Source organism: Oncorhynchus tshawytscha, linkage group LG25, assembly GCF_018296145.1.
Source record: "Oncorhynchus tshawytscha isolate Ot180627B linkage group LG25, Otsh_v2.0, whole genome shotgun sequence".
Taxonomy (NCBI): domain Eukaryota; kingdom Metazoa; phylum Chordata; class Actinopteri; order Salmoniformes; family Salmonidae; genus Oncorhynchus; species Oncorhynchus tshawytscha.
This window is the reverse complement of record NC_056453.1, coordinates 26,778,083-26,882,176: the sequence shown is the minus strand read 5'-3', so window position 1 is coordinate 26,882,176 and position 104,094 is coordinate 26,778,083. Positions and strand designations below refer to the sequence as shown.

At 41.9% G+C, this 104,094-nt stretch overlaps 1 protein-coding gene across 2 annotated transcripts; it reads right to left on the bottom strand.

The window, feature by feature from the left end:
• Window positions 1–4,241: 4,241 nt before the first annotated feature.
• On the bottom strand, window positions 4,242–96,603 carry galnt2 (UDP-N-acetyl-alpha-D-galactosamine:polypeptide N-acetylgalactosaminyltransferase 2). Of its 2 annotated transcripts, none has more exons than XM_024388146.2 (16): window positions 96,271–96,603; window positions 35,853–35,943; window positions 26,251–26,404; window positions 15,873–15,971; window positions 15,715–15,782; window positions 15,107–15,172; window positions 13,738–13,859; window positions 12,374–12,461; window positions 11,773–11,860; window positions 10,650–10,753; window positions 9,810–9,936; window positions 8,840–8,932; window positions 8,524–8,607; window positions 8,133–8,277; window positions 7,597–7,716; window positions 4,242–7,286 (listed from the first exon to the last, which is right to left on the bottom strand). In XM_024388146.2, the coding sequence occupies exons 1-16, from the start codon at window positions 96,364–96,366 to the stop codon at window positions 7,131–7,133; spliced, it is 1,701 nt and encodes a 566-aa protein (XP_024243914.1). In that variant the 5' UTR covers window positions 96,367–96,603; the 3' UTR covers window positions 4,242–7,130. The 2 variants fall into 2 exon arrangements, with proteins under 2 accessions (XP_024243914.1, XP_024243915.1); XM_024388147.2 differs by having other exon boundaries at window positions 8,151–8,277; window positions 96,271–96,598.
• Between the last annotated feature and the right edge of the window lie 7,491 nt (window positions 96,604–104,094).

Below are 104,094 nucleotides of genomic sequence, written 5' to 3'. Positions count from 1 at the left end.
CTCTGACAGACCAGACAGACTGTTTTCAGTTCAGTTCATCTGGTGATGTATGATGAGCCTCTGGCTCAGCTGGGGAGCTAAGAGCTTTTCTCCACATGAATCATGCCAGTGTGGCCCATATCATCATATAGGCCCACTGTAGTCACATCCACTGTCCAAACTCTGGAAGCAAGCCTGACATTGATCTATACAGTATGTAAGTTGAGTTTAAATTAAACATTACATACCGTTAGCCAATAATTATCTCACTCCAATGATGTCACTAAAAGATGGAGAGAAGAAAACACCAGACCCACAGAAGTTTGTCAATGTTTTTCCTTTCAAAGGGGCTTAGGAGAATGGATCCTCCTGATCTGCCATAATGACTTTGTGAGGCTGTGGTCTTGCCTCTTGTGTGGGGACAGAATAGCACCCCACTGTGTTGTATGTTGAGCTGTTTTAAGTCAGTTAAGTGAATGTCACCGTGGATTAATAATGTATTTTTGGCCAATAGAGAATGTACTGTCCGTGTAAAAGTGAAATCAATGCTTTCAATTGTGTGCAATTCCAAAGTCCACGGACACAGGCCTATTTTGTCCCTTGGCCGATGACATACAATCGTGCTTATCCGCTCCTTGCCACTGTGACTGTGTTTTTGATGTGTGAAGTGTTTGGGAGATTTGTACAACTGAGGCAGAGTTGTCCTAGCTAGGGCACTACTCATGCACTTTCGATGGTCCTGCACTTTAAAGCAATTCAATAACGGTGTTTACTAAATATCCCTACCTTTGATGAATTCCTATAATTAATGGTGGTACTAAATGCTTCCCCAGAAAATAGATGAGTTAATGACTCACTTTACTCTGAAAATCTGTTTTGTCGCAGAACACTGAAGGTTTAACCCTGTTTCATTGCTATCGCCTGTTTCCTCTAATTATTGAGAGCTTGGCCATTCTATGAAGGAGCAGGAAATCCATTTTTAATAAAAAAGGGTAATGTCTGAGTGCAGACTTCTGCAACTGAGTGCCACAATATTTATGCAGGAATGATTTAAAGGGGATCAACGAAAGTACACGAAGATGATATACTACAAGCCAATGAAAAGGAATTATATTCTAAAAACACTGAATATTTACCAAAATATGATGTGCATATGCTATTGAGGTACATTTGTTTTTGTGTACTTATTAGACAGTACAAGTGATTATAGTTCTATCAGGTTCTTCACTTTTAGGTAAGACACATGATTGTGATTTTTCACCTTTTCCTTTTCCCCAAAAAAACATTGTCGTTCTTGTGTATGTTTGTTTGTGTGCGATCACTAGTTCTGTGCACTGATCACTGTCTGAAAGATTCTCTGACATGCCATAAGTATGTTAATGATGCTAATAACAATGCTCTTTTGTTCTGAATTGTGATATTGATAGACACCAAGAAGTATGCATGATAGTCAACAACCTTTTCAAAGTAAACACTTCAAAATCAAATATATAATCTCTTTAAATTGTCTGTTTGCGGTATATCTTAGTCATGAAGTCCTTGGATGTGCTCTAAAATGTTCTGTAAGTGTAGTGTTACTAAGCAACGTCTATTAGGCCACATTTAATGTTATTAATACCACCATGGCCAAGTAGAGAGCAGATGACTCGTGTGGTGATCCGTTATTGCTACTCTGAGTGATTTCATGAACCAATTATAATCAGGAGAGATGGAGGGCTGTTAATCCCCCTCCCCCTGTATTCAGTTTTAATCAGAACTGCTTTAGTTTAAATTCTCAGGTTGAAAATGTATGATCTACAATTTACAATAAGATAAAATGACAATTTATTTTATTGCCCAGCCATGTATTAGATATATTCTCAGTGCCTTTTACATAGAAAATCTCCTTTTCTTACCAGGCATTTCATGCCAGTATCATGTGGCAACTTCAGATGACTTCTGCAGAGAATATCTAAAAAATATATAATTTATTCAAGATGGATAAAACAAAAGACAGTTTACCATCTGTATAGTGCATCTGTGTTCATGAAATTATTTTCTCACTCCAGGATTAGATAACTAGGTTTATAGTTCAACCCTTACAACATTTGGTTCTTTAAAGCAATCTACTAGAAAAGACAACAGACATAAACTATATCAACGGCCAAGCCATATCCAAATCCTGAGGCCAGATATAATTTTTTTATCATCATTGGCCATTTATCATTTCCTGGAATGTCTTTGTGTCAATCTGATGTCACTGTAATTCCCTAGCTAAGAGGCAATATTAATTTACCATTGCTCTGTAAAATCATTGAGGTCAGTTGATTGACAGCCCACTCAGTCTATTGCCACATGCCATCTTCTTTCCTTCTGGTATTTGGTGGCAGGTAGCCATTAGTGTTGGGCCAATAACTGAAAGGTTGCCGGATCGAATCCCCGAGCTGACAAGGTAAAAAAAAAAACAGGTCGTTCTGCGCCTGAGCAAGGCAGTTAACACACTGTTCCCCGGGCGACGAAGACGTGGATGTCGATTATGGCACAGCCCCCACCCACCAGAGGGGTTAAACGCGGAAGACACATTTCTTTTGAATGCATTGTTATACAACTGACTAGATATCCCCCTTTCCCTATTTACTGTTTTCAGACCCATAAAGCATATAGAGCGCCAATAACATGGTACCACTCGTGCACCCGCCTCCACCCGTAACCGTTAGTGGACAAACAGACTGCATGCAAGTAAGTTGGCTAGTCAGGCAGCCCAATGCCCATTGGGTCCTTTTATAGTTAGTAAAAAGCCAACACGTTTTGTGAATGCTTTTCATTCAATACAGCCTCCACTCTGCATTAGTGATCAAGACTGCTGAAATACATTTTAATATGTAATCTAGAAATTTTGGACACCATTTGTTAGTAATTTCCATTCTAAAACACAGTGGAAGATTACAATATGTTAAAGTGTAATGACAGTGGCAAGAAAATAACAAATGTCTTCTGTAGGCCTATCGTGCACTCTGGCAATTGAAAGTCTAAAGTTGGGACCTGAAGATGTATGATTGAGACAGTCAAGTAAATTAACTTTGCCGACCTCAGGGCTTCATTATTCGCTATTAATAAAAAATACAATAAGGTGCTATCAAAATACTGTAAAAAATGATAGATAATATTGAAATATGTGCTCAATCAATGGTCAGTAGAAAAGACTAATATTAAGGGTAGTTAGTAAAATGAAATCTAGTTCCAGAATGGTGTATTTGACATTGTACTAATAATATGTAAATAGCTCATGTAAGCTGGACCAAACTTCCTACCGTATCGGATTAATTCTATACAACACACAAACTGCAATGTATGACTGCTCTGGGAATGTTGTTGAAACTGCTTCTTGTCCTGTTTTTTTTTCATTGGTGGAGGAAAAGTGATTGCTGTATCGTGCGTGTTTGTTATTTCTCCTCATTGAGTGTGTATGTAGCCTATTGTAAACCTTCCCTCTGTGATCTTCATGTTAACAGTACACCACCCTGATGGACTTTGTGAATCGTATGTATACCACCTGAGTTTACACCATGTTGCTAATAAATGTTCACGATTTTATACACCACCAGTGTCAAGAGTTTATGTAGGCCTTAAAGGTTCACTTAACAAAGGCTCCCTTAACATTATACACCTTCTAAATTATACTTTTAGATAGTGACCAATATGGGCATATCACACTAGCACCCCCTGTGGGCTAGGTGCATGTCTAATGTGCTGTGCTGTAGGTAGTAGTGGGTGACAGATGGTCAGTTTAAGGCTGCTGAGTCATCAACTAATGTCTGTTACATTACCCTGGGATGTGATGAGCATTACACATTAAGTACAAACCCTTTAGTTCCCACTGGCCATGTTCATGCAAGGAGCTGGACCTTAATTCCATACACACAACTATTTGATCTATACTGTAGCTCCCGTTGCACGGAAATCGAAACATCCATTAAGTGGCATTATTTTTTACACACACACGCGGGAGAGCTAGAGAGGTGTGTGTGTGTGTACACACACACACACTCACACACACACACACACGACTTAACAAGTATGCTGTCCAGAATGGGCAGATTGTAAATCAGACACCGGATCTCTTTGTTAGAGGCCTTTTCTGTTCCCTGAGAATGACTGCATAGCAATGAGAGCATGCAGGTCAGGAAAACTGATTTGAATTGTTTAGTTACAGCCATCATTAAAATCCAAGCTTTTTCTCATTTTGCATTCCTTGAAGACTTAACAAAGAAAGTCCACACCTCTTATATAAATGCATTTATTTAAGTTAATCATTTTTCCTCATTTAGTTGAATTTGCCATAACTATAAAACAATGAATTACAAGCGCTGTACAGTAGACCAACTCACTAGTAACTGCTGTTGCTTACAGTATGTGTATATAGACAAACGTACTGTATATACAAAGATATACACTTAAATGTTACCTCCATGCTGCCTCCCTTGCCACTGATTTGAATCAATCCAATTTTCCTACAGCAGAAAATAGAGGAACAAACCGTATTCAATATCCCAAATTACAATTTCTTGTGATCAATAATTTGGTTTCAGTCATCATTTAGTCCATGCACGTCCCTCACCTAAACTTGAATCACAAATTGTATTGACAATGCAAATCAAATAAGTAAATAACTTTGGCACATTGTGCTATGTAAACATTTCATCCAATTAAAATGTGGCTGTAATTCTAAGATTTTTTTCCCTCCGTAATTCCTAAAGTGAACAGCAAACTTCATTTTCACACAAGTCTTACTAAAAAGGCTTTATTCAATACTTGAACAACCGTTGCCACCATGTAGACAATGTTCACACAAGCAATCCCATTTAGTACTGTAGGCCTCCCTCTAACCAGCTGAACTTTCACATTTGAATTGTTACAATTGACATGATCTCTGAAATTGTTACAATTTCAACAGTGATGTGATGGCAGACAGCTCATACCATGTGCAACTTGTCATAATCCTACTAAACCTCTCTCACATGGGCGGTTACAACACCCCATAGTCCTGCTCACTCAGATCTCACACTCTGAACTGCAGATACTGCAGGTAAAATATGGGATGTTACCTCTATCCCCTGCTCCACACCTCTTACCGTGGGATACCTCATCTCTTTGGCATTTTTGAAATGCAATACCTCCACACAAGTTAGAGATGGGAGCTGTTGCATCTGTTTTGTCGTTGTGATGCTTGTTTCTATACCGATGGTGGTTGGAGTCTCCCTATGTATACGAAGGATTGACCAGAATGGTGTAGAACAAAGGGATATATGCATATATATAATGAGGGCTCACAAAATACAGACAGCAAATATTACTGAATAATTAGTAATTTGCTATTCTAGAATAAATTAATCTATTGAAATTGGGGGCATCCCAACCGAGACAAACAATGCCATGTCAATGGATGAATCTTTGCTTTCGTAAGTCGTTATAGGCTCCTTTGGCCATCACATTAGCGGTGGGTTCTGCTGCCCCTCAGAAACGAACAGTAACGTTTAAAGTACCACATAAATCACAAGCTAATGTATTAACCCAATCAGAATACACCCGAAGCAGATGCGAGCTAAATGCACAACAATGATACTGAAATAAGAACATCTTATTGCTTTTCTCCCTTAAGTCCAGTTAACTATAGCCGAATGACCTGCCCTCCTTTAAGAAACCTGTTCACTAGCGCACAAAAACACATTCCCCTTTACAGTATGATGGATATCAAAAAAGGCAAAGACATCATTCACAAAGCATGCGTGCAATGTCGAGACAAACAAAAGGACAGAAAAAAAAGACGCTCAAGTATTGGTACAACATGCAACACAAGGCCCTCCCATGTAAATGCTGTCTTTGTCGCTTACCTCAGATGAAGTGTACTTTTCTAAAATGGCAAATCACAAATAGTGACAATAAGGACTCCAATGTATACATACACTGTGTGTGAGAACATTTCAAGAACACTTCTAAGAATGGAAATGATGGTTCCAACATTACCCTGTAATAAACTCTTTACTAATTTGTATGAGGTTGTTACCATGGTAACACGAACACTGAAAAGGGAGAAGGGGAAAAAATCGATACAGTAAGTAGATACGTGTTTACTCACAAGAGCACAGTCAAGCAACGAGTATAAAGAAATATCAGTTCAATTTACTGTGTAACTTAGTTGATTATTCTACAGTATAATTGAACAAAAAATTATTAAATGTCTGTTACAAATGAATCAATAAACTTGGGACACTACTGCTTTTGCAAAGAAAAAAATACATGAATGAAAAAAAAAAAATGTTTTCCATCCAATTGTGATGGGAAAAAGAATGAAGAGTCGTAGCAACAAGTGCTACAATCTGATGACCCAGCAGCGATACATCCACACCCTCGACAACTCCTGGCCCCAAAAGTATCCATGAGAGACCCGCGAAGAGCACCCTTCTGATCAGACGACGCACCTTTTTACAACACGTGTGACAGGAGCAGGATGAAAATTCTGTATAATTGTAGAAGAAAAAAACTGATTTTGTTCTCTCCATCTCTTTACTGTTCACTCTGTCAGAACAGCCCACCAATCAGTAGAGAGTGTTTCAGTGAATGAACAGTGCGTAGAGTCCTTTCCCTTCTACCAGCAGGACCTTTAAGGGGCCAAACCCAACTGAAACCATACCAAAACTATCAGCTTTCTTCCTGGGCCGTCTCGGTCTAGTCAGGGAACCTCTGTGGAATACGTCTTTTACATTCAACAAAGATAGATTACTTGAGAGAGGGAAGAGGACAACAAAATAAGTCGCATCCATTTCAGAAACGCAGTGAACTTCAGTGGAAAGAGAAATTTTAAAAGAACACGTTAAAAAAACCTTCCAGAAAGTTAATTCCATTTCACCTGCATTAAGAAAAATAACATTCACTTTCCAAAGAGCAGGACTAAAGATGAAACACTGAGGTATATAGTTGAATGGAAAGCATCATCATCCCACTTGGTCTGTAGTTTCATATCCTTCCCTCTGTGTGTTGTGGCCCCTCTGGGGGCCTCCGTCTGTCCGTCCATCTGTCCGTAGTTGTTGCTGGGTGGCTCTAGTCTATGTGGCTCCGGGGAGGAGAGCAGGAGGTGGTGGTGGAGGAGGTGGTGGTGGGGACACTGTCTCTCTCTAGAGTTGGAGGTTGAGAGTGAACTTCCACTGCTGGTTGAGGTTGGGGCTGCACACCTCCACTGTCAGCCCCCCAGTGCGTGCACTGTGGCTGTCCAGGCACAGGTTGCTACCCACATGCCGCAACTTAGAGTTGCTCTCAATCTGCTCCCATTTCTGGAGACACACGAGGTGGGGACAGGAAGGGGGAGGTTGGGACATGGGGGAAACAAGGGTGACATCAGTCACAGGTTTGTATGTACTGTGAGTACTATAATCACTAATGGTTTCAATTGACAGTGAGTTTATGGTGAATTATCTACAGTGCATATCAAAAGGGATCATCCCAATCCATCATAATCCACATTCCATGGCAAAACTAAATGAATGTTCTATTGCCATGCTAACTGCCAGACTGCGGTTAGTCACATTAATTTACTACTACTACTTTTTGATCGATCTGATCCGTGGTGCTCAGCTCGCTCACCTGTCTGCTGTCGTTTTCCCTGCAGCCCTGCAGCTTGATTTGTGAGCCTGCGGTGCGGTCTACCACCGTCAGACAAAGGTCCATGTGCTTTACTGACTTGTCCTTGGTCAGCGCCCATTCCTGTGGACAAAGAGTGGGACACAGTGAATTTGCTACATTGGCACAGTTTAGGTACTCCTGAATTATTATACAGATCCACTTCTAAAGCATTTGTCTTTGTCAAGTGTGAATATGTGATGTTGTATGTTGAAAATCACACATATTTACACCAACAGTGGCTGGACTCCCAGAATCCCCTCCTCCAGCTTAGTATATGATCAATATGTTGTGGTAAGTGGGACATCAAAATGCATTTAATCAGTATGAATCGGAGACACCCAATCAAAGCATTAGTTGACTGTCCAGTACAGTACCAACTCTTTGACATGTGCACTGTGACCCTCTGCGGCAGTAATTTATTTATAAAGTAAACCCACCTCATTGTGTTACCCAGCCCAGTGCACAGCTTGGTTATGTGTAATGGATCTGAGCAGTACCTGAGCCCTGAATGATACCTGATTTCCCCCAGCGTTGTGGCATTCGTAGACCCCCACCACTCCATCTGCAAAGTGTCCCAGCGTGTCTAAGCAGTTACCTCCCTGCTGCAGAGCGCCGAAGGCAATGTCCTGATGGTCAGGGACCCTGAAGGGCCAGACACACAGCACAAGTGAAGAGGATGTCAAATCACAAGATGTGGGTATAAGCCACCTACCGCAGTGTTTCCCCTAGTTTAATTTCTAAGTGGTAAGCAGCAAAGGCCCCCAAACTCTGTTCTGCCTATATAATGGTAGGGGAAACAGTCAACAGTTATGTCTTTCCATTAAACTTTGTCCGTTTTCAAAGCAATATATTGCTGGTCCACTGTGGTGGTGTGGTCTCTCTACTTACCGCAGCTCAGGGTACACGTTCTCCAGGTACCACTTGAATGGCTGGCAGCCCAGCCTCTTCTTCATTTCCATTCTGCTCTGAATGCTGCCAGACACACAGAGAGGAAACCCATGACTCATCTAATTACCAGCCATCTCAGAGAGACAGACAGCCGCAGCATGACATCTGGAGACAACTGAGATCACTACTATAACTCGGTGTAGTACCTGACCTTCTGGAGGTGTCAGAAAAAGGGACATTTTGATATTCTATACAAGCTCAGCAGGGCAGTCTGCGATGCCATCATGGGAAGAACGGTGTCTGAAAGGACACTTACTTGCCATAGGGCACGTTTCGGGCCGAAGGCACAGCGGCGTAGTAGAAGTTCTTAAACTCGTCCATCCACACCTCTGCTGCTCGCCTTGTGTTCCTGTGGACGGACAGACACCACGTTAGAATACTTACAAAATGTGTCCTTCCTGGTCCTTGAAATAGTCACTGATCAGACCATTTCATGGTACAGTAGCCTAAAAACTATAGGCAATGTTATAGAACCTCTGCTTGGACCTATTCATTTGATCATATCTATTATTTCTTCAATAAAGGATGCCTGTCAAAATAATTTGAACAGGGCAAGAGAAAGTGATGAGGCGGTTCAAGCTTCAGAAAACACAGGAGGAGAGTGACAGTCCTCGACTATTTTGAGAAAAGAGCACACATCCTAAGACTCGGCGATCTGTGGGGTTTCCAGTGCTGCGTGACAGACTGGCAGTGAAGGAACGTTCACTCACTCTCATCGCATTGATGAATCACCCTGATGTGATGCATACTTGAACAGTGTTGACACTGCAGGGGTGAAGCCAAGATGAGAGCAGAGCTGAGGCTTCTGCTCTGACTGCGCCTCTATTTTAATGACTGCAGCTCAGCTAGACTTGAACAGCAGGTATTATGATGTGAATTTCAGAGGAATGAAACAGGCCCTCTATGGGCTACAACCGCAAGTTTTGTCATTTGGCTAGCAGGTATTCACCCCGCCGCCTCAGCTTGAATTTCATTGGATCTTTGAGAATGGTAAAGGGGAAAATAAGGGGAAAAAATAAGGGTAAAGTTAGTGGTATAACTCAATTGCCAGTTGTTAGCCTGTATAGTGGGTATTCTTTATGTCTCATATTTCAAAACCCTAATGTACCGTCACTCTGGTTGGTTGTTATATGACAGTATGTAGAATAGGATTTTACACATATTGGACCGAAGAGGGCAGACTTTAGCCAAGTCTAAATCACATCACAGGGACAATCAATAGTCACCTAGCAAACACGGTGCCACTGCCCCCAGGAAAGGTATATGGGTGCTGCTTCCTGAAGACGTGTCCCACTCGACTGCAGGGAATGATCTCTAGACTGCCGCCACACTGCCACACGCGGAAAGAGATCTCTGCAATGTCCAAACACAAAACACACATATTAATATAACGGTTTATGGCAAGGTTTTAGAGTTACATTTCATTGTGATATAACTTCCCACGGTTGGTACCTTCAATGTCAATATTTGGTATTAGGATCCCCATTAGCTGTTGCAAAAGCAGCAGCTACTCTTCCTGGGGTCCACACAAAACATGAAACATGGCATTATACAGAACATTAATAGACAAGAACATACATTTGTTTTTTAAAGACACACGTAGCATTCATATCACTACATACACACAAACTATCTAGGTCAAATAGGGGAGAGGCGTTGTGTTGTGAGGATGCTTTATCAGTTTAAAAAAAAACTTGGTTTACTGATTATTTGAGCAATAGGAGATGGATCAGAGTTCCATGCAATAAGGGCTCTATATAATACTATACACTTTTATGAATTTGTTCTGGATTTGGGGACTGAAAAGACCCCTGGTGGCATGTCAGGTGGATTAAGTGTGTGTCAGAGCTGTGTGTAAATTGACTATGCAATCAATTTGGGATCAACACATTCTTTCTTATAAAAAGAAGAAGTGATACAGTCCATCTCTCCTCAACTCTTGGTTGACATATGGACATCATAAACCAATCCAACAAAAGGTAGCGTGGGGCACACTTCCTCTTCCTTTCCCCAGGCACACAATGTCAAACAAGCTCAAGCGTTCCTAGTGTTCTGTGTCCTATTACCTAGATTCTCTCCGCCCCACACATCCATCATCATGTCGTACTTCCCCAGCAACTCAAAGTAGTCCTTGTCCATGACAAAGAGTCCGCCGGCAATCATGGGAGTCCTGAGAAAGAGGTAGGACCGAAAGTACAGTTTGTCAGGGTCATGAGACAAAACTGTGAGACAGACTAAGCAAAGTCAAGCCAAGTTTAGCTCTCCTACAGTCCTCTCATCAGCATGTGATGCACAGAGCCTGGCCCTGTAACCTGGCAGCAGCAGGGGATGTGGTGTCCTGTCCTCTGGCTGTCTGGAGGGAAGAATACACCACTTCTGCTCAGAGGCCATTTTGTTTTCAAAAGGAAGAAAAACATGATGAGCATCTTGAACTAGTCTGCTGTTGTTCTCTCTTAAATGAACTTTTGGGAAATCCATGGCTCTAGTGGAAGATTTCAAACTAAACAAATGATGAAAAATGACTTGTCATCCTTTGGGTTAATTACCATCACCTTTACCAGCAAAGAGGAACAAAATGCATTTTAGGAAATTAAGGGCCAAATTCAAATTCTAGCCTTTGGATATCGATTAAATGCTGCCCTCTGTTGGTAAACCATGGTTCACTGAGAGAATGCATCTGACATTGGGTTACTTAGTTAAACAATCATTTCTGTGAGCTCATATTGATTGAACGAATCAACGTTTTTGCCCTCTCTTCTGATCTACAAGTGATAGAAATGCAGGAAATTTGGTCAATGTACTAAATCTATCTTTTAACAGCAATATCCCCATCAAATCTCTTCTCCCTTATCACCATACACAGTTTAAGACAAAGCAGGATAAGATGATACGAACATCTTCAATCACCTCTGCCTTTGTTTACTGCACTCGCCGATGTCATACGGCACCGTAGATGTCAGGGACAAAACAGGACTCAAAGGGCTCAAAGGCTCCGGGTCTTTTTGAGGAGCATTGGCCCGTATTCCCCAGAGTGCTCAGTTCTGACGCTGCACACTGATACTGACATCTAATGCTGCCTGCCTCAGCATCTCCTCCAGCAGGCCCAATGCGTAGCTATGAATTATTAGTAGAGGTGAGGCTGGCAGGAAAGGGCAGCAGAAAGAACAGACAGAGCAGAGGGTGGCTTACTTGATTGGAGCAGTGGGGTTTCCTTGACGTGCCCTCCTCTGCTCCAGGGTCATATAGTCCCACTTGAAGACCAGGTTCCAATCAAATCCTAGAGGTGGAAAAACACACACACCAGGTACAGATTAGGTTTCAAGTGATTAAGAGTTGAGTCATTCTGACAACAGGAAAAAGCCGCGCTGGTTGTCAGATGTGATTGTATTCCTACTAAAACTTATATAACACAATGCCTATCTGATAGATCACATATCTGTGGCATTCCCTCTATTTTCTTATGGCTGTACATAACACTTCTCATAAGCCGTATAGAATATACAACGACACCGTGCTAATGTTATCTGCCTATATCCTTGGATGAATCAATCAAATAGCTTCCATTCCAAAGGGCATTCCCATTTTCAAGATTTATCATGTACTTATTCTCTTCTTTGCTTTCACACACATGCGCAGGCACAGCCAGCCAGCCACACACACCAAAAAACTAGACATCTTTGGCAGAAGGTGACTTTGGGCACCGAGTGGAAAACTGCAGTGTGATTTTCCTAAAGGCCAGCCTGCCCTAGAGAGGAAAGGAAAGCTGCTGGCGTAGATGAGTGGGATTTACCTCCTTTGAGATCGGCCGAGGCACCTACGTACTGGAAGTTGTCCATGTTGATGACGTCGATGATGGGGGAAACAACTCGCGTTTTGTCCTGTTGGAGAAGTAAAGAGAGATTAAGATGGGACACAAAGATCCAGAGTGTTCCGCTAGATTTTGCTACATTATTTTCCAGGCGGTCCACAAAGACTCCCAACATCCAGGCCCCTCTGCTACCAAAACTGTTAATTTTAACCAAAAGAAGCCACAAAGCATTTTATGGGGTGGGCATGGGGGCATCAGAGGTAGGTGGTCTCTCAATTCAAACCAATTGAGAGACTGTCCACTGGATCTGAATTCAGCATTACTGAAGGACTGAAATATTCAGTAAAACTACTGCATAATTTCAATCCAGACAGTGGATAAAAGCTATAACAAAGTTAGTCCAAAACAGATCTACGGCCAGTCAAACGTTTGCCCAAATTTGTACTTAAATATATAAGCCTAACACAGCCAGAACACAAATAGATTTCCAAAAGGGAAATGGATGATTTGCTGAGAGTGACATAATCAGATGGATTGAATCATTGCAGAGCTATTCCAAGTATTTTGTTGGAACAACAGAACTACAGCAGTGACAGTGTTCCATGGAAGATTGGTCAAACCAATGGTGAGTTAGAGCTCATTAAATCATATTACTTAGTTTTTCCTAAACTGTGTTCAGACCCGACAGCAGTAAACAAGTGTTGAAGCGAAGTGAACACAGTAAAAAATCATGGAAAACTCAAGAGGGGTTGAAAGGCTGTGTTATTCTGTTTGTTTGCAAGCGCGTGTGTGTGTCTTTGTGTGTGTGTCTTTGAACTGTCCTTGCTGGGCAGGTGCCCAACAGGATGCACGTCCTGGTGCAATGCACTTGTTTGCTAGCGGAGGGTGCGGCAGCTCCTCCCCACAACTGAGTGACACGTACAGTAGGTAATACTCTTGAAGCTTGTCGATATTGCATTCTTTAGCAACTAGTCATGTTTACCCTACCTGGCTGAACCCCAAACTGTCCCTCTGTCTGTGTATCCATTTAAGAACCTTGAGTGTGTCTAACGTTACCTGTGCTCGTCTCAGCCCCTCTGAATCACCAATGTCTGTCAGTGTTGTTTATCCATCAGTGTGTCTGTCTGGCTGTCTGTCCGTCCGTCTGTCATTGTGGATGTCTGTCTGTCTGTCTGTCTGTCTGTCCACCTGCCAGTGTCTGCATGTCTTTGTGTCTGTCTTCCTGCCTGTCTGAGAAATCTCCAGGTGCGCTCTCCTCTCTCTGCCAACACAACAACTCAACAGATCAGCGCAGTGAGCAGCACTCAATGTCAGGTGTGTGTTCTGTGACTGTGGAACTCACTGACCTCAGCCACTCTCTCCAGCAGCGGTTCCAGCCAGTGTTCGTTACACTCGCAATGGCTGTCCAGGAAGGTGAGAACACTGGCAGTGGCTGCGTCGGCCCCCCTCACCCGAGATCTCATCAGACCTGTGGAGGTGTCAACAACATGATGTAATCAAATACACAATGGGCTATTCATGTGTGCGAGGCTCTAACTTCTTTATCTAAGTATACTTATTGCCCAACACCGGTTCTCTGAAGTTTGGGATGTGCATATCACCAAAATATGGTTAAATTATTAAAGTGATAGCTGCAATGAGTGTACAAAACATTAGGAACACCTGCTCTTTCCATGACATGGTCTGACCAGGTGAATTCAGGTGAAAGCTATGATGCCTTATTGATGTCACTTGATCTATCCAGTGAAGATGAATTGGAGGAGAATGATTTTTAAACCTAGAGACAATTGATACATGGATTGTGTATGTGTGCCATTCAGAGGGTTAATGGACAAGACAAAAGATTGCATTTGAACAGGGTAGATGCCAGGAACACCAGTTTGTGTCAAGAACTGCAACACTGCTGGGTTTTTCACACAGTTTCCTGTGTGTATCAAGAATGGTCCACCACCCAAAGGACATCCAGACAACTTGACACAACTGTGGGAAGCATTGGAGTCAACATGAGCCAGCATCCCTGTGGAATGCTTGACACCTTGTAGAGTCCATGCTCTGACAAATTGAAGCTGTTCTGAGGGCAAAAAGGGGGGTGGAACTCCATATTACCTTCCATATTAGGAAGGTGTTCTTAATGTTTTGTACACTCAGTGTATTTAATTAGTATGTTTTAATGGACTTCTGAAGTCATCTAGTATCTTTGCTGAAGTGCTAGCTCATATTAACTTTCTTTGATCCCGGGTTCGATAATTAAATTCATGCTTAATTGGTTGAAGGGGGCAGTGTGCGATTGTGGAGTTGTAAATGAGGTAATCAGTTTTGCAGAGATAGCGATAATGAACAGAGGATGCAGCCAGGTATTTTTTTGGCCCAATGTTCTTTCTATTGGACAGCACACAAAGCACTTTTCAAAAATATACTCTGCTTGTTACAAACTCTTCATTGTTCTGGAGTGTATATTTTCTCCCCGTTGGCCCCTATAAACCTGTTCAGTGCTTTTCATGAGAATTGCCCTAACAATCAGGACTCTGTTTTAAACTCAATCCTTTCCTAGCCCAAATAATATTTCTCTGCTTTTACAACTGGCAAATCACTGATTAAGGTACATGCAGCGTTGGACAAGGTCAATAAAAATGGGATTCAAATACTATGATGAATGAAGCCTGACCACTCATTTCCAACTAACAGTTTTATTCCTTTTGCCATTTGTCCACTCACCTTCTCGGCGATCATTTCGAAGAACCCGGATCTTCTCAATTTTCCCCAACAAGGCTCCATCCTCCGCTGAACCACGAGACACCAAAGGTTATTAAAATAAACCATCTATATACATGTCAAAGAAACATCTATATAGGCCTTGTAATGGGTTTATGAAGACTTCATTCAGTTCTGTATCATATAAAGAGGGACCAAAGGTTTACGCAGTGGCCCAGACACTGACGGACAACAACTCTAGAACGACTCAAATATCAAAGTAGCTTCAATCTATCTCAAAACACTTTAATGTGCAACAAGAGACCTTGATGAAAACTATGGAGGGAAAAAAAAAAAAAACATATGATAGGCGTGATGTCTGTTAAAGTGTCTGGAGTGCACAGCCATCAAAGCCCAAGCAAGAGGCATGTGCCCTTAGGTTTGGGGGTCACCCAGAGTTGAGCAGGAGGGAGGCTCGACAATGGTTCAGGACAGGGGCTTTAGTTTACAGACTGGGTGGTGGGGGAGAGAAGGGCCTGGAACCTCTAAACCAGTGCCAGTACTGATCCAGAGTGACAGAGGCACAGGGCAAAAGAGAGAGAGTTAAGGCCACTCATCAAACAGAAACTCACGGTTGTCGCTGTAATCGTCCACCAGGATAATCTCCTTGACAAGGTGTGGGGGACTCTTCTTAAGAACACTGGAGAGGGAGGGAGGGAGAGGAGAGGGTTAGACATGGGTTAGTATCTCCAGGCCTAGACTGTGTGTGCGTGTGTGTGTGTGCACTCACCTGACTACGGTGCGGAGCAGAGCTGAGCGGGCCTCATTGTGGAAGGTAATGACCACACTCGAAGCAGGCAGCTCAGTCTTCCACTGTTTATGCCGGCAGCTGAAGGAGACAGGAAAACACGCAAATTCATTAGGGCACTGAAAACACACTCAATGGCCAAAAAGGACCAATTATCTAGCTGGTGTTGTGTGCTCCAACACGCTGGCTGAATAACTTTAGCTTTTGGAGTTTAAATCTCCAGGCCCAGACCAATGTATTCGATCTGTATCCTACATTAAAATAGGCTCTATTTTGCACACACTCTTGTGACGGTTTGGTGAAGATATGATCGACAGCAAGTCTTGCTTGCTTAAGCAATGGAGGCTCAGACAAGCCCCTTAAGATTTCAATATGACAGAGATGGGCTAATCCGCTAGAGTCCAGTCACCAGCAGCTTCGGCTTTGAGTATGGGTGAGAGCATAGAGGTTCCCCAAGTCGAACTCATCGACACAGAGACTGCCCATGACGAGCCTCCTTGGAGAGAAGATGGAGAAATGGAGGGACAAGAGTAAGGCTTTGACGTCAATCAATGCTTCCTAAAGGAGTTACAAGACAAGACACGACTCTCCCTTAGCAGGAATCACTCCAGGCGAAAAATAGCTGCTCATAGTTCCCAGAGCAGAGGTCAACTATGGGAGTAGTCCACATAGTACAGAGCACAGCAAGTACTGTATCATCCGGGCCAAGAAAAATACTAAAATACTGAAAATACTCAGTGTATTTTCAAATACAAATATTTAAAAATACCCCAAGCATTTGAACCCAGGTCTGGTTGGTCTTAGGGGTATTAAACATTTATTTGGAAAAAAGTAAGCTATTGGAAAATAGAATGTGAATTGGACACGTCATTTGAAAATACTAAAATATACAGAAAATAAGTATTTCAAATATAAATTCTTAAATTCCCAACCCACATTACTGTTAGGACTGCATTCGCATTAAAGTCCATGCTGAAGGCTGCTTCTCTGTTCTTCAAATGGATCTAAACCAGTCTAGTAAACCATCCCAGGCTTAACCAAGCCCTTGACACCATCTTGCTGTACCATCGAAAAAAACTGTGGCACTCCCTTTTCATTGCACAGACAACAATTAGGCTTCATACTTCGTGTATGGCATGTAATGTAGGTCCCTCTGAGCTATGTAATTAAAATGAGGTGTCAGTAACAAGATACTGTAGGGAGGGGACATAAAAGACAAGCACAAATGAAAAACAAACACAGCTGATGAGTTGCTTTGTATAGTCTACTGCCTGGTCCTTTGGTGGCCTCACATGCAGGCCGTTCAGCGCCTCATAATGTAACTGGCTCACCTCCCTCATTAAATATGTATCCGGCAGTGTACACTGAGAACGCTTCATTAGAATTGGAGAGAGTGGCCAAAACGGCAGACAGCGGTTACCGAGTCCACGCTGGGTCGACAACAGACAATACATAAAACATTCCAATTAAGACCTGCGGCCTCCATGTCTCCTGCCATCCAAGTTAATGGTCTGTCTGAAGATTAAAGAAGCCAAGCAATTTAAACTGGTCAACAACAACAAAAAAGGACACAGAAATAAAAGGCATCTGTTGTGACAAGAATCAGAGGAGGCGGAATCTCTCATCTAAGTGTTCAATGGTGCTGGGCAGACAGCTGCAGGCAGTGCAGAGACAGGAAAGATGGCGCCGTATTGTATGGCTGTCATCTTGCGAGCTCGGACCCATCTTTGCTATTTTGTGATACTTCTGCCGTTTATCATTACTTTTTTTGCACAACATGTATCTCATCTGCCGTGGTCTCTTTGTGTAATTCCGACTCAATTTTCAGGCTATCCAAGAGGAAACGCCGGCGAAAGAGAGGCAAGAGAGGGTGAGCCCTGGCAAGGTGAAGGCTATCCAACTCGATGGATTCTCCATTCCCCCGAGTGGACAGGACATCGGATTCAGGGAAATTGAGAGGGGGAGTGGTATGCCTCTTCATCTACAGCAAATGGTGTGCCGACTCTAGCGCAATGGAAGTCTCGACCCATTGTTCACCTGTCTTGGAATACCTGATGGTCAAATGCCTCTAACCTAGAAGTGACAAAAGCATGGATACATTTTTCTGCATCATTTTTGGACAGAAAGTTTCTGATTTTTTCAATGTTACGTAGATGGGAAAAAGCTGTCCTTAAAACAGTCTTGATATGTTCTTCAAAAGAGAGATCAGGGTCCAGAGTAACGCCGAGGTCCTTCACAGTTTTACTTGAGACGACTGTACAACCATTAAGATTAATTGTCAGATTCAACAGAAGATCTCTTTGTTTCTTGGGACCTAGAACAAGCATCTCTGTTTTGTCCGAGTTTAAAAGTAGAAAGTTTGCAGCCATACACTTCCTTATGTCTGAAACACATGCTTCTAGCGAGGGCAATTTTGGGTCTTCACCATGTTTCATTGAAATGTACAGCTGTGTGTCATCCGCATAGCAGTGAAAGTTAACATTATGTTTTCGAATGACATCCCCAAGAGGTAAAATATATAGTGAAAACAATAGTGGTCCTAAAACAGAACCTTGAGGAACACTGAAATTTACAGTTGATTTGTCAGAGGACAAACTGATATCTTTCTGACAGATAAGATCTAAACCAGGACAGAACACACACATTGGTCTACACAGACAAGTTCTGTCCTGGTTTAGATCTTATCTGTCAGAAACACACACACACACACACACACACACACACACACACACACACACATACATACATACATACATACATACATACATACATACATACATACATACATACACCAGGACGAGAAAATCAACAACCTGGCACTTAACAAACTATACGAGGCTATAAACAAGCACGTAACCATGCAACTGCTTTCCTTTTTGTTGGTGATTTTAATTCTACGTCATTAAGACTTGTAATGCCTGACTTCCATCAACACGTCTTCTTCGCCACTAGGGGTGATAAAGTCCTAGACCACAAGCAAGCATACAAGGTCCTCCCTCATCTTGAAAATCAGATCATGACTCTATAACTAGAAGCTCAAACAGGAAGTACCCATGATGCACTCTGTTGAGAAATGGTCCTTTCACTCGCATGCCAACTGTTTCAGCCAGGCACTGGGAGAGCGCAACTCAATTCTCAGTGAAGAAGACATGAAACTTTCAAAGACACTGGCCTAATCCTGTAGTGTCATGGAAACCAATAAGCACAATAAAGATTGTTTTCACCGAATCATATCAGTCAGAACCACGTTAATGTCAATTACAGAGGAAACCTATCCTTGGTTCAAATACACTGACAACTACAGCCATATATGGTGAACCGGCGTAGATTTAACCCTCACATACTTCAACCCACACACACAGTGAGAGGAGCCAAGCTGGTGAAGCAAACAAATCAATGTGCCACCCCCTGGCACTGATATCCAGCAACTATGTATACAGAGACCTCAGCATTAAATAACTTTCACCGGAGCACATACTGTGAACCTGGCACATTGACGGGTGAGAGATACAATTCAATCCCCTCCTAGAAGTTACAGCTTTCTACAGACACATGGGAAATTAAATCAGCATGCTGTACCTCTGGAGTAAACAAATCAATCACTGTGAATTCTTCCCCATTTCCTTTTTAAGACTAACAGGACAGGGTGAAAGCTGAAAACAGGGCATTTGGGAGAAAGCAAAGATGAGTGTGCTGTTGTTGTAGCACTCATTGCAATACTCATCCACATAACAACAGAGGAGAGAAGACAAAAAGCTGAAATATCGATGTTCACATTCAGCCTGGTTTCTGATGACTAATATTTCAGTCTGGTTCCTGATGACTGCAATATTGGCAGGAGATGTGACCCTGCATTCCATTTGGAGAACTTTCCTGCAGACGCACTGACCACAGCCAGAAGCACGCGTTAGTTCCTGAACTGCAACTCCTGACAAAGTATGGGCAGACTTGTCAGAAGGATCAATAGGAAGCCTGTGCTGGGACACAGACATCCCTGACAAGACTTCCTGCATACCTGCCCCAGTCATAAACCACAGACCTATGTACAGTATGGTGGAGTGGCTAAATGCTTAGTGTATTACACATTTTTATTTTTTATTTATCCGTTATTTTACCAGGTAAATTGACTGAAAACACGTTCTCATTTGCAGCAACGACCTGGGGAATAGTTACAGGGGAGAGGAGGGGGATTAATGAGCCAATTGTAAACATGAATGAGATGGTCACATCCTACAACTTCGAGAGCATATTTTAGGTACTTTGCAGAGACAGAGTTGAGTAACTTCCAGCTCTTTAGCTCGTGGGACCCACAGATGATAACGAGAGATGGTGAACTCTGTGTTAGCTAAGAACACCACAGGCCTCCCCAAACCGTTACTTACTGGTGACTTAAGTAATACTATAGTGCTTTCCCTAGTGATTCCAAAATCTGTATATAAATTGGTTATTTCACATTAATTCTGAGAACACCATCTAATGTAAGAAGCACAATTTACTTATTTTTTGGACTGGAATGCATTTGTCCTGCAGCTTCAGGAACAACCGTAATCAAGCTACTGATTTATCTAGAACATGCGGGGACAAGAATGTTTGTCCAAGTCCAGCAAAAATGTCATGAGAAATGAACAGGAAAATAATTCATTATGCAGAGAAAATTATGATTAAACCTGTGGATGGTTAAAAATGGCCATTTTATATTTGTTACTGTCAACTGAATGATTGCCCAAAATTCCAATTACATATGCAGGTACAGTATGAGCAGTTGTCTAGATTCTAGAGGCAACTGCTTTGAGTGACACACAAATACATATTTTACTCACACAAATACCATAATCATGTTTTTGAATAATCAGGCTTTAATTGCAGACGGCAATGACTTATAAATATGTATCGACTTCCAGAGATTTTTGTTTTGTTTACCGCCCAGTGCCCACCCACTATTATATTTGCATCAGCCAGATGGGAAAGCGGAGAAAGTGTTTTCACAGAGTGGCAGAAATGCTGACCTCAATATATTAATTTGTGGCCACTGAAGAACACTGCTGTCAACATGACCCACGAGCATCGACGGTAGAGAATATTTATCAGATGTTATGTTATATTTTCGCTAAATCAAAATGTTGTAGCTCAATAAACATTGCTTCAATGCCTGCTACATCTGGCCAATGTCATATTTGATCCATGCTATGTAAAGTATCAGAAAAATAACACGAAAACCTGCCAGGAATCAGTGGTGTAATCTTATCAACATACACAAGTCCTATACCAGACACCATGTTTCCATTTACAAGGAGTAGCAGACATTTCAATCCACCGCTGAAACCCAAAACAACAACTCTTCGACTTACTCATGACATATGGATTTGGCCCTCCTGTCCTGACATCTGGGCAGGGATAGTGCTCTAGGTCCCGGGGAGCACAGGGGGGGGAAGACCACAGGATAATCAATTGTACCTTTGAGCACCACTCCTTGGGCTGACATGAGGGCACCAATGTGGAGCAGGGGCGACTCCTGGGCCACCAGAAAACATTGATCAGAATGCCAGAGAGGGAAAGCCACATTGTTACAGCCACCGACCGCTCCCTCTCATTAGCATTCCAACACATTGGCTTCTGTGCTCCCCCACTCTTCTACAACCAGTCCTTTGTCAAATTGTATCCACTTTGATGGATCATCCTGCCCCTTGCCACCCCTTCACTCTCTTCGATATTTTCTCTTGTAACACACTGTGTCCCACCGGGCCAAAAGGCCTCGACATCAGAATACCCAAAGCAGTGACAGATGACTGGGCATCAGATATAAAACGGTAAAGGGCACTTCCAGTTCAATATGATATTGCATTATTGGGGAAGTCCCTGGGCACCTGCCTTAGTCACAGCCATTTGACTCAAAAACCAACCTACTTGGCCATGTACACCCTCCCAAAGAGATAAAGAATCCATTACACACATGAAGATAAATCTCATGCTAATTTGCTTTGTATAGTCCGGAATTCAAACATTATGGAAATCCGAGGGTATAAGAGAGAGGCCACAGAGGTTTCCCGGTGCAAATAAAAAAGCAGGGATTCTCTTAACTGGATGACAAGAGTGAGATGAATATGTTAAACTGACAGGGATAATGGACGATGCTCTTCCAGAGTAGGATTCCTGTTATCTGAAGGTTCTCTCTGGAGTATCTATCTAATCTCTATTGACCTGGCCCATCCAGAGACATAAATCAAGCAGGACATTGACATCGTTGGACCACAACTAAGTGATAATGGCCTCGAAGACGGTGTTTGGAAGATATATTGGCACGGGTGTTGTTAGGCCCAAGACGAAATCGAGGGGTCAGCAAACCGTGCAAATATGTCCTCCAAACACCGGCTTCGAGGGAATTATCACTTTTATACAACGGGTTACCAACATATTCAAATAATGATTGACAAATTTTCATAAAAAATATTATTTTGATGAATTTATTCATACTATTTCATCCTTCCACAAGATATAGTCCCGACACAAATCTAGGGTTGCTACCTAAGCCAGCTGCTCGTCCATTCAATCGGTCCGGCTGCCAGAGACGCGACCCAGCCGTTTGTTCTAAGTGTTCCATTGCCATACTGGCTGCAAATGTTCTTACTCCTTACTTGCTAGCTACTTACAGTCACATCAAACAGTGCAGCCAGAATAAGAGCAAAGTAGCTGTTACTCTGTTATTTGCGTTAGTTTATGCTTTTGTCTAGTGACATTTATTTGGATACATCCATTACAATATGCTAACGATGCACGATTTCGCCTGGCATAGAAAATGTGCTCTCTCGTCAGGACACTGTTGTTTAGAGGAGCTAGTCAACAACAAACCTTACACAATCACTTCAAACTGAAGCTGGAAAGACAGCAAACTAGCAGCACATCGTTTCATTTGACCTGTTTTCTATTGATCATTTCAAGTTTATAATTTGCCTGGCTGGGCTGATGAGACTTTGGATTATGCAGTGAGACGGAACAGAGTAAATAGGCATTTCAATGGTATAGCTGTAGCAGGTGGACATTTGGAAGGACTCCCAAGTTCAGTATCTGTACGACTTTTGAGTAACTTGTGGAATAGACACCCGCTGGAATGCAGTTTTAACCAATCAGCATCCAGGATTAGACCCCCCTGTCGTATAAAGAACTACAATCACCATCGATTCATCATCAACTGCTCCAACTAGGAAGAAAATGGAAGTGTAACTCGCTATCAATCTACCATCATGACCCCCCACAATAAGCCATCTATACGCCTGTATTTTTACCCAGAGGACCTGTACTTTCTTTGATCTTTGAGCAGTTTTTCTTCGAAAAGAAGATGAGAGAGCGAGACAATTGGGAGCTTCACACACTTCCTGCGCCGACAGAGATGGCCACTTCGCGTTCCTAGGAAACTATGCAGTATTTTGTTTTTTTACGTGTTATTTCTTACATTGGTACCCCAGGTAATCTTAGGTTTTATTACATACAGTCGGGAGGAACTACTGGACATAGGAGCAACGTCAACTCACCATCATTACGACCAGGAATACGACTTTCCCGAAGCGGATCCTGTGTTTTGCCCACCACCCAGGACAATGGATCGGATCCCAGTCGGCAAACCAAAACAACGTCGCCGTAAAAGGGGCAGGCGAAGCGGTCTTCTGGTCAGGCTCCGGAGACGGGCACATCGCGCACCGCTCCCAAACACACTACTCGCCAATGTCCAGTCTCTTGACAACAAGGTTGATGAAAACCGAGCAAGGGTAGCATTCCAGAGAGACATAAGAGACTAACGTTTTTTGCTTCATGGAAACATGGCTCACTTGAGACACGCTATCGGAGTTGGTACAGCCACCTGGTTTCTTCACGCATCGCGCCGACAGATACAAGCATCTCTCTGGTAAGAAGAGGGGCAGGGGGGGTATGCCTTATGATTAAAGAGACATGGTGTGATCATAACAACATACAGGAACTCAAGTCCTTCTGTTCAACTGACTTAGAATTCCTCACAATGAAATGTCGACCGCATTATCTACCAAGAGAATTCTCTTCGATTATAATCACAGCCGCATATATATTCCCCCCCAATCAGACACATCGATGGCCCTGAACGACCTTTATTTGACTCTATGTAAACTGGAAACCACATATCCTGAGGCTGCATTCATTGTAGCTGGGGATTTTAATCTGAAAACAAGACTCCCTAAATTCTATCAGCAACTTCTTTGCTCGCCTTGAGGACAATACAGTGCCACTGACATGACCCGCTACCAAAACCTGCAGACCCTCCTTCACCGCGTCCAACGTGAATAAAACATTTAAACGTGTTAACCCTCGCGAGGCTTCAGGCCCAGACGGCATCCCCAGCCGCGTCCTCAGAGCATGCGCAAACCAGCTGGCTGGTGTGTTTACGGACATATTCAATCAATCCTTATCCCAGTCTGCTGTTCCCACATGCTTCAAGAGGGCCACCATTGTTCCTGTTCCCAAGACAGCTAAGGATAACTGAGCTAAACGACTATTGCCCCGTAGCACTCACTTCCGTCATCATGAAGTGCTCTGAGAGACTAGTCAAGGACCATATCACCTCCACCCTACCCGACACCCTAGACCCATTCTAATTTGCTTACCGCCCCAATAGGTCCACAGACGACGCAATCACAACCACACTGCCCTAAACCATCTGGACAAAAGGACTACCTATGTGAGAATGCTGTTCATCGACTATAGCTCAGCATGTAACACCATAGTACTCTCCAAACTCATCATCAAACTCGAGACCCTGGGTCTCGACCACGCCCTGTGCAACTGGGTACTGGACTTCCTGACGGGCCGCCCCCAGGTGGTGAGGGTAGGTAAACAACATCTCCACCCCGCTGATCCTCAACACTGGGGCCCCACAAGGGTGCGTTCTGAGCCCTCTCCTGTACTCCCTGTTCACCCACGACTGCTTGTCCATGCACGCCTCCAACTCAATCGTCAAGTTTGCAGACGACACTACAGTGGTAGGCTTGATTACCAACAACGACGGACGGCCTACAGGGAGGAGGTGAGGGTCCTCGGAGTGTGGTGTAAGGAAAATAACCTCACACTCAACGTCAACAGAACAAAGGAGATGATCGTGGACTTCAGGAAACAGCAGAGGGAGCACCCCCCTATCCACATCGACGGGACAGTAGTGGAGAGGGTATTAAGTTAAGTTCCTCGGCGTACACATCACAGACAAACTGAATTGGTCCACCCACACAGACAGCGTGGTGAAGAAGAACAACCTCAGGAGGCTGAAAAAATTCGCCTTGTCACCAAAAGCACTCAAACTTTTACAGATGCACAATCGAGAGCATCCTGTCGGGCTGTATCACCGCCTGGTACGGCAACTGCTCCGCTCACAACCGTAAGGCTCTCCAGAGTGTAGTGAGATCTGCACAACGCATCACCGGGGGCACTACCTGCCCTCCAGGACACCTACACCACCCGATGTCACAGGAAGGCCATAAAGATCATCAAGGAAAACAACCACCCAGCCACTGCCTGTTCACCCTGCTATCATCCAGAAGGCGAGGTCAGCAAGGTGCATCAAAGCTGGGCCCGAGAAACAGAAAAACAGCTTCTATCTCAAGGCCATCAGACTGTTAGACAGCCACCACTAACATTGAGTGGCTGCTGCCAACATACTGACTCAACTCCAGCCACTTTAATAATGGAAAAAATGTATGTAAAAATGTATCACTAGCCACTTTAAACAATGCCACTTAATATAATGTTTACATACCCTACATTACTCATCTCATATGTATATACTGTACTCTATACCATCTACTGCATCTTGCCTATGCCGTTCTGTACCATCACTCATTCATATATTTTTATGTACATATTCTTCATCCCTTTACACTTACATTACTCGTTGGTTATTACTGCATTGTCGGAACTAGAAGCACAAACATTTCGCTGCACTCGCATTAACATCTGCTACCATGTGTATGTGACAAATAACCTTTGATTTGATTTGGATTTGATGATTGCACCAAAAGGTCTCTGCTCGACTGTCCAGTGTTCTTGTGAGGCTTAGTTATATTGAGGCACCAGCAGAAGAAACCCTGTAACGTGTTAAGGGGGAGGAACAAGAAAGATGTACACTATATACTTCTGTCTTTGATTCATTTTGCCCTTCTGATAATCAGATGACAGCAGGAGTTCCCAGTTTTTCCCCATAGGACATTACTAATGGGGAAGTTCACTGATTAATCACTTTACTACTCACTGCAGTAAAAACACCATGAATTTGCGAAAATTATTTAATTCTGTTCCCATTTCTTCCTTACTTAATTCCACCCATGACAGAGGTTGAATAAAGACTTACTGGTCGTGTCTGGTGTCAGGGACTCCACGGTCCATCCTGAGCTTGTCACACTCCACCTGATTGAACTTGTTGCGAGCGTAGGGATCCTGCCCCGGCCGCACCACAGTAGCACCGACATACAGGTCCTGGTCAAAGTCTTGCCACCTCACCTTGCCTGCAAACCAGATCAGAGACACAGGAGATTAAAGAAATATACAGTACAGCAGTGTTTCCCCTATATTCATTTAGCAGCAGTTGCCACCACTCCAAAAAATGTAATTTTGCTTTTAAATGGATAGTGCAACTTTTTCTTGTTACCAATAGTCAGATGATCCATTTACAGTCATTATGCCAACGCTAGTTAGCAATGGCTTGCGAAACTACCTTAAAACTTCATTCAAACTGCAGACAGAGACATAAAAATGGTATCCATGCGTTCATCTGAGTAAATTGAAAAAGAGCTTAATTGCCAAAATCTCACACTATCCCTTTAAGATCAAATCAAAGTTTATTTGTCATGTGCGCCGAATACAACCTTACAGTGAAATGCTTACTTACAGGCTCTAACCAATGGTGCGGAAAAAAAGAAGGTGTGTGTGTGTATGTAAGTAAAGAAATAAAACAACAGTAAAAAGACATTTGAAAAAAGAGTAGAGACAAGTTACAACTTATATTTGTAGCAAACAGAGTGAGCAGTGGCCCGAATGAAAGCCACGAGCGCTCAGCCACCGCTTGCTCATCGTCTCCCTACAGTGCAGTGGTGCACATCAGTTATATTTCAGATGGTGTCAACATAATTACACTTTTGCATTTTGGAGTCTTCTTAAAAAAAGTCACCAGAAATCATTCTACAATTGTTTTGTTTTTTGTTTTTTTGTTTTTTTTAAATCTCCCGCTACCTTTGCCACCCCTGCTAAAAATACTCCTAGGGGAAACACTGTGGACAACAGCACAGTAAATTAAGATATTCTAACCTCTTTCCCCCTTACTGGGCAAAAAACAGCTGCTAGCACTTCATCACAAGTGACCATCGTGTTAAGTTTTCACATTCCAGAGCTTAAAGATGATTTGAGAGCCATTACCAAACTAATAAGAGCCTGCATTACAAACTCCGTGTCTCTTTCGCTCCCTCTCGCAGGAGCGTACACTCACACAGCCTAGTCAGATTATTACACATATAAAATATATATTTTTAAAACGTCCATATTTAATTGTAATGCTTGTCACAACAACGTATGAAAACAAAATGTCCCCACACACACTGGATATCAATGCGGCTAAATACTAATGCAGCTGTTATGTGAATTTTTTAATTTAACCTTTATTTAACTAGGCAAGTCAGTTAAGAACAAATTCTTATTCAAAATGATGGCCTACCCCAGCTAAACGCTAACAATGCTGGGCCAATTGTGCGCCACCCTATGGGACTTCCAATCACGGCCGGTTGTAATACAGCCTGGAATCTAACCAGGGTCTGTAGTGACGCCTCTAGCAATGAGATGCAGTGCCTTAGACCGTTGCATCACTCGGGAGCCCAAAGAATGAAGCCTCTAAAACACGTGAGCATTTGATTACATTGTCTCTCAGACAGGGTGGGGGCACGGAGAGAAAAAATACCATGAGCAATTCATCTCATGGAGCTCTGTCAGCCTGTATTCCGCATGATAATTAGGAGGGTATGAGAATAATCTGTCACTGATGCTAATTGTTCCACAGAAATGTAATGGTGAATTGCATGCCGGGGGCATTATAACTAGCTAAGCTTAAAAGGGGAAGCAGATGACCTTGTCATTTCCATGATTAACATGTGCAACAGATGACTATTTATGAAATTAATGTTGCAATCTATTAAATGGTTCAGTCTCAGGTCATCATGTTCTGGAGCTTGATCTAAATAGATGGGCAGTAGAACGAGCACAACATCTCTTTTGTCATCTGTTTTTTTTTAAACAAAATATCTTCACGTACATAACCCTCATTACGTTATTAGGTTACATGTTAATTTAGCTAATAATAGCAGTTAAGTCTGTATGGTCTGGTGGTAATAATGTACTAGACTTGTAAAGAGGAAATCAAATCTTCCACGCCCACTGCCATTCCTGAAGACCCATTATAGGCTGCAGTATATTCCGAAACATAAGGTATATAACAATCCCTTATACAGTAGCTTTACTTTATCAGACCTAGGAACTGGTTCCTGTCCAGATCTGTGATCATGCCCTCAGATACCAGTTAAGAACAGGTTGTCTCTCCTTTATTGCATTTCCTTTGATGTGAAAGTTCAACAGTTCATCCATCCATCTCTCCTCGGCTGCAACACTCCTCCTCTGGCTGTGTTTACTTGACAAAAAGCTTTTAGACATGTCACTAAAGTTGAAAGATGTTTAAAAAGTTGCTCTTGGGTAATAGGAATGTATTCATATAATTGCAATCTGAACAGGATCCCAGAGAGTCATGTCTACTGGTAACTGGCCTACACACAATACCACATAATGTAAAAGTGGAATTATATTTTTAGAAATTAAAAGCTGAAATGTCTTGAGTCAATAAGTATTCAACCCCTTGGTTATGGGAAGCCTAAAAATGTTGCTTAACAAGTCACATAAGTTACATGGACTGTGCGCAATAAGTGTTTTTATGACTACCTCATCTCCGTACCCCACACATCTCTGCACCCCTCAACAGAGCTTTGAATTTCAAACATAGATTCAACTACAAAGACCAGAGAGGTTTTCCAATGCCTCGCAAAGAAGGGCACCTATTGGTAGATGCATTAAAAAAAATAGACACTGAATATCCCTTTAAGCATGGTGAAGTTATCAATAACACTTTGGATGGTGTATCAATACACCCAGTCACTACAAAGATACAGGAGGCCTTCCTAACTCAGTTGCCGGATAGGAAGGAAACTGCTCAGGGATTTTACCATGAGGCCAATGATGGCTTTTAAACAGTTGCAGAGTTTAATGGATGTAATGGGAGAAAACTGAGGATGGATCAACATTGTAGTTACTCCATAATACTAACCTAAATGAGAGTGAAAAGATGGAAGCCTGTACAGAATAAAAATGTTCTAAAACATGAATCCTGTTTCCCAGGAGTGGGAAGGTGAACGGAAAGGCTCTGGAGCAACGAACCGCCCTTGCTGTCTCTGCCTGGCCGGTTCCCCTCTTTCCACTGGGATTCTCTGCCTCTAACCCTATTATAGGGGCTGAGTCACTGGCCTACTAGGGCTCTCTCATGCCGTCCCTGGAAGGGGTGCGTCACCTGAGTGGGTTGATTCACTGATGTGGTCATCCTGTCTGGGTTGGCGCCCCCCCTTGGGTTGTGCCATGGCGGAGATCTTTGTGGGCTATACTCAGCCTTGTCTCAGGATGGTAAGTTGGTGGTTGAAGATATCCCTCTAGTGGTGTGGGGGCTGTGCTTTGGCAAAGTGGGTGGGGTTATATCCTTCCTGTTTGGCCCTGTCCGGGGGTGTCCTCGGATGGGGCCACAGTGTCTCCTGACCCCTCCTGTCTCAGCCTCCAGTATTTATGCTGCAGTAGTTTATGTGTCGGGGGGCTAAGGTCAGTTTGTTATATCTGGAGTACTTCTCCTGTCCTATTCGGTGTCCTGTGTGAATCTAATTGTGCGTTCTCTAATTCTCTCCTTCTCTCTTTCTTTCTCTCTCTCGGAGGACCTGAGCCCTAGGACCATGCCCCAGGACTACCTGACATGATGACTCCTTGCTGTCCCCAGTCCACCTGGCCGTGCTGCTGCTCCAGTTTCAACTGTTTTACCTTATTATTATTCGACCATGCTGGTCATTTATGAACATTTGAACATCTTGGCCATGTTCTGTTATAATCTCCACCCGGCACAGCCAGAAGAGGACTGGCCACCCCACATAGCCTGGTTCCTCTCTAGGTTTCTTCCTAGGTTTTGGCCTTTCTAGGGAGTTTTTCCTAGCCACCGTGCTTCTACACCTGCATTGCTTGCTGTTTGGGGTTTTAGGCTGGGTTTCTGTACAGCACATTGAGATATCAGCTGATGTACGAAGGGCTATATAAATAAATTTGATTTGATTTGTTTGCAACAAGGCACTAAAGTAAAACTGCAAAAAAATGTGGCAAAGAAATTAACTTTGTGCTGAGTACAAAAAGTTAAGTTTGTAGCATGTTATGGGTATGCTTGTTATCGGCAAGGGAGTTTTTCTTTTCTATTAAAATAAATGGAATAAAGCTAAGCACATGCAAAATCCTACAGGGAAACTTGGTTCAGTTGGCTTTCCAACATCTCAAGCTCTTCATTCAAAGACTCATTCATGGACACTCTTACTGACAGTTGTGGCTGCTTTGTATGATGTATTGTTGTCCCTACCTTCTTGACCTTTGTGCTGTTGACTTTGCCCAATAATGTTGGTACCATGTTTTTGTGCTGCTACCATGTTGTGTTGCTACCATGTTGTGTTGCTACCATGTTGTGCTGCTATCATGTTGTGTTGCTACCATTGCTGTGTTGTCATTTTCTGCTGCCTTGTTACGTTTTCGTCTTAGTCTCTCTTGTTGTGATGTGTGTTTTGTCCTATATTTATATATATATATATTTATCCCAGGCCCCCATAGAGGGCCTTTTGCCTTTTGGTAGGCTGTCATTGTAAATAAGAATTTAACTGACTTGCCGAGTTGAATAAAGGTTAAATAAATAAAAATAAATAAAAACACACTGGGAGACACTTTTCCACTTTTCAGCAGGACAATAACCTAAAACACAAGGCCGAATATACACTGGAGTTGCTTACCAAGACAATATTCCATGTTTCGACTTAAATCGGCTTAACTCTATGGCAATACTTGAAAATGGCTGCCTAGCAATGATCAACAACTTGACAGAGCTTGAAGAATTTTTAAAAGAATAAATGTGTAAATATTGTACAATCCAGGTGTGCAAAGCTCTTTGAGAATTACCCAGAAAGACACAGATGTAAATCACTGCAAAAGGTGATTCTAACATGTATTAACTCAAGGGTGTGAATACTATGTCAAATGACATATTACTGTGTTTCATTTCAATAAATTTGCAAACATTTCAAAATTGGATATTGTGTGTGGATGGGTGATTTTTTTTCAATTGATTCAACCAATTTTCAGGCTGCAACACAACAAAATGTGGATTAAGTCAGAGGGTTATTCTAAAATTGCCTTATTCTAAAATGAAATAAAACAGTCCCCCCTCATCAATCTACATACAATACCCCATAATGACGAAGCAAAAACGTGTTTTTAGAAATGTTTGCAAATGTATTAAACATTTCAAAATGATATGACATTTACATAAGTATTCAGACCCTTCACTCAAGTCTTCTTGGGCATGACGTTACAAGCTTGGCACACCTGTATTTGGGGAGTTTCTCCCATTCCTCTGTGCAGTCCTCTCAAGCTTTGTCGGGTTGGATGGGGAGCGTCGCTGCACAGCAATTTTCAGGTCTCTCCAGAGATGTTCGATCGGGTTCAAGTCCGGGCTCTGGCTGGGCCACTCAAGGACATTCAGAGACTTGTCCTGAAGCCACTCCTGTGTTGTCTTGGTTGTGTGCTTCGGGTCGTTGTCCTGTTGGAAGGTGAACCTTTGCCCCAGTCTGAAGTCCTGAGCGCTTTGGAGCAGGTTTTCATCAAGGATCTCTCTGTACTTTGCTCCGTTCATCTTTGCCTCGATCCTGACTCGTCTCCCAGTCCCTGCCACTGAAAAACATCCCCACAGCATTATGCAGCAACTACCATGCTTAACCTTAGGGATGGTGCCAGGTTTACGCCTGACGTGACGCTTGGCATTCAGGCCAAAGAGTTCAATCTCAGTTTAATCAGAACAGAGAATGTTGTTTCTCATGGTCTGAGAGTCCTTTAGGTGCCTTTTGGCAAACTCCAAGCGGGCTGTCATGTGCCTTTTACTGAGAAGTGGCTTCCGTCTGGCCACTCTACCATAAAGGCCTGATTAGTGGAGTGCTGCAGAGATAGGAGAATCTTCCAGAAGGACAACCATCTCCACAGAGGAACTCTAGAGCTCTGTCAGAGTGACAATCGGGTTCACCTCCCTGACCAAGGCCCTTCTCCTCAGATTGCTCAGTTTGGCCAGGCGGCCAGCTGTAAGAGCCTTGGTGGTTCCAAACTTCTTCCATTTAAGAATGATGGAGGCCACTGTGTTCTTGGGGACCTTCAATACTGCAGAAATTGTTTGGTATTCTTCCCCAGATCTGTGCCTCGACACAATCCTGTCTCGGAGCTCTAAAGACAATTCCTTTGACCTCATGGCTTGGTTTTTTCTCTGACATGCACTGTCAAATGTGGGACTTAATAAAGACAGGTGTGTGCCTTTCCAAATCATGTCCAATCAATTGAATTTACCACAGGTGGACTCCAATCAAGTTGTAGAAACATCTCACGGATGACCAATGGGAACAGGATGCACCGGAGCACAATTTCCAGTCTCATAGCAAAGGGTCTGAATACTTACGTAAATAAGGCATCTGTTTTTATTTTTAATACATTTGCAAACATTTCTAAAAACCTGTTTTCACTTTGTCATTATGGGGTATTGTGTGTAGATTGAGAAAATCAAATATTTAATACATTTTAGAATAAGGCTGTAACGTAACAATGTGGAATGCACTGTATAGGCCATCAACTAAGCCTTATAACTTCCATTGCACTTCTTGAGCAGAGCAGCCATAGTGGAGGCAGACCGAGGCTAATTGTGTCTATGGGCTGGTGTGCTGTGCAGCAGATTCCTCACATATCAAATCAGTTCATATAATAGCATTGTCAATAAGTAAGAATGATTACTCTAAAATTGAGTGGTCTTCTCATCTTGATCCAAGAGGAAAGTCACTCACAGCACATAACACACTGTACACAACAGTACTGTATCAAAAGCACAAAGTGGTGGCTAGAGAAACAGCTAGCAGCATCATAATAATTAAAGGTACCATTCATGGAGAAAGACATTCCTACAGGGACTGTGAATACACAGCATCATTCTCAATCAAAGCCAAATGAAGCATGTTCTGTACAGAAGTTAAGAGGGAGAGAAAAGGACCTGCAGCAGAGCAGGATACAGCCGTCATCTGTATAATTAGCTTCTCTGAAGAGAATGGAGCCACCAGGCTGTGACCTCCACAACGCTTCCATCCAGACATGCTCACACACACACACACACACACACACACACACACACACACACACACACACACACACACACACACACACACACACACACACACACGCACAAACAATCAAAGCAACAGACTTCAGAAAATGAAAGTGTTACACAACCCAATCATAAACCTCTATGTAGAATTAATTTTAAGAAACAAGCAAGTTCGCTGAGACTTCACATCGACCTAATGAAGTTCAGAGCTTTACGGAATTAATTTAATACAACCTTGAGGCAAAAAAAACAGACTTGTTTTCTCTTCAGCTCGACTGTAGCAGTAAAACAATAAAAAATTATGTATGTGGACACCTACCTGTCGAACATCTCAATCCAAAATCATGGGCATTAATATGGAGTTGGTCACTCCTTTGCTGCTATAACAGCCACCCCTCTTCTGGGAAGGCTTTCCACTAGATGTTGGAACATTGCTGCAAGTACTTGCTTCCATTCAGCCACAAGAGCATTAGTGAGGTCGGGCACTTATGTTGGGCGATTAGGCCTGGCTCGCAGTCTGCGCTCCAATTCATCCCAAAGGTGTTCGATGGGGTTGAGGTCAAGAATCTGTGCAGGCCAGTCAAGTTCATCTACACTGATCTCGACAAACCATTTCTGTATGGACCTCACTTTGTGCACTGCATTGTCATGCTGAAACAGGAAAGGGCCTTCCCCAAACTGTTACCACAAAGTTGGAAGCAAAGAATCATCTTTGTATGTACTGCCAAATTCTCTAAAACAACATTTGGGGCAGCTTAGGGTTGAGAAATTAACCTTAAATTATCTGGCAACAGCTCTGGTGCACATTCCTGCAGTCAGCACGCCAAATGCACGCTCCCTCAAAACTTGAGACATCTGTGGCATTGTGTTATGTGACAAAACTGCACATTTTAGAGTGGCCTTTAATTGTCCCCAGCATAAGGTGCACCTGTGTAATGATACTGCTGTTTAATCAGCTTCTGGATATGCCACACCCGTCAGGTGGATGGATTATCCTGGCAAACAAGAAATGCTAACTAACAGGGATGGGCTCCCGAGTGGCGCAGCAGTCTAAGGTACTGCAAAGCAGTGATTGAGGCGTCACTACAGACACCCTGGTTCGTATCCAGGCTGTATCACAACCGGCCGTGATTGGGAGTCCCATAGGGCGGCACACAATTGGCCCAGCATCGTCTGGGTTTGACCGGTGTAGGCAGTCATTGTAAATTAGAATTTGTTCTTAAGTGACTTGCCTAGTTATACAAAAAAATTATAATAATTATATTTAACAAACTTGTGCACAGAATTTGAGAGTAATAAGGTTTTTGTGCATATTGAACATTTCTGGGATCTTTAGTTTCAGCTCATGAAACACTTTACATGTTGCGTTTATATTTTTGTTCAGTATACCTCAAAAGACCTCATACCTCTCCACATTGATCTGGTACTGGCTGTCTGTATATAGCTCCATTCTTGTGTATTTTAGTTTATTCCTCGTAATACTATTTTATTTTAAACTCTGCATTGTTGGGAATCATTTTATGGTAAAGTTTACATCAGTTGTACTTGGAGCATGTGACAAATAGAATTTGGTTTGATTTGATAGCAGATAGAACAGGCTAATTAAAAGGCAATTTTCACAGACATTCCATTATACTTTGGAGTCAAAAAAGGATTAATTGTACATTAGGCCATCTGGAAATTAGCTTAATTAAAAATGGGCACCCTTCTGCAAATTCTTTGTTTAACTCAAACTTGAGTGTTAAGCCGAGTGACCTAAATAGCATAAGCCACTGAAACAAGACACAGTTGAATATTGATAGGGGTATTCTTTTCTACATAAAATACAGGAAACAAAAGCAGATGGGAATGATTTTTCTCCCTGCCCTACCTTTATAGAAAATATGGAATGTTTATGACATAAATTAAAAGGAACAGCTCTCCCCCAGAACTAGTTATGATGGTAAAAATACTAAAATGTATATATATCTCTTCGTACATGGCATGCTGCTTTTTTAAATGCCTAAAAAGCCTATCAAGTCAGCATATGCTTACACCTGAGGCTTAATGCATTAAGCAGCCCTGCTAAATTGGATCCCGGGTTTGGTTGAGCGCATGGGCTCGCAAATTGTTACGACAGGGGCTTTTCTACTTGGGTGATTGGCCTGAGGACAAGGATCAGACATTTGTAAAAACACCCAGATGAATTCAGATGCTTTTCATAGCATCTCTATACACACACACACACCTTGCATAATTAGCCCTGACCTTATGAACAGTAAAGGTAGTTTACTAGTTTTAAACAGAGCCACAGCTGACACCCTGCTCTATTGCAAAGTGGCTTGAACAACATGTCGATTCATTTTCTCAACAGGACTCTCCTGCGCCTGTGTGTAAATGGAAGGGCTAATCAGAATGGATGGCGCTGTGGGATGCCTGGCAGGGCTGGGATATCTGGCTCTTACCTGGGGGGAGTGTCTCCAGACTGTGGGTTTTGTCATCTGTGTTGCTGTGGGCCTGGGCCTGATTTGATGAGTCAATAGCGTTCCAGTCATCCTGCCAAAGAAACACAAAGACACATGAATATAGAAACAAATAGTGAAGGCAACTTTTTTACATTCAGTGGAAAATATATTCTTGCTCTCCTCAGAAAAGGATGATCTAAACATAGAAAATGCTCACCCCCATGTTTCATAAATAGCAGTGTTCCTCAATGACATGTCTGAGTAGTTTAAACCGAGAATGTTAAGCACATTTCCCAGACTAATTCTCAAAGCAAATGGTTAGAAAAAGCTTTAATAATACTTCAGTCTTCCTAGTTCCCAGTTGGTGTTATTGATTTATTCGTTCAGGGTTAACTGTGGAATTACAAATGCATGATTTGCATCATCAAGTTACTCTGGCAACGAGATGCCCCTGACCTAGCATTGCGCTGCTTCGAGAAGCTTTTAAAAATATAAGTGAGCTTGTCAAAAGCATCTTGATGAAGAAAAAGGTAAAGAGATCCTATGACAGACAGTTCACCATCATTCAATTTACATTTAAGAACTTAGAACGTAGGCTACTTACCCAAACCAGATAGACAGGGGAAGGACAGAGGACATGTTTTATTCAGCTTAGGGCTCGCAGCGATTCAAATAACTTCACAACTTGTATGTTGAATCATGCATTAGACCTTCTCAAGAGTCAGACAAAAATAACTTCTGCGTGGTATTTTGGGTTAACCACAGAGTATAAATTACACCCATATACAAAACAGCATGTTTGATACAATCTAATGGACAAAATACGTTGTTGTCTCCTTGTCTACTACCATCAGGATAAACTGAAAGAAACTGTCTAGACTACAAAACCTGATGCAGGTGCTCTTGAACATTCCAATCATCGCCAGGTGCGTCATTGCATCCACAACAATAAGTTATGTGAGGATTCACAGAACGGAATGTGATGGAGAGGAAATGTCAATTGGGGAGTGGCTGCCGTCCTGATCTCACGGCAGAAACAAAAGCAGAAGGACAGTCAGTGACTAAACAGCCAAAAGGGATTTCCATCCGTGTTAGAACACACAGGAGTTGTGTGCCTGCACAAAGCCAGTAAAGATTCCCCACACTGCAGGAGCCTTTGGCCTCAGCATATAGCACATTTGATCATTCTCGCCTGCCTCCATAACAAACTGTTGGGAAATATGGCCGGGCTGACAATGAGAGCATGGGCCAAGCCAAACGGTGACACACTGCAGTGCTGCAAGCCTGTAACACAACGTGGGCTGGCTTGGTAATATCTCAAGGCGGCCTCTTGCCAAGATTAGCAGTAAATAAACAAACAGGCGGGATGGTATGGAATGGACAGAGAGCAAGCTACTGAAGTCCTGTCCAGAAGCCCTCGCTTTACAAAACGCGATCAGCATCTGGTCTGGTCGACTGGTCCCCTCAGTCAGCCCAAAATGTACACGTGGCTGTGGCAAAGAAAAGCATTTAGATGCTCAGCATTTGATCATATTAACTTATCAAAGTAATTCTCATATCTTAACAAAAATCTATATATTTAGACAGACGAACATGAATGAGTACTTAATGTCCTGTGAATCACCAGCAATTAAGAAAAATGTGATGCATTTCTTTTCGAGCATGATTATGCGTTCTGACTTCTTAGGCCTAGGCGCCTTTTTTCTCAATTTCCACCTAAATGATGTGCCCAAAGTAAACTGCCTGTTGCTCAGGCCCTGAAGCCAGGATATCCATATAATTGGTACCATTGGGAAAAAAACACTGAGGTTTGTGGAAATGTTAAAATAATGTAGGAGAATATAACACAATAGATATGGTAGGAGAAAATCCAAAGAAAAACCAACCGGAAATGTTTTATTGTTGTTGAGAGACCATCCTCTTAGAAAGGCAAGTAAAAGGTCATATTGAAAATTAGCTCCCTGGATGCAATTCCTATGGCTTCCACAGGGTGTGCTCCCCATGTGTCAATAAATGCACAGTTAAGTTTTGTAACTTCAAAAACTAATAAGAAATAATACGTTTTAGTGGAAATTCATGTTTGTGTGTGCCATTAAGACAGGACGCACCTGCTAAAATCGGTTTCCTATTGAACATACTTCTTTCCATAAGAAATATTATAGTTTGATTACATTTTAGGGTAACTGTGGAGTAAATAGAAATGTATTTAGACTTGTTGAAACAAAGTTTAGGGGTAGATTTTCAGATTCCTTTCTCTGCATGATTACTCAAATAGATGGTGCCAACTAAACAGACCTTTTGGGATATAAAAGAAGGATTTTAACGAACAGAACTACACTACATGTTATAGCTGGGACCCTTTGGATGTCAAATCAGAGGAAGATTTTCAAAAAGTAAGTGAATATTTAATCGTTATTTGTGAATGTATGAAACCTGTGCCGGTGGAAAAATATTTTGATGTGGGGCGCCGTCCTCAAACAATCACATGGCATGTTTTCGCTGTAATAGCTACTGTAAATCAGGCAGTGCAGTTAGATTAACAGGAATTGAAGCTTTCAGCCGATATAAGACACATATGTACCTAAATGTTTAATATCCAGTCTTTCTTGGTAAGTCTAAGAGCTTTGCACATCTGGATTGTTCAATATTTGCCCATTATTATTGAAACAATTCTTCAATCTCTACAAATTGGTTGTTGATCATTGCTAGACAACCATTTTCAAGCAGATTTTATATAAAACTCTAACTGCAACTCAGGAACATATCTTCTTGGGAAGCAACTCCAGTGTAGATTTGGCCTTGTGTTTAAGGTTATTGAAGGGTGAATTGGAAAGATGGAAAACAGACTGAACCAGGTTTTCCTCTAGGATTTTACCTGTGCTTAGCTCTATTCCATTTCTTGTTTATCATGAAAAGTCCTTAACGATTACAAGCACACCCCTAACATGATGCAGCCCCCACAATGCTTGGAAATATGGAGAGTGGTACTCAGTAAAGTGTTGTATTGGATTTTCCCCAAACATAACACCTTGAATTCAGGACAAAAGGTGAATTACTTTAATGCCTTTTTGCAATCAGGATGCATGTTTTGGAATATTTGAATTATGTACAGGCTTCCTTCTTTTCGCTCTGTCAATTAAGTTAATACTGTGGAGTAACGACAATGTTGTTCATCGATCCTCAGTTTTCTATCACAGCCATTAAACTCCGTTTTAAAAAGTCACCATTTGCCTCATGGGGAAATCTCTGAGCGTTTTCCTTCCTCTCCGACTGAGTTAGGAACAGAGTATGTCAGATGAAGGCTGAAACGTTGTCCTTCTTGCCCGCTCTAATTTTGCTCCAGTAGCACTCACTTCACAACCTCAGGGCATGCCCACCTCAGCATGCATTTGTAGGCTACTTGTGTGCTGCTATAGCCCCTTGCTTTAGCTACCGTCATGGAGTTCACAAAATATTTTCATTAAGAAACTGACGAAAGACGCGGGTGCTAAATCAAGGTGACTTACAAAGATGAAGACCCAGAGCAAGAGAGGGAGTACGGTGATGTTTGGGCTCCCGAGTGGTGCAGAGGTCTAAGGCACTGCATCTCAGTTCAAGAGGCATCACTGCAGTCCCTGGTTTGAATCCAGGCTGCATCACATTTTTTATTTAACCTTTATTTATACAGGTTTTACTCATTGAGATAATATCTCTTTTCCAAGAGAGACCTGGTCACATCTGGCCGTGATTGGGAGTCCCATAGGGCAGCGCACAATTGGCCCAGCGTCGTCCGGGTTTGGCCGTCATTGTAAATAAGAATTTGTTCTTAACAGACTTGCCTAGTTAAATAAAGGGTAGTGTCCACAATTAAAGAATCATTGTGGAATCTGAAAAGACACTTATCCCAAAAGCATGATGGTGTACTTACTACGTGAACATGCTAAAAGAAAGGTAGATAAGTGCGTCATTGTGGCAAAATATTTATAAACCAAAAATCAGATATTTTAAATGTTTTGTATAGATAATAGAACAAAAATTAACAATAGGCCATAATTGATTTTGGCCCAATAGGCCTGGCATATTTCCACATTCAAGGTGGTTTCCATTTTGATTGGCTTATTTTGACTAAAGTAAGTCACAGCCTATAAGTGCCATTTATAGACAATCATTTAATACAACAAAATGCTGTTTAAATGCTGAATGCTTTATGTTCCTACCAGCCTGTCATGTCACACTCTCAAATGCATTTCTTTGTAGGCTATAGCTTTAAAGTAATTTAAATAATATAGCTAATTAATTTTCATTCCTTAGGCTCCCTGTCTGGCTCCTGACCTATTTAGTGTTTATATGTTGTTTAATATAACATGTAGCCTATTTGAAAATAAGACTGCTCTTACATTACCTTTTCATGTTTATTCAAATACTTTTCAATCAAAGCCATATGGTTGGGTTTCAATACTTAAACTATTGGTAGGTCCAGGTAGTCACAAAACTAGATGGATGTTAATGAATGGAGCGAATTTGGAGCGGCAGTTTTTTTCCCTGTGAGCACAGAGCAGTTTTTAGCAGTGCGGGATTTCCAACTGCTCAAATGCTCTGGTTAGGAAGGATGCCTGTATCTTCGTAGTATAATTAATAACTTTTTAATTAACTTATTTAGGCTTGCAATAACGAAGGGATTGAATACTTATTGACTCAAGACCTTTCAGCTTTTCATATTTAAGTAATTAGTAAAAAATTTGAAAAACATAATTCCACTTTCACATTATGGGGAATCGTGTGTAGGCCACTAAAATGTCCCTGCTGTGCCCTGCTTTTACATATGACACTGTAGTATGTACGCCCTGTTATGAACAGCAATGCTACCATCTTTCCGGTACATCATTTATCTGATCTGGTACAGTAGTAGACTACTACAGTAAATTATATTCTAGTTTTTGGCCTGCCTGACTCCCATTATGTAATCTTTGTGATTCAGGGCCATTTCAGGTCTGGGAGCCAATTGTGGGAGAAAGCAGGTGTGAATGCCGAGAGCTCAGAGGAATATCCATCTCAGTTGGCATGGTATAACCGCACAGCAACTGTTCCCCCTCACTGAGCTATACATGCACTGCCAGGGGGCATTAGCAGGCAGCAGCCAGACTGGAGGCTCTTTTATGCTAGTTTGTGGAAGGCAGGCTGGAGCAGAGGAGCAAAGTTCAACCAAAAATGTCCCCTCTTCTCTGAGGATGCTGCAGCTTCAGTTGGGACGGTGAACTGTAGAACTTGAGAGTAGAAGTGGGTAGGGAAGAGAGTAGAAGAGTATCTTTTGAGTGCTCTTCAGAGATCAGGAAACGTATAAGACACAGCTGTTAGGGTTATGTAGGAATATGTGGGGTCATGACAAGGTTGAACTACTGTAGAAGCAAGCAGAGAATGCATCAGTTAAGAGAACACAGATAGGATTCCTCAAGAAGAGTCTGCCAGAGTAACACTAAAGTCCATTTAAATATTTACAATCCCTGCTGATAGAACAGGTAGGAAGACCTAGCACTTGTCTTAACTGAACTATCCTTGTCATACTGTACTAAGATACTGTACTGTGTTTGCTTTCATTATCAGTCAGATCTGAAGTGTCGTAAAGTGTATTGAGGATTTGGTCCCTTCATGCATTTCAATTAACAGGTGTGCCTTAAAGGTTCATTTGTGGAATTTCTTAACTTCTTAATGCAGTTGCGTTGTGAAAGGGTTGGGGTGGTATAAAGAAGATAGCCCTATTTGGTAAAAGACCAAGTCCATATTATGGCAAGAACAGCTCAAATAAGCAAAAGGAAACGACAGTCCATCATTACTTTAAGACATGAAGGTCAGTCAATACGGAAAATTGATTCCAGTGCAGTAGCCAAAACCATCAAGCACTATGATGAAACTGGCTCTCATGACGACCGCCACAGGAACGGAAGACCCAGAGTTACCTCTGCTGCAGAGGATAAGTTTATTAGTTACCAGCCTCAGAAATTGCAGCCAAATAAATACTTCAGAGTTCAAGTAACAGACACATCTCAACATCAACTGTTCAGAGGAGACTGTGTGAATGAGGCCTTCGTGGTCGAATTGCTGCGAAGAAACCACTACTAATGGACACCAATAAGAAGAGATTTGATTGGGCCAAGAAACACAAGCAATGGACATTAGACCGGTGGAAATTTGTCCTTTGGTCTGGAGTCCAAATTGGAGATTTTTGGTTCCAAACGCCTCGTCTTTGTAAGACGCAGTGTGGGTGAACGGATGATCTCCACATGTATATTTCCCACCGTAAAGCATGGAGGAGGTGTTGTTTTAGAGTGGGGGGTGCTTTGCTGATGACACTGTCTGTGATATATTTAGGACCTAAGGCACACTTAACCAGCATGGCTACCACAGCATTCTGCAGCGATACGCCATCCCATCTGGTTTGGGCTTAGTGGGACTATCATTTGTTTTTCATCAGGATTATGACCCAATACACCTCCAGGCTGTGTAAGGACTATTTGACCAAGAAAGAGAGTGCTGCATCAGATGACCTGCATCAGATGACCTAGCCTCCACAATCCCCCGACCTCAACCCAATTGAGATGGTTTGGGATGAGTCGGACAGCAGAGTGAAGGAAAATGTGCTCAGAGTGCTCAGCATATGTGGGAACTCCTTCAAGACTGTTGGTAAAGCATTCCAGGTGAAGCTGGTTGAGAGAATGCCAAGAGTGTGCAAAGTTGTCATCAAGGCAAAGAGTGGCTATTTGAAGAATCTCAAATATAAAGTATATCTTTATTTGTTTAACACTTTTTTGGTTACTACATGATTCCATGTGTTATTTCATAGGTTTGATGTCTCCACTATTATTCTATAACTTAGAAAATAGTACAAATAAAGAAAAACACTTGAATGAGTAGGTGTTCTAAAACTGTTGACCGGTAGTGTACATACAAGCACTGAATTATACAGGGAGTTAACATAGTGCATGCCAATCATAGCCAAGCTACTCTTAGTGGGAGGGGAGAGACTGAAGACTGAATGTCCACTTCTGCAGATGAAGCCAGCTCTGTTAAAGAGGTTAGGAGCTGTGGAACCTGAAGGTTTAAGTGGGTTTCGATGGTGTCTCAGCTGTTCTAGATACATGGCTGAAAGCCCTGCAATGAACAGTGAGCACATCTCTTAGAGCTGGGAGGAGGAGAAACATTCCTCCTAATAACATCAGCCTGAACATCCCACAGAGAGGAGGCAGAGCAAGGCTGGCCTCACACCAACTGTGCTCAGATGGATTATATTTGCCTGGCTAGACAGGGCTGCAGAACTGCACAACAGTATGTGCAGTACACAGAAGTCCCGTTATTTGGCGATAAATTGAAAGAGACCGCGAACACCATCTTCGGTTGCCAACTTCAGTTTGATTAATGACAAAGTATGCATCTTGAGGGTATTCTTGTACACACTGGCTTATGGTGCTGCACATGCTGAAATGCCAGAGCCAGGCAACACTATGATGTCAAGCATGTAGTATTACGTGATTTATACTTTTCACATTTTGGCATAAAAACACAAGATGAAGAGTCTGCAAATCTATGAACAGACTAGGAATCTTGAAATGTTCTTATAGCTTATCTCACACAGTGCAGGCTTTTACCAATGGACAACTGAAAAGGTCTACGTCACCCACTGACAGCAATGGAGTGATTTGCAAAGGTAATTTCAAGATTCTGACAAACAACAAGGTGGTGATGGAGAGAAGTCAACCATTTAGGCTTATTCAAACTTAAAACAGCCATACAAAGTGATCAAACAGCACCAGAGCAATAGCAGACCCCAGACAAAGTTGATATTTTCTAATTTAGCTAAACAGTTCTCTGTGTACTTCTCATGAGCCAAACAGTCAGCCAGACAGACACTGATGCCATGAATGTGACAAACCACCACAGCTAGACCTAACCACCACAGCTAGACCTAACCACCACAGCTAGACCTAACCACCACAGCTCATCATGGATGGAAAACCAAACAAGAAAACCTGCTTCACACGTCACCTGAAATAGGGTTCAGGAGGATTCCTTCAACATACTGAAAGTTGCAGATAGAAATGCGATGAATAGAACAGACACAATGTCCAAGACGCATGTTCTGTTGTACACAATATATTTATATCTTAATGTTCATGAATGTGTCCTAGTGAATGCGGCCTTAGACGTGGACCTTCCTGCTTTGCCCAAAACACTATATACAGCACCTTAGCTAACCAGAAAAAAACTCCATAAAACACAGTGTAAAAAAACATCTAGCTTTATTTAACCCTCAGTAATGACTCATCTGGCATGGGCAAGTGAAATGGTCAGCACAAGCTAAGCTTAATCAATAAATCAATTAGAAAAATACATATACGAAAGGCTGTCTTCTGCCAAAACGCTGCCTCAGACGGCAAAATTACTCAGTGCAAATCATCATGGCTAAAATGTTGACATTCACTTCTCTAATGTTCTCTTTTATTTGACAAGTTTGACAAGTTCTGGGGCTGATTTCAAACAGATGGTGGAGTAATCTGAAGTGCACGCTGGACAAGCTAACGAAAAATGAATCAAATCAGACGTCACTCAGTCAATTGAACAAAATTGGGTTGTTTCTTGCATATGTTAGCCAACAGGCTATCTCCCTCACTGATTGCTCAGCAAGTCTTTGAATTATCCCCAACAGTTTGAAGATTATTAGCCAAAGCACTTGCAGCAGGATGCCTTGGGCTGACTAGGATCTAACATCACACATTCTTATGGCCACCAATTGGGTACATCACAAATTTGTCTCTTTTGGCTCATTCTTACCGACGAGCCTCAAAGATTGTTATCTGGAAACTTGGCAGTCCAATGGTATAGTGGTATATAATTGGATGGCTTTGTTGGAGGAACATGAGGAATGATATCACTAATGTTATTACAGCTAGGATATCAATAATAGATTAACCACCAATGGCAATGGTTCTGCCAAACATTCCTATCATCCTTCTGTAAGACACCATGCTTGCTTAAAAACACTAGTGAGAAAAGCAGCAGTCATCTTACCTTCAACCAAAGAATCTTACAAAACATCGAATCATAAAGACACTGGGCTGTTTCCAGATTTGATTATAAAAGCACTTTATAGCATCACTTTCACTCAATGATATACTCAGTTCCATCTGGTACTGGTCTCCAGGAACATGTACTTTCTTATCATTGTAAAATGTGGACAGCACACAAGGGTTTGTTTTTCAGGTGGTGAAACAATTCACCCAACAAATATTCATAATCATAGTATTTTAAAGTCATCTTGGGCCCACGTCACAACAGTGGGCCTCGTTAAAATTGTTATATTTTGCCTGTCTTTTCAATTGCCAGAAGATTCAGACCCTACCATTATGCTTGTTAACGCTGAGCTGCACTGGGAAAGGAATGCAATCACGGTAACATTAAGACACCGTGGGGCTGGCGCAAGATATAGATAGGGAAAAATGCTCAAAATTGTACCTTTATCCACACCAATATATCAAGATAAGATGGCGCCGGAGAGGATGGCTGACGTTTTACAGTCGGAAGTTTATATACACCTTAGCCAAATACATTTAAACTCAGTTTTTCACAATTCCTGACATTTAAATCCTCGTAAAAAATCCCTTTCTTAGGTCAGTTAGGATCACCACTTTTTTAAGAAAATGAAATGTCAGAATAATAGTAGAGAGAATTATTTATTTCATCTTTTATTTATTGTATCACATTCCCAGTGGGTCAGAAGTTTACATACATTCAATTAGTATTTGGTAGCATTGCCTTTAAATTGTTTAACTTGAGTCAAACGTGTCAGGTAGCCTTCCACAAGCTTCCCACAATAAGTTGGGTGAATTTTGGCCCATTACTACTGACAGAGCTGGTGTTACTGAGTCAGGTTTGTCGGCCTCCTTGCTCGCACACGCTTTTTCAGTTCTGACCACAAATTTTCTATAGGATTGAGGTCAGGGATTTGTGATGGCCACTCCAATACCTTGACTTTGTTGTCCATAAGCCATTTTGCCACAACTTTGGACTATGCTTGGGGTCATTGTCCATTTGGAAGACCCATTTGTGACCAAGCTTTAACTTCCTGACTGATGTCTTGAGATGTTGCTTCAATATATCCACATAATTTTCCGTCCTCATGATGCCATCTATTTTGTGAAGTGCACGAGTCCCTCCTGCAGCAAAGCACCCCCACAACATGATGCTGCCAACCCCGTGCTTCACGGTTCGGATGGTGTTCTTAGGCTTGCAAGACTCACCCTTTTTCCTCCAAACATAATGATGGTCATCAGGGCCAAACAGTTCTATTTTTGTTTCATCAGACCAGAGGACATTTATCCCAAAAGTACAATCTTTGTCCCCATGTGCACTTGCAAACCGTAGTCTGGCTTTTTATGGCGGTTTTGGAGCAGTGGCTTCTTCCTTGCTGAGCGGTCTTTCAGGTTATGTCGATTTAGGACTTGTTTCTCTGCGGATATAGATACTTTTGTAACTGTTTCCTCCAGCATCTTCACACGGTCCTTTGCTGTTGTTCTGGGATTGATTTGCACTTTTCACACCAAAGTACATTCATCTTTAGGAGACAGAACGCGTCTCCTTCCTGAGCGGTATGACGGCTGCGTGGTCCCATGGAGTTTATACTTTGCGTACTATTGTATGTACAGATCGGCCTGCCTGTAATCTGTAAGCGAGCGTAATCCACTGCCTTCCGTTCTACTTGCTAACATGCAATCATTGGAAATTAAAATTGAGGAACTAGGATTACAATTATCCTACCAACGGGACATTAAGAACTGTAATATCTCATGTTTCATGAGTCGTGGCTGAACAGCGACACGGATAATATAGAGCTGGTGGGATTTTCCATGCACTGGCAGAACAGAGATGCTAAGTCTGGTAAGACAAGGAGTGGGGGGGTGTCTTTTAGTCAATAACAGCTGGTGCACGATGTCTAATATTAAAAAAGTCTTGAGGTATTGGTCGCCTGAGGTAGAGTACCTTACAATAAGTTGTAGACCACACTATCTACCAAAAGAGTAAGAGAGTACGCATCTATATTATTCGTAGCCGTCTATTTACCACCACAGACTGATGCTGGCACTAAGACCACACTCAACCACCTCTATACGGCCATAAACAAACAAGAAAATGCTCATCCAGAAGCGGTGCTCCAAGTGGCCGGGGACTTTAACGCAGGCAAACATAAATCAGTTTTACCAAATGTTTACCAGCATGTCACGTGCAACCAGAGGGAGAAAAAAAACTCTAGACCACCTTTACTCCACACAGAGAGATGCATACAAAGCTCTCTCCTGCCCTCCATTTGGCAAATCTGACCATAATTCTATCCTGATTCCTGCTTACAAGCAAAAACTAAAGCAGGAAGTACCAGTGACTCGCTCAATACGGAGGTAGTCAGATGACGTGGATGCTACGCTACAGGACTGTTTTGCTAGCACAGACTGGAATATGTTCCAGGATTCATCCAATGGCGTTGACGAGGATTGATGAAGCCGATGGCTAAGTGCATCGACAACGTCATCCCCACAATGTCCATACGTACATATCCCAACCAGCAACCATGGATTACAGGCAACATCCGCATCGTGCTAAAGCTTTGAGCTGCCGCTTTCAAGGAGCGGGACACTAATCTGGACGCTTATAAGAAATCCTGCTATGCTCTCAGACGAACCATCAAACAAGCAAAGCGTCAATTAAGGATTAAGACTGAATCCTACTACACCGGCTCTGACACTCATTGGATGAGGCAGGGCTTGAAAACTATTATGGACAACAAAGGGAAACCCAGACACGAGCTGCCAAGTGTCGCAATCCTACCAGACGAGCTTAATGCCCTTTATGCTCGCTTCGAGGCAAGCAACACTGAAGCATGCACGAGAGCACCAGCTGTTCTGGATGACTGTGTGATAACGCTCTCGGTAGCCGATGTGACCAATACCTTTCAACAGGTCAGGCTCAATCACACTCCACACTACCCTTTCCCACATGGACAAAAGGGACACCTATGTGAGAATGCTGTTCATTTACTACAGCTTAACGTTCAACACCATAGTGCCTACGAAGCTCATCACTAAGCTAAGGACCCTGGGACTAAACACCTCCCTCTGCAACTGGATCGTGGACATCCTGACGGGCCACCACCAGGTGGTAAGGGTAGGCAACAACACATCTGCCACGCTGATCCTCAATACTGGGGCCCCTCAGCGGTGTGTACTTAGTCCCCTCCTGTACTCCCAGTTCACCCACGACTGTGTGGCCAAACACGACTCCAACACCATCATTAAGTTTTCTGACAATAAAATAGTGGTAGGCCTGATCACCGACAACGATGAGACAGCCTATAGGGAGGAGGTCAGAGAACTGGCAGTGTGGTGCCAGGACCACAACCTCTCCCTCAATGTGAGCAAGACAAAAAGTAGCTGATCGTGGACTACAGGAAAAGGCGAGCCGAACAGGCCCCCATTAACATCAACGGGGCTGTAGTAGAGCAGGTCGAGAGTTTCAAGTTCCTTGGTGTCCACATCACCAATGAACTATCATGGTCCAAACACACCAAGACAGTCGTGAAGAGGTCACAACAACACCTTTCCCCCCCAGGAGACTGAAAAGATTTGGCATGGGTCCCCAGATCCTCAAAAAGTTATACAGCTGCACCGGTTGCATCACCGCCTGGTATGGCTACTGCTCGGCCTCCGACCGCAAGGCTCTACCGAGGGTAGTGCGTAGGGCCCAGTACATCACTGGGGCCAAGCCTCCTGCAATCCAGGACCTATATAATAGGCAGTGTCAGAGGAAAGCCCATAAAATTGTCAGAGACTCCAGTCACCCAAGTCATAGACTGTTTTCTCTGCTACCGCACAGTAAGCGGTACCGGAGCGCCAAGTCTAGGACCAAAAGGCTCCTTAACAGCTTTAACTCCCAAGCAATGAGACTGCTGAACAATTAGTAAAATGGCTACCAGACTATTACATTGACCCCTCCATTTGTTTTGTACACTGCTGTTACTCGCTGTTTATTATCTATGCATATTCACTTCACCCCTATCTACATCAACTAACCTATACCCCCACACACTGACTCGTTACCGGTACCCCCTGTATATATTTTTTACTTTAGATTATTTGGTAAATATTTTCTTAATTCTCGCTTTAACTGCACTGTTGGTTAAGGGCTTGTAAGTAAGCATTTCACGGTAAGGTCTACACTTGTTGTATTCGGTGCATGTGACAAATAGTTTGATTTGATTTAAATACTGCTCGTTTTCCCGGAAAACTGCCCTTTCGACCTCATGCTAGTTAGCAGTAGCCACAGCAGCCATTATGGAACGGCACTGTTGTGTTGAACCACCAAGGAGCTGATTGGCTGACACTGACATTCCAAAATGGCTGCAGTGGCTACTGCTAGCTAGCATGAGGATGATAAAAATTGCAGTATTTCAAGCTTTTTTATGTATCAATGTGGATAATGGTACAATTTGGAATACAGTGGCATATCCCATCCCTGCATTGAGGTACGTTTTCCAACCCATATCTTTTGCCGGCTTCACAGTGTCTTAATGTAATCATGATTTCGTTCCGACCCCAGTGCAGCTCAGTGTAAACAAGCGTAACGGTAGGGTCGAATCTTCTAGAAATGTTTTCAAGTGCTGGATTGGATGAGCGAGAGAGAAGAAACAACCATCAGTTTTCTGCCCAGGGCCCTGGTGCTCAGAAAGTAGAGGGCTTAATGAATACCACCTGGCCCAGACACTTAACACTGAGCCACTGAAGAGCTCAGGCATGGCTGCCTTAGTCCTGCCCAGAGACAGAGCCTCTAAATAGGTCCAGAACAACTGCTTTACTGTAATGGCCACAGTCAGTAGATCAGGCCAAGGCATCCTTCGTCTCCTCCGCATGGTGACATGCCACCTCAATGTTCTCACTTCCAAACTCACTCATCCTGAAAGCCACTTAAGCCCTGTGTTGAGCCGCCAGAGTCCGGCCTGACCTGGGAATGTCAGCTGGGATGACAATGGAGGCGGCTGTGACGCGAAGATATAGTACTAATTAAAACAGAATGCTCTGGCCTGTCAAGTGAGAGATTCTTACTCTTGATGGATGCAAATAGAATAGCAAAAATGTGAATCCTAATTTAGAGCTAGAGTAGCAAAAGAGACACTAATTTCCATATTGTAAAGACTCACTTGATGAAGTTTGCAATTGCAACACCCATGATAATAGTAGACATTTTGTTGACCCTTTTGTGAATCTGGATCTTTTGTAATGAAACCATCTGAAGCTGCTATACTCCATTCGGTTTCTTAAGGCTCTGTTCGGAGCAGATTGGTGTGTTGGCTGGTGTAATGACCTTCTCGGAGTTCGTATTAACCTGGGTGATAACAGTCTGTGGTAGGAGGCCGCTTCCCTGTCAGTTTAGATCTGTGCTCGGTGCATCGCCACAGACTCGCTGTTCATGAGTTAAAAATGGAGTTGTCCATTAGCAGACTATCACTAATGTACCAGTGGAGGAGGGTGAACTTTCCCCTTGAGAGAAATCGATACCATCCCCTTTAAACACCAAAACCAGAAAACAACAGTGGAGCCTCTGGGACCAGCAGGATTCAGGAGTGTAGTGTCACCACATCAAGACCACATACAGACATAAAACAAAACACAACACAAAGAGTCTCCCCTCAATTTAGTCTTAGCTCAGGGCAGACAGAGCCAAATGAATAAGCCACTAAATCTTCTTGCAGTCAATCTTTCTCTGAGATTAACACCTGGCATCCAGTCTGTTCCATTTACAGTTTAAGAGCCAACCTGGAACACAAACACCATCCGTATTCTTCAGAGACTTTGTCCAGATGACACACACTCAAACAATCCACCACTCATGGTCAAACCCATACAGTACAGAAAGAGTGTCAATATGAAGCTGCCATACAGTTACAGTATATCACCAGGGGACAGGTCATAAAATCAGTCACAGTTCTTTCTTGAGAGATTTTACTTTGTAGGGTTCTAAAGCCTATAATCTTGAGTAATAGAAGGATACGTTCTCATGTGACGGCCCACTGAGTCAGTTCACCTTGAACTCTGGAATCACAGTGATTCCTGTATGTCATCACAAAAGCCTCCCTGCCTTGATCTCCAACATGATGTGGCCTCATCTCTGGAATGCAACAGAGACTTTACATCCCACAGGACCTGGCACACACTGATTACGCCATAAAACACGAGACTGTGGGATTGCATTGCTTGTTGCAACCAGACATAATTGCATTTAATGTCTAGCTAGTTTATTGACTGTCGACTATGCTCATGAAATTAGATTTGAGCCAACACGGCCAAGTATAGGGTGGGTTTTTTAAATGTTGGGCTTAGTACTGGCACATGTTTAATCAATTTTCACAGCAAAGCAACTGAAAACATCTCGAGTTGAATCTCAGATGAGTGTATGAACATAGTTTTTAGAGGTCTGGGCTATATGCACAGTCACACGGGCTGATGTTGAACTAGGACTCTGACCCTCAAATGAACCTACATGTGGCAGAATAGTGAGTGCAACAAATACGCTGTGGACAAAACAAGCTTTATTGTTACTCATATTATGAATTTAACACAATTGATTTTTTGATTGTGAGGAGATAAACAAGGCTTTAGTCTCTTAAGCCAAGATGTTATCATAGAGCCCAACAAAATTCCAAGGTAATGTTACATTTTTAATGGAAAGATACAAATACCTGAATTACAAATCAATGTTAAAAGGAGTTAAACTTGCCCGTTAAATTAGTACCAATAATGATGTAATGTGATCAGAACCTTGTAATAAGAAGATGAAAGAAAGTGATCCAGTGCAGTAGCTAAAGAATATCCAAAATGGAGGTCGACCGATTATGATTTTTTTCAACGCCGATACCGATTATTGGAGTACCCCCGAAAAAAGCCGATACCGATTAAAAATCGGCAGATTTTTTTATATGTATTTGTAATAATGACAATTACAACCATACTGAATTAACACTTATTTTAACTTAATATAATACATCAATAAAAATCAATTTAGCCTCAAATAAACAATGAAACATGTTCAATATGGTTTAAATAATGCAAAAACAAAGTGTTGGAGAAGTAAAAGTGCAATATGTGCCATGTAAAAAAGCTAACGTTTGAGTTCCTTGCTCAGAACATGAGAACATATGAAAGTTGGTGGTTCCTTTTAACATGAGACTTCAATATTCCAAGGTAAGAGGCCACACTCGAAGCAGCGTTACCCATCGCTCCACAAAAGCCACGGCCCTTGCAGAGCAAGGGGAATAACTACTCCAAGTCTCAGAGCGAGTGACGTTTGAAACGCTATTAGCGCACAACCAGCTAACTAGCTAGCCATTTCACATCGGTTATACCAGCCATTAGGCTGATAGGCTTGAAGTCATAAACAGTGCTGTGCTTGTGAAGAGCTGCTGGCAAAACGCACAAAAGTGCTGTTTGAATGAATGCTTACGAGCCTGCTGCCTACCATCACTCAGTCAGACTGCTCTATAAAATTATAGACTTAATTATAACATAATAACACACAGAAATGTGAGCCTTTGGTCATTAATATGGTCGAATCCGGAAACTATCATTTAGAAAACAAAACATTCGGTATTTTATCTAACAGGTGGCATCCCTAAGTCTAAATATTCTTGTTACATTGCACAACCTTCAATGTTATGTCATAATTTACATGAAATTCTGGCAAATTAGTTCGCAATGAGCCAGGCTGCCCAAACTGTTGCATATACCCTGACTCTGCGTGCAATGAACGCAAAAGAAATGACACAATTTCACCTGGTTAATATTGCTTGCTAACCTGGATTTCTTTTAGCTAAATACGCAGGTATAAAAATATATACTTCTGTGTATTGATTTTAAGAAAGGCATTGGTGTTTATGGTTAGGTACAGTCGTCCAACGATTGTTAAATCATCCCCTAGCATTGCATCGATTATATGCAACGCAGGACACGCTAGATAAACGAGTAATATCATCAACCATGTGTCGTTATAACTAGTGATTATGATTGATTGATTGTTTTTTATAAGATAAGTTTATTGCTAGCTAGCAACTTACCTTGGCTTCTACTGCATTCACATAACAGGCAGGCTCCTCGTGGAGTGCAATGAGAGGCAGGTGGTTAGAGCATTGGACTAGTTAACTGTAAGGTTGCAAGATGGGATCCCCTGAGATGTCAAGGTGGAAATCTGTCGTTCTGCCCCTGAACAAGGCAGTTAACCCACCATTCCAAGGCAGTCGTTGAAAATAAGAATGTGTTCTTAACTGACTTGTCTAGTTAAATAAAGTTTTTTTTTTTTTTTAAATTTTATCGGCAAAATCGGTGCCCAAAAATACCGATTTCCGATTGTTAGGAAAACTTGAAATCAGCCCTAATTAATCGGCCATTCCGATTAATCCGTCGACCTCCAATCCAAAATGTTCAAAATGAAGTTCTGCACTAAATCTAATTTCTGGGAAGCATTAGCAGTTGACACTTTCATGGCTTTTGAGACAGAAAAGGGATTGACGTGTCATATTGGCCATCAACACCTTAAACAAACCAAGAGACAAAACTGAGCTAAAACCTACCCATTATGTTTTGCTGATGATTAAGTGTGTTTTATTTGAGTCACGGACTGGAGGAGGGGCATTGGGGAAACAGTCTCTGTCAAAGCATTATTGTTGCCCGAATTGACAGTCAGTCAGTCACCAACATGACATATTACTGCTGAAGGGCAAGCGGCTGACAGTGTGTTACTATGTGAGAGACAGAAAATAAACACCTTTATGAATAGGAGTTATAGTCTTTTGAAGGAGTAGGTTTATGGTAAAATATCAAACTACAGTATGCTAATCCTGTTGAACTATTTTAATAATTCCCATAATGATAACTGTTATTAATTCATTTCTGTTAATATTTTTAAAAAGGATAACAGCTGAACAGTATAGTGATGAAAAAGTAGTTTAAAAAGTAACACGGCTATCACTTTTAATTTTCATTCCATCTCCTCCGATTCTTTCATGTCCTTCCATGTCAGTGAGATTACTGAAGCGCAATTCCTCAGTGAATTGCTGTTTAAAACCACAGTAGTAAATTACCTGTCACCCCACTACAATAATAGCGGTAATGACATATCACAGAAACCAAGAATGGATTGAACTATGTCAACCTGCAAGTGCCTGTTCAAAACGGAGGACTCTTCCCTGGATGTTACAGAAAAATAACACCAGTCAATATGATGATCATGACTATGGCATCAGCCTATGATACGTATATAGCCTACCCATGACATTAGACCGTCGTGAGACAGGTTAGTTTTACCCTACTGATCATGTGTTGTTGCCCGAATTGACAGTCAGTCAGTCACCAACATGACATATTACTGCTGAAGGGCAAGAGGCAGTAAACCCTTTATACAAATAGGAGTCTGATTCAATGAATCATTTAGTAATAATAAATAACACTATAAATAAATAACTCTAAACTATTTATGCCTATGTGCAAAAACTAAACAGATGTTAGAGATTGAGAGAGTAGCCTCATCATTGGTGTTTCATATTTTTCATGTAAAGCTATAATCTCAGAGATGTAGTGTGTGCTTCAGGGGAAATCGCCAAAGCATACACTGCACCTCGGGGTCCACACAAAGCTCACTGATTAGTCTTGTAACTATGGTTACCACCCCAACCCCATGTTCCGACAACCGCTGCTTTGGAATAAACAGAGATATTCCTTCAAGTCCCCTGCTGTTTCTAATTTAGCACTAAAGGCGTTTTCAGTTGGACCCTTGAGGCCTTTGAACACAGTTGGAGCTGGGGGCTGTTACAAATGAGCTACCTGAGAGGTCGACTTCACTTAATTTAACAACTAAATCAGGAGCTGGGAGGCCTAAGGAACCAGGAAGCGCTGCCACCATCAGCGGCACATCAGGGTGCCAAGTACCCCATAACCTCTTCATAAATACCAAACCTACTGGGATTTCATTTTTATTTTTGAGGAGTCTAATTTCCTGCTCCTACCTTGTCCTCAACACATCAGAATCCCATTATGCGTGTGAATGGGAGAACAGATCACGCTAATAATACCCAAGTTGAAGTCAACATTTACACTTCATAGAAATGGTTGAATGACCGAGCTTGAGAAGGCTTGTATACCTATAGATTACTTCTAAGGCACCACCTTGACGAATGTAAATGGTAGGTCACAAATAATGTAACCTAGCATTTTCATAGAGGTACCAATTGAGATAAGTCCCTGCCTTTACAGTAAACCTACACCTGAGGGAATTACTGTTTAACAGTCTCCGGACTTTAAGCCTGGGGATTTTGGGCTTTGTATTAACCCCTTTCCATTCTCAAGGTCTGTGGTCCACTCCACCCTCTCTCACACACACACACACACACGCTGGGACTGCTGTGCCCACCTGTTCAAAGCTCTGCCCAGTAATGCTGCTTTTGTGCTTGATTACAGCAGCTTGACGGGGAAATCTCCTTCTTCCTTTTCCTCACAGGACTTAGGAGAGAGCTCAATCCCCAGTCCCCCACTAACCCTAACTTTACACTTGTGATAACAGTGGGGTCATTTCCTTTGTTGAAATTTGTATGGCTGCCATATAAATGGACAACTCTTTTTCTTAGAGTGGGTACAAAGTCCTCTTCCTGCCAGTCTCCTTACCTCCTCCCATTGGAGCCATTAGAGCAGAGTGGCTGCTCACTAATGCGCAGAGACAGCAGATCTGCATGTGTTATGTTGGTTTACAGGGAAAGGGAAGGTAGTACTGATGGACAGTAAGAATTATTGGCAGGTCAATACATGGGACATGTCAGGTGTGACGATAGATTAAAGATTAAAGTTAAAAAGACTATGTTGAGTTAAGTAAACTACACACTAGTGTGACAGATGGTCCAATTTGACTGAAACATCCACTGGGCAGATCTCTGAGCCTGTCATTTTCTGCAGGTCTAATGAAAGCGATTCTGCCACTGCCCTCATGGTTATTTTAGATGTGCAGGATGCATGGGCTGCTACTGAAGGCTACAGATCACTGAGTGGCAGTTCAAAACCAAAGGCCTGGCATTTGAAGTTAAATGGTCTTGCCTCTCTGACTGAAATGATCAATGGACCAAGAAGTTTCACTTGTGCATTTTCCGGCCTAGTCTCTTTATAGCCTTTGATGAGCTTGACCAATACTTTCTGAATTAAAGCCTTTGTCAGGTTTTAACAAAGGATTAGTGGGAAGAAAACACACAGAGCGTACCAGATGCTTGTATTTAACTAATGCTTTTAACATTGCAAGCGCGTAGGGGCTCCACTAAGGCTTCATCATTGCTTTTATCATATCATACAGGGTCAATGGAGTCTGCTACACATGAAAATATGCCTCAAGAGTGACATTTTAAAAGACATCAAATGAATTACAGTGCTTTGGACTGATGGTTTATGTCAAGCGGTCACCCGTCAGCCAAAGTGCAGACATCAATCTAATGTCAACCTGGAATGGCAGCCAAAAAAACGAACAATTAAATAAAGATGCTTCCAGCCCTTGTCCGCTGTCATCTTCACCTAACACACAACATGATGTTGTTAAGTTTAATGGCCGCATTAATGGGTGAGGTATATCCTTCACACCGTTTAGGAGTAAAAACAGCCCATTCAAACCTGATTTATAGAAAGGGGGAGGATAAATTCCACCACAGTTCACTGCACCATTAATATGGAGTTGGTCCCCCCTTTGCCGCTTTCAGCTATACTTTTCGTGGCTGTTTATTTACCACCACAAACAGATGCTGGCACTAAGACCGCACTCAGTCAGTTGTATAAGGAAATAAGCAAACAGGTAACCACTCACCCAGAGGAGGCGCTCCTAGTGGCCAGATAATTTAATGCAGGGAAACTTAAATCAGTTCTACCAAATTTCCATCAACATGTTAAAAGTGCAACCAGAGGAAAAAAAATTCTAGATCACCTGTACTCCACACACAGAGACGCGTACAAAGCTCTCCCTCGCCCTCCATTTGGTAAATCCAAACACAACTCTATCCTCCTGATTCCTGCTTACAAGCAAAAATTAAAGCAGGAAGCACCAGTGACTCAGTGTATAAAAACAGTGGTCTGATGAAGCAGATGCTAAACTACAGGACTGTTTTGCTATCACAGACTGGAACATGTCCCGGGATTCTTCCAATGGCATTGAGGAGTACACCACATCAGTCACTGGCTTTATCAATAAGTGCTTTGAGGATGTCGACCCCACAGTGACTGTATGTACATACCCCAACCAGTAGCCATGGATTACAGGCAACATTTGCACTGAGCTAAAGGGTAGAGCTGCCGCTTTCAAGGTGCGAGACTCTAACCTGGAAGCTTAGAATAAATCCTGCTATGCCCTGCGACGAACCATTAAACAGGCAAAGCGTCAATACAGAGCTAAGATTGAATCGTACTACACCGGCTCCGACGCTCGTCTTATGTGGCAGGGTTTGCGAACAATTAGACTACAAAGGGAAGCACTGCCGCGAGCTGCCCAGTGACACGAGCCTACCAGACGAGCTAAATCACTTCTATGCTCACATCGAGGCAAGCAACACTGAGCCATGCATGAGAGCATCAGCTGTTCCAGGCGACTGTGTGATCACGCTCTCCATAGCCGACGTGAGTAAGACCTTTAAACAGATCAACATACACAAGGCTGCGGGGCCAGACCGATTACCAGGACGTGTGCTCCGGGCATGTGCTGACCAACTGACAGGTGTCTTCACTGATATTTTCAACATGTCCCTGATTAAGTCTGTAATACCAACATGTTTCAAGCAGACCACCATAGTCCCTGTGCCCAAGAACACAAAAGCAACCTGTCTAAATGACTACAGCCCCTCACTCACATCTGTAGCCATGAAGTGCTTTGAAAGGTTGGTAATGGCTCACAACACCATTATTCCAGAAACCCAAGAACCATTCCAATTTGCATACCGCCCAAACAGATCCACACTACCCTTTCCCACCTGGACAAAAGGAACACTTACGTAAGAATGCTATTCATTGACTACAGCTCAGCGTTCAACGCCATAGTACCCTCAAAGCTCATCACTAAGCTACGGATCCTGGGACTAAACACCTCCCTCTGCAACTGGATCCTGGACTTCTTGATGGGCAGCCCCCAGGTGCTGAGGGTAGGTAGCAGCACATCTGCCACACTGATCATCAACATTGGAGTTCCACAGGGGTGCGTGCTCAGTCCCCTCCTGTACTCCCTGTTCACCCACTACTGCATGGCCAGGCACGACTCCACCACCATCATTAAGTTTGCAGACGACACAACAATGGTAGGCCTGAATACCGACAACAACGAGACAGCCTATAGGGAGGAAGTCAGAGACCTGGCCGGGTGTTGCCAGAATAACAACCTATCCCTCAACGTAACCAAGACTAAGGAGATTGTGGACTACAGAAAAAGGAGGACAGAGCACGCCCCCATTCTCATCGACAGGGCTGTAGTGGAGCAGGTTGAGAGCTGCAAGTTCCTTGGTGTCCACATCAACAACAAACTAGAATGGTTCAAACACACCAAGACAGTCGTGAGGAGGGCAAGACAAAGCCTATTCCCCCTCAGGAAACTAAAAAGAGATCCTCAAAAGGTTCTACAGCTGCAACATCGAGAGCTGGTTGCATCACTGCCTGGTACGGCAACTGCTCGGCCTCTGACCGCAAGGCACTACAGAGGGCAGTGCGTACAGCCCAGTACATCACTGGGGCTAAGCTGCCTGCCATCCAGGACCTCTACAGCAGGCAATGTCAGAGGAAGGCCCTAAATATTGTCAAAGACCCCAGACACCCTAGACTGTTCACAGGAGTGCCAGGTCTAGGACAAAAAAGGTTCTCAACAGTTTTAACCCCCAAGCCATAAGACTCCTGAACAGGTAATCCGGACTATTTGCATTGTGCCCCCCCCCAACCCCTCTTTTTACACTGCTGCTACTCTCTGTTTATCATATATGCATAGTCACTTTAACGATACATTCATGTACATACTACCTCAATCGGGCTGACCAACCAGTACTCCCGCACATAGGCTAACCTGGGTATCTGCAGGACTCGGGAGTCACGTTCTGAGCTTGTGTGCCCTACCACTTTGCGGCTGAGCTGTTGTTGCTCCTAGACTTGAACTTTCACAATAACAGCACTTACAGTTGACCGGGGTAGCTCTAGCAGGCCGAAATTTGACGAACTGACATGTTGGAAAGGTGGCATCCTATGACGGTATCACGTTGAAAGTTACTGAGCTTTTCAGTAAGGCCGTTCTACTGCCAATGTTTGTCTATGGAGATTAAAATGGACCACACAGCCATGCATACACCGGTCAGAAACGGGTGTAGCTGAAATAGCCCAATCCACTAATTTGAAGGGGTGTCTACATACTTCGTATATATAGTGTATTTTCAGATCACAAAAATGTTGGTCTTATGTCATCACAACTGATGTGCAAAATTCTCTCAATGCAAGTAATTTCCAATTAGGCCTATACTAATATGCCTTTGTTACACCCTGAGCAATTCAAGAATTCAAACAAACACCTTGTTGTACAATCATTCAGTGCAATTGTAAATACTCCAATATGTTGTTCAGTTGGGCATGAAATTGACCAAGAGAGATCTCAGCAGCACAGCAATTTGGATACTCAGTAGCGAGATGATCTGAGAGCAGCCTGGGCTATCTTAGGAGAATTCCTGCAATGGAAGACCATTACAGCTCTACCCTCAGGGCAGGGCACCGACACACACTGCCTGGACAAAACCCAGACCCAGCCAGGCAGGGATTACAAATGATCTGAAGGAGTACCTTTTTTTTCTCTGCGTTTCAAATTGCTTCTCTGCGTTTCAAATACACCATGGAGGGTCATAAAATAGGGGAGCCCTGACAGTGCAGTAACTGGCCTTCCCCTATCAAGGTGTAGCAGAGCAGGGAGCCCACAGCATAGTGTAGCACTTCATAACACCCTGCTGAAACTCAAGACTCCGCAGAGCAAACTGTGAGATGTCATGCAGGCGTGCAAAACTAGGAGGGAGGAAACTCAATGGGGCAATTGTGTGTGCTGGCCAGCCGCCTGGACCCCCATCTGCGTGAGGAAACCAGACTGCAGAGTCAAGGGAGTACAAGTGGAACCAAGACTGAGGCAAAACACATGGCAACCCAAACTAGCCATCAATACCACCCTGCATTGCATGCAGCAAGACTTGGGGGAAGATTTGTGTGAAACAAGAATAGCCGTGCGTTCGCCGGAGCCTCGCCTTTTGGAGGATAGAATGAGTACTGTCCATTGGAGGCTCACGTAATGTCTAGGCTTACCAGACGCAATTGACTAGGAACACCATAGAAGCACAGCCAGGTACTTACTAAATTACCAAATATTTCATCTAAATCTTCCAGCAAACAAAGAGCTAACTGACAAACTGAGCTGATTTACAAGAGGCTTTACATTACGGCCATTGTTCGATGCATCCGTTCCCTCGCTTCTTCCCAACCGACACAGACATGGTTTTATTTTCAGCGAGGCACAAAGTAAAAGCAGATCTTTCACCATGCCTGTCTATGAGTTGCCTGAATGAGAGACGTAGCAGGTCAGAGGATCTGGGCTGCTGGAATTTCAAACAACCTTTCTGCAGACAGAAATACAAGAGTCCTAAGGACAATCAGACCCCTCGTCATTACAGCCGGCAAGAGGAAACGCGAGGAAGTTTAATGACAGCCTGTCATTGGAGAGCTTGTCTTCTCTCTCATTCCCACAAACACACACACAGCCAGCCTGGGACCAGCCTATATGCAACAGAACAGAATGTTCTGGCTGACTAATCCTTCCCTTACAGGTTCAATTTTGTTACATTTTCTTATTTATTAGTATCAAAACACAAAACTCACTTGCTGCAGAAAATATGCTTTTGAAACTCGGGGATAGGGATGGCTTTAATTTCCTGAACTGACAAGACTTCCAATTAAATTGACACCAAGCCCTGAAAAAAAGCAACATCAAATATACCCTACTAGTTCCGGTAGCAAAATGATCTGATATTGGGCAATATTTCCATGCAGCCAAAACCAGATTTTTCACCAAAAGCACACACAGTGAGTAATGAACTGAATCAGCAGGTCAGAGTTCTCCCAGAGCATTATGTTACCATGTCAACCCGCCAGGGAATGGTACAAACATATCACCCCCCTCACTACCACCACCAGCCTGGGGAAGAGCGAGAAGGTCCCCAAGGGAACAATCCTCACCACTGACACAATGTGACAGGTGGCAACAGGGCTGGAGACACATGGTAGGATCAATGTTTTATAGTGCAATGACATCACACTGAAGAAAGAGGCAGAGAGATTGAGCGAGAGAGAGAGAGAAAGATGAATCATTTATGTGTCAGCATAGAGAGAAAGTAGGTCATGGTGAGGGTGGGGGATAGAGGGGTAGGTCCCCCCACTGTACTTTGCTTCTAATTATCTTCGATTCCTTCTGGCAGCTGTGTACGATGCTGTATAAAGTGGCACTTGCTAATTGTTCAGCAGATCAAATCTTCCTTTACATAATGTGTGGCTGGAGTCATAAGTGCCAATGGTGCTGATGAAATGGCACTTAGCTCTTTGTGTTCAACCATTTGGACTGACCAGATTAGAGGGTGGTGACATTTGCCCTTTAGTGTCTATTGTCAACGTCTCTGGAAGCCTGGAAAAGCATCCACTTAACTAGCTACAAACATAACCATTGATTAAGGTCAATTCATGTTTCTGATACATGTTGACATACTTCAATATCCATGGACAAAAATGTATCATCCATATTGTGATCCTTGCAACACTTATCCCCACCTCATCCGTATGGCAGTGGAACAGTCTTTTCTCCCATTGGGAGGCTCAGCCTATAGACTGTGACCCACTGCATCCGCATAGGAAAACCAGTTGGCCCATAAATGGTTTTGGGTACACAAAGGTAAACACCGTGTTAAAATCTGACCATGTGAACATCCATATAGCAATAAATCTAGATTAATAATCCACAACATATTATGCAGCAGGCTGACAGATCATTGCCCAATTGAAATCACACCCGCGTCCTTAGGGCCATCTAATTAATATTCCTGCCATGGTCGCAGTGGAAAGAAGTGATGGCACAAGATAAGCCTCAAAAAGACTACGCACAGTTGTAATTCAGGTGCCCAATTCAGCCGTGCATTAATCCAATGTCACACTCCCCATCTCTTGCTCTGCCCACGGGGAGGAGGAGAGAAAAAGGAAGTGTGACAAGTGAGGAGACAGACATTTAGCTGCCTCCCGCCACAGATTTTAGAAGCTTCTGCTGAGACTCTCACAGAGGGAACAGAAGGAGAGAGGAAGGAATGGAAGGAGGAAGAAAGAGCCGACAGCCTCAGTCAGTGGATCCGGCTGTGTGGGAGTCACTCAGACATGTGCAGTGGAGTGTGAATATTACACTCACACTTCAGCCTATGAGGGCCACCTCCTCTAGGGAAGGCAAGGCAGGCAGTCCCTGAAGGTCAGTGAGCAAACCTGCTCCAGCTGGGCCCAGGCAGGGTAGCTGGGTAGGGAGACGGAGTATACCAGACCACCTTCCTCCAAGTACAAGTCAACTTTTCATAGGCTCACTTTAGGTAAAGGGTAAACTGGATGTATGGTTTAAGAATGACCCTGTCGCCAGATGTCCTGTCAGGAGCAGAAGAATGAGGCCAGCTTTTAATATTTGCTTAAATACAATAGGTTTTTAATGGTGCACCTTTTCCTTATCAATGATAAAAGTTTAGACTAACCCAAGCTGTTGTTATCAATAACTCACACACACAGCCAGACTGTTATGATAAAGCATTCCAAGTTCTTGCTCGACTCAGTGGATAGCAGACAACAGCCTGCAGTTCCATCCTCAGGAGTCACCATCTTGACTAATCCAACCATGTCATGACAAGGCAGAGTTGTGCCAAGAACTCTGATGCAGAACATTTAAGGGAGCAAATAGTTTGGCCATTTAGTTCATGATTCCACCCCCTGCTTTCATAATTTGAACTGTCCTTGAGGTAACAAAGATGGTGAAAAAAGGCAGGAAGTACATAAAACTATAAAGCACTGTCGAAAGTAAAAGGCTGTCTCTTGCAATTAAAAGGCTCTGAGGTCATCTGTTTAAAGCAATCAGCTCTGACTACAAAGGCTATTTTTGTGGCATTTCACTGTTTTCTTATTTTGTTTCATATAGCCATAACACAATCTAAAAGAAAAATACAACAATAGCAGTTATCATAGTTTACCACATACCATGTAAGTGGTGGTGGAACCACTTCTCCCAAAGAACTTTGGTTGTTAAACAAACAGATTAAAAAAATAATAATAATCTTCCCATACCAGCAAAAACCCATTTGTGGGGTGCAGCACGGTCTCCAGTTTCAGGTTTTGCTACATGAGCCTACATTCTGTCAGCTGGGGAGAACTTCCTTTGGGCTGTTCTCACATGGGCCCTATGGCTGTGGACGCTAATGGCTACCGAAACCCAGCTCTTCAGTATAATGCTTCAAACAAGCCACCTGCTCGATAAAAGGGGGTAAAGTGACGTGGCTAACCAGTGACTATACACTGTGATGAAATGCCTATGTGCTGGAGTACTGTATTTCATTAACAAATTAATAAGAAAAATGGGTTAGTTAGAACCGGTCCTTACATCTGACTCGTTGCAAAATGTGGCAAACGCTATTTCTTCTGCCCTTTGGCATGACATTTGTTATCAATTATTTGTGAAGAATCTATGAAAGGGTTTATGAAGACTCCATGAAGTCTTAAAATTGTTTGTGACCAAAAATAGGCAACCTACAGAGAGAGTATTCAATGCTGGGGCAATTGAAAATCCACAGATGGAAATTTCGGTTCAGAAAGGCAAAATCTTGCCAGTGATGATGTAACACATGACAAAAAAAATGTAAAGGTAGAAAACACAAAATAACTGCCATCCAAACTGGCGCCATTCTCCTCTTTTCACAAGTCTGGCAGCAACTAAAATAACATTCAGCGAGGTTTGGCACACCAAGTATAGCAGCTAACACAGAGCACATTTCCATATAGCAAAAGGGTAACTAAAGATTTTATTACATCAATTCACAGTGAAATATGGCCTGACAAAGCATTTGTAACCATTTACCATCAATGCACTGCAACAGAAACACTGTGCCAGACTAAATGTCTACCTCCCCTCATGCTGGGCTCCCGAGTGGTGCAGCGGTCTAAAGCACTGCATCTCAGCGCAAGAGTCATCAGTACAGTCCCTGGTTCGAACCCAGGCTGTATCACATCCTGATGTGATTGGGAGTCCCATAGGGCAGCGCAGAATTGTCCCAGAGTCGTCCGGGTTTGGCCGGAGTAGGCCGTCATTCTAAATAAGAATTTTCTTAACTGACTTACTTGCCTAGTTAAATAAAGTTTAAATAAGCTAACATCTGGCACCAAGTATAAAGCTCAACTCTGGAGGACTAGCTTCGTGGTTATGTTGAATGATCACATGGTGGAACTAATCAGCATGTTAAAATGTGACCCAACTAGCGCTGTCCCCGACTAAACTAAAACTTCGGTTGACCACAAGTCATCTGCTATTTATATTCTATCTAAATTTTAAAACGTGTATTTTTCCATATATACACACACACACACACAAATATATAGAGAGACAGATATAAATATATACACACATAGTTGAAGTCGGAAATCTACATACACCTCAGCCAAATACATTTAATCCTGGTAAAAATTCCCTTTCTTAGGTCAGTTAGGATAACCACTTTATTTTAAGAATGTGAAATGTCAGAATAATAGTAGAGAGAATGATTTATTCCAGCTTTTATTTCTTTCATCACATTCCCAGTGGGTTAGAAGTTTACATACACTCAATTAGTATTTGGTAGCATTGCCTTTAAATTGTTTAACTTGGGTCAACCGTTTTGGGCAGCCTTCCACAAGCTTCCCAAAATAAGGTGGGTGAATTTTGACCCATTCCTCCTGAAAGAGCTGGTAAAACTGAGTCAGGTTTGTAGGCCTCCTTGCTCACACACGCTTTTTCAGTTCTGCCCACACATTTTCTACAGGATTGAGGTCAGGGCTTTGTGATGGCCACTCCAATACCTTGACTTTGTTGTCCATAAGCCATTTTGCCACAACTTTGGAAGTATGCTTGGGGTCATTCTCCATTTGGAAGACCCATTTAAAACGAAGCTTTAACTTCTGACTGATGTCTTGAGATGTTGTTTCAATATATCCACATCATTTTCCGTCCTCATGATACCATCTATTTTGTGAAGTGCACAGGTCCCTCCTGCAGCAAAGCACCCCCACAACATGATGCTGCCACCCCTGTGTTTCACGGTTGGGATGGTGTTCTTCGGCTTGCAAGCCTCCCCCTTTTTCCAACAAACATAACAATGGTCATTATGGCCAAACAGTTCTATTTTTGTTTCATCAGGCCAGAGGACATTTTTCCCAAAAGTACGATCCTTGTCCCCATGTGCAGTTGCAAACCGTAGTCTGGCTTTTTTAATGGAGGTTTTGGAGCAGTGGCTTCTTCCTTGCTGAGCGGCCTTTCAGGTTATGTCAATATAGGACTCATTTAACTGTGGCTATAGATACTTTTGTACCTGTTTGCTCCAACATCTTCACAAGGTCCTTTGCTGTTGTTCTGGGATTGATTTGCACTTTCGCACCAAAGTACGTTCATCTCTAGGAGACAGAATGTGTCTCCTTCCTGAGCCGTATGACGGCAGCGTGGTCCCATGGTGTTTATACTTGCATACTATTGTCTGTACAGATGAACGTGGTACCTTCAGGCGTTTGGAAATTGCTCCCAAGGATGAACCAAACTTGTGGAGGTCTACAAATTCTTTTCCAGAGGTTTTGGATGATTTCTTTTGATTTTCCCATGATGTCAAGCAGAGGCACTGAGTTTGAAGGTAGGCCTTGAAATACATCCACAGGTACACCTTCAATTTACTCAAATTATGTCAATTAGCAAGCTTCTAAAGCCATGGCATAATTTTCTGGAATTTTCCAAGCTGTTTAAAGGCACAGTCAGCTTAGTGTATGTAAACTTCTGACCCACTGGAGTTGTGATACAGTGAATTATTAGTGAAATAACCTGTTTGTAAACCATTGTTGGAAAAATTACTTGTGTCAATCACACAGTAGATGTCCTGACCGACTTGCCAAAACTATAGTTTGTTAACAAGAAATTTGTGGAGTGGTTGAAAAACGAGTTTTAATGACTCCAACCTAAGTGTATGTAAACTAATTCAAGTTTATAATTTAAAAAAAGCCTATTTAATTATTGATAAAACCCTTTTGCAATTATGTTAGCATAGCTGAAAACTGTTGTTCTGATTAAAGAAGCAATACAACTGGCCTTCTTTAGGCTAGTTGAGTATCTGGAGCATCAGCATTTGTGGGTTCGATTACAGGCTCAAATTGGCCAGAAACAAAGACCTTTCTTCTGAAACTCGTTTGTCTATTCTTATTCTGAGAAATGAAGGCTATTCATTCATTCATCATATACCAGTCTCAACGTCAACAGTGAAGAGGCAACTCCGGGATGCTGACTTTCTAGGCAGAGTTCCTCTGTCCAGTGTCGGTGTTCTTTTGCCCATCTTAATCATCTCTTTTTTTGGCCAGTCAGATATGGCTTTTTCTTTGCAACTCTGCCTTGAAGGCCAGCATCCCGGAGTCGCCTCTTCACTGTGGACGTTGAGACTGGTGTTCATTGTTTTCATATGCACATTAATTTAATTTATAAATGTATTCATATCTCAAAATCATTGTTATGTGGTTAATCAAACTTCTATCCAAATCTAAATGAAAATGATACAACCCTAAAAAGTAACTTCTATTGCCAACTATGTCGAAATAGCCTAAAGCCAACAAATAAAAACATTGCAGCCTGCAGGTAGAAAATAAATATCCTTATAAAACACACTGGCTATGCATGGCCTGTTTGCAGCGAACTTGAAACATTGTATCAACTATTACTTGGATCCAGTGAAACTTGTGCTAGCAAACTTGCAATAATGTATAAAATATTCTGGGCCCTCAGAGTTTCCTGCTCCAGCAAGCTCAGGACAGACACAGTTGTAGGCTGTTTACGCAAGGGATAACAAGTAATCAGGTAGGCCTATTTTATGACGTTTCCACTGGATGAGAGCATGACATTTCTCCCTTCCACGCCAAATGGTTATCGAAAGGGAGAGAGCTGAGTAACTATTGTCGTTGGATGTAAAAACATACTTTGTTTGCTTGCTGTTTGAGATGACGAATGCATTACTTTGAGAAGCATTACATACAATCAGATGCCCAAATGGGCACATTTATATGTCTACATTTGCGTACAGGCCAGGTAGCCTATAGGCGTACTTCAATATGCAATCAGGTGCATGTCCTTGCTCAACATTGACAGGAGCGCTCCAAACGAAAGACAATGACTACATTTACAAAACTCATAAAACGGAATGAAATAAACCAAAACTTCTTCTCACAAATGTAGCATAGGTTGTGCGCTCTGCAAACAATGTGTCCACTCTGACAATAACACTGGAATAACAATATATTGAATGCATTAACAGAAATGACCGAACCAAACAAACATTGTAGATTAGAAATTATAGGAATTAACAATAAATCTACTACTGATGGAACATGTAATGGGGAATTGAGAGACACTAACAATCAAACGCAAACTATTTACACAATGAAGTTATGAAAACAATGAATGTGCACAAATTGGTGGGAGAGAGCGGATTCTGGGGAGAAATGTGCATCTCAGCCACACTCCCAATCTTCTTGGACTGTGCCATCCACACGGCCTCCACAATGGATTAGTTCACTGAGATGGGCGCGAATAAGACAGGTGTCTCTTGTGCCATAAAAAAATAAAACATATATTTACTACAGCTCTACTAAAAATTAAAAAAAATCTTGGTCAACCAACAGCCTACTGACCAAACAATCGACCGGTAGACCAATTGGGGTCAGCCCTAGACCAAACCAACCAACCAAAGGCTCCTGATCATCTGGTAACATTGAAGGATGTGTTCGTGTTTGAAAATGTGTTATGAATTTGAATGAGTAAGCACATTGTTGATAACAATATGCTGCTATGAAATCAATCAAAGCATTTGCAATACAAGACAACTAGTAACAGGATGGTTTTAAATCGGGATATTCTTATCTACATTAGTCAGTGTTCTTCCCCAAGGACTAAAACAATGAGCCGTTTGGGGGAGCATCTGTCCGCTTCACAGAGCAATTGGTTTGGAATACTGATTATAGAAAACTGAAGACAGGGACAGTCAGATATTTTATATACTTGGAGAAAATAAACACTTTCTGGGACCCTTAGCTGCTAATCAGGAAGTATTCAGGTTCTTCAGAAGAACACTCACAATACGAGTCCTCACACAATACGAGGTGGAAAGGAAGAATGTCATGGTTTGGATCACTCACGACTATACTTGAAGTGGAAATGCAAGGGGAAAAGTGGATGGTTCAGACACAATTTCAGAACCATTTCTCTGTGGTACCTGCCTTTGGGAAAAAATGGTATGTATGACATAGCCTAGTTTGATCAATCATTATGTTTTTTGTGAAAACTAGGATACCTTTAGAAATTAAATCTTACTTCCCACTACATATGCAAGCATTTTCTTTTTTGCACATCAGTAAGGATTTTTTTAATTAGTAAAAGGACAGTCGGATATTCTCCTTTTTCCCCTGTTATTATCAAACTATAGAATTATCTGACAGCACCCTAAATCATATTCAATCAAATCTAGGCAATGTCCTACTAAACCACCACATTACATGGCTGTTCAAAATCACTGCTGTTATAATTCACAAACAATGTGCTAAGATGACTTTACATGTCTGCCCCACTCACAGTGACAGGCAAGCTCACAGTTGATGGAATAAGAGGAGGAAGCATCCATCAGAGCCACGGCTCATGCCCAGCAGTGTTAAAGATGATAGATATCATTGTAAATTACCTTCTCTGTGAAGGTTGACACGCAACAGGGCAAGGTTAAATGCTGATGAAGACATTTTAATTTTGCTGTTGATGGCTGCAGATACAGCCAACTGCTTCGTCACTGCACATCCAGCCGCACAGAGTCAGTATTAACTTCAGACTTGCACTTGGGAGCAACTTCTCCGCTTTTGGGCTCCTTGTCTCTTCTAAATCAGAATGATTAAAATGCAGTTAAAGCCAGGGCCTGTGGAGCATGAAAGACATTCTTCCAATCCTACAGTTGGAGCTATAATTAGTAAGTAGCTACTAGCAAATCAGCATGAAATTAAAACATGCTAAACACACTGCGGTATTACGCCAAACTGAATCAGACACCTTGTCAGCTGATCACGCCAAGGCGGATACGAAGGGGCGGATTGGTTCTGAATGAAAAGAGAAGCAGGCGGGAGAATGAATTTATATTGGGCATTCTTTTTGTTAAATAGAGACAAGGTCAAATTGGAGGCCCTCCACCTCAGTGTGTCAATCAGGCATGGCCTTTTCCTCACTCTCTCTGATCCCAAAAGGTTTTGTCCTTCACCCATGTAACAGAAACCCAAATAATCTCCTGCACTCAGATGTGTAGCTGTGGGTTACTCGGGGAATATGAAATGTGGTGTCGAGGGGAAGACGACCTGAATTGCAATGAGCCGACTTCATACACAAGGTCTTTCTAACCAAACCGTTAAAAAATATTAAATATTCTGGAGATGGAGAAGAGCAAGGGCAGGGTACAAAGGCTTTAACTGTGCAAGTGATTCCTATAAATAAGTCCTTGCAAATAGCAAGGATGACATTTTTAGAGGCATGGGATTTTTGGAACAGGCCTAACCTCAAACAAGGTTGTAACTAGTAGGATACTCCATTCCTTGATTGCCTTAAAAGGGAAATAAATCCATACATGTCTAGCAAGCTGATGTTTATAGGGATACTTCAAACAACAAATCAAATATTAGTCACATGTGCCGAATACAACAGGTGTAAGTGTAGACCTTACTGTGAAATGCTTACTTTTTAAATTTGTTTAACTAGGCAAGTCAGTTAACAACAAATTCTTATTTACAATGACAGCCTGCTTACAAGCCCTTAACTCTATTTCTTGAACTGCATTGTTGGTTAAGAAAATATTAACTAAATAAAGCGAAGTGAAAAATATAATAAAAAGTATCCCAATAAAATAACAATAGTGGGGATATATACAAGGGGCACCGGTACCGAGTCAATGTGCAGGTGTACAGGTTAGTCGAGATCATTTGTACATGAAGGTAGGGGTAAAGTGACTATGCATAAATAATAAACAGTGAGAAGCAGCAGTAGCAGGAGTGTCAATGTAAATAGTCCAGGTGGCCATTTGATTCATCGTTCAGCGGTTTTATGGCTTATGAGTTGGAGGTAGGAGCTGTTAAGGAGCCTTTTGAACCTAGACTTGACACTCTGGTACCAACTAACAGAGAACATCAAATATTTTTGGGGGCGATTCATCGGGTTGTTTTTGAGCAAAAAATAAGTTTCTCCGTTTTCATAATTCAACTCTGCAGAGCATCCGCCTTGGTGTTTCAGTACCTTCTGGCATTCAATCCAACGTAATAGGTTGAGATTGGCCAATTTCCCCTTTAAACTCTAGCCATTGGCAATTGGCATGAAGCAGAGCTCAATTGTGGAATGCAAGAGCCTAGATTGGCCGAGGCCAACTCTCATTATCCAAAATGGCACTGAATAAAAGCCTCCAATGTTCCACCAAGATCACAAAAGGAGATTAGGGATAAAATCCAATAAATATACACATCGTTTTGGTAACCAGCAGACACAGTGCAATCAATCTACAGGGGACTGATTGAGAGTCATGAGCCATCAAGTAGGCTGTTTAAAAATTATTTAAAAAGGCGGTATTTCATAATCATGATAACTCACGGCACGTTTGTTCACCTTCTCAAGGTAACGACACATTGTTGATTATTTCTTAACAGCTTGTGTAGATGTGAGGAGCAAGGAACTCTGTGCTGCCAGCCAAGGCTGTGAAGGTGAGTTGGGTCTGTGGAACGGGGGAGGCGGTAGTCACGCTCTGGATGACATAGCGAAGCGTTTGGGCGGCAAGGGGTTGTCAGGTGATGATGCATGGGCAGCACTGAGGAAGTCGCAGGCTTGGCTCCAGCTCCCGTTCCCGGGAAACGTCTGCTGCAAGCATCAGATAAGCCCTGAAAATACAGCAGACACTCCCCAGCTGATAGTCTTGGGAAAGACCAGATTGTATCCAAATGAGTGGTGGCGGATGCAAATAGGCACTTCAGTGGAAGAGAAAATATCTTGGATACAAAGACCAAATCACTGGAGGGACTGCGTAGTTGGGTGAGGACTGTAGAAGGGGAGGATCACTGGAGTGACTGAGTTTAGTAAGATGAGGACTGTGGATGGGTAAGGTCACCACTTAAGAGGCAGATCGGTTGATAACATTAAACAGAGATTATAGACTCCATTGAGAAGTAGTTCCATAACATGAGTGTTATCTTCCGAGCACAGGATGACTACAAAAAAGGATTCAATGAAACCAAAGCAAAACTATTTTGGATGAACAATATAATTTGAATGAAAACACCAGATGCTTTGATCATTTGCTTATTTTTCTTATCTTTAACTCTGCATTGTTGGAAAAGGACCCGTAAGTCAGCATTTCACTGTTAGTCTACACCTGTTGTTTATGTGATAAATACAATTGACTTGATTTAGTATTAATTCCATGAGATCCAATTAAGATCTTAATTTGTATTCATCCCCATATATAAACAGAGAGCCAAGTTAGACTAAGTTTCACTCTAAATAGATGCCAATGAAAATTGATTTCAGATGTGTTTTTTAAGTAGTCCTGGAGCTTTCCCATGGTATTGAGAGTCTCAACAGGAGCCTGTAAGCTCCAGTCTCCAGATGGGCTTGAGGTTCCAGCCTGGGACAGGAAGGTTTCCCACAGTACAGCCAACGAGAATCAGCATGTTAACTGTTGCTCATGTCTCCACTAAGTAGCCATGACGTGCATCATTCACTGGACGGGGGATAAAATGTTTGACAAAGTCATGTGGTTTGCCCAATTTCTCCGTTTCATCTGATTTGGAGGCTTCTATAAAAAATTGTTGACAGGTAGAAAAAAAGCAATGAGGGTTTAGCTACAGTCATTGATGGCTTGAAGTTCAGCCTACCTCCATGTCAACGTAAACCACTGAGTGTAATGAATTTAACATATCCCCAACAGTAGTACTGATTACATTTTTATTTTGGCATTCTCAAAAGATCTTATTTGAATTGGAATGCAGACATTTTGGTTGGCCTGAGTGAGTAGAATAGTAGGAATGCTGAGAAGCGTGACATATACAGAGAACAGGAAACATTTTCTTATTAGAGCCTGGGTCTCACAGACAGGCGGATGGCTCCCTTAACTGTCAATCCATCAGGATCCATGGTAACAAACCCACTATTTTCCTTCTCTTCATTTGCCAATACCACCCCTATACTCCAAGAACATTGTCCTTGGTCCACCGTGCTGGACCACCCTTGCTGCCAGCTGCGACTGATATTCTTTGGAAGCCATCATTCACACACTCAGGTTGCCAGTTTTAAGTCATTCTAGAAACGGTGCCTATAACAATTCATGCTGCAAGCTCATTTCACAACAAACCATTCAAAGTGTTCATTAAGTATTTCCCCAAAACTGGAATGAAATAGAGAGGGATCATGTAAAAAAGTGAAAGCTGACATGAATCTGATACAAATTTCTAAAACTCCTAGGAAAAAGATGGTGTTTTAGATCAGATCAATAAGATTGCTATCTTTACTTGATTCAGTGCTAAAAAATCCTACCAAATCATAAAGATAAAAAATACATGTCTTTTCCCCCCTTTGGAGACAGAGATTCCAGTGAAATTATCATAGGGTAATCACAACTGTATCCAAAGACAGAGGCCTGTATACTGTATATCCATTTCAAACGGCTTTATAGTGATTTTTGACAATATATCCTATCGCTTTAACAATATCGCCATATTGGCTGTACCTAGGGGTAGGGGCGGCAGGGTAGCCTAGTGGTTAGAGCGTTGGACTAGTAACCAAAAGGCTGCAAGTTCAAATCACCAAGCTGACAAGGTACAAATCTGTCGTTCTGCCCCTGAACAGGCAGTTAACCCACTGTTCCTAGGCCATCATTGAAAATAAGAATTTGTTCTTAACTGACTTGCCTAGTTAAACAAAGCTAAAATTAACCTGCACCAAAATTCCAGTACGCCAACTTATTTTCAGCACTTTTATTTCCATGACTGATCAAAACTCGTTCTCATGTCTCTCGCTTGTCCATCTACAGCAGACATATGTGACCGACCACCTCAAACATTTGAAATAGTTATTTATTTATTTTATTTTTTACATTTGGATAAAAGTAGAGACTCAGTGCTACAAAATGTTTTATCATACACTCCAGTTGAGGAACTAACGGAAAGCAATTCTGCTTTGAAAATGGATAAACTTGTAACCCCACTTTTGAGAAAATGGCCCTTGAATGTTTTGTTACATCTTCTGGAGAGCTCTTCTTTGTCGACACCTATTTAGCATCTTTCACACCATTTAAAGCCTTGGTCCCACCCATCTCTTTAAGGATTCACATGAGACCATGTGCTAATCCGAGTAAGTAAGGTAGAGTAGTAAACAACTAAAGATAAAGATTAAAAGTTGTCAATGTAGTAGCATGCAATAAAGGAAAAACTCCAGGTAAAAATACACTTTATCTAGTCCTTCACATTACCGTCGCTGGTAAACACACACTATATCAAATCAAATCAAAGTGTGTCACATGCACAGAAGTTGTATACCGTACAGTGAAATAGTTAGTTGCATATTTGCATAGTAGCAATATCAAAAACAGAACATGTCCAGATACAAATATTTTGTCATTATTAGATGATGCTTACCCAGACAGACACACACTTGTCCAAATTGATGGGTCATATGAAAGAAATGTATAACCACACCCCAGCCACATCTAGCTAAGTGGATGGGTCACTATTGTCTAGTCATGTACATAGGTAGGCCATCATTGTAAATAAGAATTTGTTCTTAACAGACTTGCCTAGTTAAATAAAAGGTTCAATAAAAAATATAAATAAAATGTTCATGAAATACAATATTATGGTGAGCAACATGTTAGCAATAAAATCACAGTATTAAATAGTGAGAGTCGCAATACATATCATATCAGCACCTACTGTAAATATCGTGCTAATATCCTATCGAGGTCCCTGGCAATTCCCAGCCTATTGATTTAGGAGTGAGTTCAGTCAGGCTTAAAGTCATCGATAGAATAAGATGGGGATCAGGGACTCATTATAGCAATACTCATGTTGTATGCACAAGTAAAGCAGAGACATGCTGTTCAACCTTTTCTCGGCAATGGAATTACTTGGTTTCAAATCAGAATGATTTTGGAAGAACGGGGCAAGAGCTTTTGCCTCATTGTGTTGTTGCAGCCACGGAGGGAAACAAAATACAAAGGTTTTCCATCAAGCCAAACGCAAACAACATCGCTTTATATTGGGGTTTATTTTTTAGGAAGGTGATGTGATATTAATTGACAACAATCCTTGAGATATATTCTAAAAATATTTTTGTGTTGCATTTGTGGCCACCGAGCAAGAGGGGTGAAATGTATGACTTCCGCTTGTGGTCTTCGTTGCTCAGTCAAATCATGGCCTCTAGAATACTGGTTAGCCTGAACATCCATCTTCATTAATTAACTGTAACAGCAGCTTCATTTGCTGTTAAATTAACTTATGTCAACAGCAAAAAAAAAAGACATTTGAATTTGGTCTCAACTGTGATAGCATTGTAACAACAATCCACTGATTTACATTAGTTTGCCTCAGTAATTTCCTCTTGTTACAGACAGTCGTCTCTCTCTGGATGTCTCAAAGTTGCCCCCATGTTTCATTGCTAAGCCAAGTTTTCATGGGAAATCTCAAATGTGACATCATTTACAGTAGATCAACAACTGCTAATGTCACAGAATGGTTGTCCTAGAGCTCTCTGCTAGTACATAACAACTGTACATAATCCAGATGTTTAAGTACTACTCAGAGTAACAACTTTGGTGTTGACTGTACCTAACACAATCAGGATAGTTGTAAACTGAATTTAAGATCCCATTAATTTGAATTCATATCTGTCTTGCTTCCCATATGCTCAAAATCTAAATGTAAATATAGCAGTGATATCAAAACATGGATGACTCAGAGATGGGTTTGTTATAAACTTAGAGCTACGAGCACGGTGTTTGAATGGCATGGCCTTACAGCATTTCCTGATCTATTTGCAGGTTATTCTGGGTAACCAATAGCAACATGTCAACCATGGAATTTACATCCCAGCACCTAATATAAGGACTTCTCTGAAGAACCACACAGCTTCAATATATAGTATTTAGGTATTTTAACTTAGATTTAGGAACCCTAAAAAAACATTTTGTGCAGTGTGGATCTACTGTAAAATGTACGGCTAGGGAGTGAACATGATTTAAATAAGGGTTACATGGAGAAAATCTGACCTTAAAATGGACAGCCCTCCATTCAGCAAAACATATTTCACCTAAACCCTCCCTGAACGCTTGAAAAAACAAGCGACACTGCCCTATACCCCAAATAATAATTCAAACAAAGTGGATGGCAGAGAATATGTCTGCTGTTTACCCTCACTTCTTGGACAGACCAGAGCCTTAGATATGTTCTTCGTCCTATATGCATTACATGGCAACGCAGAAATTGTTGGACCGCACAGGGCTACAGGCCAGAAGGTTGTGGGTTCACATGGACAAGAGTAGGGGTGGAAAGATCTCCTTTATAGTAAAAGCATGTCATGAATCTATCATCGTATTTACTGGTCTGAGAAAAAAAAGCCTTATATAGAAATGCATGCAAGACACACATCAGTGTGTCTTATTTGCCACAAAACTGTCCCTGTTTGCAAATCATTGAATCTGAGAAGTCATTAGGAATTAGGAATCTGAGCAGAAAAATGTAAGCTTTAACTGCTGGCTACTCTTCTTCCATGGCTTAACCCAACAAGTTTTTCCCTAAAATCTGTCTGGGTTTAAACACTGATTGTAAAGAAAGTGAATAGCTTAATCAATTGATAGTGACAGAATTAGATTACTTCCCAAGCAAAGTCAGCCTCAATGTCAAAGAATGGAAACAATGATATCCCCATATGCATCAGAGTCACGTGCAACTCAAACTGAACAGAAGAAAGGCTATAGGATAGCCTGCACACAAAATATGAATTTTTTTGGACTAGGATTAAACAATTCTTTTTGGAATAAACCTTCGACTCTCCTCCTGAAGTGCTATCGTAGCCCTACATGGCACAGCCATTGCTTAAGCAGTACACAAAAAAGTTTATGATTAGCAAGAGCAGACCGGGGCTCAGGGTTGGAATATCCATTGCAGTGTTATTTAGATCCATCCCATCAGCTATCTTAGAAATATACAGTGGGGCAAAAAAGTATTTAGTCAGCCACCAATTGTGCAAGTTCTCCCACTTAAAAAGATGAGAGGCCTGTAACTTTCATCATAGGTACACTTCAACTATGACAGAAAAAATTAGGGGGAAAAATCCATAAAATCACATTGTAGGATTTTTTAATGAATTTATTTACAAATTATGGTGGAAAATAAGTATTTGGTCAATAACAAAAGTTAAGCAACTAACACAATAATATTGAAATTATCAATCAAATTTCAATCCATCCTGTAGTGAGTAAAATAAAAAGTGGTCAAGTTTAGCTAAATTACACTGTTTTTCGGGGTAATATCTAATGACTGATGGATGTGAAAATTACACCATTTTTCTTAACGTTTAAACTGCAAAAAAACAAAACATTTTTAAGTTGAAAATGTCAAAATTCCATATCAAATCCTATTGCGTGGGGGAATGAAGTTCTACCGCAGCCACACAATCTGCTTCGGGCAGGTGAAATGTTGTCCCGAAGGCCTAATTCACGTTGACTCTAGTATCCCTAACATGGGATACACAAACAAAACTACAGACGAGACACATTCCTTGCCAAATCACGACAGCTTTATCACAAATTCTAAATGGACTGGCTGATTAAAGTAGGTGCATGTGGTCCAACCGTGAGCTTCTTAAAGTTAAGGATTCGATTTTGTTTAAACGTACACAGAACAAGAGAAAATAAGAGGGTATCCTCTGCTGTGTTTGTCAAGGTCCTTTAACGTCTTACATTCATGCCTCCAGGTGGGAAAGCCTCTGGCTCAACTTCCCGTATGAATCTACAGTGTATTCGTACAGTATTCAGACCCCTGGACCTTTTCCAAAGCCTTATTATACTTTATTTTAAAAAATGTATTCCCCTCAATCACACAATACCCCATAATGACAATGCAAAAACTGGTTTTTAGAAATGTTTGCAAAAGTTTAAAAAAATATATATATATTAATACCACATTTACATAAGGATTCAGACCCTTTACTCTGTACTTTGTTGAAGCACCTTTGGCAGCGATTACAGCATCGAGGCTTCTTGGGTATGACCATACAAGGTTGGCACACCTGTATTTGGGGAGTTTCTCCCATTCTTCTCTGCAGATCCTCCAGAGATGTTCCATCAGGTATTTTTGATCAGGTTCAAGTCCGTGCTCTGGCTGGGCCACTCAAGGACATTCAGAGACCTGTCCTAAAGCCACTCCTGTGTTGTCTTGGCTGTGTGCTTAGGGTCAGTATCCTGTTGGAAGGTGAACCTTGGCCCAGTCTGAGGTCCTGAGCGCTCTGGAGCAGGTTTTCATCAAGGATCTCTCTGTACTTTGCTCCATTTATCTTTCCCTCGATCCTGACTAGTCTCCCAGTCCCTGCCGCCGAAAACTGGCCACTACCATCAAGGCCTGATTGATGGAGTGCTGCAGAGATGGTTGTCCTTCTGGAAGGTCCGCAAATCTCCACAGAGGAACTCTGGAGCTCTGTCAGAGTGACCATCGGGTTCTTGGTCACCTCCCTGACCAAGCCCCTTTTCCCAATTGCTCAGTTTGGCTGGGCGGCCAGCTCTAAGAAGGGTCTTGGTGGTTCCAAACTTCTTACATTTAAGAATGATGGAGGCCACTGTGTTCTTGCGGACCTTCACTGCTGCAGAAATGTTTTGGTACCATTCCCCAGATCTGTGCCTCGACACAATCCTTTCTCAGAGCTCTACGGGCAATTCCTACGACCTCATGGCTTGGTTTTTGCTCTGCCATGGGCTGTCAACTGTGGGACCTTATATAGACAGGTGTGTGCCTTTCCAAATCATGTTCAATTGAATTTACCAGATGGACTCCAATCAAGTTGTAGAAACATCAAGGATGATCAATGGAAACCTGATGCACCGGAGCTCAATTTCGAGACTCATAGCAAAAGGTCTGAATACCTGTTTTTGTCATTATGGGCTATTGTGTGTAGAATGAGAGAAAAATAATTTCATCCATTTTAGAATAGGGCTGTAATATAACACAATGTGGAAAAAGTCAAGGGGTCTGAATAGTTTCAGAATGCACTGTATGCACCCTGCTCTCATTGGTTGACCATTTTATGGATAAAGTACTAGCCTGCACAGATCATTTACATAAAAAGTTAGTTTTCTGACCAGACATTTCCCTAATCCTTTCTAAATCTACCAATATTTAAAAGCTAGGAGAGTAAAATCTGGTGTTTTGGCTAGGTCAAACACAAAACAAAAAGGCAGGCAGGCATATTAATTAAAAGGAGCGCAAAAAAGCAGTTATTTAGCCATGCTATGACTCAAGCCAAATGAAAAAACCAAGAGGCGACAGATACTACAGCTCTTGAAATTACACTGAACAAAAATCTAAAATGCAACATGTAAAGGGTTGATCCCGTGATTTATGAGCTGAAATAAAAGATCAGAAATATTCCAGACGCACAAAAAGCTTATTGCTCTCAAATTGTGCAAAAATGTATTTAGATCCCTGTTAGTGAGCATTTCTTTTTGCCAAAATAATCCATCCACCTGACAGGTGTGGCATATAAAGACGCTGCTTTAACAGCATGATCATTACACAGGTGTACCTTGTGCTGGGGACAATAAAAAGTAATTCTAAAATGGGCAGTTTTGTCACACAATACAATGCCACAAATGTCTGAAGTTTTGAGAGGGCGTACAATTGGCATGCTGACTGCAGTAATGTCCACCAGAGCTGTTGCCAAATAATTTAACGTTCATCTCTCTACCATAACGCTGTTTTAGAGAATTTGGCAGTACATCCAACCGGCCTTACAACCACAGACCATGTGTATGGCGTTGTGTGGGAGAGCGGTTCACTGATGTCAATGTTGTGAACAGAGTGCCCCATGTCTGCGGTGGGGTTATGGTATGGGCAGGCATAAGCTACGAATGAACTCAATCGCATTTAAATCGATGGCAATTTGAACGCATAGAAATACCGTGATGAGACCCTGAAGCCCATTGTGAGGCCCGTTTTTTTTTAAAGGCATCTGTTACCAACAGATGCATATCTGTATTCCCAGTCATGTGACAGCCATAGATTAGGGCCTAATGAATTGATTTAATTTTACTGGTTTCCTAATTATGAACAGTTACTCTTAAATTGTTGCATGATGACTTTATATTTTGTTCAGTGGAGTTGAGTCATTTGAACAACTCAAACGAACTACCAAACAGTAGCCTTAACCCTCATTCAATACTGAATTCCCACAGTAGACAATATAAAACACACCACACACAGTTACAGTTGATTTGTTCTCACATTTGTTCCTTTTTTGCATGGCCTTAGTTTACCACTGTGGAAAACTAGAACAACAAGCCAACACTGTTAGAATCATGCCTTCACTTAGGCTGTCTGCAAGCCTGTACATGTTCAATAAGACCTGGAACGGGCCATCTTCTTCAAACAGTGCCTTCGTTGTGTCTAAGGCAACCAGCATATTTCTGAGTGTGTGTGGGGGGGGGGTACTGTAGACGTACGTACTGTAGATCCAGAGATACACACCAACACCCCCCAAATCTCTACAAGCAGCGACGTTGCTGATAACTACTATGTTGAGTGAAAATGTATTTGCTCTGATCGTAATATGTTGTCGTCTCACCTAGTTATCATAAAATGAATGTACTAATGTAAGTCGCTCTGGATAAGAGAGTCTGCTATATGACTAAAATGGCAATGTTAAATGTAAGAAGTGTATATAGCCAGGGGAAAGGGGTGAGAGCAGCAACCTACGAGTGCTAGAATGTAATGGGTGCATTCTTTTCAATTCACAGTGAGGGGAAACATCCACACACGGCAAATTGAAATCTGAATATCAAGTATGAGACAGCACTAGGGCTGGGGAGTATTTGTAAATTGTAAACTCTAATGCTGAAATTTGGCTGGCAAGTGCATTGTTCATCCTTCCACTAAAACAAAGCACGACATTGTTGAAGAAGGCTAGGAATAGGACTTTTTCAAACTTTTTCCATGTTCTATAAAACTTCAATATGCATGATTAGCCTAAGGCAAATACATTGCAACACGGTCTTAGGGCAAATCTGAGGCAGCAGCACTGCCATTAAAAGCACAAAGAGGCTCTATTACAGTTAAAGCTGCTAGTCCTCCGCTCATCACTACTGACCTGTGGCCTTCACACAATCCCAAACTCTACTGTGAAGTGCAATCTCTCAAACACATGAGATTGTAACAAACTCATTCTCAGCTATGACAAAACAAAAATACACATTTTTTTAGGGCTGTGGCTCGCTCTCTCCCTCTCTACACAGCACAAGCAGTGAAAAAAAAACAGTTTTATCAGCGGAGTAGTGAGGGTGGCCTGTGTGTTAAATCCTTGTGTCAAAGTACACATTCCTGCTGGTGCCATCCCTGGCCAGTCCCTTCAGAGTCCTATTACTGTCTTATAGTGGCTTTAGCCCCTTGTTAGATAATACTGTAATACTGTCAGGGACACAATCTCCTCATTTATCCAAGTATCACAACCATGTGTGGGTCACCAGAGTCTGAGTCAAGCTGTTTTACTGCCCTCTATTATACAGAGACTAAACATTGCAATACTTTGTTAATACCTCATAGTAAGCACTGAGGATATGTATTTCTTACAAATTACTATGAACATATTTTAAACTTGCATGCCTAATCTTTACAGTCATAATACATTGGACTTTACATTCACATGATATACACAACAAATATAAATAAAATACAAATCAACCAGCACTTGCACTTGTAAACACCAGAGTAGTGGGTTTGATTCCCGGGACCACCCACACATCAAATGTATGCACGCATGACTTAGTTGCTTTGGATAAAAGTGCCTGCTAAATGGTATATATTGTTATTATTATCATATTACCTGTTACGTAAATCAGCAGTGATGAATATGTCCTATGAATGCTTTATTATGAGAGTCAATGCAATCCTTCTCATGGCCGTGGTACATCTTTAGATCGACAGGCCCTATGGAAAATGGAGCCATTGTGTATGGGGGCAGCGCAGACGAGTGGGGTTTTGCCCAAAGAGCCTCTGGCTTCACTTGACAGAAACGTGTGGTGGTGAAGCATTTGTGACGATGAATCTAATGACTATGGCTATGAACTCCAAAATCATTTCTCCACTCAAAGCAGCACTCCTCCGTCGCTTTTGTCTTTGTCAAATATCTCAATTGAGCAGTGGTGGAAAAGGTACCCAATTTTCATACTTGAGTAAAAGTAAAGAAACCTTAATAGAAAATGATTCAAGTAAAGGTCACCCAGTAAAATAGTACTAAAGAGTAAAAGTCTAAAAGTATTTGGTTTTAAATATAATTAAGTATCAAAAGTAAATGTAGTTGCTAAAATATACTTATGTATACAAAGTCAAAGTACAAATAATTTCAATTAAGCAAACCAGATGGTACCATTGAATTTTTTATTTTAGGAAAGCCAAGGGCACACTCCAACACTCAGACATAATTTACAAATGTGTGTTTAGTGAGTCCGCCAGGTCAGCGGCAGAAGGGTTGACCACGGCTATTCTCTTGATAAGTGCGTGAATTGGACCCTTATCCTGTCCTGCTAAGCATTCAAAATGTACTTTTGGGTGTCAGAGGGAAAAAAAATGTAGTGAAGTAAAAGTTGCCAAAAAATATAAATAGTAAAATATAAATAGTAAAGTACAGATATCCCAGAAAACTACTTAAGTAGTACTTTCAAGTATTTTTACACCACTGCCATTGAGACGTAGTGATACTTGTCAAAATAATATGCCTAATTATCTGTCCCCAGTACCCATAAAAAACATGCATAATTTGTCATTCATGGACGTCACACGTCATAGAAAAAATATATTTCTCCAAACAGGAAATGAGTCAGCAAAATGAAAGCAGTATACAACATTTATTTAAAAACTCACAATGGGATATCAAAAAACGAATGATTTCTGTGTAAGCTACTTTCCCTCATCATGGCACTGAGTGGCAGCACTGTTGGAGGTGATTGACCAGCTCGTGGAAGAACACTAGCAGTTTTGTTCATCAGTGGAGCTCCTCAAGCATGGCAGATTAGGACAGATCAGCTCTCTGAAGAGCAGAGAGTTAGTGCTCCAAACCAGGTCCATTTGTATGGCTTAGCCTGGCAGCAGACAAGAGTAACACACATCAGATAAATAAAGGTACACAAACAACCTACAAAACACAGTAGTCCAGGTTGCCCATGCTGATTAGATATGTTTATTAGTCACATGCACATGTAATTGCAGGGTACAGTGACATTCTTAAGTTCCAAAAGGTCAAAAAGAGAAGTGAATGAAACAATATACATGTATTTACAACTGTAACATTGACACTGTAAATGTCTATTGGAGGGCTTCTGAATGATGGAAGGATGAGAACAGACAGTGGCTCGGCTGGCTGAGGTCCTAGATGATCTTCTGGCAAGATGGCTCCAACAAACACGGTAGCTCCTACAAAACTTTGCAGGTTTCTACTTTTTCTTGTGTTTTCCTCAAATTTTCATAGACCCGGGTAGAACTATTGGAATATGAATCGCTGGTTACTCACCATCCACCCGACCTTCCCGGAGATGGTGGAACAATGGCGCCAGGTAGCCTGGGAGTCCTACCGGAGAGAAGGAAACGAAGATGCCGGCGGAGAGGCAGTCGTGTAGGGGTCTTTGTGAGATTGAGAAGCCGGATGACCCATCCTCCATTACAGAGCATACTACCTCGCCAATGTTCAATCATTAGTGAATAAACTCAGCACGAGGATCTCCTTCCAGAGGGACATCAGATTACGCATTACTCTCATACTGCAACAAAGTAGTTAGCAGTTTTTCTGAAACTTTGCTTTCCTCCGACATCCAAATGGATTATATAAAACCAGCAGGTTTTACAGTTCATCAACTGGATAGGAAGCAGGCTCTCTCTGGCAAGAACAAAGGTGGAGGTTTCTGATTCATGAACAATAACTTGCGGTGTAATGGGTGCAACGTACAGGAACTTGTGAGCTTCTGCTCTCCTGAGTTGGAATACTTGGTCATCAAATGTTGCCCTTTTTACCTTCAGAGGGAGTTCTCAGGGACTATCGCCGTGTATATCACGCCCAGGGTTTCCGTTAGGAAAATGTGGCGTCAGACATTTGACCGGCAGTATTTTAATTAACTGGACCCATATGCATTGGTTGCGTAACCTGATTAGGACATCCACCCACAGATCTCAGAAAGACATAAAATCACATTTAGTTTAGGAAAATTCATTTTAACAAGCAAATCTGACGCAACCGCATGCCTTACCGAACTGTGATGAGCAATTTGAAGATGCTAGAATACATAGGCGGCATATCCGCAAAGCTCGGAGAATCAAGGCTTTTCCTAAAGTGAATTGAATTGCCAAAATTATATAGCCTAATTAGCTTACTCCTGTCTATACAGAAAGAAATAAAATCATTCGAAATAGGCCACTACACCAGAAAGCATGATTTGGCCACAGAGGATCATTAGTTCATAAGTAATAAACTAGATTGTTTTAAAAATCGCATCGCCTACAGTCAGAAGGGCCCACAATTTGCGCAGAGCACAACGCAAATAGCAAATCGATGATTATAAATCATAAATCATATGTCGCAACGCAGCAAAAAAGACCCAGAAAGGCATATCGCAATATTTAAAAATACAAATCACTGAAAAGCTATTCAGAAAACAAATGACTATTGCTGTAAAGAGAAGACAATAAGAAGACTCCAATCAGTCTTTTAGTTATCAAAATTCTCAACTTAATTGAGCAAAAAGTAGCACATTGGCACCAGCAGAGAACATCAGCCATATCCCCGGTAAGTGAGCATATTCACTGTCTTTATCATTGGATCTGTGCCACTTTTGTTTGTTTTTGGAAAATCATTTCCTCCTCCAGGTTATATGGACGTCATATTGTATTTGACTTTTTCCACTTTGTTAGGTTACAGCCTTATTCTAAAACTGATTAAATAACTGTTTTCCCTTATCAAACAAAAGGAATTGTCCGTAGAGCTCAGAGACAGTATTATGTCGACACACAGGTCTGTGGAAGGGTACCAAAACATTTGTGCAGCATTGAAGGTCCCCAAGAAGTCAGTGGCATCCATCATTCTTAAATGGAAGAAGTTTGGAACCATTAAGATTCTTCCTAGAGCTGTCCGCCCGGCCAAACTGAGCAATTAGGGGAGAACAGCCTTGGTCAGGGAGGTGAACAAGAATCCGATGGTCACTCTGAAGGAGCTCCAGAGTTCCTCTGTGGAGATGGAATTCTGGAAGGTTCTCCAAACAATCTCCGTAACATGCCAAAAGGCATATCTCAGGTCATGAGAAACAAGATTCTCTGGTTTGATGAAACCAAGATTGAACTCTTTGGGCCTGAACGCCAAGTGTCATGTTTGGAAAAAAATCTAGCACCATCCCTACGGTAAAGCATGGTGGCAGCGTCATGCTGTGGGGATGTTTTTCATCGGCAGGGACTGGGAGACTAGTCAGGATCGAGGGAATGATGAATGGAGCAAAGTACAGAGAGATCCTTGGTGAAAACCTGCTCCAGAACCTCAGACTGGGGGGGGGAGGCTTGTAGCGTCATACCCACGAAGACTTGAGGCTGTATTTGACACCAAAAGGTGCTTCAACAAAGTACTGAGTAAAGGGTCTGAATACTTGTGCAAATGTAATATTTCCATTTTATTTTTGTATTTTTTTGCAAAAACTCTGAAAACCTGTTTTTGCCTTTGGCATTACGGGGTATTGTGTGTAGATTGATGAGAGGGGAAAAAAAACAATTTAATGCATTTTAGAATAAGGCTATAACTTAGCAAAATGTGGGGGAAAAATCAAGGGGTCTGAATACTTTCCGAATGAACTGTATTCAATGCCAAAGTGACAAGGAACAATTAAATATTAGAATCAAATGTGAAAATCATTATCATCACAACAATTACTCTAGCAAATCAAACATCCAGTAACCTGTTCAAAAATGTAACCTGAAGATGATCAGTTATGATGCTCTCTGTAAAGCGTAACTCATAGTCCTGTGATAGTCCAATGTCACTTTGTGACATAGCTACGCGGTTCTGAGACCACCATCCGCAGGGGACAGGGATGCACAACTCGAACGAGCACCTCCCCACCATACCAAACCAACCTGACTCCGGTATGAGTCCTCCTTTCATTTTCAATGTATTAACAGATGGCGAAATTGCATGAGCTGCGCTGAGGAAAGTATGAAAGCCTACGGTCCAATATTCTAGAATGCTGCTGTGCGTACTCTGCTGTACTCGTTCACATTGAGAAATTCTCTACCTTTTCTTCAAATGCACTTTTTCATTTACATTTCTTTATACTTGCAAATGAATCAATTCCAAAAAGACCTTTGACTTAAAAAGCTGAGGAAGCACAGCATGGACCTTCTTTACACTAGTGGGCGCAACTACACTGTTGGCCGCTGAGCAAAAGCAGAACAATCAGTTTATCAATAATTGTGTTGCAGAGCAGAAATCAGATCAAACCCTTTGGAGCAAGAGATAAAAGCTGACAATCTGGTTACCATACACATCCAGTGAGTGCATTCTCACCAAGCCGCAGCAGCTCCCAATACAATCAAGTGGGAGGTTGGGGAAAGCATTAACCCTCTGACCTGGCTGCTTACATTGAGGATCTCAAACCTGCCATGACTACATACGCCTAATTTTAGGCCTCTCGGTGTATAGTTTCCTCAGTTCAAGGCAGTCACTCTCTGGCGTCTTCACAGTGAAACTGTAGGTTTGGAACTGTAAATGTCTGGGTGACGTTTGTTGTTTTGTGTAAAATGTAGGTCTGTAAACTAGAATTTCCTAGGTGGAGAGCAATAAATAACTTTCCATTTCAATGGTTAAAGAGGCCTCTTGAGCAGTCATAAAGATAGAAGCCTAAACATCTTCTGTATATTCCATGTCACACGATTCAAACTAAGATGTAGACTTTCTCAGAAAAAAAGCATACTTCATGGGATTCATTCAATTGAAAACATGTTTAGGTACCATAAGGATATAAATACATTCTAGCTAAAATTGGATTACTACAGAAGCAGCAGTAAAGGGGACTTTCAATAGTCCAAAACAGCAGAGGGATCCAGTCTGCAGGAGCCTGTCACCAGCCCGAAACAGCAGAGGGATCCAGTCTGCAGGAGCCTGTCACCAGCCCGAAACAGCAGAGGGATCCAGTCTGCAGGAGCCTGTCACCAGCCCGAAACAGCAGAGGGATCCAGTCTGCAGGAGCCTGTCACCAGTCCAAAACAGCAGAGGGATACCGTCTGCAGGAGCCTGTCACCAGCCCGAAACAGCAGAGGGATACCGTCTGCAGGAGCCTGTCACCAGCCCGAAACAGCAGAGGGATACCGTCTGCAGGAGCCTGTCACCAGCCCGAAACAGCAGGGGGATACCGTCTGCAGGAGCCTGTCACCAGCCCGAAACAGCAGAGGGATACCGTCTGCAGGAGCCTGTCACCAGCCCGAAACAGCAGAGGGATACCGTCTGCAGGAGCCTGTCACCAGCCCGAAACAGCAGGGGGATACCGTCTGCAGGAGCCTGTCACCAGCCCGAAACAGCAGAGGGATACCGTCTGCAGGAGCCTGTCACCAGCCCGAAACAGCAGAGGGATACCGTCTGCAGTAGCAGGAGTCACAGGACAAGAGGGAGCATAATGGTGTTTGGCTCTCTGCTACTGTGGGCACATTTTACTGCTGCTCTCCTACAAAGCAAAATCTTCACCTTCCCAAATCACAGACAGACCTAGAGCTGACGGACTAATTGTTGAGATAGCAATAGCCTGTCTATCATATGGATAGAACTACAATAAAAGTGCATTATGTTTAGTGATGAGGGAAAAACTGATAGTTACAGAGCCTTCAGAAAGTATTCACACCCGTTGACTTTTTCTACATTTGTGTTACAGCCTGGATTTCAAATTGATTCTATAAAAATAAAAATAATAATAATAATGTTGTCACTGGCCTAGACACAAAAACCCATAACGACAATATGGAATAATGTTTTTCCAAATATTTAGAAATTAAATTACAATTGAAAAGCTGAAATGTCTTGAGTCAATAAGTATTCAACTCCTTTGTTATGGCAAGCCTAAATAAGTTTAGGAGTAAATATTTGCTAAACAAGTCACATAATAAGTTGCATCGACTTACTCTGTGTGCAATAATAGTGTTTAACATGATTTTTAAATGACTACCTCAGCTCTGTACCCCACGCATAGAATTTTCTGTAAGGTCCCTCAGTCAAGCAATGAATTAAAAACACAGATTCAACCACAAAGGCTAGGAAGGTTTTCCAATGCCTCGCAAAGAACTGCACTTATTGGTAGACGGGTAAAAATAAGAATAGCAGACAATGAAGTCATTATTACACTTTGGATGGTGTATCAATACACCCAGTCACTACAAAGATATAGGGGTCCTTCCTAACTCAGTTGCTGGAGAGGAAGGAAATGCTTAGGGATTTCACCATGAGTAAATGGTGACTTAAAACAGTTAGAGTTGAATGGCTGTGATAGCTTTCTCCTAAGGATGGATAAACAACATTGTAGTTACTCCACATTACTAACATAATTGACAGAGAGAAAATAAGGAAGCCTGTACAGAATAAAACATATCCAAAACATGTTCCAAACAGGATGCAAGACAGTAATACTGCAAGAAATATGGCAAAGCTATTCATTTTATGTTTGGGGCAAATCCAATACAACACATTACTACCTACCACTCCATATTTTCAAGCATAGTGGTGGCTGCATTATGTTATGGGTAAACTTGTAATCATTAAGGACTAGGGAGTTTCACGATAAAAAAAAGAAACTAATGGAACTAGGCACAGGCAAAATCCGAGAGGAAAACCTGGTTCAGTCTGCATTCCACCAGACACTGGGAGATGAATTCACCTTTCAGCAGGACAATAACCTAAAATGCAAGGCCAAATCTACTAGTTGGTTACCAAGAAGACAGTGAATGTTCCTGCATGGCCGAGTTACAGTTTTGACTTAAATCTACTTTAAAAATCTATAGCAAGAACTGAAAATGATTGTCTAGCAATAATCAACAACCAATTTGACAAAGCTTGTAGAATTTCAAAAAGAATAACGGGCAAATATTGCACAATCAAGGTGTGCAAAGCTCAGAGACTAAAAGCCCATTTATGCTTCATCTGGACATGTGATCGGAGGTTCCGTATGCAGGATGTGACGAATTGCGGAGCCTCCGGAGGCATGCAGAGGCCAAATTGAGCTGCGTACCGCATCATTGTGTGCCTCCCAGATTTTGTAACAATGCGGAGGGCACCGTATAGCTCCGCATTGACATGATTGGTTGAAGGTAGGTGGGTGCAAGAGGTCTTGTATAAACACAAACTCACTTCTTTGAAGCACAAAACATGTATGAATGCCCTGACTTCTGCAGAGGCTGTATCACCGTAAATGCTGCATGGCAACACAGATGTCGGATTGACCATCCAACACCTTTTACCCAGACAGACTCACAGCTGTAATCTCTGCCAAAAGTGATTCTAACATGTATTGACTCCGGGGGTTGAATACTTAAGAAAATTAGAAATATCGGAATTTTATTTCAATACATTTGCAAACATCTCTAAAAACACGTTTCACTTTGTCATTATGGGTTATTGTGTGTAGATGGGTGAGAAAAAAATATACAATTTGAGCTTCTACTTTTAAAAATCCACCTTTCCAGAAACAAGTCTCTCATTGTTGACACTTGCTATAGACCACCCTCTACCCCCAGCTGTGCCCTGGACACCATATGTGAATTGATTGCCCCCCATCTATCTTCAGAGCTTGTGCTGTTAGGTGACCTAAACTGGAACATGCTTAACACCCCAGCCATCCTACAATCTAAGCTTGATGCCCTCAATCTCACACAAATTATCAATGAACCTACCAGGTACAACCCCAAATCCGTAAACACAGGCACCCTCATAGATATCATCCTAACCAGCTTTCCCTCCAAATACACCTCCTCTGTTTTCAACCAACATCTCAGCGATCACTGCCTCATTGCCTGCATCCGTAATAGGTCTGCAGTCATACGACCACCCCTGATCACAGTCAAACGCTCCCTAAAACACTTCAGCGAGCAGGCCTTTCTAATCGACCTGGCCCGGGTATCCTGGAAGGATATTGACCTCACACCATCAGTAGAGGATGCCTGGTTAGTCTTTAAAAGTGCCTTCTTCACCATTTTAAATAAGCATGCCCCGTTCAAAAAATTTAGAACCAGGAACAGCTATAGCCCTTGTTTCACTCCAGACCTGACTGCCCTTGACCAGCACAAAAACATCCTGTGGCATACTGCATTTGCATTGAATAGCCCCCGTGATATGCAACTTTTCAGGGAAGTTAGGAACCAATATACACAAACATTTAGGAAAGCTAAGGCTAGCTTTTTCAAACAGAAATTTACATCCTGTAGCAAAACTCAAAAGTTCTGGGACACTGTAAAGTCCATAGAGAATAAGAGCACCTCCTCCCAGCTGCCCACTGCCTGAGGCTAAGACACATTGTCACCACCAACAAATCCACTATAATTGAGAATTTCAATAAGCATTTTTCTACAGCTGGCCATGATTTCCACCTGGCTACCCCTACCTCGGTCAACTGCCCTGCAACTCGCCCAAGCCTCCCACATTTCTCTTTCACCCAAATCCAGATAGCTGATGTTCTGAAAACACTGCAAAATCTGACCCCTACAAATCACCCGGGCTAGACAATCTGGACCCTCTCTTTCTAAAATTATCTGACGAAATTGTTGCAACCCCTATTACTAGCCTTTTCAACCTCTTCAGTATCATCTGAGATCCCCAAAGACTGGAAAGCTGCCGCGGTCATCCACCTTTTCAAGGTGGGAGACACTCTCGACCAAAGCTGCTACAGACCTATATCTATCCTACCCTGCCTTTCTAAGGCCTCCAAAAGCCAAGTTAACAAACAGATCACTGACCATTTCGAATCCCACCGTACCTTCTGCGCTATGCAATCTGGTTTCCAAGCTGGTCACGGGTGCACCTCAGCCATGCTCAAGGTCCTAAACGATATCATAACCGGCAATAATGTGCAGCTGTATTCATCAACCTGGCCAAGGCTTTCGACTTTGTTAATCACCACATTCTTATCGGCAGACTCAACAGCCTTGGTTTCTCAAATGATTGATTTGATTTGATTTGACTGCCTCGCCTGGTTTACCAACTACTTCTCAGATAGAGTTCAGTAGGTCAAATCGGAGGGCCTGTTGTCCGGACCTCTGGCAGTCTCTATGGGGGTGCAACAGGGTTCAATTCTCAGGCCGACTCTCTTCTCTGTATACATCAATGATGTCACTCTTTCTTACTGCTGGTGATTCTCTGATTCACCTCTACGCAGACGACACCATTCTGTATACCTCCGGCACTTCTTTGGACACTGTGTTAACTAACCTCCAGACGAGCTTCAGCCAGTCCAACATCACTACTCTGTAGGGTTCTGACTTGGAATATGTAGACGACTACAAATACCTACAGTTGAAGTCGGAAGTTTACATACACTTAGGTTGGAGTCATTAAAACTCCTTTTTCAACCACTCCACAAATGTATTGTTAACAAACTAGAGTTATTGCAAGTCGGTCAGGACATCTACTTTGTGCATGACACAAGTCATTTTTCCAACAATTGTTTACAGACAGATTTTTTCACTTATAATTCACTGTATCACAATTCTAGTTTGTTAGAAGTTAACATACGCTAAGTTGACTGTGCCTTTAAACAGCCTGGAAAATTTCAGAAAATGTAATGGCTTTAGAAGCTTCTGATAGGCAAATTTACATAATTTGAGTCATTTGGAGGTGTACCTGTGGATGTATTTCAAGGCCAACTGTCAAACTCAGTGCCTCTTTGCTTGACATCATGGCTAACTTATTTTGATTTTTCCAAGACCTCAGAAAAAAAATTGTAGACCTCCACAAGTCGGGTTCATCCTTGGGAGCAATTTTCAAACACCTGAATGTACCACATTCATCTGTAAAACAATGGTACGCAAGTATAAACACCATAGGACCATGCAGCCATCATACTGCTCAGGAGGGAAACGCATTCTTTCGCATAGAGATGAATGTACTTTGGTGTGCAAAGTGCAAATCAATCCCAGAACAACAGCAAAGGACCTTTTGAAGATGCTGGAGGAAACAGGTACAAAAGTATCTATATCCACAGTAAAACGAGTCCTATATCGACATAACCTGAAAGGCCGTTCAGCAAGGAAGAAGCCACCGGTCCAAAACCACCATTATAAAAGCCAGACTACGGTTTTCAACTGCACATGGGGACAAAGATTGTACTTTTTGGAGAAATGTCCTCTGGTCTGATGAAACAAAAATTGTTTAGCGGTTTAGCCATAATTGTTTGTTTAGCCATAATGACCATCGTTGTGTTTGGAGGAAAAAGGGGGAGGCTTGCAAGCCGAAGAACACCATCCCAACCGTGAAGCACGATGGTGGCAGCATCATGTTGTGGGGGTGATTTGCTGCAGGAGGGACTGGTGCACTTCACAAAATAGATGGCATCATGAGGCAGGAAAATTATGTGGATATATTGAAGAAACATTTCAAGACATCAGTCTGGAAGTTCAAGTTTGGTCGCAAATGGGTCTTCCAAATGGACAATGACCCCAAGCATACTTCCAAAGTTGTTGCAAAATGGCTTAAGAACAACAAAGGCATGGTATTGGAGTGGCTAATACAAAGCCCTGACTTCAATCCTATAGAAAAAATTGAGGGCATAACTGAAAAGGCGTGTGCGAGTGAGGAGGCCTATAAACGTGACTCAGTTACACCAGCTCTGTCAGGAGGAATGGACCAAAATTCCCCAACTTATTGTGGGAAGCTTGTGGAAGGCTACCTGAAACGTTTGAACCAAGTTAAACAATTTAAAGGCAATGCTACCAAATACTAATTGAGTGTATGTAAACTTCTGACCCACTGGGAATGTGATAAAAGAAATAAAAGCTGAAATAAATCCTTCTCGCTACCATTATTCTGACATTTCACATTCTTAAAATAAAAAGTGGTTATCCTAACTGACCTAAGACAGGGAATTTTTACTAGGTTTAAATGTCAGGAATTATGAAGAATTGAGTTTAAATGTAGTTGGCTAAGGTGTATGTAAACTTCTGACTTCAACTGTAGGTGTCTGGTTAGACTGTAAATTTTCCTTCCAGACTCACATTTAGCATCTTCAATCCAAAATTAAATCTCTTCCTATTTCGCAACAAAGCATCCTTCACTCATGCTGCCAAACATATCCTCGTAAAACTGACCATTCTACCGATACTCGACTTCGGCGATGTCATCTACAAAATAGTCTCCAACACTCTACTCAACAAATTGGATGCAGTCTATCACAGTGCAATCCGTTTTGTCACCAAAGTCCCATATACTGCCCACCACTGCGACCTGTACACTCTCATTGGCTGGCCCACGCCTCATACTCGTCGCCAAACCCACTGGCTCCAGGTCATCTACAAGTCTTTGCTAGGTAAAGCCCCGACTTATCTCAGCTCACTGGTCACCATAGCAGCACCCACTCGTAGCACACGCTCCAGCAGGTATATCTCACTGGTCACCCCCAAAGCCAATTCCTACTTTGGCTGCCTTTCCTTCCAATTCTCTGCTGCTAATGACTGGAACGAACTGCAAAAATCACTGAAGCTGGAGACTCATATCTCCCTCACTAGCTTTAAGCACCAGCTATCAGAGCAGCTCACAGATCACTGCACCTGTACATAGCCCATATGTAAATAGCCCATCCAACTACCTCATCCCAATACTGTATTTATTTATTTATCTTGCTCCTTTGCACCCCAGTAGCTCTACTTGCACATTCATCTTCTGCACATCTATCACTCCAGTGTTTAATTGGTATATTGTAATTACTCCACCATGGCCTATTTATTGCCTTACCTTTCTTATCCTACCTCATTTGCACACACTGTATATACTTTTTCTACTGTATTATTGACTGTATATTGTGTTTATTCCATGTGTAACTCTGTGTTATTGTATGTGTTCTACTGCTTTGCATTTATCTTGGCCAGGTTGCAGTTGTAAATGAGAACCTCTCAACTAGCCTACCTGGTTAAATAAAGGTGAAAAAAAGGTGTGTGTGTGTGTGTGTGTGTGTGTGTGTGTGTGTGTGTGTGTGATGTATGTATGTATGTATACACATTTAATCCATTTTGAATTCAGGCTGTAACACAACATGTGGAATAAGTCAAGAGGTATGACTACTTTCTGAAGGCACTTCATATTGTACCGTTTTGACAATAGTGCTAGTTTGCTGTACCTGCACCAAAACTCCAGTAATTTTCCATCATAGCTTGTCCTCCAACTTCTTTTTAAAATCGGGAGCTAATTTGTTTTCAGCATTTTTCTTTCCATGACTCATCTTTCCAAAACTCATTTTCACATGGCTCTCTAGTCTCTCTGCAGCAGACATATGGTGAGCAATATGTTGGGAACATTGAATCACAATAAAATCGCTAAACATATCGTATATCGGCACCTAAATATTTCGATAATATCGTGAGATCCCTGGCAATTACCAGCCCTAATTCTGTTGCAGGCTCATCTCCCTCCACAACAAAAGTCAGACATCAGATGCCCCCTTCCCACATACAGGAAACCAGCAGCATTGTTATCACCCCTATTTGAGTCCAACGTGGGAGCTTAGCATTGTGGTGGCGTTCCTGAGCAGTTCCTTGTGATTTGGCCTTGAGGTATCCCTCTGCCTTGCACTCGCCAGGGAAATTGGAAACTACTCACTGATAACTACCTTTAGTGGAGACTGGGCCTTTGTTAATCAAATCAGAATGTCAATAGGTCCCTTATCTAGCTGCACCACCTATCAGCATAATGTCAAATGAAAGGTGCCAAATGACAGAGCACACACTGACAAGAGGAGAGCAAATAGTGGCCCAATAAAGGGGACAGGTGTTATCACAGGGGTTGGTTACATGATAAACCACTAATATATTTGCTGAATGCACAACTTAACAATAAGTGACGTGTTTGACCTCGTAATTTTTGTTTATTAACGGTTTATTAACGGTAACAGAGAAAGAATAATAAGGCTTGGGAGAGAGCTATACAGTACTTAGGTTATAAACTACAGGCAATAGCCTATTCCTCACTTGTAATCATATGACCATAGATAAGCATGAGTTTTAAACAATGGCAAACAACACAAAAGGTTTGAATATTTTGTTACAGTGTAGCCGATATAGGCTACTTCCTGCCACTATTGCAGCAGTCATAGTTGAATTAAGGAAGTGGTGTGTGCATTAAACACAGCTGTTGATAAAGTTGTTACAATGGCCTAGCTATTCAATCACACATCAAAATGATAGGCTACGATTAGTCCGATTAATTGCTATAGACAGCCTGAAGCTAATGCCTGAAAAAATTGGTAAATGTTCCTTACAAGCCAGAATGTTGAATAAAATTACATTTAAACTTACTCTACATGTTGTCTGCGTGGTTTTTCATTCAGCTGCTCGAAATATCCACAGAAAAGTATTGTTTACCTGACTTTTTGGAGATCATTAGGTATGTTATATGTTTGGCTCAGAGGTCAAATTAGTTTTATATTGGATATTCGGTTCTCTCGTCAATAGCAAATTAACCAGGCACGCCGTGACAATGAAAACGGTGTGACAATGAAAACGGCATATCCTGAATCAGGGGAGGAAGGAGGAAAATCAACACATTTTCTGTTTGAATTATACATTTTTTATTCAGATCTTAACCTTTAAAAAAATGTACTATTCCCAAAAATAAAAGTGTGGATTGTTCTCCACTCTCCCTTAAATGTTTATAAACTGGGCGGTTTGATCACTGGATGCTGATTGGCTGACAGCCGTGGTATATCGAACCATATACTGCGGGAATAACAAAACATTTATTATTTTTACTGCTCTAACTACTTTGGTAACCAGTCTATAATAGCAATAATGCACCTCAGGGGTTTGTAGTATATGGCCAATATACCATGGCTAAGGGCTGTATCCAGACACTGCGTTGCGTGTTGCCTAAGAAAAGCCCTTAGACGTGGTATATTGGCCATATACCACACCCCCTCATGTGTTATTGCTTAAATATACAATTTTCATGGCATGCTTGGTTCAATACCTATTGACGAAAGAAACGAATTTTATATCGGTTCCCGAACCATACAGCCTACCGGCTCTCTGAAAAGTCGGGTAAACAATCATTTTCTTTGGACAATTTGTCTCAAATTTCGAGCAACTTAAGTACAAACCGCAAAGACAACCCGTGGAGTAAGTTAAAATGTAATTGTATAAAACATTCTTGCTTGTAAGGAACATTTACACGATTTTGTAGGCATTAGTTTCAGGCTGTATATACAAATTCATTGTGTATGACAGCCTGTTTAATCAGAGTACGCTACGATTAGCTACCAGACAGCACAACGTTCAAAGCATGCAATAGCTGTATTCCTATTAAGCAAATACAAATAATCTAGTTGATCATGGAAACAATAGATTTCTTAACGGTATACACTCGGAATTTGCGTTCCATAATATTAGCAGACTATCAAAATAGCCATGATAAAAATCTACACAACACGGTTCGCTTTTGTCTTGAAGCCATTCCATGTACTGAATTCTCGTTGAAGCGAGCTCTAATGAATTTTCAATAAGCTCAGAAAAGAGTCGGGGAAACATACCTTTCGGCTCAACGTTGTTCCTGAATAGAAATAATATGCTATGCCAAGCACCCAGAGGACAGCAAAGCATAGTAATATCCTCGATTTCCTTCGCATTGCTGTCTGTTTGAAAGTGAAATAATTGTCTGATAGGCTTTTGCTTTGATTAAAGCGTCCGGTATCTGAGCTGTGTTCAGTGGAGCTTCAGCAGTCGAGTAGAGAGACCAGGAAACAGCCAACATCACCGGGTTAGAGGGGAAAGGGTAACCGTCTCTAATCCAATCACACTCCGTGGAGACACCATCGAAGGAGGAGTGATGGGGGTTTGAGACGCTTGTCCATGCATTCTCGAATTTGACAGAATAAACATTGTTTACAATATTGTAGCGATTTATTAGAGAATGTATCATTTGAGCGTTTGCAACATTGTCGCAGTGGATTATAAAACGATCCAGCAGTTTGTGTAACAGATTAGGCGGAGCCTACCTTCATGGTCAGTGTAGATGAGGTGGTAGCCAGCAGATCTGACCAGCTTTCTTACAGCTGCAATAGGGTCGGACAGCATTCCTATGTATATTATTAAGAGACCACGGAACGGTGCGAAATATTGCTCAGAAAATGTACCTTAATCCGGAGATGATACATGTGATGTACTCCGAATTGGTCATTATCCCAACTGTTACACAGGGAAGATTGAATGACTGCTAGTTTAAATAAACTGCCATTTCGTCCTCATGCTTGCTAGCAGCAACAGCAGCCATTATGGAAAAATTATCCCAGCCATTATCACCTTGGCTGCTATTGGTTCATGCACCTCAGTCATCTACAAACCCATAACCCATTAGCTGTAGTGGCATACAATTGTAATGCCATACCCCTGAAAGGGGGGAAATATGATAAATTTTTCACACTGACACATAGCATCAGCGACAACCAAACAAATTAATTGTTTTTAACTGTAGCCTATTTGCATGTGATGTACCAAAGCCTATATGGAAGATGGGACATGTGGAGCTGTATATATATATATATATTTTTTAAATGTATTTAAAGGCCCTAACTTGTTTGATAAAGTTAGTACAGGTTTTCTCAGAGGACCCCCCCCATTTAGGAACCACTGTACTCTCTCTCTCGGTCTCCACTGCTTCCTCCTGCATACATTGCAGCCTGCCTCAGCTTCACCACTGAGCGCCATGCCAAGACGCATGAAAGCTGTGATTGAAAATCAGGGTTATTCCACCAAATATTGATTTCTGAACTCTTCCCAAGTCAAAACATTAGTATTGTGTTGTTTAAAAATGAATATGAACTTATTTTCTTTGCATTATTCAAGGTCTTTTTTGTTGTTGTTATTTTGACCAGATGTCATTTTCTGCAAATAAATGCTCTAAATTACAATATTTTTATCTGGAATTTGGGAGAAATGTTGTCAGTAGTTTATAGAATAAAACAAAAATGTTAATTTTACACAAACACATACCTATAAATAGTACAACCAGAGAAACTGATCATTTTTCAGTGGTTTCTTCATTTTTTCCAGAGCAGATTGATGGAAGCTTCCATATATTTTTGGTAAATACAGTGCCTTTGGAAAGTATTCAGAACCCTTTACTTTTTCCACATTTTGTTATGTTACAGCCTTATTCTAAAATTAATTATATTCGTTTTTTTCTCCTCATCAATCTACACACAATACCCCATAGTGAGAAAGCAAAAACAGGGGTTGGGTCATTGTCCTGTTGAAAAACAAATTATAGTCCCACTAAGCCCAAACCAGATGGGATGGCGTATCGCTGCAGAATTCTGTGGTTGCCATGCTGGTTAAGTGTGCCTTGAATTCTAAATAAATCACAGACAGTGTCACCAACAAAGCACCATCACACCATAACACCTCCTGCTCCATGCTTTACGGTGGGAAATACAAATGCGGAGATCATCTGTTCACGCACACTGCGTCTCAGAAAGACACGGCGGTTGGAACAAAAAATCTCCAATTTGGACTCCAGACCAAAGGACAAATTTCCACCGGTCTAATGTCTAAAATCAAATCAAATCTAATCACATTTATTTATATAGCCCTTCGTACATCAGCTGATATCTCAAAGTGCTGTACAGAAACCCAGCCTAAAACTCCAAACAGCAAGCAATGCAGGTGTAGAAGCACGGTGGCTAGGAAAAACTCCCTAGTAAGGCCAAAACCTAGGAAGAAACCGAGAGAGGAACCAGGCTATGTGGGGAGGCCAATCCTCTTCTGGCTGTGCCGGGTGGAGATTATAACAGAACATGGCCAAGATATTCAAATGTTCATAAATGACCAGCATGGTCAAATAATAAGGCAGAACAGTTGAAACTGGAGCAGCAGCACGGCCAGGTGGACTGGGGACAGCAAGGAGTCATCATGTCAGGTAGTCCTGGGGCATGGTCCTAGGGCTCAGGTCCTCCGAGAGAGAGAAAGAAAGAGAGAAAGAGAGAATTAGAGAGAGCATACTTAAAGATATAACAAACTGACCATAGACACGGGTGGAGTGCAGGCATAGGACGCACTGCACCCTCCCAGTGCCCCGGAGACACAGCATGCAGAGCCGGCGCAGGATACCCTGGGCCGAAACGGTGTACCGGAGACCAGACACACTGACCCGGCACAACACGCCCTGGCTGGATGCCCACACTCGCATGGCACTTGCATCATTAAATGTACATAGAAGTCTGTTCCAGCCCAACAGTGAATAGGCCTACATCAAATGATCTGGGATACATAATAAAGCCTGCAGGCTTATTTCCACTGTGGTCCTCTCATAAGTTGAGCACAGCCAGATGGTACTAAATCCATTAACAAAGCATTGTTTAGTAACTGGAGATTCTATTTGTATTATTTCCAACATTTATTCACAAGTTCTCTCATATCAACAAAATGTTGACCCACAGTGAAGAGGCTCATTGAGTATTTGGCTAATGTAACTAGCTAATAGTATGTCATCTATTTGTTTCCCCACAATTTCATGATAATGATTGAGAAGGCCACAGTAATATCTACTTCATGTCTTAAACCTTAAATGCTGTGCATTAATCCTTCTCTGGCACTAATATAATTAATTTAATGGCCTAATTCATGTGGTCTCACTCCCAAAGTATGACATCCTAGCCTAGGCTACTGATCATAGAAGTTCACACAATTATAGTTAATATCACCAAGGCTTTGCAGCCACCACATCTCTTTGTACTCCTCTCTAATACTTGGCCCAACACTGCCTAATAGCCAGAGTCTTTCCCAATTAAATACTTTACAACATGTATTCAGCTATCCGTTAACATAAAAAAGAATACAAATGATTATAGCACCCTGTTGTCCTCTAATAGGAGGCTTTTTTCCAAATATACACATAATACATTCTAGCAGTATCAAGGAAAATCTCTTTTTGCATGACATTTTTCAAGACATCAGAGAAGGCATCTCTCTAAATAACATTTCCCTTGTGCTCAGGGCACACAATGTAGTAATTAGTATCTCTCTCCATCTCTTATTATGAAAAGGAAGAATAAAAGGTTTAACACGCCTCTGATTGATCTCAGTGAATTTAGCGTTGCATACAAACAGCTTAATGAATCAATTAGGCTCGATACAAATCAACATTAGAGGATCAGTGAGAGGTAAGCCCACGTCAAAATAGATTTCATTATTAAATTGGGCTTTTTTTGTCGATAGATTAAATGGAGACAGCAAACTGTATACTGCAAGTTACTTTGTAGGCCTACTTTGGTTCCTTGTTGTAAAACCACAAAGCTGTATGCAGGGTCAGAGAGCTTTTCCATGTAATTAATCAACACCTATGGTGAGGTGGTATCTGTTACTACAGAGTTACTGACTCACACAGGCCTGCATCTCTAGGCGGGACTTCCAAACTCCCAATTAAAACACAGAAGATGGAGTCTCTGATCACAGGATTCCCAAGCCACTCCCAAAGACAGAGCAAGTAGGACAAGCAGGGTTCCAGAGCTGTAATTGCCATTGACAAGAGGCCGCATGGTAGTTCTGCCAGAAAAATGTAGGTTCCCCTCATTAAAGTAAGAGGAGCTTAAACAAGAGTTGTCAAGTAGACTTCAAGGGCTATTAGAGGACTTCAAGGACTATTGGAAAGACACAGGTTAATAAATATTGAAGGGATGTCCAGATGAGAGTGATTTCTGAGCATCAGTATGAATCGTTTCAATTACAATACCTCCTCACACGTCAGAGCGGTTGTCGAGCTGTTACATCAAGGGGGGAACAAGATGGTGTGAACAGAGGAGATGATTAATTAACGAGTGGTGATCCAGAATGCAGACAATGATACTTCCCAAATAATCATATGAGTCAAACTAAAAACATAAGAGGCTAAATTCGGTTGTCAGTTGAAAGGTGTTTCCTTTCTGCCATGGAGTGGGACTAGACGTCGTGACGTCTAGACTGGGCATCGGGGCAGAGAAGGGCTCCTGCCATGGAGCTGGACAGGACGCCGTGTTCGGACTGGAAATTGGCGTAGAGGAAGACTCCTGTCTTGGAGCTGGACTGGACGTGTGAGAAACTCGTCATCATGCAAGCGGTCAGAGAAGTGAAAATTATGGTCAGTAAAGAAAACTTTATGCTCGTCTCTCAATTCAAAAAAACGTGTCAATACTTTGCCCTTTGATAACCAGCGCACTTCTGTACGTTGTAAAATCGTTACATGGTCACTGTCCATATCATTGCATAGTGCAGAAAATACACGAGAGTTCAGGGGCCTTACTTTAACAAAGTGAACCATTTACACTGTAGTGTCCAAAACGTCTTTCAAGCTGTCAAGCATTCCCTTGGCAGCAAGAGCCTCTCAGTGGATGCTACAATGTACCCAAGTGGTGTCGCGAGCAACTGCTTGCACGCGCGTTACCACTCCACTATATCTCCCCATCATGGCTTTTGCGCCATCAGTACAGATACCAACATGAGCCGTTAGTGGAATTCCCGCGAGAGAGTAACAGTTAATGTGATTGGATGTTAGGCTACCTGTATTTGACATTGTGTTGTTATTTCGCATTACACTAGATGGTTTTATTTTATTTTTGGCAGTGGAACGAGGCTACTCAGACAAGTAAAAACCTCACCCAAATGTATTGCCCCGTTGGAAAATATAAATGTGTTTAAAAATGTGAATAATATATATATTTTTTTTAATGTTTCATTTAAAAAAATCACATTTTTATTTGGTGTACCCCCTCTACTGCATCTGAGTTAGGAAGGACACCTGTATCTTTGCAGTGACTGAGTGTATTGATACACCATCCAAAGTGTAATAATAACCACCATGTTCAAAGGGATATTCAATGTCTGCTTCTTTGCAAGGCATTAGAAAACCTACCTGGTCTTTGTCGTTGAAATTCACTGCTCAACTGAAGGATATTACAGATAATTGTTTTTGTGGGGTACAGCAGAGAAGAGGTAGTCATTCAAAATTCATGTTAAACAGTATTATTGCACACAGAGTACTGGCAACTTATTATGTGACCAGTTTTTGAATTTTTTTTGCCCTTTTTACTCCCCAATTTCGTGGTATCTATCTAATTGGTAGTTACAGTCTGGTCTCATCGATGCAACTCCCGTACGGACTCGGGAGAGGCGAAGGTCGGGAGCTGTGCGTCCTCCGAAACACAACCCAACCCACTGCTTCTTGACACAATGCCAACTTAACCCGGAAGCCAGCCGCACCAATTTGCCCAGAGGAAACACAGTACATCTGGTGACCGTGTCAGCGTGCACTGCGCCCAGCCCACATGAGTCGCTAGTGCGCGATGGGACAAGGACATCCCGACCGGCCAAACCCTCCCCTAACCCGGACGCGGCGACAGAGCCTGGACTCGAACCCAGAATCTCTAGTGGCACAGCTAGACCACTGCACCACTCGGGAGGCCTATTATGTGACTAGTTTAAGCAAATCTTTACTTATTTAGTGTCGCCATAATTGGGTTTAATACTTATTGACTCAAGACACTTCAGGTTTTCATTTGTATGACATAATTACACTGGGATATTGTGGGGTTTTGTGTGTAGGTCAGTGATTTTTTTAAATCGCAATTTAATCCATTTTAAATTCAGGCTGTAAAACAACAAAATGTGGAAAAATTCAAGGGGTGTGAATACTGTATTTTTCAAGTAATTACCTATTCCTACAACGGCATATGCATGACAAACACAACAATGCAGATCTTTATTGACCTTAACAGAGCTATACATACTGTACAACTGCAGGCTGGTGTATTAGCATAACTATATAACATTGTTACCCCCATACAATAACTCTACAGAAATCCGCCCTATAATTCTACATTACTTTCCCACCCTGAGCAAACATCATTATAACAAATGCGTGGCATAAATGGAAGTCATTGTAGCTTCTTCTGGGTTTTCAGTGATGCAATAAGATCTTGGAAGGTTAGTGCCTTCACTGAATACCATGCTTTTTGTTAAATATAGTTCTGTGTAAGACTTCCCTCTCCTTTAGAATACAAAGCACCTGAGTCACCTTTAGTAAAGGCCATAGTTGCACATTGTGAAATCTTTCCTGACATTTTTCCATCTCATCCGTTGCCCAAAAATAATTACAACAAAATGCCTTGTGTTAAAAGGGAAACACATTCCACCAATCCCTTACTAGTACCTGTACACCACACCAATACACCATCTATACCCCAACAAACACTGCACTTCATTCCTTGCACAGACAGTGTGCTGTTCAGAAAGGCCTCGTCTTTATTTGTAGTACCTCTGGTTGGGTGGCAGTACCAACCATTTTTTACTGTACAGTGATAAGGATGCATGTCATTCCCCCGTCCTGGCTGTTTAAGCCTGAAGCTTCTCCCTTGTTCTCCACCCACTAATCCCCTGACATCTGAAATGTTATGGCTAACACACTCATACCCAATCACACATCACCCATGCTGCTTCGAGGGGTCTACCAGTGAGATCAGAGGCCCCAGAGTTTGTGCAGCTGCAGGAAATATAGAAAAGGGGCTCTGAGCCCTCACTGGACACACGGCTCCCTTTCTCAGGAGTGTCATACACCCCCAAAATCGGAGGGGGCCCAACGTATGTGAGGATGACTGGGGGGTGTTAAAGTTGGAGAATTTAGCATTTTTTAAACACCTGAAACATTCTCCTGCAATCTAGAGCCATAATCATTATGCTAATATAAGTTTACCTCTTGAGCTGTCTGTATCCTGACTGGTGTTTTTTTTTTTAGAGAAACTAAATGTGCTTGTCTGCATCTCTGCTAAAATCTGGGTAAAGGATTGAAAGGTATGTGAGTCTTATTCAGTACATTTAGTTATTGCTTGCTTTTCTAAGGTCTACCAACCTTGCCACCAGGCTAAGGTAGCTTTTTACTCTAACTTGATTGATAGGTATGATAGAATTACATATAGCCATACCATGGGTACAAGTTGTCTGTTTACCCTCTCTGGTCATTTGAAGGCCATAAGGGATATTCACTAACACAATTAGGCCCATAAATGGCACCCGGTTGACACACAGCAACCCTATGAGAATAGGCAGACAGTAATTGTTCTAATTTCTTCGTGTTGTGAGGCAATGTCAGGGTTATGACTTTGGGAGAACTGAGAATGGAAAGATGCCAGCAGAACGCTCATTTTAGCAAAGTAAGGAGGGAATGTGTAAGGGAGCCAGAAATGCCCTGCTTCATTATTTAAAGCAGAAGTTTTTCCACTTTGCCTGGATGTCACTGGCCTGCAAGTTTTATGTAAACTTTTGGCCAACTCGGTGATTGCAGTGGCCATTCACTCTAATTGAATAACCAGTTTAATTAAATAAATGAGCTT

Excerpts from the sequence above, each read along its gene's own strand:
- galnt2 (XM_024388146.2), bottom strand. The coding sequence starts at position 96,366 with ATGCGAAGGAAATCGAGGATATTACTATGCTTTGCTGTCCTCTGGGTG. Across the intron at positions 7,717-8,132 it reads AGGTATCATTCAGGGCTCAG|GAATGGGCGCTGACCAAGGA; the intron begins GTACTGCTCAGA and ends CTTTGTCCACAG. Across the intron at positions 7,287-7,596 it reads GGGAAAACGACAGCAGACAG|AAATGGGAGCAGATTGAGAG; the intron begins GTGAGCGAGCTG and ends GTGTGTCTCCAG.